Source organism: Amblyomma maculatum, chromosome 11 (genome assembly GCF_055883805.1).
Source record: "Amblyomma maculatum isolate TAMU_Amacu chromosome 11, ASM5588380v1, whole genome shotgun sequence".
In the NCBI taxonomy this organism is placed as follows: domain Eukaryota; kingdom Metazoa; phylum Arthropoda; class Arachnida; order Ixodida; family Ixodidae; genus Amblyomma; species Amblyomma maculatum.
The window spans coordinates 10,560,396-10,680,091 of record NC_139354.1 but is presented as its reverse complement, the minus strand read 5'-3'; the positions used below and the strand labels follow the sequence as shown (position 1 = coordinate 10,680,091).

Genomic DNA, 119,696 nt, shown 5'->3' with positions numbered 1-119,696 from the left:
CATGCTCGATTCTGCCAGTATTGCAGAAGATAAAAGGGAACTTTTTGTTTAGTTGGCCACTCTTTTTTTTTTTTTTCAGAATCTGCGCAGGCTCTGACACACTTCGTCATTCACTTGACCTTCTTTTACTCCTTCCAGGAAATCGTCGCCAGTTTTTAAGCTCAATAAACAAGCTTTCGAGTAAGCTGTCACCTCCTAGACAGCTGGGCATCTTTCCATTTTCGTACGAGCTAACGGCGAACGGGGGACAGTGTGGGCATTGGTTACCGATTTGCCTGGAACGTGTACAACGAGCAAAACTGCCCAGCATCAGCCGCAGACGAAAGTGTTGAATTCTTGGCAACACAATATCGATTGCCATATGGCCAAGAAGCGATACCAAGGGCTAGTGGTCAGTTTCGAAAACAACCTCCAGACCAAGCATATACTCATCAAACCTTTCCGCTGACCATGTTAACGCCACAGCTTCCATTTCTATTTGAGAGTACCGTTGCTCAGTTTCGGTGAGCGATCGAGAAGCGAATGCGACTGGCTTACGCTGACAGTCATGTGTTTGAAATAAAACGGCTGCCAGACCAAAAGACGATGCGTAGGCCGAAAGCGGTTGGTAACGAAGCGCTGTGCATAGCCATCCACTGCGCTGAACAAATGAGTTCTGAGTTCTTGAAACGCTTTTTCCCGATTGTTGTCCCATACCCTGTCTCTATCGTTGTGCAACGGAACACGCATGGGAGACGTCACTTTGGCTGAATTGGCAGGAAGCAGCCCAAATGACTGACCATTCGTCATCAAATTCTTTTATGCATTTGTGTCCCACGATAGCAGATTCACTACCGCAGTCAAAGCTACCGGCGGCTGCTTAGTCCCGCATTAAAAACAATTCCGGCACACTTGTAAGAGTGTGCTGGAATTATTGGTTCCCTCCTCTTCGTCCGTGCTTCTCGAAAAACCTCACGCTGGCGTCAGACAGCAAAATCGCTCCCGAGTTGCATTACCGGTTTTATCTTCCAGTGCGCTGATTTTACCAGGCTCACTACCATTATCTAATTTTATCTCCATAGAAATCACATGTCACATCCATCAGGCAACAGTTCATGCAGAGTTATGACGTACGCGCACGCAGGTGGTTGGTAGGCAAGCAAAGATGACCCAAGGGTGACAGCGACCAGGGACGCGAGTCTGACAGCCGGCTGCGAATGAGCAATCATCTCATGAATAAAACCCGTTGTGTTCAACCCACGAAATCGCCTTGAACTGGTAGTAGCTGTGGGAGCGAAACCGATTCCTGGATTTGGAATAACCGACGAACCGGGCACGAGGTTGGTTCGGGTTGTTGAACCGGGCTTTGATGGGAGGGTTTCCAGATTTCCACCACAGCATGGGGTTTCCCATCCCACACACCGGTACTCGGTTGCACCCGTTGGGTGGACGGCATCCTGCAAGGCCGGGCCGCTTATTGGAAAAGTCATGCGCTCTCCCTGGTCTATCCAGACAGGCCCACATGGGAGCCCAGATCAAATTTATATGGCAAACCTAGCTGCCCCCGATCAAATTCTATTTCCTACAACCCATCCCCATAAACACTTGCCCATAGCTTTCATCCAAACTTATTTGCTACTTCGCAGGGGAGATCAGATCAGTTTCCCTGGGCCCGCTTCCCTCTTGGGCGGTCGGTTGCTACACTAACTTCGTATTTATTTCGGTCATACTTGTGGCACTTTTCACCTTCAGGTGTGCAGTATTATAACTTTGTTCTCTTAGACCACATTTTCTGTTATTATACTCGAGTTACGCCTCTTGTATTACAAGATGGTGCAGCGGGGAAATGTTACATTTAGTTCCTCTTTCTGCCCAACCTAACCAATGACGCAGTCATCTTCATGATGGAAAAAGTACGCGTTTATGCAGTTTTGAAAGATTGGCAGGAGCCCTAGTCTCTTTAGCCTCCATTCCATTGACATAATTTTCCGATCATTTACATCGTGTTTAGCTTGGCGCCAGACAGCTCCATAGAAAGAGTGTTTTGCTTTGTTTTAAAGACCACTCATTACATCCAGAAAAGGAAAACGCGTACAGACGTTATTGGTAGCGACGCGTTTTAATAGGTACTTTGTTTAAAAATGCTTCTCTTCAGAGAGTTTTCTTGCGTTCTATTGGTTACGTCCTGAGCATCAGTTCTTGTTGCATATGTATATAAACGACGCAAGCATCTGGAAGTATTATAGCCAGACTGCTTTCAGCAAAAACAACTAAGAAGATGGATAGAAAACTGAGCAATTCTGTTCGTTGAGAATTTTATTGCAATATATTGTGTGCTCTAAACGAAACAGGCTGCTAGCAACAACCGATGATGTCCACCTAAAGCGAGTAGCTGCTGCAGCCGCGAATTGAAACATCAATGTCCTGCTTTCCAGTGCGTCAGTAGAGTCATAATTTTGAGCAATAAGTGAAAGGTGGATCGCAAGTTTGTGCAAGCTGATATCAGTGCCACTCTCCGTTACTTGGTTGAAGAATGACATTGAGACATGTCGATCAGCCACTTGTCACACTTTGACTGGTCTGCACGAGAATAACTGTGTACACAATTATTGTTCCGGCCACCTGCAAAGAGAATTAAAGAAAGAACAGAAAGAAAAAAATCACTGAGCATGCACAAAACCCCGGGAAAGGAAAAGTAGCGCCTTGCGACATATCTTGGTTTCAAATTTGCCTTTTGTTCAGCACAAACTCTGCACAAGATGATTTCCAGATTTTCTCACTATGAAATACGCGTGGGCATGTACTTTTTGTATTGTTTACTTTGGCCTCTCATCCCGTGAATGAGCTTCGTCATTGCGTTAGATCGATGAATAGTTTTGCATTAATTAGGTGAATGACATCATGGGTAGATACTAGCTGACCTAATTTGGCTTGAACGAAATATTATGAAAAGCTTACCGACACAAGTAGTTGCAAATCAAGCCTGAAAAAGCCTTCTCCAGAAAACGCTATCTCCACAGGCTTTATGTATCTTTGCAAATATATGACCTGCGATATTGAAATAAAGATGTCGGAACAAAGTTGAAAGTTTTATTCTAAGCTGAACCAACATGAGAAAAGTAAAGCAGACATACCTCTTTAAAATACGCCAGGCTTTCAAAGGAGGCTGGTAGCCTGCATAGTGTTTCTTTCAGGTTCCTCATCTGTTAAGAAGCAGTGAGATATATGAAAGGCCGTAATCTGTACTGTTGATATGAACAAAATATTCTCATATAGTGCAGAATCATGTTTAACATAAGCGCCAGCCTGAACATAACATAAGCGCCAGCAAGAAAAAAACAATTATCTGGAGCGTTGAGAAAAACTTTAAAAACAATTCCTCTCACAAAAGTATCTATTATCGTTCGACAATATTTGCTTTGTTATGGCTTTGAGCACATCCAATTTCTTTCTATTGTCAGAAAAATATTACCATGTTTCAAGGTAAAGTCTATTAAAATTGTGTTTGTGTGCAACGATAACATAGAAGTTGAAATGCGTCTGACCCAATATTCACAGCCTTCTTTGTTATTTGCATCCACATCCTCAGTATAATTTGATTTTGATTTAGTTTGGTGAGTCTATGGAATATCGCGAGTAGAGCTGAATATTTTTTCGATGATTATGAAAGGCTACTCACTTCTGTAATCATGGCCTGGCTTGAAACGGTGTCGTCAATGAAGTTCAGGCATTCTGAAGCAGTGTACAGCATTAGAAGAAGATGCATGGAGGTCACAAACTTTTGTTGGAATGCATTGTAGACAGCTGTGCATGTGTAAGCCATAATGGTGCAGCCAGAAGCCACGATGGACCACCCCAGAACCTCCTCCAGCTTATACTTTAGGGCAACTATCTCCCCGAGGTTAAGCCTAATCTTTTGCACCATTCTGGCGCAGTCATTGAGATCCATCCGAGCTCCGCTTCCGTCTACAAGGCACCGAAGAACGTTATGCTGTTCAGAAATGTACAGTCGAAACACTTCCGAACACGGTTTCAAAATCAGTGAGTGAGAAATGTTGTGCACATAGAAGAGGGATCCTCCTAAAAAGTAGATTATTTTTACAATATAGGCTAGTGCTCTACTGCTTACAGTGTGGTCGACAAAATCTATACAAAAATAAGAACGAGCGCACACGTACACAACAAAAGTCATGCAGAGAAGAGATCGAAACACATAGCTTGCCACAGACCTCTCGCACTGCTTCGGTGGAAGAAAACGCGCTTGTCTCTCGTAATTCGCCGAGTGTATAAAAAAACTGTGAATACGTCTTGGGTTAGTGCCCATGCACAGCACAGAAATGAGAAGTCTGAGCGTGAGTAGAGCGAACATGAGAAACCGGAGCGAACTGGCAAATGTATCAGCTTCGCCTATTGTTTCCAAATACACCCTGTAATAGAACAAAGCGTGACCAACGACGAGCAGCCCATAGCAAACAAAAGAGTAGACAAGGTAACATCTCTCCCATGCCGCGGTGCCTTTATGGTCTTCGACGCACTGGAGTCTGCGAGCAAACGGGATTCCGGAAATTGCACAAATCCACCAGTACCACCTGAAATGCTGCCTCATGAAAGACTGCATTGTGGCTCTTCTAGTTTGTAATTTTGAACAGCGGGATAATTTTCCTTGTCGGACTATGGAAAGGCGGATACTCGCTGAAAAAGAAAGCCTTGTGGGGTCGCTCCACTTTCCTGAAATGAAAAGCGAATAAAAGCGTCATTTAGAATTTTGCAAGTAAAAACAGTGCGGGGACACCTACCTCAAGCAGGTATTTCTACCTGCCAATTGTTTTTTTTTTTTTCGGAATTTGCGATTCAAAATATTCAAAATCAAAGAACATAATATTTCCATGTCTGCCTTTCAAAAATACATGGTGCCCCTCTTCTCAGACAGAACACACACACACACACACACACACACACACACACACACACACACACACACACACACACACACACACACACACGCACACGCACACGCACACACACACACACACACACACACACACACACACACACACACACACACACACACACACACACACACACACACACACACACACACACACACACACACACACACACATATATATATATATATATATATATGCACAATTTTGGTAATTCTGTTCTTAGCGGTTTGCGGTTTCTTGATATGCATTCTATTCTGTTATCTGACGTCCTCAGTAACTGAGTGCCTCATCAGAACACCGAAAACAATGCCTGCAGCTGAAGCCACTATTGTTCAGATCTACCTAATTGGTCAACAAGAGAAACCATGCTCCGTTTGTATACTGTCGCGCTGAGTATGAGCGACTATGGCACACAGCGACTATACCGTTATTTCGAATTTATTCATTCAGCTGGATAAATTGAGAACAGAGTTAAAACGCTCACTGAATAATTATTTCGCGGATACTAGAATTAGTTAGTTCCCTCGGAATGCGTTTCAACTTATATTGAGCGCGACCGTACTTATGTGCATGCGTGCATCCGTGGTTTCAAACATCAGTATCATCTGTGCAAAATCTCCCATAATTATGCTAACTGCTGTAATAATCGTACCTACGTTCGTCCTTAGTACACGAAGCACTCTCTCCGTGCTACTGTCCTGTTCGCCTGCAGTGCTCTGTTATACGCTATTATACGTGTGAGAAATGAATTTGCTCTTATCGCGAATATCGCATGCCAACCGCCGAGGGCCAGTTCCGGTTAACTGGTTAGCAAGTTATATTTACGGTCTTACTCAAGGGTATTATTGAAGAACTTGTTCGTCTAAACCGTACCCCTGCGGCTATAGTAACTCGCCAGAGTGCCGAGACACTTTTCTCGACTTTCCGGTATAGCCGACACCATTTGTCAGACCGGGGCGAACTAATCGATAGCAAATGTAGTGTAATGTTTGGCGGTCTCCCGTCAGTGCAGCTCACAACATCAGTCAAGTGTGGTTTCAGCATTTTTCCGCTATGTAGGCCGCTACCATGCATATAATATCACTTGCTTTTGTGATTAAGCGACATTTACTGATTTCTCGTCGTCGCTTGCAAGTAGTCCAACGCTGCAGCGTTATACGTGAAGAAACCTAACTGGCGGAAGCTCCAGCGGTGCGAGATCTACACGCTACGTTGCGCAAACGTAACACACTGCACGTCATGCGGAGGGAACGACTGCATTTTATCAGAGCCCAATACGTAAGGCAGATCAAATCTAGGCGTTGGCACGCACGACACGTTTTCGGAGAACGTGGAGCCTGTGCTTTATGCGGGAAGCAGGTCACACATGCTCTGGTTGTAAGTTATACGACGGAAACTCAATATGAAGCAGAAAGGCCGGTCGAAGAAATTCAGAGCCCTAATGGTACACTACTGAGAGTAGTTAAAAAACAATTTACTCACCGTTTAGGTTTCGCGAAGAACTGCTGCCCTTATCGCCCGGCGTTTGTAATGAGATCGTTTCAGAACTTGTTCTCTAAATAAATGCATCTTTCTGAAATTCAACTTAACATTTGCTTTGCTATTGTCATGCGGGTGCGTTTGCTAAGTATTGAATTTAGCTTTCTAATACCAAGGCCTTGGTGTTAAAAAGCTCACAATCCGCTTGCCGCAGCGTGCCACCTTGCAACGCCGGAAATATTGCTAATAGGAGATCGCTGTCGGCGATAAATTATTAGACCGCACACACCGCTCAGTGAAGCAATAAAATGCTTCCGGCTTCCATCGCACACCGACGACGTAGCCCCTACCTTTAAACAAAAATTATATCTAGGTGGTCTTACGTGCGCCGTATTGCACCGCACGCGATTAAACACACACACACACACGCGCGCGCACACACACACACACACACACACACACACACACACACACACACACACACACACACACACACACACACACACACACACACACACACACACACACACACACACACACACACACACACACACACACACACACACACACACACACACACACACACACACACACACACACACACACACACACACACACACACACACACACACACACACACACACACACACACACACACACACACACACAAACACTACCCCGCTGGGGTGGCGCAGTGGTTACGGCGCTTGACCACTGTTCCGAAGGATGCGGGATCGAATCCCGTCCGCATTTCGACGGAGGCCAGAAGCAAGGCGCCCGTGTGCTGTGCGATGTCAGTGCACGTTAAAGAACCCCAGGTGGTCTAAATTTCCGGAGTCCTCCACTACGGCGTCCCTCATAACCTGAGTCGCTTTGGGACGTTAAATCCCTACCAACCTACCAACCAGAACACACACACACACACACACACACACACACACACACACACACACACACACACACACACACACACACACACACACACACACACACACACACACACACACACACACTTACACGCGCGCGCGCGCGAAACTGCACCACACCACAGAGAGCCCATGCATGATTGTTTGGATTGATAAAGCGTTTATTCGTGGCCTGCAGTAGAACACGCGCTCGCGCGCGCGCGCTCCGGACGGGGCCTACGTCGTCCTCTGGGCACCGGCCGCGCGGCCTGGGTCCCCGCTCGCCGTGGCCGGCTCGCTGGTTCCCTGCCGGGCCAGCGACTTGATGACCTGCTGGACGGCCCAGAACTGCTCCTCTTGATTGTCGCTCCCTGCGGCTGCTTCCAGTCGCGGCGGGATCCTCCCAGACTTAGCTTCTTCCTGGTACTTGGTACAATTCCACAGCATGTGTGTGAAGCCGGCCGTCTCCGTTCGGCAGACTCTGCATTTGTCTGTCGGGTGCGTCTCGGGATACATTCTATGCATCAGCGACGGACTGGGGAGTGAGCCCGTCTGTAGCTGTCTGAATAAAACGGCTTGCTCTCGACTGAGCCCCGAGCAAGAGGGTGGAAGAGTTCTGCGAGCTAGGCGGAACACCTTGGTTATTTCGTTGTAGTCGGTCATTCAGTCTTTGGTGCTGAAACATTACTACCCGACGGCGGAATTCGCTGGAGTTTAACACGAAAAAACCTAGTTTATAGAGAGCATGTTCGCCTTTGAATAGTTTGGAAATTCCTATGCTATGGTTTAATTTAATGTGGTCGTCAGTAGCTATCAAACAATATACTGCACTAATTATATTTTAATGCCATTTAGTTGCGCTTAGTATTGCCGCAAATTAGCTACCTAAATTACGAGGTTATACTTTGCTATCAGAAGTAGCTATGTAATTAATATACAATATACATTTTGCACTGCGCAATTAATTGCACTAATATTATAGCTAAATACTAACATTCAGATTTAACTTGTTCTCGTAAGCAGTAAGGAACGTTGTGTAGTGAATTCAGTTCGTGAAAAAGTTGATGCTATCGCTACCTGCTTGTATTTCTTTCGTTTTGTTTCTATGGGTTCTTGTTTTCTTGCAAATTTGTGTGCTGTCTGTAAAAAAGGAGAAAAAATTTAAAATTGTGCCTTACTTTATGTACATACATAACTGTGTACTGCTGCGTGATCGAATATGAGTAACTCTATGCTTTTGGCATTGTGTGGAATCTTTGTAATTTTATCTATTTGTTTGTGAGAAGGACCACTTATAGTATATATTGCTGACTGCCAGTGCCGCATGCCAGGACAACGTGCTTACGCGGCAATGCAGCGCAATAATAAAAATAGACTAAGATGAAGCATGGTTACACATGGTGGAGCTCTTTGTTCCGCAGGTTTTTCTTTGGTTATGGTTAGGAATAGACTCCAGTGATCCGTAAAGAAGTTCGTATTGGTTTGAACTTGGCGTATTCAGAGTCCGTGGCGTGGCTGTACACTCGATGCTGACATCAACAATCAAGTGTAGCTGCTCACGCGTTCAGCTACTTCTCACATCATTTGACCTTTGCCTTGACTTTGACCTTGACTGTTGGTGGGAACATAGCCACCCAAAGTGGTTGCGGCTTACTTTTCTACTTTACCTAACATATTTGAAGGTCATCGGAAGCACACGGTGACCTTGGATTTATTTCGCTTAGCGAAGCTATCGTTTCAAAATTGGGGAGGGGTGGGGGAGCGTAATCATGTATTGAACCTAGTAATAAAGCGAAAGGTGTTGCAGCTATAGCTTCTGTAACACTTCCTTTTCAATCCGTGGTATTTTGATAATTCTTTTTTATAATTGGTTCGCAGGAAAGGATTGATTGAATGTCCTTTATTGAGTGGGAAGGCTCACGGTCATGGATGGGGATAAAGGGGTAAAAGGGAGTAGACAAAATCTTCATTGTTTAGGTCGTCACTCGAATCACATAGCTCTCACCAGGCCACTAAGCGAGCCATACTTGGCAAATATCTATGTGTTAGCATCAGTTTCTAGAAGGGAACGGTAGTTCAGGCGGTAGTGTTTGATCTCGGAGCGTCGGGTAGAAAAAGCAGGGCAATCCCAGAGTAGATGAGATATGCCGCCGCGAGTTAGAGTCGTACGGGGGGGGGGGGGGGGGGGGGGCACGTAATCATTTTCTCCGTAACGCGCAGTATTTGTCACACTTGTTCTGTGGACACATGAACCGGCACATGACCTTCAAAGTTTTGCAAGGTCTGATTTGCTGCCATACTGACGGCTTGAAAACCTGGCGTAGTGAAGCTTTTGCTTCCAAAATGCTTGATCGTGTTTTAGAGCGCAGCTTTTTGCCGCCTGTTCCTGCGTTTCGTGGCGTCGCCGTCGGCGTTGTCCCTCTTGCACTGCACATGCTTGCGCTGCCGCGGAGGGCTGAGCGAGTGGAGCAGGAAAGCGTCTGACTGCATCGCATGCCCCAGCATACAATTGGACCCTGCCTAGAACTCTGGTGAACTTCGATACGTTCAACGGAACGCTGGTTGTGTTCGATACAACGCTCGGTAGCCCGCACCGCCAGAGCCGAAAAGCATAGTCGCCGCCGTTGTTGTTGTTGTTGTGGCTGTAGGAAGAAGAAAAAGAAAATGCACGGGCCTGCTACTGGCTCTGTAGTTGAGCCACCTCCGCTGCCTCGTGCGGACAGGAGAGAAAGTAGAGAAGGAAGAAAAAGAAGAGGGAGGGAAAGACACGCGCAGCAACAGTCGTCGTCCACTATCCAAGCGGTGGCGGGTGCAATGACGGCCCACAGCAGCTACTGCGAGCCGTATGCCTATATGAATAGTTTATTACCTACCAGTTCTTTCTGAGCCAAGAGCGAGGGAACCGGTGGAAGTCCTTCGTCTGCCGCTGCGTGCACATTTACTCCGCCTAGTGCCACCGCCGTCTTTCCTGTTGTAGCGCAGGGCACTTATGCATTTAGATCGAGAACTGTTAGTGGAGCGTCGGGACAGTTTTACAGCCGGTGCCAGACTTGTTAGATGTGCAGGGGACATCAAACACGCTGCCCGATGTCGACACCGCGGGTTCACATTACAGCGCGAATCGTAGCCCGGATCACAGTACACTTAGTGTAGAAAAAAAAACATTAATTATTCATGAAGGAATACGTGTGAAAAATTAAAAGTCAGTAATTGTATATACATGTCATGTTCGAAATCTTTGCCTCACTCTATCTGAAGGCTGAAAAAGCTGATGAGCTGTGGCCAAATTTCGCATTAAGAAGTGGCGTAATCGTCGGAAATAACCATTTTTTGCATCCTTAACTCGGTATGCACAAGCGTGAACGCATTGCACTCCATTATTGTATCAATGAAGTTTTATCGGCATCGCTCCGTCATTTAACTTATAGGTGAATGCACCTACGCCATTTCGCTAAAGACAGGGACCGTAGCCGTTCCAGACATGCTACCGAAACCTTATAAAACAAGAAGCTGCATGCTGGTCCTTTGCCTAGAAGCTTCCAAGCGCGGAAGCGAGGCAAGATCGAAGTGGCAGCAGCGACAGCGGCTGCTGCCGATGGTTCACGCTCGTGAAATTTGGTTAAAAGATAGCAAAAACCTTCGCAATTTTATAAACTTGCATTCATTGCCCTTTGGAATGGATGCAGGTTTCATGAGACACACGCTGATGTGAGGAAACAATTGAGCATCTACTGTGTGAGAGTCCGAATTCAACTACTTAAAGACATACACGGTGTTGGTGTCTGGGCCGCCACTATCACTAACGGAGGATAATATCCTCGGATCACGGCCAGAGCAACCGACACCGATCAGAGTCTACAAAGCGTTGTTTAGCTTGCCTAACAGCGTCATGCTTGCGTCATGAAATGAGACAGTGCTCGTAACCCATACTCTCTCTCTCTTTTCTCATCACATCTATAGCAACAATTCGTCGTTCATGAACAGTCGTGCGGTGCCAGCATGCATCTTTATGGTACGGAAAGTGCTCGTATATCGCTTTGAAATGTTAAAAAGGTTCGTAAGAGGCCGCCTTCATTCACCCGTCTTTAACATTCTCTTGCGTATAGTTCAAGCTTCGCGCGAAATAACCTTTAGAACGGACTCTGATCTGACATGTTTTAAAGCCTACAACTAGCACGCGAAGAATTTTACTGGATTCTCTCTTCTTTCGTTTATTGAGTTAGTCTGCGAGAGCGAGAAATAACTATCGTACGCTCGAAAACATTTGGAGACCTGCTGTGGCTGAGTCACTCCTTGTACATATGTAAAAAACGAGGAAAGCACCTTGAATATTATGGTAATAATCGTGCTATTCCAGTACTCTATAATGGCGTACATATATGCATTTTCATCAACGCATGGTTTGAGGCATATTTTGTTCTGCCCATCATAATTAGGGGGGCTAATTGTGCCCCTACACGGCAGTCACAGTTGAAACCTCTTATTTCGAGCTGCAATTTTATTTTTAAGAACAAAATACCTCGTTATTAGCAAGCCGTACCATGTCTCTAACACTGTTTATATGACAGATGTAAGGAAGCGCCAAATCTGGATCGCACTATCTCCTTTCCCTTATTTCAAGCTTTACTTCCCACCCACTGTATTATTCTTGTTTCGGCCTCCTACTTCTCGTTAGTTTGTATCAGCCTATTCCCTTACCGCATAGTGCATCATATATATGATACGGTAAATTTCCTTGGCGCTCTAAGTCTTCTGATCTGCAGAAAATTAAATTTTTATTATTTAGTATAACAGTCTGTACAGTCCGGAATTCATGTGTGCGGCAAATAAATCTTCAAAATGAATTTCTTGTTGTTTTACTTGCAAATATGCAAGAAGGTAGCATTTTTTCTTTCCTGAAGAAATTCGATAGGTAGAGGAAACATTCTCTCTTCAAGAACATTATTAGGACGTCACTGGGATTTATTTTTTCCGGTTACCTCTTCTGTGCAATAATCCTTTGGTCTGCATTGTGATGAGGGTAGGTACTCGTGTATCACGTATAATGCATCCTGTAGTTAGCGGTAATTTTTGTCACTGTGTTGTGTTTCTTTATTTCTTAAGCCATAAATAAATTCACTGCACTCGAATGATTATACATACGTTTTCGAGCCCAGATTACTTCCCTTTTCTTATTAGCAATGGATTCAAGTCAAAGTAGAGGTGGTACACTGCATGCAGATATATTCTACATTCTGTGGTAACCGCAGTGAATATGTACGAGAGATCACTATACAGTGCAGTTACTGCCAAGAAAAAACACAATATTTTCTAGTTAGTAGAATTAAGAAAACATTGCGAAGGCCTTCCGTTGAGAAAGCTTTGCACGAAATACCACAATTATAATGGGCGCCATGTGCTATAGTCATGTCTTGAGATCGGTCTCTTAAAAAATCTAAAGAAAACGTTTTTCCCATGAAATTGCCGTTTGGTCATCAATTAGGCAAATGTGATTGAGTTAGAGCCGCTTATTAGCAATTTTATATTTTCGCGGAACTACCCCTAACTGCATGATGTTATCATATATGATACACGACAATATTTCGCAAATATATTGCAGGCACACAGAGTTTCTCTTACCAAGGCTTGATGTAGACGTTTGCATTATAAAATGAGCATACTGTAATTTTTCGTTCAGAAAAAGAAACTTCATGCAGCAAGTGGCTATCTTAGGATGCGCTATAGTCTTCGTGACATCTTTGTCCGTTCAGGGACGCTAAAACTCGGCTCACCATGGGCGCCCTATGACGGGTTTTTGCCGTATAAAGCAATAGCATTCACGAAGTCATCGTTGACTGCCTGCTTTTAAGGTATCCCCGTCAGAAATGCTTCCAGCCCCAACTGTCTGGGACTGACACACAATCTCTCCCTTTCGGACATACCTTCAGGTGTCCCAAGAATAATGCCAGTGCATTTTCTGCGTGCCTGTAAGACAAACCGTAAATTCTACATGTAGGGAACGAATAACAAGAAGAATACGATTGGGATGGAGCGCATTTGGCAAGCACTTGCAGATTATGACTAGCAGCTTACCGGTATCGCTCAAGAGGAAAGTATACAACAGTTGCATCTTGCCTGTACTCACCTATGGTGCTGAAACGTGGAGGCTAACCAAGAGAGAAAGCGTGCAGAGTGGGTCAGAGAAATAACTCAAGTTACCGACATTCTAGTGGAAATTAAGAAGAAGAAACGGACATGGGCAGGACATGCAGTGCGAAGAGAGGATAACCGATGGTCGCTTAGGGTAACAAACTGGATTCCAAGGGAAGGAAAGCGTAGCAGGGGGCGGCAGAAAGTTAGATGGGCGGGTGAGGTTAAGAAGTTCGCAGGGGTCAAGTGGATGCAGCTAGCACAGAACCTGGTTAATTGGAGAAATATGGGAGAGGCCTTCGCCCTGCAGTGGGTATAATCAGGCTGATGATGATGATGATGATGATGATGATGATGATGGTGATGATGATGGTGATGATGATGATGTCGCATGGAGAAGCTATTGTTACCGTGGAATAAACCTTCAAAGTCCTGCTTTCTTGTGAATCAGATTCTGAAATTTTCCCATTATCAAGGCTGGGTTGCAAGTGTGTCGCAAGCTAACATCAGTGTCACTGCCCGTCACTTAGAGGAATGCTAATTGCGATGTCGATCAGTCACTTTTCACAATCTGGCTGGTCTGCACAAGCATAACTGTATATACAAATATTGTTCCGGCTACTTGAAAAGAGCGGGTACAAAAAAATTAACAGATGAAATTTTTTTAGAGGAAGCAGCTGTGACTAAGCTTGTTATTAGCAATTATAAAACTAGCTTAAGATGCAAGAAACGTGCATTTCTCTGTTTCTTCATTTATCTCGTTTGCCTTTGTGTTTCCCTCTTCATCTTCCTTTATGCATATCGCCCACTCTGCGCGTCCTCATTTCTGTCGGTCTGTCTGCTTTTCACCTATGTGCATCTCCTTCTGCATACCATTTTTGTCCATCTATCTCGATCTCCCTTCCTTTGTTCCTTTCATTTTTGTTCAAATATTTGAGGTTGTTTGTTTGTTTGTTTGTTTTACCTGGCTCAGGAACTTTTCTTTTATTCCGCATTGATTAAGTATTTATTTGTTTATCGCGTGTTGATTCTCTGGTGTTGCCTAGACGCTGCCTTATATATGGGGCTGCGGACTCGTCAAGCCGCCAAGTGGCAGCTTTTTTTCCGTAGCCCTCCATCTGTATAGCACCTGATGGAAATAAAGATTTATTATTATTATTATTACTATTATTATTATTATTATTATTATTATTATTATTATTATTATTATTATTATTATTATTATTATTATTATTATTATTATTATTGTTATTATTATTATTATTATTATTATTATTATTATTATTATTATTATTATTATTATTATTATTATTATTATTATTATTATTATTATTATTATTATTATTACTATGAAACTTTAGTGAAGGACATTTGTTAATGTAATCAAGGCAATTTGCAGTGTATTTTCTGAAGTTGTTGACTCTGAAGGCTTCTAGGTATATGCGCATCATAAACACGTTGTTTAGAAAATATGCACTGAAAATATGAAAGAAGTTTTGCACTGCACCATGTTTTGAAAGCACTTATGTTTTCTCTACTGCTTATGGTGTCCCCTCTCTTGAGCTGTTACTTTGGTCACTTCGCAGCAGCTTCAGAAGTGCGAAAAATTCTTCTTTCACAATATTGCGTTTTCTTATTTTATACCGCTTGTATTTTGTGTTTGCTGTGTCCCGTACCACTTGTATTTTGTGCTCGCTGTGTTCCTTATAAAACTTTTTAAAGTGTGCTACTGGGCTAGTTGGTGATCGTTAGATTCAATGCACATGGTAACTAGCGTCTAACTGGCTTAGGTTTACATTACAGTGATTTTATTTATTTATTTCGTCTTTTTAAACCGTAATCACTGTGACTATTTTTCTTTATCTTGAAATACAGTAAATCTGAACGTGAATTATTTTACTGCATGTTCGAGTTGGTTTTCTCTGACTTGCAAATAGTGGTGGTATAATATTGGCTCATATTTCAAACGTGCCTGAATTTTTATATTTTTCCAAGTTTCAAAGTTCAAAGTTTATAAATAATTCATGTGATTATACAGAAGGTTACAGAAAGAGGTCCCAAAGTTTGACACTGTACTGGGACCTCTATGTAAACATGCATTAGGAAACATGCATTGTACTAGAGTAATCACTTAGGTTTTATTTGATGTAGCAAATACACAAGAAGGTATTTTTTGCATTTGTGTCTATACTCTTAGAGTCAATGAATGTTTTGGCTACCGCACTGACTTTTCTCGTTTGTGGTCTTTCCACACCATAAACCTGGTTACTCAATTTTTTGTACCGTTGAAATCGGTACCTAACAAAGTTTTCGATTTCATACCTTTTAGCATGCTCAAATGACACTTTTGATAAATGAAGATTTTATGCCAACAAATACATGTGTTGCAGGAAGTAGCCTATGCCATTTTGAATGCTGTATGCCTTTGCATAGGTTGCACCGCTTCAAATATATGTAACCTATGTATGGAATAGAAACAGCCTTTACGATTTGTAACAATTAAATAAAATAATAATGCAAAGGTTGCGTTTTGAAACCATTAAGCTATAGTTCGCAAACAATGTCAAAATGTGGACCTCTACAACTTTTACCGTATTTAAAGTGTAACACTGACACTTCAGCGCCCGAGTCATCCTTTGCAAATATGAGCACATAATTTACGCGCACATGGACAAATGACGCTTTTCTGCATGCATCTATTGCTCCCACGAAAGGCCCGACAACTAGTCTGTGAAGGATCATCCGTTCCTTTACTTCACCGAAGTCGTAACGTTCCACCGAGTAACGCAGTAACAAACTGGTCTACCGACTCATCTGACATTTGTGCACGTGTGTGAAAACAGGCATTCTTTTATAAAGTGCGCTCGCCATCATACTCTGCTTTATAAAGTGTCCATCGAACTTTTTCTTTACAGTTTTATACTTATTCGCTTCTTCGCCGGATAGCCCAAATGTGCGGAATATTTCACGAGCTTGCCTCTCCATTCTGTACAACAGCGCGCGTACCTGAGCCTCACTGGAGCACTCGTTGAGTCCCGTTGCATATTGGTAGCCGTCGAAATGATCTATCCACACTGGTCATTCTGACGTGCAGTCCAAAATTCAGCTGTGGTGGTCTCTGGAGTCCATGCAGCCGCGTTGAAGTCGTCTCCGACATCGTTGGTGGCAGGTGCCATTCAGTGGGCAGATTCTTGACCATCTGGCACCACGTTGTATTAAGCCGGGGAGCGGAGCCGAGCGCGCGTCTGTGCGGTATCCGAGGAAGCAAAAATAACCACGTGATCCCAGGTGACCAAACCAGCCCCGCTTTATTATCGTACTTCGCTTTTATACACTCTCATCACATGACAGCAGATCCACTATCGCAGTCGCAGCTGCCGATTGCTGCGTAGTCACGCGTCAAACAGGAACCAACGATTCCTGCACACTCGTAGATTCCTCCACTTCGTCCGAACACCTCGAGAAGGCTCAAGCTGGCCGCAGAGAGCAAAAAAGCACGTGAGCTGTGCTACCGCATTTACCTACCAGTGTGCCGCCTTCGCCAGGCTCACCACCCTTATCTAATTTTACCTCCCTATAAGTGGCATGTCATATCCCTCAAACAACAGATAGTTCATGCATAGTTGCTATGTACTCGCACGCAGGAGGTTGGTAGGTAAGCAAATATACACAAAATGACGCACTTACCCGGGGTTGACAGCGTCTAGGGACGCGAGTCTGATGGCCGGCTGAGAATGAGAAATCAGCGTCATGGATAAAGCCAGTGTTTTCAACCGCGAAAGCGCCTCAAACGGCTAGTAGCTGTGGGAGCGAAACCATCTCGTGGATATGGAATAACCGAAAAACCATGGCACGTAGCTGGTACGTGCTCTTGAACCGGTATTTGTCTGGAAGGGCCCCAGATCACTACCACTGCGTTGGGTTTCCCCGTCTCCGACGACGGTACCCGGGTGCACCCGGTGGATGGCCAGCATCCCGTAAGGCGGGGCTGCTTATTGGAAAAGTCATGCGCTCTCCCTGTTTCGTCCTGACAGGCACACATGGGAGCTAAGAGGATCAAATTTATGTGGCAAAACTAGCTGTCCCCGTTCAAATCCTATTTCCTACAACCCATTCCCATAAACACTTATCTATAGCTTTCATCCAACCCTACCTGCTACTTCGCGGGTGAGATCAGGATAGTTTCCCCGGGTCCGTTTCTTCGGCGGTCTGTCGCTACACTAACTCTTCCCTATCTATTTCTGTCCCACTTGTGGGACTTTTCACCTTCAAGTGTGCCCAATTATAATTTTGTCCTCCTGGACCACATTGTCTATTAATATATTTGAGTTAAGCCAGTTGTATCGCAAGATGGTGCAGCAGTTAAATGTTACTTTTTGTTCCTTTTTCTCCCCTACCTAACCAATGAAATAAGCATCTTCATGATAAGTGCGCGCTTATATAGTTTTGAAAAATATTGTAGGAGCCCTAGTCGCTTTAGCCTCCTTTTTCAATAACTTACATCATGTTTCATCTTGGCGCAAAAGAGTGCTCCACAGGAACAGTCATTTTCTTTGTTTTAAAGTCCACTCATTACAACCAGAAACGGAAAACGTAACCACACATGATTGGTCGCGACGGGATTTAATACAAGTTCCAATCTTTTGTTTCGAAATGCTTGGTTTCAGAGTGTTTTCTGGAGCTCCATTGGTTATATCCTGAGTTTCAGTTCTTTTTGCATATGTGAATAAATGATGCAAGCACCCGGAAGGATGACGGCAGACTTCTTTTAGAAAGAACAACCAAGAAGACAGAGGAAAAAATAAAATGTCTGTTCGGTAGCAATTTTATTGCAATGTATTTTGCGCTCTAAACAAAACATGCTGCTAGCTACAACCGTCTGTCAACCAAAAGAGAGGAGCTGCTGCAAACGCGAAATAAAAATCAATTCCCTTCATTCTAATGCATCAGCAGAGCCATATACTAGCCCAATGTGAAATGTGGATCACAAGTGTATGCAGACTGACATCAGTGCCACTCTCCGTCACTTGGTTGAAGAACGACATTGAGACATCTCGATCAGCCACTTGTCACACTCTGACTGGTCTGCACGAGAATAACTGTGTACACAATTATTGTTCCGGCCACCTGCAAAGAGAATTAAAGAAAGAACAGAAAATAAAAACGGGGCATGGAAAAGCAGAAAAACCGGGCATGGAAAAGCAACGGCTTATGACACACCTTGGTTTCAAAATTTCTGATCATCCAGCACGCTTCCTCCACAAAGATGACGTCCAGGTTTTCTCGGTGTGAAATACGCGTACCTATGCACTTTTTGTATTGTTTATCTTGGCCTCTCATGACGTGATTAAAACTGTTTGTGTGACGTCAATGAATTCTTTTGCATTAAGCAGGTTCATGATTCATGATATAATATGTAGATAGTGCAGAATGAAACATTATGAAAAGCTTACCGACACAAGAAGTGGCCGATCGAGCCTGAAAAAGCCTTCTCCGGTAAAGGCTATCTCCATTGGCCTTATGCAGTTGTGCAAATATATGACCTGTTATTTTGAAATGAAGATGTCGGAACATAGTTGTGGTCGGTTTTGTTCAAAACAGAACCAAAATGAGTCATCAGATAGAAGTGAAGCAAACATACTTCGTTAAAATAAGCCAGGCTTTCAAAGGACGCTGGAACTCTGCGTAGTGTTTGTTTCAGTTTTATCATCTGTTCAGAAAGCGTGAAATATTGAAAAGGCTGTAATCAGTAATATTAATCCGAAGGAAAATGTTCTCGTATAGTGCAGAATCATTTTTTACATAAACGCCAACCTGAAATTCCCGGGGAAAATGGCAAAAAAATATCTGGAGCGTTGAGAAAATTCTTAAAAACCATTCCCCGCATAATGGATCTATTATCGTTCGACAATATTTGCTTTGTTATCGCTTTTAACACATCCAATTTCTTTCTATATCAACAAAATATTGCCGTGTTTCAGGGTAACATCTACTCAGAATGTGTGTGTGTGTGTGTGTGTGTGTGTGTGTGTGTGTGTGTGTGTGTGTGTGTGTGTGTGTGTGTGTGTGTGTGTGTGTGTGTGTGTGTGTGTGTGTGTGTGTGTGTGTGTGTGTGTGTGTGTGTGTGTGTGTGTGTGTGCGTGTGCGTGTGTGTGTGTGTGTGTGTGTGTGTGTGTGTGTGTGTGTGTGTGTGTGTGTATGTGTGTGTGTGTGTGTGTGTGTGTGTGTGTGTGTGTGTGTGTGTGTGTGTGTGTGTGTGTGTGTGTGTGTGTGTGTGTGTGTGTGTGTGTGTGTGTGTGTGTGTGTGTGTGTGTGTGTGCGTGCGTGCGTGCGTGCGTGCGTGCGTGCGTGCGTGCGTGCGTGCGTGCGTGCGTGCTGAGATTATAAAGGAGTTGAACTGCATCTCACACAATGATATTACCAGACTCCTGTGTTATTTGCATGCACATCCTTGCTATAATTTGATTTAGTTTTGTCAATCTGTCGGATCTCGCGAGTAGAGCTGAGCATTTTGCCAATGATTATGCAAGGTTACTCACTTCTGCAATCATGGCGTGACTTGAATCAGTGCTGTCAATGAAGTTCAGGCATTCTGAAGCAGTGTACAGCATTAGAAGAAGATGCATGGAGGTCACAAACTTTTCTTCGAATGCATTGTAGATAGCTGTGCATGTGTACGCCATAACGGTGCAGCCAGAAGCCACGATGGACCACCCCAGAACCTCCTCCAGCTTACACTTTAGGGCAACTATCTCCCCGAGGTTAAGCCTAATCGTTTGCACCATTCTGGTACGGTTAGCGAGATTCATTCGTGCTCCATTTCCGTCTACAAGGCACTGAAGAACGTCGTGCTGTTCGGAAATGTACAGTCGAAACACTTCAGAACACGGCCTCAAAATGAGAGAGTGAGTCATATTGTGAGCATAGAAGAGGGAGCCTCCTAGAAAACCGATTAATTTTACTGCAACACCTAGTACTCTACTGCTTACAATATGGTCGACAAAATCCATAAAAAGATAACCACGAGCGCACACGTACACAACAAAAGTCATGCAGTGTAGAGATCGAAACACATAGCTTGCCACAGACCTCTCGCACCGCTTTGGTGGGAGAAAACGCACTTGTCGTTCGTAATTCGCCGAGTGTTTAAAAAAACTCTGAATACGTCTTGGCTTTGTGCCCATGCAGATCACAGAGACGAGAAGTTTGAGGGTGACTAGAGCGAACAAGCAAAACCGGAGCAGACTGCCAAATGTACCCGCTTTGCTTACTGTTTCCAAATACATATTGTAATAGAACAAAGCGTGGGCAACGGCGAGTAAAAAATAGCAAACAAAAGAGTAGGCAAGGTAACATCTCTCCCATGCCGCGGTGCCTTTATGATCTTCGACGCGCTGGAGTCTGCGAGCAAACGGGATTCCGCAAATTGCACAAATCCACCAGTACCACCTGAAATGCTGCCTCATGAAAGACTGCATTGTGCCTTTGTTTGATTTGTAATTTTGGAGAGTGGAATATATTCCTTCGTGACAATGGGAAGTGAGAACCTCGCAGAAAATGACAGCCTTATGGAGCTTCTCCACTTTCCTGAAATGAAAAGTGAAATAAGTATTAGAATTTTTCGAGTTAACCAGTACGTTGACACTTAGATAATAATAATATATCAAGTAGATATTTCTACCTGCCCGGCTTTCCAGAATTTCCGAATCTAAATAATCACAATTATATATTGTTTCTATATCTGACAGGGAAGAATACATAGAAAGAAATGGTGCGCCTCTTTCCAGACAGAACAACACAGAATGGCTTAGCTGCTGTTATATATATATATAGACATGGTTTGCTTGTTACTTATGGGCCAGAGTTAAATTCAAACAGGATGTCATACAAAATAACGGCTTGAGGGGCTAGTTGGTGCTGCATCGTATTCAGATATGTGGCGCAACAAACACAAACACAAGAGAAGATACACAACACACGCGCACACTACCAACTGTAATAAGAATCTGAAAACACTTCCTCTTCGACACTCAGGCACGTCTCATCTTCCTCTTCTACTCATCTTCCTCTTCTTTGCCAAGGGGATAATGGCACTCTCTTCCTCGCAGACCATGACATCGTCCAAACATGGCGGTGACCAATCTCATCTTCCTCTTCTTCTCTTCTTCCTCTTCTTTACCAAGGATATAGTGGCACTTTCTTCCTCTCATCCTCTTCCTCATCTTCATCTCATCATTATCCCCTTGGCAAAGAAGAGGAAGATGAGACGTGCCTGAGTGTAGAAGAGGAGGAGTGGTGAAGAGGAAGTGTTTTCAAATTCTTATTACAGTTGGTAGTGTGCGCGTGTGTTGTGTATCTTCTCTTGTGTTTGTGTTTGTTGCGCCACATATCTGAATACGATGTCATACAAGTTTCCCGATTATCTATTCTATTCCAACAGTTTCGGACAGTGGACCGTCCTTCTTCAAGGTAGAATTGAGAATATATAAATATGTATATATATATATATATATATATATATATATATATATATATATATATTGTCACGTACACGGTGACTAAGGATACCAAAGATAGCAGGGGGTAGCCCAGACACAGCAACACAGCAGCACAGACGCAAACGCGCAAGCGACACTTTGTCGTCCTCTTCAACTTCGTCCTCCTTTCACACCTCAGTCATGCGCCACCTGGCAACGCTAGGTGGCATTACCCCCTCCTTCCAAAAAAAAAATGAGAAGGGCCGGTAAAATTGGTGTGAAAAGCAAGAGAGTGGTCACAGCGGGTTACCATATTCTATCGGTGGTAGTACGGCTTCAGTCGCACAATGTGCACAATGTCCGAGCTGTGCTTTCGACGTTTTGGTTGTGTGGCACCGTCTGGGATAACTTCATAACTGAGGTCACTCACACGGCGCAACACTTTGTACGGCCCTAAGTAGCGGGAAAGGAGTTTCTCTGACAAGCCTGGACGGCGAACTGGTATCCATACCCAGACTTGGTCTCCAGGCTTGTAGTCAACCTGGCGGTGCCGGAGGTTGTAACGGTGCGCGTCAGTGGTCTGCTGCTGCCCAATGTGCACACGGGCGAGCTGGCGGGCTTCCTCAGCGCGGATGGCATATTGCTGGGCATCTGAGGATAGCTGGTCATCATCTGGGCACGGGAGCATGGAATCGAGCATGCTCTGAACTTCGCGTCCGTAAACAAGTCGAAATGGTGTGAAGCGCGTTGTCTCTTGTAAGGCTGTATTATACGCAAATGTGACGTACGGCAGCACCTCGTCCCAGGTCTTGTGCTGCACATCGACGTACATTGCCAACATGTCCGCAATCGTCTTATTCAATCTTTCTGTAAGGCCATTGCTTTGTGGATGGTACGCTGTGGTCTTGTGATGGGTCGTGCAACTCAGCTCAAATATGCGGTCGATCAGCTGTGATGTGAAAGCTGTCCCTCTGTCGGTAATGACGTAGGAAGGGGCGCCATGCCACAAGACTATGTTGTGCATGAAAAACTCTGCTACTTCGGAAGCTGTGGCATGAGGGATTGCCTTTGTCTCAGCGTATCGAGTCAGGTAGTCAGTAGCGACTACTATCCATTTGTCTCCGGCTTGCGACAAAGGGAAAGGGCCAAGGAGATCCATTCCAATTTGGTCGAACGGAATGCGCGGTACCTTAACGGGCTTGACAAATCCGGCAGGCTTCAGGGGCGGTGTTTTACGGCGCTGGCATTCGCGACAGCTTCGTACATAGCGTTTCACAGCTGCGGAGAGTCCTGGCCAGTAATACATGTTGCGCACTCGAGCAAGAGTCCGTGAGCAACCCAAATGACCAGACGTTGGTTCATCATGGCAAGCAAGTAGAATATCCCCGCGGAGCTCGCATGGCACTACCAGAAGGTAAGTTCTGTCTTGGCCCTGGGAGTTTCTTTTATACAAGACGCCTTGCCGTATGCAGAAGGAACCAAGGTGCTGAGATAGGTGTCGAGGCAGGGTCGTATCACGCCCTTCCATATAATCGATGAGTGGAAGGATGTCTGGATCAGCTCTTTGTCGATCCCTGAGCTTAGATGCGCTGAGGGCTCCTAGAAAACCGCTATCGTCATCGGCTGTAGTATCGCCAGTGTCAACGGGTGCTCGTGACAGCGTGTCGGCGTCTTCGTGTTTGCGGCCGGACTTGTAAACGATGGTTATGTCAAACTCCTGAAGCCGTAAACTCCAGCGTGCAAGTCGTCCAGATGGGTCTCGCAGATTTGCCAGCCAGCACAAACAATGATGCTCAGTGACGACTTTAAATGGCCGGCCGTAAAGATAGGGGCGAAACTTCATAGTAGCCCATACGACCGCCAGGCATTCCTTTTCTAAGGTGGAATAGTTCATTTCGGCACGAGAGAGAGTGCGGCTAGCATAGGCTATTACTCGCTCAAACCCGTCTTGATGCTGAACAAGGACCGCGCCAAGACCGATACTACTGGCGTCAGTGTGCACCTCAGTGTCAGCCGCTTCATCGAAGTGCGCCAGAACAGGGGATGTTTGAAGGCGCTCACGAAGCAAAGAGAAGGCCATCTGCTGCTCAGAGTTCCACACAAAGGAGGTGTCCTTCCTTGTAAGGCGCGTCAGAGGTTCTGCGATCTGAGAAAAGTCCGCAATGAAACGCCGATAATATGCGCACAGGCCGAGGAAGCGCTGAACAGCCTTCTTATTAGCTGGAACGGGAAATCGTGCGACGGCAGCAGTCTTATCGGGATCCGGGCGCACCCCATCAGCGCTTACAACATGGCCGAGGAACTTGAGTTCTGTATACCCGAAGTGGCATTTCTGGGGCTTCAGCGTGAGATCAGCAGAACGGAGGGCTTCCAGGACAGCTCGAAGGCGTTCGAGGTGTTGATCAAATGTTTCGGAAAAAACAACTACGTCGTCCAAGTACACAAGAGAGATCTGCCACTTGAGGCCAGTGAGGACGGTGTCCATCATCCTTTGGAGTGTAGCTGGGGCAGAGCACAATCCAAATGGGAGTACTTTGAATTCATATAGGCCATCTGGAGTGACAAATGCGGTTTTTTCTCGGTCTCTTTCGTCTACTTCGATTTGCCAATAGCCGCTTTTTAAATCAATAGATGAAAAATACTTCGCACGTCGCAATCTGTCCAGTGAGTCATCGATGCGCGGCAACGGGTATACATCTTTCTTTGTCACATTATTCAATTTCCGATAGTCGACGCAAAATCGAAGAGTGTCGTCTTTCTTTTTGACCAGGACTACTGGTGAAGACCACGGACTTTGTGAAGGCTGCACAACACCATCATCCAGCATCTCCTGAACCTGCGTCTGGATCACTTCTCGTTCTTTGGCAGACACACGATAAGGCTGCTGTCGTATTGGGCGAGCGTCGTCATAAGTAATGATGCGATGTTGTGTGATGGGCGTTTGACGAACCTTCGAGGAAGAAGCAAAGCAGTGCTTGAAGTCTAGCAGCAGTTGCTCTAAGGCCCGCCGTTTCTCCTTTGACAAGTGACAATTAAAGTCGATGTTGTCAAGAGATGGCTCGTTAGTTTCTACTGCCGTGGATGCAAAACAGACCGGATCGCGCGCAACATGGTCAGCAAAAGCGATAGCAGTCCCCGGGAACAAGTGTCGGTGCTCATTAGAAAAATTTGTGACAAGGAGTGCAGCCCGGCCATTGTGAAACGACAATAAACTTCGGGGAGCGCAAATGCCATGAGCAAGCAGGAGTGTATGGTTCGCCTCCGCTACAGCATCACCGGTACGGAAATCGTCACAGGTAACTTCCACAAGAGCACTGCTTCGCGGCGGCAGCGAGACGCTCTCAGCGGAAATACGAAGTGCGGTATTGCAAGGATGCTACTATCTTGTTCGGTAGATTGTCCCATCGAAAACGTAACGAGTCTATTTCGCAGGTCGATAACTGCTCCGTACTCCCGCAGAAAGTCAATGCCGAGGATAAGGTCACGGGAGCAGTCACACAAAAAACGCAACTAACGACGAACGTACGTCCGTTAATCTGAATGCGAGCCGTGCACATCTCCTTTGGAGCAACTATATGACCGCCGGCGATTCGGAGGTACACACCTGGCCAAGCAGTGAGCACCTTCCTCAATACAGTCGCCATGCGACCACTCAAAATTGAATGATCGGCACCGGTGTCCACTAATGCATTGACCGTAGTGCGACCGTCTAAAATAACCGGAATGTCCAGAGAAACGCTTTTTGCTTCCCTAGGTGACGGTACCAGCAGCTCGCGGTCGGATCGAAGCGGCGACGACGGGAGGTCTTCAACGCAGCGACTACCAGCGGCCTCGCCCCGAAGGTCGCTGTTTTCAGTTTTCCCGATAAGGGCTAGACGAGCGGCCTTGGTCCTCTCGCGACGAACCGTGGGTGGACGAGGAGGAGCGCCTTGGCGAAGGGGAGCGGGGCTGACGCTGCGAACGAGATGAAGAACGCTGCTCCTCCAGGTACTCCTCAATAACTAGGGGTCGTTGACCAAACCGGGGAGGAGGCGAGTCGATGCGGAAGCCGTGGAGACCGAGGCGTCGATATGGACAATCCCGGTAGAGATGTCCTGGTTCACCGCAGTGGAAGCAAAGCGGACGGCGGTAAGGCGTGCGCCAAATGTCGGCTTTGCGTCGGGGCAGCGGACGATTGTCGAAGTTCTGCATTGGCTGCACCGAGGAGGGCAGCGGAACTGTAGGTGACGCGAGAATGGGCGGTGGTGAAGGGGGAGCCTGACTCTGCAGAACTTCTGCATATGTGGGAAGATTGTCGGTCCCCGACAGCAATGGCGGGCCCGGAACTACCGGCGAAAGAGGGTTCTTGAGTGCCTGCCGCACCTCCTCCCGCACTATAGCAGAAACGGAAGTTGGCGATTGCTGCAGAGGGCTCCAGAACTTGCTTAGTTCTTCGCGCACGACGCTGCGAATCAGTTCGCGCAATGCATCGGAATGTCGCTCTAAAGATGCAAATGATTCCGCGATTGTGCTTGTATGAAAAGGTCGGTCATAAGCCACGGCACGTTGGTGTAGCACCTTTTCCATTGTGGTGGCCTCCGCAAGGAATCCATTTACAGTCGATGGTGGGTTTCGCACAAGGCCTGCGAACAGCTGCTCTTTCAAACCCTGCATCAAGTACCTGACCTTTTTGTCCTCGGACATGGCGGGATCGGCTCGCCTGAAGAGGCGCGTCATGTCCTCGACGTACGCTTGGACACTCTCATTCGGCCTTTGGATGCGAGAGTGAATGGCACGTTCTGCATGCTCGCGACGATCTGCGCTAGTGTAAGCCTCGAGCAGTTGATGACGGAATTCCCGCCACGACGTTAATACTTGCTCTCGGTTCTGGAACCAGATACGGGCGCCGTCCTCAAGGCTGAAGTAGACGTTCCTTAGTTTGGCAGCATCGTCCCACTGGTTGAAAGCAGCGACACGTTCAAACTGAAGGAACCAGTCCTCCACATCCTCAAAGAGGTCCCCATGGAAAGATTTCGGTACCCGAGGGGCCTGCAAGGTGTAGTTACAGGCCGGTGCGACGCCCGTTACCTGCTGAGCAGGAGCACTAGATGTCATGGCGGCGGGTGATGGCTGAAACTCCGGAGACAGTCCCTGGAGCCGTCGACAGGATCGATGCACGGGGGTGTCCAATGGTACAGGGCTGGCGCGACGTCTTGTAGATGGAGAATCTTGCATAGGCGATCGTTTTACCCCGCAGCTCCACCAAAATGTCACGTACACGGTGACTAAGGATACCAAAGATAGCAGGGGGTAGCCCAGACACAACAACACAGCAGCACAGACGCAAACGCGCAAGCGACACTTTGTCGTCCTCTTCAACTTTGTCCTCCTTTCACACCTCAGTCATGCGCCACCTGGCAACGCTAGGTGGCAATCAGTTCAGTTCAAGCGTTCAGTCGTGTCCGACTCTTCGTGACCCTATGGACCATGTCACGCCACGCTTTCCGGTCTCTCACTATCTTCTTAACATCACATAGCTTCATCTGCAATGCCTCGAGAATGCCATCTAACCATCGCGTTCGCTGCCTACCCCTTCTCCGGCGACCCTCAACCTTTCCCAACATCAAATCTTTCTCCAGTGACTCCTCTCTTCTCATCAGATGACCAAAGTAGCTGAGCTTTAACTTTAGAATTTGACCCTCCAATGAGCAGTCAGGGTTTATGGTCGACAATATCGACTGATTTGATCTTCTGGCAGTCCAAGGAACTCTTAAGAGTCTTCGCCAGCACCACAATTCAAACGCGTCAATTCTTCGGCGGTCAGCCTTTTTCACAGTCCAACTCTCGCATCCATACATCACAACTGGAAAGACCATAGCACGGGTTATACGGATCTTGGTTGGCAGACTAATGTCTCTGCTCTTTACTAGGCGGTCAAGGCTAACCATTGCTCTCTTTCCCAGAAGCAGGCGTCTCCTAATTTCATGGCTGCAGTCTCCTTCCAAGGTAATCTTGGCACCCAAGAACAGAAAATCTGTCACAGCTTCCACTTCTTGTCCATTGATGCTCCAGGACTTGATAGGGCAAGACGCCATGATCTTGGTCTTTTTAATGTTCAGTTTATGCCCAAACTTCTCACTCTCTTCTTGTACGCGCATCAGAAGTCTCTTGAGTTCCACTTCACTTTCTGCCATTAAAGGTGGCATTGCTAGGTGGCAATATATATATACTATTTGTATCTACCTCACTGGCGAAGAAAATAACCATGTTCTATATGTATACTTATGTGCCTGTGTGCTCCCGCGGTTTCAAGCAGCAGAATCATCTGTGCAAAATGGCCCATAATTATGCTAACTGTTGTAGTAATGGTACCTACTTTCGGGCTTGTACGTTAAGCACTCTTTGTTTCCGTGAGGTGTCCGATTCGCATGCAGTGCTCTGTGTACGAAACCTTTTCGGCGATAAGTCGGACGCAGTGTATACAGCTGAGAACTGCATTTCCTAATAACGAGAATATCGCATAACCGCCGCCGGTTGCCACTTCCCGTTAACTGTGCTAGCAAGTTACACTTACGGTCTCACTCAAGGGTACGGTTGGAGGGCTTGCTCGTCTAAGACCGCCCCCTGCGATTCTAAATAACGTGCCAGTATCCCGAGACACCTTCTTGATTTTCCGAAATAACCTGCACCTTTTATCAGACCGGTGCAAACTGATCGATACTAAACGTAGTGGTATGTTTGGCGGTCTGCCTGCAGTGGCTGCTCACAACACTTGTCTAGTGTGGTTTCAGCTTTCTGTCGCTATGTAAAGTGCTAACATGCATTTATTATCCCTCGTTTTTCTATTTCCTAGCGATATTTACTGATTTCTCGAAATCGGTAATAAGTAGTCTAACGTCAGCGTAATGTAGGAAATAAATAACTTAGCTTGCGGAAGCGCCGGCGGTACTTGATCGACATGCTACGTTGCGCAAACGTAATGAATGCACTGCGAGTCGTGCGAAGAAAACGACTGCGTTTTAGTAGAGCCCAATACGTAAAGTAGAATCAAATCCGAGTGTTCGCATGCACGACACGTTTCCTGGGAACGTGGAGCCTTTGATTTATGACGGAAGCAGGTCACACATACGCTGGGTGTAATTTATATGAAGGATGCACAAAATGAGCAGAAAGCCGCTGGAGGAATTTTAGATTCCTAATAAAGTACTGCAAGTAGTTGAAAACAAAATTACTAACCATTTAAGTTCCACGAAAAACTGCTGCCCTTATTACCCAGCTTTTGCAATGAGAGTTTTAGAACTTATATCTAACTATGCAGCTTTCTGAAATTGAAGTTAACCTTTGCTTTGGTAGTGCCGTGTGGGTGTCTTGGCTAAGTATTGCATTTAGCTTTCTGATAACAAGGCCTTGGTCTTGGAAAGCTCGCAATTCGCTTGCCACAACTTTGTACCTTGGAACGCCGAAAATACTGTTAAGGGCAAGATCCACAAGAGATAGTATTTCGCTCAAATAGCGTTGATGGCAGCTATGATGTGTCCACCCTAAAATTCGTCGTTTTGGACCATCTGTCCCACTTCATCATCCTCTGGGGCGCGACCAGCGAATACCTCTAAATAGTGCTACTCCCTAGGGAAAAGAAAAGTCCCGGGGCGTTCTACGCTAGTGATATAGAAAGTGAATGATAGGGCTTCAGACGGAACACATGCACAATTTCGGAGGATAGCGCTGCGTACGAGGACTTCGGACGCAGAGGTTCTACTTCGTATGTGACGTCGGTCACGGGTCGCAATACACAGTAAGGGACTGTGTAACGGGGCAAAAGTTTTTCGCATAACCCCACTCGACGCCACGGGAGCCATATCAAGACGAGAGATCCCGGAGCCAGGAGTGTAGGAGTGGCCACGAGTTCGTAGCAATTAATGAGCAACAATCTGGCTGTCTTCCGGTCACATCAGGAGTTTCTCAAGGAAGTGTCCTAGGGTCATTGTTTTTTTTTTAATTTACATAAATGACATTACCACTGCAATTAATTCCACTGTGAAAATCGGTTTATTTGCGGACGATTGTGTGCTCTTTCGCAAAATCCAGTCATCTAACGATCAAATTGATTTCAGTGCTTCTCTTGCTGTCATTTTTGCAGGTGCAAAATCTGAGGAATGCGACTTATCACTGAAAAAAAAACTCTTTCTTCGCTACTCTCGTCAAAAAGCTCCCTTATCCCTTACTTACACATTAGGTTCGTTGTCGTTTCAGGAACAAACCAATTATAAGTACTTGGTTGTCACGATTGCCAAAATTTATCATGAAAGTTACACATTGATAATATTTGTTCTTCGGCCTTGCGTAAATTATATTTTTTTGCGGCACGAGCTTAAAAGTGCTCCACCTAACGTAAAATTTCTTGCCTATTATTCCTTAATTATACCAAACTTTTATATGCGTGCGTTGTTTGGGACCCGCTTACTAAACAAAATATTAACTGTCTCGAAGGGTACAGAGAAAAGCCATAAGATTTATCTATTCCAAGTTCTCTCGATACGACGTTGCCAAAATATAAGATAAGAACGAGTCTAGCATTTGATGTTGACTGTCTACAATGCCGCAATATATTATTGCCTTTTAAATATTATAAAAGAGCTATTTAATTATAGGTAAATACTCATTCACTCGTCAAGCACTTTTCACAGTAATTTGCTTTCAAATCCACCTGTATATGGCACACAGATGTTTCTCTCCTAGTTTTAAAATACAAGTTTGTACACAGGTAAAAATCACCCTCTACATTGCTGTATTATGACCATATAAATTCCACACCTAAAGACAGATTATTGTCCTTCTGGAGACTTGATTGGAACGTGATGCATGACTTTCAATGAAGCTTCTAAACGCGACGCCTTCGTCAACGCTCAGCGGCATGCCGCCATCGGCTACGACGTCGAGTAGACAGTTCTTGAATTCTTGCTTTTCGATTCTATATAATATAGTTTTCATAATAGCCGTTTTCTTTTTTCGTTCGAGAAGGCCGCCAGGGAATGCTTACCTAATTGCAAACTGTCGCATAATTTAATCGGATAGAGGTCTGCATTGCAGTTAAAATCAAGTCCAGAGTTTCGTAATAGCATGAATAACTATAGTTTTTAATATACAGGCGGCATCAGCACAAGACAGTACAATCATTTTTAAAGACCTGTTAACACAATTAAATTTCAGATATATCCTACTTTCATGTGTATATCGTCACGTGTTAGTGACGATGTCGAAACGAAGACCGGAGAAACTGGCGTTGGACTGAATTAGCTCTTTATTGGGCTGACTTGCGCCCGCAAAATAGCAAAGAATCACGGCGGCGTCGATAGTAGCAATTTGCTTGGCGGTCGCCGATCCACGAATATATGTCGCAACCGCCAACTCTCAATTTAATGGCGGCGAAGAAGCATCTATATAATATCTCAGAAGGTGACTAGCATAACCCGGGGGATTGTAGAAGCACGCGCGAGTGGCCGAAATCTTCTACACACATCTTGCGCGACATAGGAAATAATAAAGCTGCGTTTCACAATAACGAGCACGAACAAACAAAGAATAAAGAATTAATCCTTGCGCTAGAATCACAGTGATAAGGCCGCATGCCGACGGCTTCGAAACAAATAAATATTTGAATGGTTCGCGGCATTAATCCCACGTTAAAAAGGAATCGGCTTTATGCTTTAAAAAATAAATACAGAAAGATGAAAAAAAAATATTAGAAATTAAAACAACTATAACATTTAACGCGCCTAATAAGCCTTCAGGCGCACAACTTGAATGATGTCCGGGAGCGCCCGGCGCCGCTGGGAAGTGGTCGTGGCGTCGGGGATGACATCATAGTTGAGTTGTCCGATGTGCCGAATGACTTTGAATGAGCTGAAGTACCGCCGCATGAGCTTCTCGCTCACTCCACGATGACGTATCGGCGTCCAAACCCAAACTTGGCCTCCGGCTTGTATTCTGTATCACGTCGTCGCAAGTTGTATCGTCGACCGTCGGTGCATAGCTGGTCCTTAATTCGCATCCAGGTGAGTCGTCGGGCTTCCTCTGCACGCTGAAGGTAGGCCGCGACGTCAAGATTATCCTCGTCCGTTACGTGCGGCAACAATGCGTAGGGCGTAGCCGTGGGCTCCCTGCCATACACGTCGAACGGGGTTGACCGCGTTGTCTTTGGGCGCCGATGTTATAGGCGAAGATGTGACAGGATGGTGTCCGATGCATGTGCTCGGCGTCGGCGTACTACATAGCGAGCATGCCCGCTAAAGCTTTATTCTGACGTTCTGTAAGTCTATTCATTCGCGGCAGTAGGCTGTTGTCCTCCAGTGGCTTGAGTGAGCTCCGCTGTAAATGCTGTTCACGTGTCCGTGATGAGCACTTCGGAGACGCCGTGTCGCAGGAGAATGCGCTCGAAGAAAAACTTGGCTCCTGCTCCTGCGGTACTCTTAGGCTTTTGCTTCACCGTAGCGCTGAAGTAATCGGTGGCCACGATGACCCACTCGTTACCTGTAGATGAAGTCGGAAGGTGCTGAGGAGACCCGTTCCAATTTGCTGAAACGGCTTTGTCGGGGGTTGCATGGGGTTCAATAGCCCAGCAGGTCTGATTGGAGACGTGACATTCACGGCACGTTTTCACGTAATGTGCAACGTCAGCAGGTAAACGCGGCCAATAATACCGCTCTTGGACTCAATGCAGCGTGCGTGCCATTCCGAGATATCCTGCTGTTGGATCATTGTGAAAAGTCTGCAAAATTTCCTTTCGTAGTTCATTCGGCACGACAAGGAAGCACGTGGTCCTATTGGGTGGGAAGCTCATCACTACGACTTTGTGTGCAATACGAAGGACAACTGACGCTTAAACACAGTTGTAGGTGAAACGGTCTTGCTTTCTAGCTAATCCGCTAGGACTCTCATCTCAGGGTCCGAGCGCTGCTGCTGTGTAAAACTATTGGTGCTTACCGGTCCTAAGAAGACATCATCATCATCGTGCTTCGGGGGCGCGTCAAAAGGGGCCCGTAACAAGTAGTCTGCGTCGGAATACTTGCGACCTGAATTGTAGACCACCGTGATGTCAAATTCTTGGAGACGTAAGCTACATCGTGCAAGACGAGCCAGCAGAGCATGTGGTGATCGCTTACCATCTTGAATGGTCGACCATACAGGTACGAGCGAAACTTTGAAGCGGCCAGGTGATCGCGAGGCACTCCTCGGTCGTCGAGTAAATGGCTTCGGTTTTTGAGAGGGACATGCTGGCTTACGCGATAACTTTTTCCTGTCCGGTCCTCTTCTGAACGAGGACGGCGCCGAGGCCCACGCAGCTTGTGTCGGTGCGAATTTCAGTACCAGCATTTTCATCAAAGTAGCCTAGGACAAGGAGGGCAGCGTAGGCGGAGCTTAAGTTCGTCGAAAGATTCTGCTTGCGGCGCTTCTCATCTAAAAGTACTTCAGTCTTTGTAAGCTGCGTCACTGGTTCGACGATACGCGAAAGGTTCCTGACAAATCGTCAGTAGTAAGCGAATAGTCCAACGAATCTGCGCGCAGCTTTCTTGTCGGCAGGAGGTGGAAACTGTGTGATCGCAGCTTTTATTGCTAAGTTTCGAGCCTTCAGCGTGGCGCGGCCGCACCCACATGACGCTGTGACGTCAAACTCCACGTGACACTAGGGTGAGAGCTGGGCAACCAACTCAAGCGGTCGGCGTAGCGCAGTCGCAGCCATGGCTCAGCGCGTGACGTCACACCTCACGTGACACAAAAGCGGTCGGTGTGGCGCTAGAGTCACGCCGACCGCCACGTTACGACGAACAGTCACGTTACGACAAACAATTGGTAAAAAGTATATATATATATATATAATATAATATATATATATATATATATATATATATATATATATATATATATATATATATATATATATATATATATATATATATATATATATATATATATATTTGGAGTCGACGTTTCGGCAGGAGCCCTGCCTTTCTCAAGGCTCCGGCAGGGATCCTGCTGAAACGTCGACTCCAAATAAAATTGGAAACAGTTTGAAACTATTTTTCAATTGTGTATATGTATATATATATATATATATATATATATATATATATATATATATTTATTTGTCAACGGGAGCTTTTCGCCCTTTCTATACATTAAGGAATGCGCGTTTCTCCAAAGACAGAGAGCGAGAATTCGTTCTCCCTCTCTTAACAATGGCGCAATATGCGGACTTATTCTTCATTCTCAATTCTACCCTAAAGAAGGACTGATATATATATATATATATATATATGAAGGAGGCGAGGCCAAGGACAGCATTGGGGATTGTACTTTGTCGTATTTTTTTTTTTACTTCGATGATCACATAAATTAGTAATGTAATCTGTTCAAGGGCAAGATAATTAAACACAAAGTAGAAGAATAAACAACGTGCCGATGGTGGGATCCAAACCCACAACCTCCGGATATCGCGTCCGGTGCTCTTCCAACTGAGCTACATCGGCCGCTGTCCCCCCTGCTACTTTCTTGGGTAATAATATTGTCTGTATACGAACCTTGAGAGTATATATATATATATATATATATATACTGTTACGTTTCTCCACCGACAAGTGGGACAGCTGACGCGGCCACCGCATAGCAACAGGCAGAACCGCGAGCGGATCGGGCATTTCGGCGCCGTTCATCGGCCGCGCAACGCTTCCTCCCGCGGACAAGTCTCAACGTGATCCTGCCACGCGCCAAATGTGTGTGCGTGCGTGTGTGTGCAAACTCCGGCCATGGATGGATGGGAAAACATTTATTTCATCGGCTTTAAGTGGTTCAGTTTGATTGCTGGCCGCGCCAGATGGCCGCCAGTTGCGTCCTGTCGGCGATCTCTTCAGCCCACTCAGTGACCCGAGCCTGGATGGCCGGGTCCGAGCAGCGCAGCACGGCTGGCAGCAAATCGGCGGGTGGCGGGTAGGCCGCGCACCCCCATGTAATGTGGTCTAAAGTAGCGTCGACGCCACACTCTTTGCATTCAGGGTCAACCTGCTCTTTGAATATATATGAATAAACTTTGGGGCAGGGGAAGGAGCGGGTTTGTAGCTGGCGCCAGAGTATCTCCTGGGCCTTGCTTAATGAATTGTGCCAAGCCTGGAGCTCGTGAGAGAATGCGCCGCCCTCGCCCGTCTGCAGGAGGTGGAGGAGATGCGTTCGGACCACCTGCGATTGAGTCATCGCCGTGTCTGATCATGCAGGGCTTTCTCCCTTTCCCTGTGAACTGGAAAACCTATAAAAAGCAGCGGCCGACTCCGCTGAGATAGAGACTACTTTGACGCGCCGTTGAGGCGACGCTAGACACCAGCTGTGTGAGAGTGTCTGTAATCTCTCCGGGTCAGCTTCTCTGCCCGCTCCTTCATGATGTTTTAGTAAAGGTTGTTTCGTTAGAAGACGGCCTCGTCTTTGCTGGGACCGTTCATGCAGTCCGCCGTCCACGGAGCCGCCAGGCCAACGCTACCGAAGGGCCGCGCGCCGCGTGTAACAACTGGCGTCAGCGGTGGGCTGAGCACGCGAGCCAAGAACGTAATAACTGGTGGCAGCGGTACGCTACCCAGTCCCACGCACCCCCAAACGAATATATATATATATATATTCGTTTAACGCAAAATTCTCCGCGAGGAGGGCAAGGTTAAGTGATCTGCGTCATATAAGCTTTTCAGTCCTACCTTATTGGCCAAAACTGCAAGCATGTTTTGTGCATGCGTATCTTCTCGTGCTTGTAAAGTACTCGTGGAATGATTAGTTTGGAAAATTGGCACATCTATGCAAGCTAATTACTGTAGTTATGCTACCTGCTCTTGGCCTTACTGCTGTTAGCATGTCAATCACTCAGCCCATGCATTACATCGTTCATTAACACTTCTTTTTGGGCGAGTTGGTACATTTTTGGAAAACTTGGAAAGAGCGCAAACACACACGTCCACTAAAGACAAGAGACGAGACACAAGCGCCGACTGTCAACTTCTTATGAGTTGACAGTCGGCGCTTGTGTCTCGTCTCTTGTCTTTAGTGGTCGTGTGTGTTTGCGCTCTTTCAAAGTTTTCCAAAAATTACATCGTTCGCATAGGGCACTTATTTTACAAATCCCCCCATTACACGAAAAGTCGGATATACTACATGAACATAAGGAGGGATTTAGCTCTCGAAGACAAGAATGTCGCAAGACTGCCAGAGGATACATGTGCGACCTGACTATGTCATTAACGTATACTCACACTCACATTTAAGTGTATGCTTGGAGAGTTTGTTCGCGTAGATAGTCCAACTACGTTTCTAAGCAATGTGCCTGTATGCCTACACTTTCATTGCACGGCATAAAATGCAGCCTTTATCAGATCGATACGGACTGATCGATAGAAAATGCAGTCTGGTGTCCCAGAAGCGACAGTTCCTAACATTTGCCCTGCGCAACTTAAGATTTCGATCGATATGTGAGCCACGAGGGCGCATATAATATTGCTCGTTTTCCGGTTTCCTACCGACCTTTATTGTTTCCCAACATCGCTCAAGAGTAGTCAATCCTGAGCCTAATACGGTAAGTGACCTAACTACAACTAGAAGTCCCGGAAGTACGAGGTTTACTCGTTATGGTGTGCAACTTTAATGTACTTTCGCTTCGTGCGACAGGAAAAAGTATTTTATTCGGCCCCAATGCGCAAGGCTGAGGGAAACCCAAACACCTGCGTGCTCCACGAACTTCCTGACCACGCAGAGAAGCTGCTTTATCCCGGAAGCCCTTGACGCCTGTGCCAGGCGTACTTTATATGATATACCCCTGCGATACACGTTCTTACTAGCCGAGCTCAAATCTCGTCAAGAGTTAAGAAAGAAACGAGATCGCATTTCCTTCCAAGGTGTTACTAGTTGCCTCTATTTCTAAGTGATGTATTATCAGAGTTGGACTGTTAGAAAGGCTGACCGCCGAAGAATTGACGCGTTTGAATTGTGGTGCTGGCGAAGACTCTTGAGAGTTCCTTGGAATGCCAGAAGATCAAATCAGTCAATATTGTCGACCATAAACCCTGACTTCTCACTGGAGGGTCAAATTCTAAAGTTAAAGCTCAGCTACTTTGGTCATCTGATGAGAAGAGAGGAGTCGCTGGAGAAAGGTTTGATGCTGGGAAAGGTTGAGGGTCGCCGGAGAAGGGGTAGGCAGCGAACGCGATGGTTAGATGGCATCCTCGAGGCACTGCAGATGAAGTTATGTGATGTTAGGAAGATAGTGAGAGACCGGAAAGCGTGGCGTGACATGGTCAATAGGGTCACGAAGAGTCGGACACGACTGAACGACTGAACTGAACTGAACTGATTATCAGAGAAATTATTTCAGGCACTTTTTTTTTTTCAACACTGAATCTGCGTGCACAAAATTTCTTACTGCATTTGCCGTACTGCCGGAAATTCACAATAACACACCGGCCAGAAGCTGAACAATTCAGAGCCCAAGTAGAAGAGTATAGTGCAACTAATAAAGGTAAAATATTTCAGTGTATGTGTTCGCAGAGGACTGCTGTCTTTATTGTCCAGGAGTTTCCATGCCGTAGTTTTGGAGCTTTCTCTGTAACTAAGCCGTGTAGGTCAGAAAATCTGATGACATGCCAGTGATAGTCATCTCAAAGGAAAGTAAGCTTGATGAACTACTTACTTAGGTGCCTGGGCCTTGGTGAGTAATCTACTTCGCGCACCCTAATGAATCCGCTTCCTTCCCTTTTCAGCCAAACGAAGTTTCAGTTATTCGTACAATCTGCTCTTAGCACTGTACCTTCCCAGAAAAAGAAAGCAATGTTTTTTTTTTTTTTTTTTTTTTTTTTTTTACATTAACGCACATTCATTGCATAACACAGGTGACTAGTCTGAATATTTCTTTTCTACGCCTAATTTGTGGTTCAACATAGTGATCGTTACTGAAACTTGGTATCAAAATAATGACGAAGTCTTAGAATTGTCAAATTATAACACATATGTGCAAGATCACGTTGACAAATGAGGGGGGAGGGGGGGGGGGGGGCTACGATTGCGATAGACAGAAATATAAAATGCAGCGTTCTCAACGATTTCACTGAAACTCATCATCATCATCATCATCAGCCTGACTATACCCACTGCAGAGCGAAGGCCTCTCCCATATTTCTCCGATTAACCCGGTTCTGTTCTAGCTGCATCTACTTGACCCCTGCGAACTTCTTCACCTCATCCGCCCACCTAACTTTCTGCCGCCCCCTTCCTTGCAGTTGTATATAGCCTGAATTGTTTGTCCGTATTTATTTCAATTGATTACAGTTTATTACCTCAAAAGGGTGGCTTATTCTTTCTTGAACATTTATCCAAGAAACCGAGTGCGTGTTGTTTCGTATCCATTGATTTTGTATTCACAAATTATTTTCGTATTATTTGCACCACACCCTTTATTCGTAAGTTTTGCTAAAACAACGACGCTCTTCATTGTAAAGACTGCAGGTTCAGAGTAGATGAGGTTTCTTTTTTTTTTTTTTTTACTAGCAGGATGTAGGCCAAGAATTGTCTCTTCCGGTTGTGGAGCCCCGTCACTCACGGCGCTTGCGATCCACCTTTCACAGCTTGGCTGGTCTGTACGAGAATGACCGTGTATGTTATGACTGATCCTGCAAGCTGGAAGGGGGGAAGAAAAGAAACAGCAAGAGCAGCGGGATTTTCACAAGAGGCAGTAGAACGCCTTTTCTGAACTGTCCAATAAAACCCCAACACCCATATTGTTGCAAAATGTGTAAAGTGCGACTGCTATACAGCCTGACATAATGTCTTATGGAACGCACTACGGGGCTCAAAACTCCAGTATTTGTTAAGTAAGCAGATACGCAGCTCATATAGCTACACAGAGCTTCCATGATCTGCTCAGCCGGCATAACTAATTTCGCAGACAGTGCGAACATATGCGCACGTCACCAAATTGCACAATCCCAACATTTTGTGGCATAGGGTTATGTCTAAGGTGATCCAGTGAAGCCTACCACAAATAATTACTCCTTAATTTTTAGGCAGCTAAATAAATACTCTGGAGACTACAGGCATAAGGAAACCTCAGACCGGAGAATCACGCAATAATTGATAAACGATTTTATGGGTCGGTACAGATTAATGAGAGTCACGTGGGGCCTAGTTTGTTATCCTCTCAAACAGAGAGATGGGAATGGCTTGATGTGAGATTGACTTTTGGAAATCGGGCTGACAGCTCTGCGTTTCCCTTCCACGGGTTTTTTTTTTTTTAATCCTTATTTACGTGTTTTTCAGTTTTTCGATTCAATTTGTTTAATAATATATGTGAATTACAAAGCAGGCCCCGAAGAAAAATGACGCTGCAAGGCGTTGTGGAAAATTGGTGATTCGTAAGGAGTGAGGGGGAGAAAGGAGAACAGTACAGGTATCACCAATAGCAACGGTAACAAGACGTCTACGCAAGCGAAAAGAAAAACATAAGAAGGTACATTCTTACTTCCGCACTAACATTTAAAATGTATTGTAAAGAGGAAGTTCCAATCAGGCGGACAGATCGCCGAGAAAGAGGAAGTGCCTTTTGCGGACAAGCTGTCTACAAGCTGAGCCATCCCCGCTCCGGTCTTACTCGCTACCAGTGCCCACTACCAGTACCTGGATCCCCGCTTAACACAAGTTTGTAAAGAGGAAGTTCCAATCAGGCGGACAGATCGCCGAGAAAGAGGAAGTGCCTTTTGCGGACAAGCTGTCTACAAGCTGAGCCACCCCCGCTCCGGTCTTACTCGCTACCAGTGCCTGGATCCCCGCTTAACAGTATTAAAAAAGGCATGTGCTCTGAACTTGGCTAAGAAACAAGTGAAGCGCAAGAACCCGACAGTCTCAATTCAACAGAGCTCAGAATAGAAGTATAACTTCTGGCTAAACTATAAAACGTCATCTTTTACTAGTAACTCGGCAGGGTACTATGTATTAATGCCGATTGACGCTGCCGGCGGTGCTCATTATGAGCCAAGAAAAGGAACTGGTATTCCGCAGAAAAAAAAATTAATGTCATCTCTTGTACCAAAGCGTAGCAAATGGTGCACTACATTCATTAGCGAAGCAGGCGTCGGGAGGCACTTTATGGCATCAACATCTTTTTCAGCGTTCTTAGAAGCAAAAAGACACCTCATCTTGAACCTGCGCTTGGTCTACAAAACTTTGCACATCATGGGGTGCCTAGTATACGAGCAGACATTTGAATGAAGCCTTCCAGCCGTATTTAACACTACTAGTTCCTTTAGTTATCTATACACGTTCAGTGCTGGTCTAATGTCCCTGCACTTCTTCCTTTCTCCAGGAATAGTTGCCTTCTTTCGAGCTAAGTACATTATCAATACAGCTTACCGAAACGATCAGCGTCCGCTTAAGAGAAAAAAATCCTGCTCCGCACAGGGCGATCTCCTTCGGCTTTAGCGAGCGTTGAAGATAGAGAACCTGCGAGATGGAGAGCAGGCGCCGGAATGCATTGCCACATAGTGCGCATGGCATTGAAAAATTATAAGGCATACGTACTTGGTTAAAATATTCGGGGTTTGCGCAGCAGCTTGGAGCTCGGTCCAAAGTGTCTCGTATATTGTTTAGCTATGAGCAAACGGCAAATAAAAAGGACACATTTCGGAAGAACATTCGTTTTATATACTATATTACCGCCATATACATATGCAATTTTGCGTTCGTCTAACTATGCAGCTTATAACCAGCATAAAAGAACGAAATGCCGTAGCTCCATGAGAAATTATGAAAAAAAAAAGAGTTAAAAAAAATACACCTTTATTTTGCCAATACTTTCCTCCCTTTAAACACTGTGCATATCGAAGTTTTCCTCATTTGGAAACGTTCTAGATTACTGCGCATAGAGATAAGATATTTGGGTGTACCGCCCTTTCCGGCTATCTTGTAGTAAGTTATATCAAGCTACATACAGAAACGACACACCAGCTGTCTTCGCTGGTCTTCCTGTCTCTTGTTCTTGCCTATGGTCGCATTGTTTCAAACGGTATGCAATACTGTTTGCATTCAGCGTAGTAAAATAAGCAAATTTTCTAGAATCAAAGTAGAATGTCGTCCTTCATAATACTGATAATTACAAAAAAAAAATATTACTTACTTCTGCGGTCATCTCATGGCTCAAATTGGTGATATCGAAAAGGTCGAGCCAGGAGAACAGAGTGTATATAATCGAGAGTAGGTGCTCCAGTGTCCAAAATTCTTCGACGAATGCCAGGTAGACGGCTACGCACGTGATCAACAAAACGGTGATACCAGAGCCTACCAGTGTCCCCCCAAAAATGTAGTCAAGCCTACCCTTCAGCTGCGCCAATTTACCGAGGTCTCTTCTGACGTTCTCCACTGTTGTGGCGCGTTTGGCGAAGTCGACGCCAACGCCACTCGATTCAACGACGGATCGAAGAATTTCATGTTGATGCGCAATATAAAAACGAAACACTTCGCAACATGGTCTAACGATGACGAAGTTTGCCATGTCGTACGCGTAATAGAGGATGTTGCCAGCAGTGGCCGCCGTTTTAAGGAGAGCACTCAGTGCTTTGCTATACTTCAGATAGTCTACAAATTTAAAGGAGAGGTAATTGCTAACGAACACATTAACAAGAAAGGCCACGACTAGCAAACATCGAATGATATGGCGAGCTGCCGTCGGCCGGCAGTGCTTCAGTGGCAAAAAAATCACTTGCTTCTCGTAACTACCCGCTTCTTTGAAAAGAAGAAGAAGATGACTTGAAAAAAACGAAATGCACCAGAGGTTAAGCAGAGGCTTCAAGGTAATAACTATGTACATAAGCACGTAAAGAGAAGTGATAAATAGGTGGACGTTAGAGAAAATCGCAAAATAAATCTGGAAGAAGTAGAGAACTTGGATGAAGGCGTAAAGAGCGAAGCAAACGGCTGCGTAAATGGGATAGCATATTTTCCATGTCGCTCCGACTTCATCGGCACATCGGATATTGCGAACAAATGGGATTCCAGAAGCTGCACATATCCACCAATACCACTTGAAATGATGCATCATGAATGGCCTGGCCGGAAATAACATATTATACGTTTTGTAACATGGGCTCTCCGGTGACACTTTATGTTTCATTGTTGCAAGTCGCGGCCTCTTATTGAAGAGCGGGACTCCCTGAGGTTACACTTCATCTCTGAAAAAGAAAGGAAGGAACGGTTACTAGTTAGGTAAATTTATGCTTAAGAAGCAGTAATAATTCATGCAGTAATATACTTTAAATTTGCATTGCTAAAATCCTCATTGTTGTTGAAAACATTTATTTGTCAAAGAGAAAAAAAAAAGAGCTAAGGTGATCATTTCCCGTTTTGGCATGAAAATACGTCGTCGGTTACGTTGGTAGATTGCCGATTGCGTTTTGGAGGAGACCGGATTATCCTGACAATAATGAGGTTCCCGCGTGCTGAGTATGATCCAAGAACAAGACATTACAGATTATCAGCACAGCGAATAGGCATCAGTATCTCGGTTTACGAGACGCCCTCTTCGCGCGCACAAGAGAATCCACCAGATGCCGCCTCCACCACCACGTGTGCGCGAGCTGTGAGGTAAGGAGGTAAACGTCAGCCTCCAGTATTACGGCTTCGTTTTGCTAAATATTTCAGCTGGCACTTTCCTGCAACGAAGGCATGGAGGGAGGAAAGCTTAGGAGAGGCCCTGACGTCATTTTTTTGAAGCCGGCGCTGGCCGGCGCGGCCGCGCCGCGACCGGACGCTGCAACGTCTCTCCTCTTCCTTTACCCTTTCTCCGCCACTGTTGCTAGTGGCCCGAGTTTTCATAGCAACGCGTCGCCGTTGCTAATGGCCCGACTTGCCTAACCCTAAATTTTGACGTCACTTCCGCCACACTTTCTCCAATGCATTGGGAATGGCAAGGGCCTCTCCTAAGTTGTTTCCTTCCTCCATGAACGAAGGTGTTAACTAGAGCACTGAAGGGGTCACGCTCTGAAGTCCGGCCCTATGCCCTCCAGCTTCAAGCCTTCTCCTGGCCGGGCCCGCTACATATTCCTCTACTGAGCCCAGGCCCGATAATATAAGCTCGGCTTGAGGTCTGGCTTGGTCCGGGCAGGATCTGGGCCAGAAGGATCTTAAAATGTAAATTATTCATTGAGTCAAGTACCCTTCCCCTGCACAAAAGGTGGTTGGTAAAGGTGCTAGAATTTCAACAATTAAAAAAATGGTTTGATGTACGCAAGAAGACAGGACAAGATAGGTCCATCCATTGTGCTTTTTGAGCCCTAGCTGGTTTTGTCTATGAATGCAACCAAAGTTTTGAATACCAAATGAAATGGGTTGCATGCACGCTCAGTAACATCTGCGTTCATTCTGGATTTTTAATCCGGCATAGCGTCTCACATTGTACCTAAAATTGTCCTTGAAGCAGTAGCAACGACATTCTTCTTAATGAACACGATTTCGAGGGTTGAATTCGTAGCCACACTACACTCATATTTAGAGAGACGAAAGATCAAGAGCGCCTGATAATTACATATTGTTTGTGAAGACCCGACGTGTCCTAACCAAAGTAAGCTGTTCTGCACTGATGTTTCTCGTTGCATAGCGACGAGTTCTTGCTAAGCGAAGGCAGGCAGTCAGAAACCACCTAAGAACAGGCGGCTGTCCGTTTAGCTATCACTGAAGGTATTTCATCAGCTGTTTTTATGGCCCTTCAGTTCTACCTTTTTTTTTTTTTCAAACGTTATATATTTTTTTTTTTTTACTTTGCCCACAACGTCTATGAAGTCAAGCAACCGTGGCGCTAAAACCTTTCCGGTGGCTTGTTAATCAATTAACCACTACTTTGTGAAGAAAAGATCATTGTTAGTAGCTTCCAGTCGCGTGAAGAAAATGTAGCCATATCATAAAAAACCAGTTAATAAGCAATGAATAACTTTTTCCGCCGAGCCGAAAGCCTGGCCCGAGCCCGTGCATTGCTCTAATCCTAAAATACGGGAAGAAAAATATTAACGAATCTTTTCTGCAATATGTCCCTCAAAACAAAGTGTCCCATAATTCATAAATTTGAAACTGATTACAGTGGCTTTCAATTTCTCTGTCATCCTGGGATCAGAAGAAAACCAGCTTTTTAAGAACCTGTGCAAAGGAACTTGAATATCCGTTGTCAAGACTAAGAAGTTTCCAAACGCAAATTAAGTGAACCTTCAATACTCTTTGAAAAAAAAAAAAAAAAAAAAAATAGGGACGTTCTTTAAACCCCACTGCCATTCAAGCCTTGCTAGGCAAACAACGTCACCTCAAGAACTTTAATGTAATATACTTTGCCGCGAATTCCTGAATTTTTCTGATATTTCTGCCAATTCTGATAGGAGATGGTATGGTCACGAATTCCGACCATAGAAGGACGGCCAAGAAGGTTCGTGGTTTGTTGTTATGGTCAAAGATATTCCAATTCGGTCTTGCACGGCTTTGTTAACTACTCGATGCGAGAAAGGTACGAATTTCAGTTGAAATCCATCGCTTGTTGCGCATCGGAATATTAGACAACTCCCTTAACTATTTACACAGCAGTATCTTACATATTCCACATTTGCTTAACACACAAAATCTGTGTCCAAGGAATCTGTACTTGAGGACACAGATGCCCCGTGAGGCATCCTTGAAGGAGACAATGATTATGGCTACAGCCAGTTGCTGCCAAAGCGGGCATGAAACTTAGTTACTCTCACTGTCAGTAGCATTGCGTTTCCATGTTTGGGCGAGCGGCAACACAGCAGCGCGGCCCTTCGTCAAATGTAGATAAATGTACATAATGCGACCTCAGAGATCCCATCTTAGCTAAGTCTGCCAAAAACAAAAGACAAATTAAACGCGTGGAAAACACGTACTTACATGACGCCCATGTCTGCACACAGCACTCTCGGTGATGAAATTCGTAACCTCTAGTTCACACAGGCAAATGCGAAACGTTTCAGTGATATGACTTTTTTTGCTCCTAGAATGTCCCATAATGTTGCTTTGGGCGCATGTGTATGCAGTTTTCGGGTCACTATGGACTCACTTCTGCGGCAGTGCTCTCCGGGCGCTGCTTAGCGACCCGATGCTTTCATGGAGCGTTTCTAAGAAACACCTGGACAACATTAGCCGCCTGCCTCAATCGGATATCGGTGCCGCCTTCTTATGACTAGAGTTGGCTGCGGGTAATTACGTTCTGTATATTTAATGCACTTCGCCCTACAAGAACGGCTGTCACTACTTAGTAATGCATGGCACACGAGACGTAGCGCATCGATTATAATCAGTGCTGATGGATTTAACGTGTACATTACATTTCCTGCGAAAGCATCGCATTTCCCTTATGATGGGAATGATACCGATTTCATTTTCTTCCTGCTCACGACTGCATATTTATACCCCAGAAAAGTGCTCTATAATAAGTGTTTTTCTTCAAAAATACTTCGCGTGCTCAAATACGTAACAAAATGCAGTGATCACCACAAAATAGCGTCGCTATTCTGCGTGATATGTTAGACTCGACTGAGCAGTTCAGTGTTTTCCCACTTTAAGTATTATATACATTTACTGATACTTCTCCCGTGCTTTATTGTCAACATCTTCAATTTTTGTCGAGCTTGTTTCCGAATGTTATTTTTCCTCATTGTCAGTGCATTTTTCTGCGCTGACAAATCAACATTGATGAGGTTAGTTGTTTAACGGGGGAATTCGGTTCAGTGTCAGGTGCTCGAATCAATCGATCTAAGATTTGCGATCTCTGGTTTGGAATGTGAGGATCGATGCCTGTTGAATATATGCTGGCGTGGCATGGACATCTAGGCCACCCAAATACCTTGGAGTCCCTTTGAGTGCCTATAAAAATAGTGCGCCTTAGTGGAAAAACCGTGTACCTACTCTTCAGAGCTAGGCTCAGACTTTTATCCCACATGATCTCTTTATTTTTGGCAGGAGTACCGCATGTAATCTGGTTCTAGCCACTAAAATTTATTACGTACTGCAAATAATTCACTGTGCAAGAATTTATATAGAGCGCTTTCACCGAGTGTTCGCTCCTTTTGTGTGGGATTCATCTTTTGAAGCAAATGAGGCGCGATTACCTTTTTCGGCCTGTACGTTCCGGCAGTCTTGGTCTAGGCCACCTGTATGTCCGGAGTTAATAATAATAATAATAATAATAATAATAATAATAATAATAATAATAATAATAATAATAATAATAATAATAATAATAATAATAATAATAATAATAATAATAATAATAACCAATCTTTATTTAATGTGCGCAGGACCAACCATGTGGTCTTCGTGCTGCAGCACAAATAAAAAAAAAAGAAACAAATGAAAATGCACAAACAAGTTTACACACAGAGAGCGAACACAAAAGAACCAGCTTTCACACTGGCGACTCGCGGAGGTCGCGCGGCTCGATTCGTCACGGAGGGGGAGACCGGCGACAATCGTCGATCAACAGGGAGTGTTCACATCGGAATGCGACTCGCTTCACGACGAACCCCTCTCCGAACGAGATTTGAACGAAGGCCCGGCTTTCGCGCCTTTACGGCTTCTGCTACCGCGCTCGGAGTAGATCAATTCGGACTCGTTTCGGTTATGAATATGTGAAATTATCAGCGAAGAACCGGATCTTATGGTCATTCCTATGTTTAGGACTGTTTCGACCGCCAACGCGCTATAGTTCGACGAAGACGGAAGCGGCGGTGGTGTGTGCGCTGTTGTTAGCGTTCTCGCGAAATAGCAGATCACGAAATCGCCTCATGCCCGAGCGTCAAGCACATGACCAAGGATACGAGTACAAACGTGAATTAGTATGCTTCACTCTCGCAGTGCTCCTTAACATGTGTGCCCAACAACTGCGGGCGCAGTAAGTCGATCGTGCACACGCGCGCATGCACTCTTGAATTTTCCCGCCTTGAAGGAGGCAGAAGCGCTGCGCATTGGCTCAGTTGCTTTGCGACTTCAAGGCGCGTCGCAAGAAATCGGTCAGCGAGCGACTCCATGGCGACTCCCTCAAACGGGTCGCTGGCGACTCGTTCGGGTCGCCCCCTCCGTGACTAATCGCCCCCTCCGTGACGAATCGTGTCGCGCAACCTCCGCGAGTCGCCAGTGTGAGTCGCCATGGAGTCGCTCGCTGACCGATTTCTTGCGACGCGACTTGAAGTCGCAAAGCTACTGAGCCAATCCGCAGCGCTTCTACCTCCTTCCAGCGCGGGAAATTTGAAGAGTGCATGCACGATCGACTTCCTGCGCCCGCAGTTGGACACACATGTTAAGGATCATTGCGAGAGTGAAGCGTACTAATTCGCGTTTGTACTCGTATTATTGGTGATGTGCTTGACGCTCGGGCATGAGGCGATTTCGTGATCTGCTATTTCGCGAGACCGCAAACAACAGCGCACACAACACCGCCGCTTCCGTCTTCGTCGAACTATAGCGCTTTGGCTGTCGAAACAGTCCTAAACATGGGGATAACCATAAGATCCTGTTCTTCGCTGATAATTTCACATATTCATAACCGAAATGAGTCCGAATTCATCTACCCCGAGCGCGGTAGCAGAAGCCGTGAAGGCGCGAAAGTCGGCTCTTCGTTCAAATCTCGTTCGGAGAGGGGTTTGTCGTGAAGCGAGTCGCATTCTGGTGTGAACACTCCCTGTTGATCGACGCTTGTCGCCGGTCTCCCCCTCCGTGACGAATCGAGCCGCGCGACCTCCGCGAGTCGCCAGTGTGAACCAAGCGAGTCGCACTCCGGTGTGAACACTCCCTGTTGATCGACGATTGTCGCAAGTCGCCCCCTCCGTGACGAATCGAGCCGCGCGACCTCCGCTAGTCGCCAGTGTGAACCATGCCTTTAAGGCTGGTTCACACTGGCGACTCGCGGAGGTCGCGCGACACGATTCGTCACGGAGGGGGAGACTCGAACGAGTCGCCAGCGACCCGTTTCAGGTAGTTTGAGACAGTCGCTCGCTGACCGATTTCTTGCGACGCGACTTGAAGTCGCAGAATTCCTTAGCCAACTCGAGGCGTTTCTCCCTTCTTCCTTGGGCGAGAAAATTCAAGTGTGCGTGCGCGCATGTGCACGAATTACTGCGCCCGCTGTTGTTGGACACACATGTCAAGGAGCACTGCGAGAGTGAAACGTAATAATTCGGGTTTGTACTCGTACTCTTTATCTTGTGCTCGACGCTCTGGCATGAAGTCATTTCGTGATCTGCTATTGCGCGAGATTGCAAACAACAGCGCGCACACCACCGCCGCTTCCGTCTACGTTGAACTAGAGCGCTTTTGACTGTCGAAACAGCCCTAAACATGGGCATAACCATAAGATCTACTTCTTCGCTGATAATTGCACATATTCATAGACGAAATGAGTCTGAATTGATCTACCACTAGTGCTGTAGCAGAGTCCGTAAACGCGCGAAAGTCGGCTCTTCGTTCAAATCTCGTTCGGTGAAGGGGTTGTCGTGAAGCGAGTCGCATGCCGATGTGAACACTCGTTGTCGATCGGCGCTTGTCGCGGATCGCCCTCTCCGTGACGAATCGAGCCGCGCGACCTCCGCGAGTTGCCAGTGTGACCCAGCCTGCGCTACATGCCCTACCCTTGCCCATTTGAGAGCGCCGCTCTTTGGCTCCTGTTCCTCGGTTTCGCGTCGGCGTGGGCCTTGTAGCCAGCTCCGCCCCCCTCTTCCTGCGTGGCGCCGACCGCGCATGTTATCTGATTGCCGCCCCCCTCCCCCTTCGCCGCTGCTTGTACCAACGCCACCTAGGTGGCGTTGCTTGTACCCCCTTCCCCCCTCTATCTGCGTGGCGGCGAGGGTGCTCTCCGGTTGCCGAAACACCGGCTCGCTATCAGCGGACCACGGTGCGTGCATCTCAAGCCGAAACGCAGTGGCGTTCTCTTCACTTGCTAGTGGCGTCAGCGGCATCAGTCAGTCGCTGCTATCTGTTCATCGCGCAACGTTCCTATGGGCCCACATGCTGCCTCCCGCAACATATCCCGATAACTTAATTGCTCTTTTCCACAAAGCTTTATGAGAGCCAAGAACTGTTAGTGGAGTATTTCTTGAAGGAATACATGCGAAACATTAATAAGTTGTCTATAATTGCACATACGTGTGTCTTGCTCGAAACCTTTGCCTCAATCTATAGAAAGGTGAAACAGCTGATGAGCTGCGCTCAAATTTCGCATTAGGAAATAACGTAAGCGTTGACAATTTTTTTAATCATTGATTTCCACAGACGGATAGATAGACATATTGGCGACAGAGGCACTAAGAAAAAAAATCAGGCAAATGCTTAACCACGCTAAACATAACTAACCAAAGCGAAAGCTTGAAAGTTCCTGGTGAAGCTTGGCTAGACTTTGTTGTTGCTTAATAGCAATGATGCCTGGAGCATTCATGATGACTGCAGCCTTTGAATTGTCTAGCGCGGTTGCGATCCGTTGGCACCGGCTATCTAGGCAGAGCGAGCGACACGGCTTCAGCGTAGCTGCGGTTGAGTGGCGTCTTGGTTGTCGTCACTCAGCAAAGGCGAGCTACTTCTATGAATGCTGGCAGCAAAAGTAGAACAGTCTGAATATCATCCCTGAATTTTATTGTGAAAGCAATACTACTCCCACTTCAAGCTCTTCGCGTAGCCACGGTAGGTAGGCACGTTTGACCTTTAATGACCAAAGATGGCTGTGAAGTCATACCAGCTACGAGTGATGGGCTACTAAGTCGAGTTGTTGGATTGCGGCGGTCGGTAGGCACGGCGCGCCGCGGATGAGATGATGAAGTCACTGTGACGTCATACCAGCTGCGAGAGATGGGCTACCAAGTCGAGTCGTCGGGTGGCGGCGGTCGGTAGGAACGGCGCGCTGCAGCTGGAGCTAGCCATTGTACTGGAGCCGCGCTGCTACGAGTGGAGGCGCTGCTGTCACCTCGTCTCTCGCAGTTGAAAGGAGGAGGAGGAAAACGATGGGTATATAAATGCTCGCGCTTGCTCAGCTGAGGCACTCGCTATGCATCCTGATAAACAGAAAGAAAGGTCACGACGTCTGGATGGGAAACGACAGCGGGCTACAGAGACAGATAGAGAATGGGAGCAGCGTCTCGCTCGATGGCGTGCTCAAAATGCAGCTAGACGAGTGCATCGCGCTTCTGTTGAAACGTCCTCAACCGGTGACGACTCCGAATGTAATGTGATGGACGTTTTGAACAGTGAAGACTTTTTGTCGACATGTGCACTCAGCAGTCAAGAACGCACAAGAACACACACACGTGTGTGTGTGAGAGAGAGAGAGAGAGAGAGAAAGGGAGGGATTTACATAGATGGGGATATGACACGAGCATGAGTAACACGTTCATACAGACCTAAGTGACAGTTAGCACTCGTCATTGAAATGAAGTAGGAGCATCATTATACAATGTTTAATGACACATTACGAACTTGAAAAAAATTGCCTTTAAATTCTGCCCTAAAACGAGCTGGATCCCGAATATTCACGATATGTTCCGGAAAGCCATTTTTGGTTTGGTAAAACTTTATTTCCCACAGTAGGGGTCCTGAAGGACACTCGGCTAGTCGGAAAGCCATTGCAGTGGATTATCATGCGGCAGAGGGGATTAATTAAATGCAACGGTTCTGCCAGAAATGCATTGGAAGCTTAGATGGTTGCATAAACAGCATGAGCTGCGTTATGATAGTACAACAGGCAGCATTGAAGAGTAGGAACTGTAGACTATTCTGTGCAATAGGTAGATTGGGGAAATTAATTTTTGTGATTGCAATGTAGAAAGAAAGACCGAGAGGAGGTGCTGGCTCAGGTGATGGTTGTAGTTTTTGGAAATGAAACGCACGGCACTATTCTGAACCAATTCGAGTACTAATTAAATAAGCTTGATAAGGTAACCAGATAGGAGGTGCGTATTGTAGTTTTGTACAAAGAAATGGACCAATAAATTGAATATGGTTTACGCTTCAGCGTCATGTGGCTGACTGCACATCTCTCCCCAACCTTCCGCTTTCCAAACACGTCAGCATTCCCGGCCACTCTGGTGACAAAATAAGAGCAACGATTTTACAGTCAGGTGTTAGGACGCATCATGATAGAAACCCGTGAGTCATATCTAATTTATAAATTTTATACTATCTCCGCAGATTTAAACGAAAGTGCAGGTGCGCTGTCTTTTTTCCCGCACTGACTAATCGGCTTTTGACATGAGTGTTCGAATTTACCACCTGTCGAGATTTTCTTCTGTACCTTTTATTCTCATTACTGATTGTACCGAAACAACGCACAAGTGTGTTTTGTGCTCTGTTACGAATCATATTTCTTGATAGATGCTGGCCTTCATTATCATTACTGATTGTATCAAAACAGCCAAGTGTGTTCTGTGCGAGTCATATTTCTTGATAGCCAACTTCAGCGCGAGTACAAAATTTGAAATAACTATTGAGTATCCAAGACACCTTGGCCAATAATACACACGGGAACCAGTTTACACAAAAAGAGATGCGGCGGCTTGCACTGTGCCTACACCTCTATCAAATTTGGTAAGATAGCTTTACACATATATCAATGTGATAATTCTGAACTATACAGCTTACCTAAGTCATCTGCGTTCTTTGTATGCTACCGACAGCAATAGCCCTTATAATGTGTCTCTACGCACTAAAAGTGCACAATGTTTCTTTTTGTTGTGTGCCTATATAATTTTGCTTCCAGCACTGAAGCGAACAAACGCTTCTTTAACATTGTGTTCTTTTGTTTACCGCTATATCTCATATAACAGTGTATCTGTCCGTGCGTAACATTGTGCCGATTAGCCGCTGCCAAGCAAAAGGCGGCAACGGCTTCGTCATGCTGAGTATCACAGCTTTTGCTGCAGCTCCTCTGTCTGAATGTTTTGCAAGGAGGAAATAAGTGAATTCAAATTTAGGTTGAAATGTAACATCCCGGCAGCCTTGGATCCTGAGATGTAAACCCAAATGCTGCACCATGCAGGCATGTTCGTACGTCATATTTATATCGGGGCTCTATATCTACGCCGAGGGCTGTTACTCTTTTACTTAAAGGCATACTTTAACCTACGCTAGTGTAGCAAAACACCATTGCAGGTATTGGAGCTTTTGTTACACTGGTGTAGGTTAAAAATAGCCCAATAATGAGGTAGCTGACAGCTTCATTCTAATGAGTATGTAGGGGTAATATAAGTACAATTAAAATAATGATTATTAAACAAATAACAAGTGCCTGTATGCTAACAACAATCCACAGGCGAAGCCCTCAAACGAATGTCATTAACGCTGCAGCCTCATGCCCTTAAAGGTCCTCTAAATTTAAAAAGCCTCTCAATTTTCTTCTCTTAATATAGATAAAACGCTATCGTATTAACATATTCTTGCATATTTCTTTTCCCATCCCGTTCTCAGATTGCAGGATCGATGATCGCATACACAGGTATTGTTGTGCGAACCAGCCAAAGTGTGACGCTGGCTCATCGTCTTCAAATTGGCTCAACTCGACAGAGTGATAGCGAATGTATGGTAATGGCGCCTTCTGAAGCCAGCTTGCATCACACATGTCATCCGCGTGTTCAGCTCACCAAAAGCTCTAATCGCTGGGAGTCCACTGACGCTCCAAGGCATAAGTCTGTGCGGCACGCGGCCTTTCTTTCACCGGGAGCAAACAAGTGCAATCCGTATGACACGACGCTTGAAAAGCACTGAAGAAGCTAGAGGGGATTGGTCACCGTGGTGGTGGCAGCCCATTGCCGCAGCCGAAACAAGCCCTATCCACACCTGTGCACGAGCAGCGTCCTTCCTTGCCAGGTGGCGGAGACCTACTAGCGGCCAGCATATCTAGACGGTTCATAATTTTGTACTCGATGTGAGGGGCAACCGCGCCTCGGCTTTGCGCTGTACTGACACTTAGCATTTTTCCCGCCTTGTAAGCGAAGTTGCGTGGCTCCGTTTGCTAGTTACTTCGACGTTATGGTTATGTGGCACCTATGACAGCCTTTTTCTGTCCCAGAAATAAACCAGTACTTCATCGACTATGCCTCTGGCGCTTGACTCTTCGGGTGATGTCATAGCTCACGAACTTGACTAGGAGACAGGGCTTTAGAGTTCTTTCATTGAAAGGGCTCCTCTTATTTTTGAGAAACAAAGGTGGTTATTATCAGCCTTTCCATTTGCTCTTATGTCTCCTTTAGTTAATCTTCTAACGTACAGCCGTAGGGACATTCTCCAGTGGCCATGCTCTAAATGCATAGACCACGTACGACCGAGTGCATATTTACAAATATTCTCTTCAGTATAAGCAAAAATCCCAAATGCATAGGCTTGTCGTACAGCCTCTGTCAAAAGTTTAGAGCCCAAGGTGTCTGTTTTTAGTCCGTCCAGCTATGCTCCTTCAGCATTCGTGGATGGTATTCACATTGGAGGGGTAGGACTAAAATTATCATTTCCTTCAATAAAGTTGGAAACCTGAGGATGCATTACGAACTGCATGGTGTGGCTCCGAAGCAAACCCCTTGGGCTCCAACCTTTGGCAAAGGCTGTATATGCCTAACGGCATGTCAGGAGGATGATCCTTGTTTGGTGTATACAGACTGCGCTCCGCTACGATAAACATTAAAGGGAATAGTTAAGAGCAGACAGCGATTCTTACTCTTGACTTCTGCGCAAAAAACTGTAAAATATACATGGGAGAAGAAAAAGCAGGTGTACTTACGTCAACGAGGATCACAGATGCCCTAAAGGGCTGTCCATTCGCTTATATATCATTCAATCGTTTACTAATAACAAGCACGCAGAATGAATTAATAATTTTACTTGATGCACTTCGCATTCAGCTTTTCCCTTCGCTTTTCTTCTGACATGCTATCGAGTATGATGGCTTTCGAAAGTCGGAACACGAATGTTCAGAAGTATGCCTGTCATTTTCATAAAATGAAATTTGATTGTTTAATTGAAACTTTAATGAAAATGCTGAATTTAGGGTCACACAGAACAATGTTTAGGGATGGATGTGCCTGATAATTAATTTTCTATTTCTATTGTTTGCACAAGTCTCGACCAGTTTTTCTGCGTATAAAAGTATTACTGAAATAAAGAACTGTCTCATGTCATACAGTCGGGTTTTACATATGCATTGTTACGCGAACGTAATCTATTTTACAGATATTTACAAAATTACTGGCATAGCAGCGAGCAGCACCATGGGACAGTTTCTTCTCGTTCTAAACATTTGCCTCCCGTGTGAGGCCAGGGAGGAAAAACTTCTAGAAATATGACCTCTGGCGGCGCGAGTCCCATAGCGGCATTAGGCTGGCAAAAGAGGAGCGACTTGGAATTGCTTAAAGCGAGAAATATGTACAGGTGCCTCCAAAACAAATCGGAGACCGGGCCCGTGGAAAAAGTGCTCTCCTTCGTCCGGGCTGCTGATGAGGCGAGTACAAAAAGTGTCAAGCTGAACATCCGTGTGTGCCACACGCACCTAAGCTATACACATGCGCACCGCTGCAAAGGCGCGCCGTGAAACAAAATCTCGTCCGTTCGAGTGCTCCGTTATATTTTGGCGGCACTAGTAAATGCCAGTGGCGGGGCGAGTGATCGAGGATGCGGGTACAAGAGGAGCAAGTTCATACGTGATATAGGTGTTTTGGCGTGTAGGGGCACAAACGTTCTTTTGAGAGACCGAGGCAGCAAGCAGGGGATCAGAGAAGAACCAAGGACACAAGATCATAATGAACGTGGTGATGGTGACTATCACAGGCAAATTTCCGGGAAGTCTGAGAGGCGTGCAGTAGTCTATGGGCTACTTGGCGTACTTTAGTGGCTGACGCAATTGCCTTATACGTGTTAGTGGTTATGGGACGGATAAAGAACGGTAGAGTGTGTCCAAAAGTAAGTCGGTGTCATACCAAGCAGTGGGAAGAAAGGTGAATAACCTATCATGTCAGGCTTTCAAGAATTGTAGACGATTTAATATCACCTATGCCCATGCTGGTTCCCAGTATCAGGAATCGCTGCCATCTATCGGACCTTTAGCGTACAGCGCTACGCTATGCCATGTTGAAGGGTTAAGTGAGTTGGCTTCGCTGCTGCTGCCGTCATGCTAGCTGCATCTGTCCTTTATGGGCCCATCACTTGGTAAATTACTCTTTATTGTTTTATTTATTTTAGCTGTGGCCGTCACAATTATCATGAGTCGATGATCGGTTGCGAGTATGCTGTTGCCATGTTGGCCCCTGAGGGATGCTAACCGACGCCGCGGGGTGTGCCGGCTCAACTTCCTATTGGCTGATGAATTCGGCGGAAAAAACTCCGGTGGCGAGAATCGGTCCCGGACCGATTTGGCTTTCCACTGAGATTTCCGGCGGATTCTCTTTCACGACGGTGGAATTCGCTCGCTCTCGCCGACAAATGCTCAAGTGTGAACGAGCCATAAGGTGCGGTAGAAACACCGCGGGCTGAGCGTACTCCTGGGCGTACTCCCTTACCCCAGATTTTATTGAAAAATTTGGACACATAAAAAATGGTTGAAATAAAATTTACATGGGCCATTCTGGCTTGGTAGCTGCTTTCTTTGGTGATGCTAAAAACTGACAAAGCATTTGCAGATCAGAACGGCCACAAAGTGGAAAAAAGTTGGCGACCATAAAAGACTACCATTATCTTGTTAATAAGTGATGTCATGCAGATGTCTGCATTAAAAGAACCGTTTCTTCCCAGAGACCCCCCCCTGCTACTTGAAGAAAAGCCCATCCAAAACCAAAAATCAATTTTTGATGACAAGGTCTTTCCCTGGACAACACTTTTCTTTGTACCGGACATCTCTTGGACAACTGACATACATCCATAGGACTTTTGGATGATCAAAACGGTGCTCTAGACAACTGGGAAGCATGGAAGTGTTGTTCCACAACCCTGGAAGTATAAAGAAAAGAAATTCTAATATATTATAAGAATATAGCTATTTTAAAGAACAGAGTTTTTACATAACAAAACTTGGTAGCAAGTTACTATGAGGTTATACAACCTCTAAAACATGACTACCATTTTTCTTCTTTTGTAAAGATCTGCATGCTTCAGAGGTAAGTGCATATGGTGACAATAGGTTCGTTTTATCCAGAACTGGTTCACAGTGCCAATTCTGAAAAAGTTCCGCCGGTGCAGTTCCAGTTCTGTGGTGCCGGTGCAGCATTGAGCTAACATACTGAGGTGCAGTGCCTCAGCAATGCCACACATCACTGGAGCAGCAATTTTCAATGAAGCCTTGTCGTCTGCTCGCCAGTTCCTGTTGGCCTTGAGCCATCAGTTCTCGTGGTGCATCTGTTTTCATGCCTCGTGAAGTCATGAGCAACAACACTGCCAAGTCAAATTTATGGAATTTCTGGAGTCCTTTGAAAGAGGATGAGGAACCTGACACGGTGCTTTCCTTTGCCACAACACAAGTGGTTCGAACAGGCCGCAATTAATCAAGTTCCAAGGCTGTTGCTAGATATTTCAGCTTTTATTGACACATTACAGTTCTTACAGTTCCCTGTAATTTGTAACATTTCAGGAAGACAATGTTTTAAAGTCGATGTGGTCTCAATCAACACCCATGTTAGGCTATGCTATCGCATGGAGCTGCTTGCTCTTAACTTCATGTGACCTGCGAGACGATGTTTTATAGTCAGTGCTGTCCCAGCCTATGCCCAAGTAAGGCTATGGTGTCAGACAAGAGCTATGTGTCTTGCACTAGTTAGGTTGAATCAAAATATGATTGGCACTGCAAACTATCATCAAAATACCACTTCTAAAACCTGAACGGCACATTGTTGAGTTGACTGCGCCCTTCTTATGTGTGTGCACCGGCAAGCGAGATGAAACAAGGGTAGCTGCTTTTCCAATAGGGCAACTACTTAGTGTCGGTTTCATTTTTTATAAGCTTCACACGTTTGTGCAAGCCCTCAGTGATGGTGGCCATCGGACATATGAGCCAACTAGGTGACAGCATTTTTGTTGGTGGTACTGAGTATGTTTCCTGTGCTTCTATCCGTGAGTTTACTGCATTTTTCGAGTAAATTACATAGATAAATACAGAAACTTTGAAATTTGTTTATCAGATATTGTGTTTCTATAAATTGATATCTATTCTTCAAAACAATGCCATCTTGCTGAAAAAACTCTGCGGCGCAAATTAAGGTAAAACAGGCGGCTCACACTCTACAATGCTGCTATCACAATGCACCGGGAATGATTGGATGTGAATTTTCAAAATAAGCAAGTTGTTGAACCAAGCATCAAAAACCACTGCCAAGTTCTTTGAGAGTAAGGGGCTTTAGGGTACGATGACTGTTTAGATAAAATGCTTTATTCTGAACTGCAATACGCAAAACATGGTTAAGGTCCCGCAGGTTCCTACAACCTAACTGTGCGTAACAGCATAACTGGCTGACTCTTGAGAAGAATGCAGAAATGGGAGACGGACCAGAGAACAACAGATACAACACTGTCATTTTCCAATAAGAGTTCCATTTTCTATGCACTGCTTTGATGAAAACACCTTATGATAACACACTTTCCCTCACACAGTGTCACTCACCTTCTCAGCTTGATGCCTATGACTCACTTGTGTCATGGCGTCAATGCCATCTGTGACTGAAATGAACATATGAAGAGAGCCTTTCTTTCTGGAGGAAACAGTCTGTGTCATCTGGAAAAGAAAACAAAAATAGATGCTCTTCAGAAGCCTCAGAAACGCAAGCACTTATAATTTAACACCATCAAAACGGACCCCATGCTCTCATCAGAGTAAAGTTGGAGACATTGAATGCTTTACAAAATGAGCTTGTACTGAAGTCAGTTTTTTTGTATGCAGCTGTAAAACAGTGCATTACTCAGGTTTCACAAAAATGATACATTGAACATAAAGCTGATGGAAACAGACAGCAGGCTAAAACTCAGACATTTCTTTTAGCCCCTTGGCTTCAGCGTCATAATTTCTCCCCCACACTCTATGTGCCATACTGTATAAAAGTTGCCAAAAATTCTGACTTGCACAAAAAAACGAAGCAGAACTTACTTTATTTTGTCAACAACTGTTAAAGCATTAAAAAATTTTTGTAAATGTATGCCTTGAAACATGCAGACATGTGACATGTAAAGAAAGCAACCTATATTTTAGTAAACATCAATTCTTTTTGTTATATCTGTAGCCACCTGCATTTTGTTATTCTATGACCAAGTAGAAGGCAATGTTTGAGCTATCAGTCAGTGTGGACAGGACATTGCTGGCCACAGAAGCCAATGAGTTAATGCGAAAGACGTGAGAATCCGTCTGGTGCTGTGTTGTTATCAGCACGCAATGGTACTGATAAAGAAGACAGTGAGTGAGAGAGCTGGAAAATAGAACAAGTTCAATAATATAAATTGGTCGGCCCTGTTGTTTGAACCTATGCCACCTACGTGCCAGGCAGGCATGGAACGCATGTGCCACAAAGGGTAGTTGGTTCAAGCGTGTTAGAGGGGCACCTAGTGAATGCGCTGTAGTATGTATAATTTACTAACGTGTTTTACACGCATAGTGACGTTGCGGCAACAATAGTGATCCAATGCAACTGCTGAATGCAGGGGCTGCACCTATGTAGTTGGTTGGTTTGGTTTGTGGGGTTTAACGTCCCAAAGCGACTCAGGCTATGAGACACCATCTATGTAGTGCTTGATGATATGATAAGAGATATTGATGCACTGAAGCACTATGTGAAATAAGCCCAGATGAAACCTCTAACGCTCTCTGCCTACGTTTTGGTCCTGTTTCCAGGCAGTGCAATGCAAACTTAGAAAGCTTATCACTTTTAGTGACAAGTTCCTAATACAGCTGAGCCTCAATATAACGATGTAGTAATGGGTGTAAAAATTCATTCTTTGTATCTGATATTCATCTTAAATGTATTCACACAAATTGCTGCAAACGAGCCTTCTAATAAAACGAAGCAAAATGCACTCTAAACGGACAACATAAAGGTGCAAAAAAAATATTTTTGAATTAAAATCTTAACATAAACATGAAATTTCGCCTGTTCATTATTCGAGAGCAAAAATAGTAAAGATGTTGCTCCTATGAACAAATGGAATCATTTATAAAATGGTGAATTCTTGACCATGTCGGTGGCCCCTGCATTGTTCAGAGCTTGCTTACAACTGCACCACCAGTCTAGTATGCAGCAAACATGCAAACACAATTTAGGACAGGTGGCTCATTATATCTGCTTTCAACTTAATTGAATGGTGAAAGTGTATTTCATACAGATAATTCTGCATTGTCATCCACAGTGAATTCCCAGTTATGTCAAACTTTATACTCAAACTGAGTGAGGTCCCATCAACAGGAAGTGCACTATCAAGGCTCCTTAATCTGAACCCCAAACTCGAACTAGTATCCAGTCCCCTTAAAATTCAAATATGAAGAGTCAACTGCATCTGTAACATAGCTGTTGATCTATATTCAAATGGCCTTTCTCAGTTTCATGTTTACTGAAGGCATAAAACAAGGGTCGCAAATATGCAGCCTGCAGAACCGTGTCAAGCGACCCACTGGCTCCAAAAATTTCAGCTTTGTTCCAAAAGCATGCTCCAGCTTCACAAGTCCGCTTTACACCAGACTTTTTTGCAACCAAAATCTACTAATAGCCCTCACCCCAAGACAGTACACATTCTTCGTGGGAGTGAAAAAAGGCCGATCCCTTAATTTGCGTTAACTTCGCGGGGACATCAGCTGCCTTCAAGGGCAAGGCACCGGCAACCTGTTCTCTATCTCATCTCCAAGTCTACATTTTTTAAATGCAGGCTCTACTGCATCCATTTGTGAGTTTTGCGTTACTCCTTGGTGGTCCTTGCATTATTCCTAGATTGGACCCTGACCTGGATGTAACGGACACATGACCTTAATTATGGTGAAGGTGCATGCATAATAACTCGGGCTGCCCATTTTCAAGGTGGGAAACCAGAATAAGATTCAACCTTTATGTGCTCTTGTATGCCCAGTCAGGCACGTTACTCCTAGGCCATGCAGGCACATTCATAAGGCTTAGTTAAAGAGACAGAACACTGGAATTTAGGTCTCACATTTTTTTTTTGCCGCAATGGGACGATGGATGTCTAAAATGTTCAATTCCATAGCGGTTTTGGAAGAAATGCTGTAAAAATGTTTACTAAGAATTTTTTTATCAGTGCATACACCCGTTTTTATGTAGTCTGATGCTGGAAACCATGAGCAGTGACCGCGATGACGACTGGTGGTTGATAAAAAAGACGTACCAAAAACAAATATAAATTTCACTTGCCAGGCAGTAATTCGACATTTTTTGCTTAGAGTAACATCCTTTTCAGTTTCACACTCAAAGCTGTTACGGCACAATAGTGCATGCCTCGTTGACGAAAGTTTTAGTGGGCACTATCATTGCTTCATTCAGGGAATTTCAAACACTGTGGCGCCACCTACTGGCAAAACCTGAATTCATGCTGCTCACAGTGCAAAAGGAGGGGTGAATGCGAATATAAAAAAAAACTGCCATCAAATATCGAGTTGAATATTGGATATCTGATCAGTGAAAGAAATGGAAAATTAAAAAAAAAAACACAGTTTAAGGTGGCATTTGCAAATAATATAAAACTAAAATTGCATAGAAGTGTATATTCTACTAAAAATTCAAGTACTATGACGCGGCTTTCCTATACTTTGACATGGGATTTTCAAGGGGATATTCTGTGAGTTCGATATAACCGAAATTCGATATGTCCGGGTTCGATATATCTGGGTTCGACTGTATATATATTACACGGGATTTCGTATACCACAGAAAGACCTGCATGAAACCAGGTGGAGCTGTCATATCGCTACTTAATACAGCAAGCTTTCATTAATTCAGCCTTCAAGGGACCAAAAAAGATGTTCGACTTAACTGAAAGCTCCAATTATCAAATGGGCATAAAAAACACTTCCAAAAATCATTTGCATCACAGTAATGCTACCTGACAAACGCCTGTACGATGAATGTCTAACTTTGAGATAAAACCGAAGCCCGATGTTGTTTTTCCTGGTTTTGTGAAGTGCGTAGCTTTGCAAACACTGTCAGGAAGGCTATCTTCACAAAAAGGAAGGTCCCTATTCATAAATGGCTGCATCGCATTTTGAAAATGCTTCATTGCACAGAGCACGCGGTCAAGAATTGTGGTGAAGTGCGCAGTGTGGGTAAACTGCAGTGAATTCAAAGTTTATAAAATTAGTTTTCCAAACAAAAATCAACTAACAAACATATTCTATTCGTATTACAACATTAGAATATTTGCAAACCCCTAAACATTATATATTTACGTGTTATTGATGTCACTATTATTTGGGAATGGTAGGATTGTAAATGCAAATAGCAGCATTGATTACATGCACACAAAACAATAAAAAACACTATCTTTCTTGTTATATGCCTGTTACCATTGTACGAGTGTTTCTTGGTGTAGGATGTGGCTTCCGTGAGACAGCGTTCCGAGTGGCAAGCTTTTTTGGGCCTTTTATGCAATTTTTGCCGTAGCTAGGTTCCCTTGTCTCCTTTGCCATCTTCATTAGGGAAAAAAGAAGTTTTGTTATTACATGATCTTGCTATGCATTCTGTCTCTGCTACAACCTGTGAAGTCAGTAGGACTTAGAACATGCAAGAAGTAGTAATTACATTCATAAATCAGATTATATTTCTTGATCAAATGACTTACCATATTATGCATTATTTTTTTCACAGGGTGTGGTCATGGCAAGACAGGATCGAGAGAGGAGATTTTCTGCAAGCTTCACTTGCCATTCTCAGTGCTACCAGATTTTAGAGTCTTCTTTGTCATCTTGATTTATTTCATGCAAAAAAAATTTCTTATGTGATCATGCCACTATGCAGTCGAGCCCACATATAATGGCCCCACTTAAGACAGACTTTCACTTATAATAAATGATAGCTGCATGACCTCACAACAAAGACTGTTTCAATGGCAAAAGATCACACATAAAAGCAAACTACATTTCGTGGACCTCTCAAGTGAGTGATCTTTTCCCCACTGACACTCACTGCACGCTAGCATCAGCGTGTTGCTTGCAAGATCACCCTCTTGCCCATCCTCGCAGCCCTTCCCGTCCCCTACACCTTTCGAAGGCAGGGGTCGGAAGCTAGAGTCATTCAATACCGGCCACAATCCAGAAGTTTCGTTTTCTGTCTTACCTACTGGGAAACACGCCTCTATTTTCGAAAGTTAGCGTTATTATACAGTTGAATCCCGCTACAACGAAATCGGCGGGGTGTACAAAAAGTTTTGTTGTCGCGGAATTTCGCTGTCGAGAATTTACAGACAACTTGAGCAAAAAAAATGTATTTCCAAAAATCCGTAAGCTTTGTCTGCTTGCGCTTCACTGCCAGCAGCGGCATCACGTGACTCTTGCACTCTATTAATAGAGCCATCGCAACATTGTCATCATGAAAGTACAAGAACTTCTTAATAATATCAAAGGCATCCATCAACTACGACGAAGTTGCCAAGGTGAGTGAATCCTGGGTGGAGACGTCTTCAGCATCGGACGGCGGCTCTTCTGGCTTGCCAACACTTTTAATGATGTCCTCATCACTTAGCTCTTCGTAGCCAAGCACATCCACATCAGTGTTGAGGAAATTGTCCAACTCGATATCGCCAGGGACGTTTTCTGCACCCTGGAGGAATTTCCAGGCTGTACTGATCCCCAGAATCGACAACGATGAAGCATCATCTTCTGCGGCTGTAGCTGTGCTGGTCCCCTCCTGGACAACAAACCCGGTGCACTAGAAGCAGTTGTAGATCAACGTGGACAGGGTCACATTCCACGCAGCAGCCATCATCTGAAGAGCAATGAATAGGTGCACCTTTGTCTCTCTGCCAGTTTCGAGGTTTAAGAGAATCCGCTGAATCAGTCTCTCCTGATAAACACACTTCACGCTTTGGATTATGCCTTGATCTAGTGGCTGAATGATCGCAGTGCAGTTCGCTGGAAAAAATCGCACTTCGACGTTTGACAGTTTGATATCGCCAATGCAGCAGCCAGAACAATTGCCCAAGAGCAAACATACCTTTCGGTTCTGGCTGCTCATGTCAAGGTCAAATGCTGTAAGCCAGTCCGCAAATATGGCACGGGTCATCCACGACTGCCCGTTAGCGACATACTTGACAGAAAGGCTTCTGTTTCCCTTGAAGCAGCGTGGTTAGGCACTTTTGCCAATAATCAACGGGGGACGCTTGTCCAATCAATCCATGTTTGTGCACAGCAGCACGGTCACCCTTTTCTTGTTGTGCTTGCCCCCCTGGCAAAGCTGCCCTTTAAAATCTATCGTCCTCGCTGGTAGCATCTCATAAAAGAGGCCCATCTCGTCTAAGTGGTAAATATCAGAGGCCACGTAGCCACTCATAATATCAGCCACATTGCCTACCGCCCATTCCGATGCGCTGCCAGTGTCCGCGGAACTTGCTTCATCGCACAAAACTTTTCCCATGATGTTGTGCCTCGCTTTGAAGTGATTGAGCCAACCTGTGCTGGCCTTATCAACCAGGCCTAGCAAACAGGCATGATTGAGGGCCTTCTGCTGAATAATGCTTCCACTAAGCGGGATGTTCTTGGCTCGCGTTTCGACGAACCCGGCATAGACAGCCTTATCAAGTTCCTTGTATGTTGACTGCGTCACCTTCTTGTGTTGAGCTGAAGTGCTCGACGCAAGTGCCTTGCCAATGCTTTCTTTACTCTTCAGTATCGCTGAGAACGAACTCGGCGCGATGCCGAAATCTGCGACAATGTTCACCTTCTTCCCGCTTTCTGCTTCGGCGATAATACGTGCTTTTTCTTCTAGCGAAAAAAACTTCCACTTCTTCGCTGCCGGTGACATCCTAGGAAGTTAGCAGCGACTAGCAGAGACGAGACCACGCTGAACGATGCACTCACGAACGACAAGGATACACAAAGAAAAATGATGATGTGGAGTGGGCTAATTCCTGCAGCGCTTTTCAGCCTGCCTCGCGTTTTTTTTTTTCTCCGACAGAGTACGAAGCTCTGCCTGCCAGTCCTCTGCCTGCCTGAAACGCGCTCGGTTCCTAGCAGATGGCGCCACCGAAGACACTAGCAGATGACATCATAGTTACGTGCTGGCGCATTTTACATGTGCTTTCGAGCAGCCCCTCTTCGCTTAGAGGCTGCGAACGCTTGCTAGCCAACATCACTTGCACGTGATCATGATATGCTTTCCTGCTTGGCAGGAAACCGCGAGCACGGTGATCATGAGCACCATGACTGCAAGCTACATCAATCGAAGAAGACCAGCAAAGGAAAGGGCAGACTCGTTTTTTTACATGGAGAACAGAGTTAGCCGATGAGTGGTGCTTGACGTCACTTCAAAAGTCACGTGGGCATCTGAAGGAAAAAAAAAAAAGCAAACGAGCGGTGCACACAAGGAGGATGTGCGGTATATGGGTGCATCCCCCCTCCCTCAGCGGTCTGCGATGCAAAAAAATATATGGCGGGAACGAGAAGGTCGCTCTCCAGCACCCACCTTCTGAACAAAGACAAGACAGAGGGGTAACTCACCTGTGAAAATTTGCAAAAAAAAATCATAGAAGTGAACACGTGCTCGCAAAGCACTTCGTTTTTGAGGAAATTTTAATACATTAAGTCCTATGAGGGTTTCACAGGGAATGCAAAATACTTCATTGTGGCAAAAATCTCGTTGAAGCGGCATTCATTGTACCAGGATTCAATTGTATAGCCAAAAGAAGTAGCCTCTACACTCATGTAAAAAATAATTTTCCTGTTTCATGCAATACTTACCATATGTTGTGTTCTTGTCTGTAGTCCTGGTTTCACACCATTAAAAGACATCCTCTTCTCTAATTTTACTGCACCTTTTTTGGTGTAGCCATTACAAAAGCCCCCATTTGCTGCCTTCATTTGATGGATGCCGCTGCCCTTTTCATGGCTTGTCGCATCACCAAGTCCAAAAGTATACCTGCAACAAATGAAGGGCAGCATATTCAACATTTTAGATTTAAGTGAGAACCTTTGGACAGAATTCATTCAAAAAACCACACATGGAAGCTTGAGCACATGCAAAGCCATTAAAATGGTACTTCTCAGGCAACGCCAGTCTTTTCAATTGGAAGGAATCATATTGGTTGGCAAACTGCAGCAACAGCTTTACAGAAACTGAACCAATGGTACCAGAAGATGACGTATGAAGAGTATGAGCAGTCCATAGTGGGCCATTAAAAATGCAGCCTGCCATGAAATAATTGGGCAGTGGTGCCATTCAGCCACACCAGATGCTCAAACGATCATGCCAGCCACCCAAATGATCGCATTGGTAATATAATACCTCTACGGCAAACTGTAAGGTAATAAACTAAACTTAACTGAAAAGAGTCAAGCTGCTGAAGATTTATCTAATCCAAATTCACCACATAGCGCTACTGACTGGCAACCCTTTTTGGAAGTGTTTCAGCAGGTCGTACATAGAAATAAAGAGTCGTTTAACATAGACAGGTTTCATTATTTGTGAGCATCATTTCATGGGTAACAAAGCACTTTCTATCTCCCATCGACATATCAGTGCTACAACGATGCCATCCAGCTGCTCAAGAAACCGTTAGGCAACGAAAAGCTTCTGGGTGAAGAACATCTTAAGAGACTGATCGGCGTGAAGCCAGTGCATTCCAAGATGATATCCATGGTCTTTGGCATCTCTATGACACCTTGGCATCACACATCAGAGGACTCGAAACGTTCAGACAAAGTTAGGGTCTTACAGCTCGATGTTACTTCCAAGTGTACAAAAAGAGATGCCACGTGACATCTGGAATTCAGCTGAAAGTGCATTGTGTCATCACCAAAAAATGTAATGGGAAAACTGAAGTCCCTTAGGTGCGACTCGGCCAGCTTATTGCTTATTACAGCAATCAAAGGATTTTTTTTAATATGTAGCATTATTTACCCATGCATATATATATTGTTATGCGTGAGACCTTTACTGAGGACGGGGTCACGCCAGACAAGTGAAGTCAGATCATGGTTGTGTTCAGCAGAATCCCCTCCATTTCTTCCACCACTAACTTCCTGTCCTTCCACTACGTTGTCTTTGCTCAGTTACATTTTCCCCTTAAGCCTGGTGCATTCACGCGAAGATGGAGACCTTAATTGCCCCCCTATTTCCTCCCCTCTTCAGTACCACGTGAGACTGCTTAGTATATAAATCTTGCAACATAAGAGCGAAATTGATGTAATGGAAGCATAGGGATAGTGGTGAAAAAAGTGGAAGTTGTGCTGTTGAACTTCAAAAGCGTTTTAAGGACCACTATGATGCTCACTGCCGGCATGCTATCTATGCTTCGAGCAATGTGGTCTGGTTTTGGCGTCCAGTTCGGCGCTGCAGTTTGCATCAAAAGCTACTGGCCCGCTACGATGGCCCTTATGTGGTCACAATCAGAATTAGTGACATCACATATGAAATTGCACGTTACCTCAACTGGTCGCCATTCTGCAAAAACTGAACTGTCGCTCGTCTGAAGCCATGCACTCTTGGGAGACAGTGTGACTCGCCCGGCAAGCTTTGGCTGTGCAAGGGAAAAATGTAACTGAGCGAAGACAATGTAGTGGAAGGATAGGGAGTTAGTGGTGGAAGAAATGGAGGGGGTGATGCTGAACAGAGCGTTGGTACGTGCGACGAGCATTTTTAGTTCGACGACCAACGAGCACCTTTATTTTTATCGCCACTGCCGATTCACTTAGTTCTTTTGTGGGCACAAGTCAGCCCAATGAAGAGTTTCTTCCGTGAACTTCCAGGCTCTTCATTTGTTGCCATCGGCCTTGTCACCACCACGTGATAATATGCTATGCCAAGAATCAACACATTGCCGACATAAGTTGCACCTTGAGCAAGTCTGAATGCAATTATACCATGACAAAGGTAGAGTGTCGTGCCGTTTTTGGCATACAACAGCTTTGCTCATACCTTTAAGGCAGTGTATTTAGTCGTCACTGATCATTAACTTTTCTGGCTTGTGAATCTACACGACCCCTGCAGTCAGGTGGCTCACGAGAAATTATGCCTTCAGGAGTTCAACTTTAGTGTTGTATGAAAGTGGCTGCCAACACATCAACGGTGACGAAATACTGCTGCCCCTTGTCACTGCAATGAAGAAAACTCTGACGACCGTTTTACTGCCATTTCCTTACAGTTTCCGGATATTGCCACATTCCAGAGTACAATGCAAAGATCAGCATAGAGCTTTTTGAATAAGCCCGTGATTTGACATCTGCAAGCTCTTTCTGCATTTACAATGGCTAGCTCTACCAAAAGAATTACTCATCTGGTGGCTGGTGCTTTTTGCTTGTAATTTGGCTGGCCTCTATAGATCTTATGCAAAACTGCTTCCATCTATCAGCCGCCGAGCGCATTTCCGCCATGTTTAAGGGTAGCCGAATTCAGGATTGAGGAGCGGTAAGCTGCATAGTAGGGGGTTGCATGGCCAGCATCGCTAATGCTCGTTGTTGCCGATAATGCCGACATACTGTTGTGTCCCTTGTTCTACGCAAAACTAAAATAAAGTAATCTCTCGTTATAACAAAATCAGCGGGACAGCAGAACAATTCGTTATAAGCAGTAATTCGATATAAGCGACCACTAGACAAAAGCTAGAGCAGTCGGGATTTAATTACAGCAGAACTGCAAGCAAGTCAAAATACAATATTAGACCACAAAAGCATACGCGAGGCAAGGCTAATGAAGCACTACGAATAACATGCAATTACATGGCCTACAGCACAAATCCATCGGTGCCAAAGTAAAAGCGGAGGGCTCGATGAGAGCATGCTGGTGATGACGACGGTTGCAATGGCAGGCTTCACGTGTGCAGATGGAAGAAAGGCGACCGGAGTTGCAGGAAGAATGAAGCGGGGGAAGGCTTCGGGAGGGCAGGAGGGAGGAGCAGCGACGTCAAAACCGGCAGCGCAAAACAAGGAGGATATATCCTCCTTAGAGCGGAAGCGAGGGCTAGCGTTCAAATGGCTTGCAGACAGTAGAGAGCAAATGAGAAGGGGAGAGAGAAGTGGATGCAGGAAGAGGGTTGGGTGAAGAGAAGAGGCGGGTGAGTAGAGGCGCATGCGCAGATGCCTACCACAAAGAGGGCAGGCGAAGCCGCTTCAGGAGGTAGGGGGAGCAAAGCTGTATGGGGGGAGGAGCGCCGAAAATGCTGTTGCCTCGCCGCCGGCGATGCTAGGATTCTCCGTGTTTTAGGAATGCTATCCATCGATTTCCGCCGTCAAAAGAGCAACAAAGCTACGGACGGATACTTTCTTTTGTACTAGCGCCAGAAGTGCTCTGTAGGGTAAAATTTTGCTCACCGAATGCATCCCATGGTATGTTATGGCAAGTCTGCCCACTGTCTTTTGGCCCCTTCAGCATCCAAGAGGCTGCAGTTTTGTAGCATCGCAAAGCATCAGGAAAACATTTTTGTGTAGATTCTATCACGGGGGAAACCAGCGATATGATCCCGACCGGGCGGCAATTTGGGGCGACAAGCCACGCACACTGTGGACTAAGGGCCTCCAAGGCATTGCCGCTCATTGTTGTCTCTCAAGTTCTGGGTTTTTAGAAAACTTCACGTATCGCCCGAAAGCAGCTCACGAGGCAGCCAATCGCAAAAAGCAGGGCTGCTCAACTTCCGTTGTGGACTTTTTTTTTTTCGTTGTTTTTTGTAGTCCAGTTTCAGCGAAGGACCTGCAGACGCTCACTTCGCCTGATCCGTGCATATGAGTGCATCGAGACAATTCAGTAAAAGCTTGATAGGGTAGTAAAGGTAAAAAAAAGCTAGTGTAGCTTGATATTGTTAATTTTTGAAAGGAGCAAGAGAAAGTCACTGCTTGCAATGCAAGTCTGCATCGCAGTGTGGTAGCGCAACGCTGCACTGTGACCTTTCTTTTTTTTTTTTTAACCACAATGCATTACAAACAATTTCACCAGTGTTTTATCGTATGTAATGCTGTTTAGTGTTGAAAATGGGATATAGTGCAGCTGTACTCCCCCTGATTGAACGATAAGGAAGCAGTAACAGAGCAATGCTGAAAATGCGTCTCTCTGTCGCTGAGTCCCGTTGCCTCGTGCGCCAAATGGCAACAACAGGAGTTGGCGTCATCATTGTGTGACACATCTCCAGGGATTGTTGCCTCATGCGGTAGCCTCTGTATGCGCAAAAGTGTCGCTGCTGCTCAGCGATGCCTCTGCTTTAAGCGGGTCAAGTTCTTCGTGCACTTCAAGTAATGCGGCTTAAAATGAATGCGTTTGGGTCGGGACCGGAAGATATTTTGAATAAAGCAATTTCATTATAACGAGGGATTACTTTAAGGGTGCAGAAGAAAAGAAGCAGCAAGTTATATTCCTTGAGATTTTGTTTTCTTGCGGCTTGCATTAATCTTCTCTCGCATGGTTGTCACGCTTAGGTGCACTTTCGATCAATGGCGCGCCTGAACTGTAAAATGGTATCTAATTTAGCATGCTTTGGAAGATTGCAAATCCGTACTTGATGCTAAGGCAGACAAACTATATCACCTATGGTGTGTTAAATTTGTCTGTAGACAGACTGCGCATTGCCTTTTTGCATAAAATATCTGCAAGAGTGTAGTTCCCGATTTCCTTGTTGCACCAACTCATCCCAGCTTTTACGGTTTCATGCATACAAGTTGTCAACAGATTTTGCCAGTTGCATATGTCAAGGTATCGAGATAGAACAGGTTTGGGCACATCAAAGGCGCCAGACTGTTCTCTTAAATACCAGCGTGATACTGTAACGTCTTTACGCATTCGATTCATTGATGAATCGAATATAGTCAACTACGTCCAGGCTTCAGTTGCTGAGGTGTGTCTCCAGAACACGACTTGCAAAAGGTATGATGCAAAATATACCTGGCAACAACTGCCTTTCCCTTTTGGCTGCTCTTGTTAACCGAGAGTTGTTGCTAGATGCTGCATGATTGTTCTACTATAGTGATGACGGTCACCATGCTTTTGACTTTTTTTTTTAGAGCGAGCTCTTTGGGGTGCCCGTTCCCGCGTTTTGCGTCGTCGTTGTCCCTGTAACCACCTCCGCAACTGGGGCAGGCGCGCTCCTTCCCGCACCCCCCTCCCGCTTACTCCGTGGTGGCGACTGCGTGTGTTATCAGATTGCTGCGCTCCCCCCCTTCTCTTCCTGTGTGGCGGCAAGGGTGCTCTCCGTTTGCCGAAACGCCGGCACGCTATCAGATGATGGTGCGTGCATCCCAAGCCGAAACGCAGTCACATTCTCTTTACTCACTAGCAGCGTCAGCGGCACCAGTCAGTGACTGCTATCTGCTCGTCGCACAACGTTCCTATGGGCCCACATGCTGCCTCCCGCAACCTCCCGGTAACTTAACTGCTCTCTTCAATTCGCCGACCACAAAGCTTCTTTCATGACAGCCAAGAACAGTAAGTGGAGTGTTTCTTGAAGGAATATGTGTGAAAAATTAAAAAAAGTTGTCTTTAATTGTACATATGTGTCTTGCTCGAAATCTTTGCCTCAATCTATCAAAAAGATTAAACAGTTGATGAGCTGCATTCAAATTTTACACTAGGAAGTAACATAATTGTCGGCGATTTTTTTATTTGTGAGAGATTTTTTCTCTGCGAGTTATCTCATCCATATCCCTAAATAATGCTGATTTTTTCATTTTACCTTCATGGCGCGCCATCAGAACAGTGTAATGAGGTTGGGATTGAAACTGTCAACCATTTGTCACTATCCACAGATCAATATCATTTGTAGCGAGCCTTACCATGCTTAGCAATGAGGTCTGCTACTGCAACTATTGCAGCAGAAACAAGGATGAGCGCGCAAGTCTTCCAAATTTGTTTTGTCTAAAATAAAGCCCAGCCCTATAGTATGCATTACATTTTCTGTATGCCCACTGTTCGGTACATTCTACTACTAGTCTTCTCAGTTTTATTTTGTTCTTCTCTATATTGTCGTGCTTTTCCTTTCCTGCACTTTATGACACGTCATTAACCTTTAGTTTTCTACTTTGTTTATTTTTATGTCTCTGGTTTGTACACACTCTCACATTGGGACGACGCTCTCCTTTCGCATAATCAAAGAGCAGCTCGAGACACTGCTCGCGATCTTGAAAAATGATACAGTATTTGTTGTGTAATCAACCCACCAGCATAATGAACCCACCCACCACTTTTGCCACCGCAAATTTGAAAAAAAAAGAAAGCGTTAGTCGGTGGTGCGTCCCTCCACTTCAGCCACCGCATCTAGAGCTCATTTATTGGCAGCATGCCAAGATGCTGCACAGCAATAACATCACGGCGTGTTTATCTCTTGGCTATAGTTTTGAGTTTTGATGTTAGCTTCTGCGGTGGCGGGAAGCGAACTTGGCAGAATGCCCGTGATGGCTTGATTACACAAGCCTAATTTGATTTATCATGCTGTGATTGAGGCAGGCGGAGTCCACTGCCAAAATTCAATGGAAAGCGTGATAGCTGCAAATGCCTTTTTAAGCGAACAATGCTAAAAGCCGGTGTCATGATCGCAGCTGACGGCGTGCTTTCATTGATTCACAGAAGCAAGGATGGACGACTCTCGCAAAAAAAAAATGCCGCTTCTACACAAGATTTTCAAGGGAATAGCCTGTGAGTTTGATATAACCAAAATCCAAATTATCCAAGTTCAACTGTACACAAATGACATATACATACTGCAGCTTACCACACATGATGGTAACTTTATCCGCAAAGACATTTCTGGTACATCACACACAATGGGCAAGTTTATTTAATGAACTTCTTTAACATGCATCAATTACGATTTAATTTCTAAGCGCCACTCTATCGCTATAAATACCTACGTGAATATAAAATTGAGCACCTAAGAAAAAATCACAAAAATACTATTTATAGAACCCTGACTGCTTTTACACAATGGTATTACTAATTCCTTTTCACTGAACAAAGGCTAACTGTCGTGAGTCATCACGACGGGTACTGCACACAAAGAGACAAGGATAAGGAAACAAAAGAACTGCAGATTTGCGACCGAAGTTCATTTGAAAAAGGCACACCTTTTATAGTTCCGAGCAATCATATCACAGACTATGCGCCAAATATTCTCCGTTTCCTTCTTGTCCTTGTTTCATTGAATACCGTACCTATATCATGCTAGGCGAACTTGCCCAACAATGCATTCTTTTAAACTATATTTTACCATGTGAAGCAAGAAGCAGCTCTCTTTCCTGTCCTTTCATTTTGCCTTCGGGCCACTTCATTCATGCTGTTTTACTCACTTCAGTATGGTCATTGTCAAGCTGAATAAAAGCCTTTTGCCCTATACCTTTACCAATGCATTCATTCTGGACAGCAAACCTTAGAAGTACCAGAAAAGCCACAAACAAGAAATGACTATGATACAACTCAAGGATGCACTGGTAAATAAATACCCCTCAAAAGAAGCCCTCCAGCTGATCAACATTGTTGTAGTTGCCATGGTTTATTTCGCGGACAACTTTTTGTGGCTATGCAGCAGAAGCTAGGCAGGAAAAGGAAAGAGACACGCCTTTGTCATTGTGCTTGGCGTGTACTGTTCAGAGTAGGGTAGCAGTGGGTGAAGGGTGACATTGCCTTACTAAGTAGCTCAGGAGATGAACTGCAAAGAATGATTGGTGACCTAGACAGGAAAAGTAGAAAGGCAGGCCTGAAAATCAATATGCAGAAGACTAAGGTAATGTTCAACAGCCTCAGGAAGGAACAGCAGTTTACATTAGGTAGCGAAGCACTAGAATTACTAGGCGAATATGTCTACTTAGGACAGGTAGTAACCGCAGATCTGGACCATGAAAAGGAAATAAAAAGAATAAGATTGGGATGGAGCGCATTTGGCAAGCATTCGTAGATTATGACTAGCAGCTTACCGGTATCGCTCAAGAGGAAAGTATACAACAGTTGCATCTTACCTGCGCTCATCTATGGGGCTGAAACATGGAGGCTAACCAAGAGGGTTCTACTTAAGTTGAGGACAACGCAGAGGGCTATGGAACGAAAAATGGTAGGGGCAAGATTAAGAGATAGGAAGTGTGCAGAGTGAGTCAGAGAAATAACTCAAGTTACTGACATTCTAGTGGAAATCAAGAAGAAATGGGCATGGGCAGAACATGTAGTGCAAAGAGGATAACTGATAGTCGCTTAGGGTAACAAACTGGATTCCAAGGGAAGGAAAGTGTAGCAGGGGGCGGCAGAAAGTTAGGTGGGCAGACGAGGTTAAGAAGTTCGCAGGGGTCAAGTGAATGCAGCTAGCACAGAACCGGGTTAATTGGAGAAATATGGGAGAGGCCTCCGCCCTGCAGTGGGTATAGTCAGGCTGATGATGATGATGGTGAAGGGAGGAGTTTGAGAAACAGTTTGGACTTGATAGGAATGTAGCCTATTTTCCATGGGATGAAAGCCCGTATCCTTCCCTTTCTTGCCTGATCTTTTCAGTAGAGTCACAGAGTGTCATCCAAGAGTATAGTAAGAAAAAAGCAGAAAAAAATATTTGCGTAAAACTGTCATTAACAAGCAAGTAGAATGAAGGATTCCGCAAAAAGACGACAATGCATGCAGAATGCCAGGTATAACCAGCAAACTTACAGCTTTTTGTCATTCTTCGTCGCTTGTGTACGATGCTTCTTTACTTGCCGACTGTGAGGAAAGCACAACATTGGGATCCTTCGTGGCACTTCCTCACAGCCCTCATTTCCCAACATGTCCAGCTTTTTGCTTTCACAGCTTTTTCCGGTGAGCAGCAAGTGTTGTTCCTCAGATGTTGAGGTATTGTGAAGTGTCATTGGATCAACTCTGTTGCCTCGCTGTAGTATCCCATACAATGTGACCCAACGGATATTATACTTATGAGCTATTTCAGCTTTGTTGAGCTTGCCTGCCTGCAAGTCAGCGAGAATTTCCTCTTTCCTTGACTGCATGACCACAAGACGGTGCAGGAACGAATATGTCGAGCTGCCTCTGCCACAAATAATGTTGTAATCACTTTTTGAGCCCCATGTAATGCAGCTGTTTCACAGCCACAAGTCTGAGATAAAGGTACTCCAAGTATTGGTAGTTGAAGGGTCAGGATTGACTGCTGTAATTCCACATACTAGTGCGAGCTGGGCCACCAACCAAAAAAAGCAGATGTCTTCACTGGTGTCACCCAAGGCTTGGTTCCTACAAGTGATCACAACTGATCAGTACATATTCCTCAATGGGTAGGCAAAACTAAACAAAACATAATCACCATGGTAGCTAAGTGAAAGTGGTCAGGCAATTTTGACAACCAGTGTGAAACTATATTTTAAAGGATAAGTGATATCAGAGTTATACCTAGACTACAATACACCAAGTGTGATTAGAAACACAGTACGATCAGAGCAGATCTAAAATAGGCAAACTAAAATTAAAAGTCCCTGTACACTTTTCTGCCAAGAAAAAGGAATCATGGTTTAAGAACCCCTGACTGCATAGGCTAGCTACTCAGCAACAAATGTCAAGCATCTTCCTAATGCTTTACTAACACTAAGAAATCAATGTACAGTTGAAGGTACCAAGAAAGTGAAATAGCAATGCTGTCATTATATCAAAGGTCACACAACACAGAGCCTGCTGAGTCACGGGGGTGACACTTTAAACAAACTGAAGTCGGGCTGTAATCAATGAACTACATGGCTCAATGACAAAACGTCTACTGCATTTACTTGCAAAATGAACCCACTCGTATAACAGAGCCACCCCTCACTTTCGCCACTGTGAATTTGCCAACGAAAAAGCATTACTCCTTAGCATATCTGCCACTTGTGTTGTCGCAGTTTACGACGCATACCTTGGCAGCGTTAAGATGCTGCGCAGGGATAACATCATGGTGGTTCCCACGGTAGAGGCGGGATGAGGGTGACTTGCCGAGCAAATCTGGCAGAATGCCAAGAAGACGCTGTGTGCCTTTGACAGAAGTGATGGCTTACTCGCTTATTCGGAAAGCCCAGTTTTCAGCATGTTCCCTTTATCGCATCACTATTAGGGTGGGCTCCATCTACTGCCACAAAATCATTAGAATGGTTGATAGCAGCAGACACTCTTTGAAGTGAATGATGCTAAAAAACACCGTGACTGGTGCTGACAGCACGTTTTTTTCGTTGGTGACTGATAGATGGAAACAGAAGTTGGTGGAAGTACTCTAAATTGAATAAAACCTCCCCAGAAGCTGATGTCAATTTTTCTTTTAAAAAAAGTGGGTCCATGGTGCAAGTATACGCAGTACTGAGACTAAAAATGAAGTTTTTATTTACTAATAAGACAGGAGGTGGGAAATGAAACACAGGGGCTGCTATTTTAAATTTTTTTATAAGCGAACAGTAATAACATCATTAGTAGTTCTTTTGTCTGTGAGGCTAGAACACACTGCGATCCATTTCTAGCCCCCAACAATAAAGTCCACAAAAGTCTTAAATGCTGAAATTGTGAGTGGAAATAAAAACATTTCACTTTCAATTACAAATTTCTTGACAATGGAGGTATTGTTTGCTCCTGAACAAACATCACAAAGCTGCAAAAAAGCCAAAGAATGATCATTTTAAAAGAATAAAAATTAGACTAAGTTGCTTTTGTTCTTTTAGGATCAAGCTGACAACTGAAATTCTGTTGCATGCAGGGCGCATATACACGCAGTGAATGTTACAAAAAAAAAAGCATGAACAATGTTGAGACAAACTTTTTAGAAAACCTCATGTAAAAAATGAATAAACAGGCAAAAAACTAGGCAACCAAAGTCAAATCTAGGCATGCCACTTCCTTCTTAGTGCAACCAAAGCGTGGCCTGTGCATAAAGCTTTTTTTTTGCAACCAGGAAGGCTTCAACATGTACATCCCTTGTAAGCCAATCTATGTTCTTAAACATGATATATTTTTATGAAGTGCGATTTTTAAGAATGGTTTATGCTTTCAAAAGTGGAAATAAACTTTAGAATTGTTACTTGTCATTTTAGTCAGTCAAATATTATGATAAGTCTATGACCAGTTATTGAGGCACCAAAAAAGAAACCAATATCAATTTTCTAAAGGAAAATGCAGTCAATTTTTGCAGGTGTGTGCAAAATATCACAAAATGCTGCAACAGTTAAAAAGAGAAGCATCAAAATAGTGGGACTTGAATAACATCCAAGGCATCGTGGTAATATTTTCTCCTTAGGTACACAAAAGATAAAAAAAAAATATTACTAATAGTGCTAAATCTTTTAGCAGGAAAATGATAGGGGCACGCTGCCAAAGTTTGCAGCTTTAAAAAATGTTTGTTATATTTACTAGTTTGTATAAAAATTAGCAGTGGTTTCACTGCTAAGTTAGGCGTGCAATAGCTCGGTTTTGCAATGTTTGCAAGGTTTAGCATTTATTAATGAATTCCATTTGTTGAGACCTTTCCAGCAATATAAAATTTGACATTGTAAAGGTAAATTTTTAAGAACAATTAATGATAATTAGGGTCTACAATTTTAGTCAATTGCAATTACGCTGGGTATGCTAGCCAATATATGACCTGATGTCGCTTAAAGTCCAATTATGAATCCCGAATGACTAAATTTCTAAAATGATACAATTAGTAAAGCTCATTTATAGTCGATAAGAGGCATTCAATTATATAACTTGCAGTTATTATAGACCAGATTTGTTTACCCGTGCGCACAGGCTGCTGGTTTTATTCTACTATCGGCACTAGGCACTGTCTGTTGGCGAATGTGGCCCGGGTACTACAGATTGCTCAGGTATCCCATCTAAAATGCATATCTGTATGCCATTGTTCAAACTTTCGTTAATACTTTTTAACACCAGTCAATGTGGGTGTGTGCTGAACATCTGCTCCCATTTTTTCCTGTGCCAGAGTTCTACAGCTATTTGAAGCTCATTGCTCCCCCCCTGATGCAATATCTGTGCATAGTGCACTAGTCAAGTTAGGAAATGGAAATTACAGTTTATAGGCTCCCAAAGCAATGCGTGGCAGCACTGCTGCTCCTGACAGGAAGCGCCATCTATGGCAGAAAAATATAAACTGATAATATGGGGGCCGCGTCAGCCATGCATTCTCCTTGCAATGCCGCACTACCGCTCCCTTCCGAGCATGTACAGAGCTCTCGTGCTGCATCTGCGGCACGGCTTGAGAAAAACCTGCTTGTTCGACTTTTATTTTTCTGTCCTTTTGTGTCTTTCTTCCTGTGGTGTTTTTTCAGCGCTATAAGAATCAAGATCATGTACCAACTAACCCGTCAAAAAGTCCTTATTTTTCGTAAATCGAACTTAAATAAGGTGGAAAAGTTCGTTGACAATGTGTACTCTCTCAAGCAGACAGCAGACTACAATAAATATCGGACGCGATGTGCGTTTCAGAAGTCAATGCTCACATTGCAAACGCCGTGTTATTTGTGTTAGTGATTTTAAACGATAGCTTATACAGCCCGTTCATTCGAAAAGCTGCCGACGTAGTAGTAGCTGCACCACGTGTCAGAAATATTTAATTGCGGGCTCCGTAAATTTGAATAAATTGTATCATTGTACACAATGACACACAAAAAATAATTTGTTCTTCTAGTGATTGATAGACATGCAATGAAGAATTTATGAAATCAATGTAGTTGATGAATGAGAGGAATAAGAGATGAAAAAACGATGAAAAAGGGGGTTCAAAGGTGTCAAAATGCTCAGAATGAAACACTAATGCTTTGTGATGCTAATTAAAACATGTAACGCAAATGTGAAAATGTGACTGATAATTCAAGTAATTGAAGAATAATTCATTCAAAGGTGCCAAGCTGCTCAAAATGGAAAGCCAGTGTTTGCCGATGTTAAGTATCGGGATATAAATTTAACAGTAAATATAAAATAAACAAATAAAACACAGAAAAAAAATAAAAGTATAAAGCACCCTCCATGTGCGTGTGTCACTATCACGCCATACGCGTACCAGCGGAGCTTAACTGTCCCCTAATTTTCGGTTGGTTGGTTTCGTTTATGAGCTTAATGTACCATAGCAACTCGGGCTATGATAAATGGTATAATGGAGGGCTCCATAAATTTTGACCACCTGGGTTTTTTTAACGTGCATTGATGTTGCACAGCCCACGGGCACCTTGCTTTTCTGTTCTCTTGCATCGAAATAATTTTTATTATATGCTCGAAATACTGAATGCTCTATAAGCACTACAAATCGAAGCACAGTGGCACACTCGATCGGTGTCCTGAGCTGTCAAATATGAAGATTCCGCTTTGTTTTCATATGGCATCCTTATATACGTAAACATTATCTTTCTGGAATGACAGTTAACTGCGTGCTGGATACATTTTTCAGTGGAAGTGGTATCTATCAACTGAAGTCTTGGTAGTTAACAGACGCGCATTCTCCATTCACTGAAATATTCCCCACTGAATTGTTCATGAGGCAGGCTCTCGAAAGGTCAGTTCAGGCATTCAGTCGTGTCCGACTCTTCGTGACCCTATGGACCATGTCACGCCACGCTTTCCGGTCTCTCACTATCTTCTTAACATCACATAGCTTCATCTGCAATGCCTCGAGAATGCCATCTAACCATCGCGTTCGCTGCCTACCCCTTCTCCGGCGACCCTCAACCTTTCCCAACATCAAATCTTTCTCCAGCGACTCCTCTCTTCTCATCAGATGACCAAAGTAGCTGAGCTTTAACTTTAGAATTTGACCCTCCAATGAGCAGTCAGGGTTTATGGTCGACAATATCGACTGATTTGATCTTCTGGCAGTCCAAGGAACTCTTAAGAGTCTTCGCCAGCACCACAATTCAAACGCGTCAATTCTTCGGCGGTCAGCCTTTTTCACAGTCCAACTCTCGCATCCATACATCACAACTGGAAAGACCATAGCACGGGTTATACGGATCTTGGTTGGCAGACTAATGTCTCTGCTCTTTACTAGGCGGTCAAGGCTAACCATTGCTCTCTTTCCCAGAAGCAGGCGTCTCCTAATTTCATGGCTGCAGTCTCCTTCCGAGGTAATCTTGGCGCCCAAGAACAGAAAATCTGTCACAGCTTCCACTTCTTGTCCATTGATGCTCCAGGACTTGATAGGGCAAGACGCCATGATCTTCGTCTTTTTAATGTTCAGTTTAAGCCCGAACTTCTCACTCTTTTCTTGTACGCGCATCAGAAGTCTCTTGAGTTCCACTTCACTTTCTGCCATTAAAGTGGTATCATCCGCATATCTAAGGTTGTTGATACGTTTTCCAGCAATCTTCACTCCAGCTGAAGACTCGTCCAGACCGGCCTTCCTCATGATGCACTCAGCATATAGGTTAAATAGGCAGGGCGACAGTATGCAGCCTTGCCTCACCCCTTTCTCAATCGGAAACCAATCAGTAAGACCATGCCCAGTTCTGACTGTGGCCTCTTGCCCTTCATAAAGGTTCCCGAGGAGACAGATGAGGTGAATTGGAACTCCCATCTCTTGAAGAGCTTGCCACAATCTGCTGTGATCTACGCAGTCAAACGCTTTCGCATAATCAATAAAGCAGAAGTAAATGGGTTTCTGGAACTCTCTTGCTTTTTCCATGATCCAGCGAAGGTTGGCAATTTGGTCTCTAGTTCCTCTGCCCTTGCGAAACCCAGCTTGCACGTCCGGAAGCTCCCAATCCACATACTGCTGCAGCCTACCTTGCAGGATTTTTAACATCACCTTGCTAGCATGCGAAATAAGCGCGATCGTGCGGTAGTTGGAACAATCTTTGGCACTGCCTTTCTTTGGAATGGGGATGTAAACTGACCTCCTCCAATCCTGTGGCCACTGCAGGGTTGTCCAAATCTTTTGACATAATGTATGCAGTGTGTTAACAGCGTCGTGGTTGAGGTTTTGAAGCAACTCAGCTGGAATACCATCAATTCCGCTAGCTTTGTTCTTAGCAAGGCTGGCTAAGGCCCATTCAACTTCACTCTTCAGGATGCCCGGCTCGAGATCAGTAATCACAACCGTCCTATGTTTGGTTTGCACATCCGGGTCCTTGTACAGTTCTTCTGTGTATTCCTGCCACCTCTTCTTTATCTCTGAGGCTTCAGTGAGGTCCTTGCCTCGTTTGTCCTTTATCACGCCCAGCTTAGCACAGAAGCTTCCTTTGATATCTTTGATTTGATTGTCTTATACAGAGCTCTTGTGTTCCTTAATTGGCTGTTGTCCTCAACTGCTTGACACTGTATGTTCAGGAAGGCATTCTTATCTCTCCTTGCTATTTTCTGAAAATCCGCATTGAGAACCTTGTATCTTTCTCTTTCCCCCATACCTTTTGCCATCCTCCTTTCCTCAGCTATTTGCAAAGCCTCTTCAGATAACCAGTTTGCTTTTTTGCATTTCTTTTGCTTTGGAACTACCTTAGTAGCAACTTCTTGTATTATATCACGAACATCAGTCCACATCTCTTCGGACTCTTTGTCTTCTAGACCTAATTCTTGAAATCGATTCCTCACTTCCACAGCATATTCTAATGGAATCTGATCTAGATCATACCTGAAAGGCCTTCTAGTTTTCTGCGTTTTCCTCAATCGAAGCTTAATTTTGGCAACAAGAAGCTGATGATCGGTGCCACAATCGGCCCCAGGCCTTGTTTTTACTGCTTGTACAGCGCTTCTCCATCTCTGCCGGCAAATAATATAATCCATCTGATTCCTGTACAGACCGTCCGGTGAAATCCATGTGTACAGGCGCCTCTTGTGCTGTTGAAAATGAGTATTCGCTATGGTCAGGTTGTTTTCTTGACAGAACTCTACTAGCCTCTGCCCAGCTTCATTTGGCTCACCAAGACCGAACTTGCCTGTAATTCTGGATATTTCTTCACTCCCGATCTTAGCATTCCAGTCTCCTATGAGAAAAACGACGTCTGATGATGGGGTGCGGTCTAAAAGGCATTGTAGGTCCGCATAAAATCTCTCAACGTCAGCTTCTTCAGCAGCAGTGGTCAGTGCATAGACTTGGATAACTGTTATGTTGAAAGGGTGACCTTGGATCCGAAGTGAAATCATTCGGTCGTTTTTGGGGTTGTACCCTAGCACTGCTTTGCCCATTCTTCTGTTTACTATGAGAGCGACCCCATTCCTTCTCTTGGATTCGTGCCCACAATAAAAGACATAATGGTCGCCGGAGTCGAAAGGTAGTCTAGATTCAAAGCAAGGCTGGGAACCTAGCTCTGAAGAAGCTTGCCTTATCTATTTCAGTTCTGGCACTGTGTTTGGACTTTAATTTTGTGAGAATATGGGCTATACTGGTGCACAACTGATTGTGAAAACGCAGTGCTTGGTGGCGATGGGGCCAAACCAGTGTACGCGTAAAAAGCTAAAGCAAAAACATATGCGCAACAATGTTAGAAAATTTATAACAACTTTAGTTCTCTATGTTTCTTTGTATCCACTCCCTAAGGATTGAACAGGGATGCTAACAAGGTTAGCATTTTTTGAGTAAAGTTTTTGAAGATAATAGCACACATTTGCTTATTCATAGCAGGCATGGTCACCCCATGGAAAGTGAGTTTTTTTTTTAGGCGAAAGATGCCTTTGCAAAGCTAGAACTTACGCTTATTTCAGAACAAAGCTGCGATGGGCTTAATTTAAATTATGAAGTAAACTCATGCACCAATGGGGCAACAGCCAAGGTTTCGACCTCTTTGCCCACGAGTTGGAAAAGCATTTATGTTATAAATATAGCACTTCAGTAAAATTAATGGGTCAATTATGAAGCCACGAGAAATGCTTTCTGGTGAGCAACAGTTAAATTTTAATTTAATACAGCTTCCACTCACTGAATGAACTGTTAGCCAACCTCTCATCTCGCCTTTCATAGTTGGCAAGGAGACGATTCTTGAATGGAAACCTACTGAATCGAACATTTTTATCTTTTTGTACAGACATTGAATCCACTGAGAGAGTGCGAGTGCCATGCACCGTTCCCCTCCTACTACCCGCTTGAACTGAAGGATACGTACGCGCGCGAGCTACTGATGCTACCGCCGGCGTCTGACGGCCGGCGCTTACCATACTCCTCCCAAGTCAAAGCCCCGGTAGCCTAAATGGCTCGCCGCTGGCATCGCACGGCCAAACTTGAGCTTGGGCTCACCCTGCTACTGTTTTCATTGGGCCGTTTCTGCCATCGCAAAAAATCCGCTTCTACACCGCTGTTAAAGCAGCACACCACACTACCCGTGCGGAGACTCCGCTGCACCTCAGCTGGGTAGAACAGCACATGTGCACGCGCGCCGCCTCCAGTGTCAGAGGCTGTGCTGGCGACGCCATCTATTCCCAGTAACGCGGTTTCGCCCTCTTGGTGCTGTAGTCGTGCGCCAAAACTTGACCTTGGGTTCCCTATAAGCGGATTGATAAGCTTGAGCTTTATTTCTGTGCTTTTCGTGCGATAAATGCATGTGTGGTCTTTTTCACCTTTCGAGTTTGTGGATGAGAATGTAAATTTATTGATTTGACTTGTTATTAGAGGCAGCTGGATCAGTGAGCTCAAGGATGCTTAAAAGGGCAGAGTGACATTCGCCAGGTCGCTAATTCCAGTCCTCCAGGTTCTTCGCACCGTGCTGGTGTCAGTTAAAAAAAATTACAAAAATTGGCACGCAGAATTAAGTTATTCTGTTTATAAAATTCTAAATGCAAGAAAAAAAGAACAGTGCCTCCGAGCCAGTGTAAGAGGGAGGCCTTCTCCCATTTTGCCCACTCAGTGCTTGACTGGGGCAGAACCTATGAGAGAAGCAGCTTTCTGTGATGTATCGGAAGCTATACACCATGGTTGCCTATCCAACTCAGCCTGCAGCCGTGCTTTTTGGCGCATCTTTACCATGCTAACGACGCTGCGAAGCTGTGCTATGAGGACCAGTTTCTCCATCTGCCCAAAGACAGCCTAACCCACCAGACACTGCTCCACACCATCATTGCGGGGGGGGGGGGGGGGGGGGTGCAGACGAAGTGGACTCGACAATCAGCAAATCTATGTTGTCGTTTTGGTGTTCTGCCGGCGTCCATCGCTAATGATGCCATGGATCACTCGAGTGCTACTTGTGCGAAAGTTTGAGAACGAGTGCGAAAGGCAAGACGAAGGAATGATGTACAGGAGCTAAGGCGAAGCCTACCCTGGACCTGTACAGGGCCAGCAAACTCCCTGAGCGGCCTGCTGGCGGAAGCCCGCTGCAGAGTGCTACGGACTCTGGTGTGGCGAGTGCACTTCACGAGCGATCTTGACGCAACTTGTGCCATCTGTGGAGCGTCGGCAGAAACAATCAGCTATGTGATTTGGACTGTCGATCAATTTTGCTGACCTCCGAGATCCAAACGTTGTCAGCTGCCATGGGATTTAAGGAGCCTGCGGGAGTAGAGACCAGATGACAAAGTACCGTCTCGAATTCTGGTGGCAATGGAGAGCCCTGCGATCTTGGTGGTGGTTGGCGACGGCTGTGTGACTTTTGTGCTTGTGACCATAGAGCCTGGATAGAGAATTGACTAACATGCTTTTTTCTTTTTCTGCTTTTTTTTGGCTCCGCCATGCCAGAAGGCATACCCGCTACAACAGGCAAAGCAACCATCAACATCATCACAGCAAGCAGACGCTCCACTGCACTTGTTGACAACACCGAATTTACGTGAGTTTACAGTCCCTATCTTTACAAGCACTTCAAGAACACACGCACAACTAAAACGCCATTTATTTGTTTTCTGCATAGTAACTTGAAGAACATTCGATTGTAAAATCTAAAGTGCGTGCTTAACCGATCAGCAAAGCAGTGCCCAAATGAGAAAGAAACGTCATATCCGTTAAATAACTTCATCGTCATGTGTCGCTCACATCGGTGCCAAAACACTGATTACTGAAGTGGATTAAAATATTAGGCACTACAATTTCGCCGTTATGATTGGGTTACGGAGCGTCGAGGAGGTGCAAAGAACCTAGAGGCAGGCTGGAATTGATGGCCTGGTGAAAGTCACGGCGCTCTTTAAGCTAGCTGCGTGTTCAGTCATTGACAATTCATTTTCAGCTTTCTTTTAACATTGCTTTACAGGAATGTAAATGCAACAACAGGAATACACTGGTATTCCTGTATGTCACCAGGCACTGTCTATCGGTACGTGGCCTGGATATTGTGTACTGTGCAGGTGTCCCATGTAGAATACATCTCTGCATGCAATATTTCTTCAATCGTGTCAATGCAGTCTACCGCTAGTCAATGTACATGCGTGCTGTGCACTGCTGCTCCTATTTTTTTCCTTTACAAAAATTTGAAGCCCATTATTCCACCATTGATGCAATATCTATGCCTAGTCCACCAGGCAAGTTAGGAACTGGAAATAAGTTTATAAATGGATTGATCAGCTGGAGTTTTATTTTTGCATTTTTGTGATAAATGCATGAGTGGTCTTTCTTTTTTCAGCTTTTGAGTTTGAGGATGAGAACGTAAATTTATTGACTTTACTCGACGGGCTTAGAGTTAGCTGGATATATGAGCTGAATGATGTTTAGGATAACCGCATGTGTTCGGTCACCGACACTTTGTTTTCGGCTTTCTTTTAATATTGTTTTTGGGAATGTAAGCACAACCAGAGAAATACAAATTGGTATTCTCATATGTCAGCAAGATGCCATGAAAAATGGCTGAATGTAGCAGCTTTTTGCTGTTAATATATGCCCTAATTGTAGCAAAATAAACACAACCTAATAATACAATTTACCATTGACAATAGCCAAAATCGCTCATGTGTGAAGGATGAAGTAGCTTACACTTTTTCTTCGTATCAGGAAGAAGACTGTTCTCCACATGCGCTGTCTGTTTCACGGAAATCTGGCCGACATTTTTTGCAGGGCATCAAACTGCTGAACATAGTGCAGTGGAAGGTTCTTAGTAAAAACAAAAGCATACATGGAGTCATATCATTCTCAAAATCTCCTGGTGACACGCAACCTGCACAGATTCTGGTTCGTCATCGTCGCTGCTGTCACCATCCTTCGCGCCAGTGATTGCCGCAATAATAGCTTCGTCTGCCAGCTCTTTATCTGTCACGACTGTCTCGTTGGCATGTATAAATTCCTCAAGTGCCGACAAGTCGTCGTCTGTACCGCTCACTGTAGACCAAAGTTCGATCATCGCTGTGTCGGCAGGAACTTTTTGACCTTCGACGCCACCAGCATCCTTAGCGGCTTTCCTGAAGCAGTTCATGATGGTGGAGGAGCTTCTGCCCCTGCTCGAAAAATGAACTGCACTGCCATCAGAACCTAGATCAAGTCTGGCACCGGTCAGCACTCTCGGACAGAAATGTCAAGGTACAGTGCGAGCCTGCTCAATACACATCGACAATACAGTGCCTTGAAGCAAACAATCATGCCTGCATTCATAGGTTGCATGCCTGCAGTGGTGTTATGTGGGAGGATAAAAACTTCCACATGCAAGAGCTTCTGAGCTGTTTGGTGCGCAGTGCAACTGCCGAACATGAATGCCACCTTCCTGCCTTCCGCTACATCTGATGATCAAACTTGACCAGCCACTACAGAAAAGTTTGCGCGTCATCTATGCTTTCTCAATATGATGGTAGCGAACCGGGATCCTAACGGCACCACGAAAGCAGCAGAGAGAGAGATATTTTAATGGCAACAGGAGACGTCTGCCTGGTGGTGAGCCTAGCATGCTACTCCTGATGAGGGGTGAGGGTGACAAAGTGTGGGAGGGGAAGGGAAAATTAATGAAAAAGAAAAAAAAAATCAGCGTCGCACACTTTCACACACATATAATCACACACAGATGAGTTTTAAAGGGTCTCGATCAACCCTGTGTCCCTGAGAAAAGTTAATAAGGCCTTCGTAGCTCGCGTAGCCGATGGCCCGTCGCACCAAGGACTTGTTCAAGGAGCAAGACTGTGTCTTCAGCTAAACCTAAATTATTAAGCAGTGTCCTGCGACGTGCAGTAAACCGTTGACAGGAGGTTACCAAATGTTCGAAATCCTCACGCACATTACATGTAGAGCACAGAGGGCTGCTGGCTATACCAAAAGCACGAAAGCAGCAGAGATTCTTGGATCTCCCTATGACGAAGGCGGGGCACTTGTCGCTGTCATCTATTCTGGCACACAAAAAAATTGTCACATGCAATTTGCTTTGCTTGCTAACTTCACAGGGATCGCCTTTGACAGCACGCATCTTTGACGGTAGCATCTGGAAAAACAGCCGTCTTGTCCCCATTGTACAAGTCCCGGTCTGCGTATGCTTCTCGGGCGCAAGGCAGTGTTTTCTCAAGCCATTTCTGCCTAGTGCAGACATCAAGCAATCCTGACTCGCCCATGACTGCCTTGTAGAAGATTCCATCTCTCCTCAAATCGTTGAATTCGACCACCACCAGGCTGGAAATCAGTGTCGCACAGGAGGTATGCGAAGTGCTTTGCCTTCTCCCCTAAAATCGAGTCACTAATCAGCAGGTTTGCTGCACTGGTGTTCAAGAACCACTGGCCTGTTCTACGTCTTTGTAGGCCCCGTGTCAAAGCCTTTTCCAGCCGTCGTACATTGCAGGAGTAGCACTGGCATCACTTTTGTTCTCAATCTTGAGCATGTTGCGGATGATTGTCAATATTGTCAGTTGCATTAGGCTGTAATTGAGCACCAAGTAGCACACCTTTACGTTGTCCTTGCGTTCGCGTACAATGTTCCGCTTAACTTCTAGCGGTATTGCCGTTCGCTCCTCCTCTGCGCCAGTTGTGTCGCATTTCCTGAAGGAGGATTCTCCATTGCTATTCATGGAAAATCCAGGGCCAGCAAGATCATGGCAACAATGATGGCCCACTAGGAGAACCACGCTAGACACGTGCACGAATGTTGCTGCACGCCTGCCACAAAACATGTGCAGCCGCAAAGTGGAGGCCTGAAGGAAGCAAATAGGAGAGAATAGTGGAGTGCACCATGGTCAGCGCACCCTCAGAATAGACTGCTCCACCATGCAGATGCAGAGAGGACGGAAAGGGGAGTGCTCAAAGCTCTCCCTCAAAATGACCGTTCCTAACAGTGCGTTGCACCTTTCCTCCTCCTCTACGTGAGAAAGCACTCCGTCTTACCCCGCATCTCCGCGGCATGCAACTTTCCCCATGCACATGATCAACATATTGGCTCGACGTGCTCTGTACCAATCTTTTTTTTTTTTACTATCACTGCATCGATCTTGTTAGCGTCTCCACGTATGAGCGCTCTTTTGTGGTCACCGCATTTCCACGTTTTTGTTGATTTAAAGTGACCATATTTGATTTTTATAACCGATAATATGACACTATTGTAATAAGTGGTTTATGTTACCAAAGAACACATGGCAAATTTGACGGTGCAGCAGCTGCTCATTGTTATATCTGATATACTGTTAAAACGGGTACTATAGTGGGTTTGGCTGTATTGCATTAGAATATTAATACAAATATTATTTGAACGACCCTTCAAGGAAAGTGAAATTCCACAAGAAAATGAGGACGAAATGAGAGAGACAGACAAGCACTTTCTAAAACAACCAGTTATATTTATTACAATAGACAATAAAATAAACACAGGCTGAACTGAAGGTTCAGACGCACCTGCAAAAGCAGAAAATGGATAAAGATATTAAAGTGTGGCTATCAACAAATTAAAAAAGCAACCTCATCAGCAAGTAATAGGACAGCTTGCTCATGTAAGTGAATTCCCTTTTCTTTTTGACAATGCTCCTATGACTTCTTTCTATGCTACATCTTAGACTTACCAATTAATTTTATTCCTTTAAGAACTGCAGAATAATCACACGTGTAGCCATCTGCAACTTTGCAGCCTCACCCTACAATTACAGCAATGATCTGTCCGCTTCATACATTGAAAAGCTAGCTCAACTGCGCATTTAGTGCTAAAGATATTTCATCTTTCATCAAAATCGCCATGTAAACTAAGGTATCAACGTGCAAGCTAAGCAGTAAGCATCAGTATCATCAATCAAAAATGCTGACTTCAAATAAAAGAGCCCACTTTTATTTCTAAAACAACTTTGAACTACAGTAGAATACACTTTTTAAGTTACAATCCAATCTCGTTACTACAAACACTACATGAACTAATTATTCAAATTAACAAATTTTTTAAAAACCCTCAGCAGATTTCCCATGTTTCAATGTAAAAGTATTTGAGAATTATGAATTTCAATATAGCGTATATTTCAAAATAATGCACATATTTTATTTTTTCTTCTATAATTTAGGAACATCAGTATTACGCATTCAGCTAAAATTAACAGAGTCGCAACTGTCTCGTCAAACAAACAAACCACTGTTTCTGTGAGAATGGCCCATGGGCTGTAGCTATCATCATCACATCTAGTGCCAGCTCCTAGTGCCACTACAAGGCTGTGGTTTAATATGCAGTAACGAACAGGCCTAGCATCTTCCCTTTTGAAGCGAAAAGCTTCACTAGGTTAGCCAACACTGCGTCTGGCGTGCGTGTGATCCCTTTTAGCCACAGCTGCGCATGCGCGAACTCGCCGAGTGACCTCAATAGGAGAGGCGCAGGTGGTCGGCGCAGCTGCCGTCGAGCGAGACTCCGCTGGTCGACCTTCGCCGGTGCTGCGCGCTCTGCGCGTGTTTACAGAGTGAGCACCGGTGTGCGCTCGACTTCCTCATATGACGCTACTGCACATACCCCACCTTCTAGCCCTCGTTTCACCCTTCGCTGCAGTTCATCTGATAATGCTGCAAGGTATATATATAGCAGCGCCCGTAGAAGGAATGCAGACGCCTTGCCATGAAAGAAGATCCCGAAGTGGCGGCTTGGAAGTTGGCTGAGAGGCAGCGATTATACGAGAAGCGCAAGGCCAAACTAGCTACCAAAATGCCAGAATAGCGGGAGGCTCGCCTTGCTAAATGACGACAAAGAAATGACGAACCGGCAACTAGCAAAGACGCCGAACAGTTGCACAGCAGAAAGGACAAGCGAAATGAAAAGGACAGGACGAAACGAGCGAATGAAACAACTCAGCAAAGAGAGGAACACATCGCTAAACGGCGACGGCAAGAGGCTGAAAGGCGGATATTAGCCGCGCCTACCACTGTACCAGCAGCCAACAGAGTGACGCCGACGACGCCATGGAAGAAGAGACAAAGACTCGCTGGTGTGCAGACTACACGTTGAAACTTTGCGAATCACTGAACCCTTTCGCTTTGGATATCCAGGCTTAACCTAAGCCATAGCCAGGCTTAACCTAAGCCATAGCCAATGTGTGTCTGAGCCATCGCTCAGACACACAAGTTATGGCATACATGGATGACTTGCTGATTCCCTCGACTTCGTTTGAAGAGGGATTAGACAACTTGACACAGGTACTTGAAGTCCTGCGGGCTGCTGGCCTTACACTGCGCTTGGAAAAGTGCTCGTTCATCCAAGAGAAAATTATTTATTTATTTATTTATTTATAGATACTGCGATCTGGTACAGATCATAGCAGGGTGGGAAAACCAAAAAGAAATACAAGCATATAAACGCACTCAAATTCATAATATCTACTTGGGTTACAAGATTTTGGCTTCGGGCATCAACCCCCACAGTCTCAAGCTGAAAGGCATCGCTAATTTACCTACAATGGCAAACATCCACGATCGCTGATGTTTCTTGGGCCTTTGCAGCTATTTCAGATGCTTTGTGACCGGATTCACTAAGATAGCAAAGCCACTTATGACTCTGCTTTGTCAGGGACAGTGCTGGTGCTGGAACGATGATCAAGAGGCTGCATTTAGGGAACTACAAAGACACCTAATGAGTAGGCCAATGCTGGCACTTTACGCACCTGGAGCGAAGACGGAAGTGCACACAGATGCGTGCAGGGTAGTTCTCGGGGAGTGCTGTTGCAGCAAAAAGTGGACAGTAAAATTCATCCCGTTATGTATGTCAGCTGTAGCAGTACGAGACGAGGAACGGTACCACTCGTACGAACTTGAAGCATTAGCTGTTGTATGGACTATTAAAAAACTTAGGCCATACTTGTACGAAACCAAGTTCCTCATTGTTACAGACTGCAGCTCTCTCAGGGCTGCCTTGTCAAAGGGGGATCTGGTGCCACGTATGGGCAGGTTGTACCTGAAGCTGCAAGAATACACGTTTGATGTTGACCACCTACCGGGAGCTTCAATGAGCCATGCTGATGCCCTCAGAAGGGCGCCCGCCTCGGAAGCTGAAGAGACTGATGTTGCAAGAGGCATTAATGTCTTTATAACGGAGCTCACTGACAATGACTGGCTGATGGTAGCACAGAAAACAGACTCTATGTTACAGTCTATTGCCGAGACCTTGAAGGGATCGGCGAAGACTAAAGAAGCGTGCCGCATAAGAAAAGAGTACGCCCTGGTAGAAAGCGTGCTTTTCAGGAGATCATGCAACAACGGTGAGGAGCGCTTGTTATGGGTGGTGCCATGAGCGGCACGTTGGCAAATCGTGAGATGGTGTCACAACGATGTGGGACACTTCGCAGTTGACAAAACCATGGCCTTGCTAGAAAGCAAATATTGGTTTCCAAGGATGCAACGGTACAGCACATCTCATGCTGTTTAGAATGTTTGTATCGGAAAGCTCCTTCTGGAAAAAAAAACAGGCAGGCTGCACAGCATCGAAAAAGCGGCCGTGCCATTTGACACGATCCATATGGATCACTTGGACCCATTTATCCGTAGCACTAACGGCAATACGCACGTCAATATGGCAGTGGATGGCTTTACAAAGTTTGTGAATACTCGCGCTGTGAGAAGCACCGAGTCAAGCTATGCAAAGGGTTTTCTCACAGACCTTGTTGCCACTTTCGGGGCTCTGCGAAGACTGATCACCAACCAGGAAACCGCTTACACCAGCCGACAATTCGAGAAGTATTGCAAGTCGCTCAACATAATTCACGTGAAAAATGCAACGAGCACACCTAGGGCCAACGGAAAGGTCGAGAGGTACTATAGAATGATAACGCCCGCCATTGCCAGTCTATCAGAACCAGGCAACGGAAAGGACTGGGACGAAACTCTAACACAAGTGCAATGGGGAATCAACAACACCGTAAACCAAGCTACGAAGGTGACGCCATTCAGTCTGCTTTTTAACTTTCACCCACGAAACGTGACAGAACCAGTTGATGACGCCATCGCCTCTGGAGCTTGACGCCAGCCTGCTTAAGCAACAGGAGATGGCAATTGACAATATTTGTCGGGACCAGGAGACAGAGAGTTTAAACAAGCGATGAAAGACAGCGCCAAGCTACCAATCAGGCGGCATGGTGTTGATTGAGAGGGAGCCAGTTACAACGGGAGAGTCGCGCAAGCTGTGCCCAAAGTATCGGTGACCGTACATAGTCGTGGAAACGCTTCCCAACGACTGATACAAAATGCAAAACTTCATCGAAGTACAGCGTACCCGGCGATTCTACGAAGGCATCGTGGCAGCGGACTGGATGAGGCGCTTCGCACTGGAAACCGCGGCCAGCGGCGATTCCTCTTCAGAAGACACCGAAAGCGACGACGATCAAGTGGATTACGAGCAAGAAAAAAAAAAAGAGAAAATGCAAGACCCCATTCCAACCAAAGGCGGTTGAAAAGAAAAGGATGGCCGAATGTTGTCGACAGAGACACCACGCTCTTTTGGCCCACGCACGGAATGCGTGCAGACCCTCTCAGGGCTCCCGCCTCAGGCTCTTACGGGGGGTGCTCTGCTTCGCTGCTCTCGGGTTACTCGGCCCTTCCTACCTCGGACATTTGGTGGGAGAGGGTGTGTTGAGAGGGACCAAATGAACCATGACGCCATCGAAACGGACCCTTTTTGGGTAGTGTGTGTTTTGTACGCAATACGAGCGAGTGCTGTCAAACAGGGGACAATAAATCTGTTCCGTTGTTTTGTTTTAATGACTGTGTCGAATACAGTAGGATACAACTTAAGAAGACAGCAGTTTCCAACTATGAGCCAGGGTATGCAGCATATGTATTACTGTGTTAAACAGTAAACGAACCCATTTTTTGATATTTACCCACATCAAATTGCCCAGGGGAATTGAAATTCTTAAAATCGTAATTTGGTATGATGATCATAATCAGGTAAGAAGAAAAGAGCAGTGTACTTTCTGTCATGGAGAAACAGGGTGTCTAAGAAACCACTATCTTCCAAATCCTTGACTTTTCTGGGTTTTCCCTGATTATTTCAGGTCTCTGACCAGTGAAGAGGGTCAAAAATGTAGTTGCTGATGATAATGAGCATAGACGAATAATTCGCAACAAAAGGCTATTTATTAATATTCTGCAGTTTACAATAGTGGAAGGCTGTTATTAGTGTAAATGACGGGTAAAAACATCGCAAGTTTAGTGGAAATTAAAAGCACACTGGTGCCAGCCTCAGCAGAGCTCTTCGATACTACCAGTTGAAAAATTTCTTATAGGCCCAATGTACCACAAAAACTGCGGTTTTGATTGGTCAAAATTTGGGTGCATATAGGGTGCCTCGATGCAAGGCACCCTAGGTCACGAACGGTCTTGAGGAAGAGTGCGCTTCTCTTAGCATGCTCTTGGCGACAAATTCCTAAAGTTAACAGCCGTAGAGTTAATTAAGGGGAGACTAGAGTTTTAGAACGGTTGAAAATGGTGAAAAATCGATTTTGAGAAAAACTCATTTTTCGGAACACTTATCCTTTCGAGCACCTGCACTCAAATTATTAACGCTGAATTCGGTCAGGAAATGCAATAAAGTCGGCTTTCGAAACGTCCCGGCAGCCTTGAAATGCCCTCCGAAAAGAGGAATAGAGGGTTTACAAAAGTATGTCAGGCAACCATGAGCGGCACGCTGATCCCGAGCTGACCGCCATATTTTGTTCACTCCATCCGTTCGCTTCGTGTCCGTCCGTCAGCGCTCGCCGTTCTGTTCGCGCTTTTCACGTTTTAACCTAGTGTGCTGTGCTTGGACCTCTGTTCGGTCCCTGGCGGTTTCTGTTAGCGACGCCTAGAAGCGTATTTTGACAGCCGAGACGTGGCGGGGCCCATCGGCCGCGCTGCTGAGCGGTTACAAATTGCTCTAAGAGTCGTGCATGCCCCCCCCCCCCCCCCCCCCCCCCCCCTCCTCCTCGGCAATCCGCAGCGCCATCCCTATCCAGGTACAGTATCCAGAGAGTTCTGTAATGTGGATTTTTTCTGTCTATGCGCCTTTGCTGTTTACTTAAATGCCTATGAGAGATCATCACGAGTTTGTTTGCTTGGTTTGTGCAATCACCGTCGCTCATACCACTGAAAGATACTTGGTTGGCGAAATGAGCAAGGATGCATTTTATTTTATGATAAAAGGATCATGCGTAATTTGACGTAAGTTGGACTGGCGCTTAGCACTTTCCTTCCCATGCCGTCGACGCAGTAGTTGGCATTAGTCTCGGAAATAATCGGGGGCTGCGTAAAAAAAAAAGTGCCATGGTAATTTGTGTTTCCAGTGATTAAATATTGATTGGTGTGCGATAGGCGATGACGAGTTAATAAAATATTTGTAATTAATTGATCAATTGATGAAATAAAGAAACGAAAAAAAAGGAAAAATTGGAATGTAAGGGTTCAAAGGTGTCAGAATTAAAAACCAGTGCTTGGTGATGCTAAGGAAGAAACTTTAGAATATGTAATTGATTAATTGAAATAATTGAAGAATGTGTTCAAAAGTGTCAAATTGCTCAGAATGGAAAGCTGATTGTTGCTGACGCATGCGTATTGGTGTATAAAAATATATGTCAAATAAAATAAAAATAAATAAAGAAATGATAGAAATATAACATTATATACATAACATAGAAATATAACATACATAACAACATATAACATACATAACAACATATAACATACATAACAACATATAACATACTACACTTGTGTGTAGTATGTTACTTCTGATGAATTCATATTTCACTGCGTTGTATTCTTTTCGCCCCTCCTGCTAGGGCCCAGTTAGGGCCTGCAGTATTTGGCAAATAAAATAAATAAATAAATAACAGAGCTAAAATATAACACGCGAAGAAAGAAAACATTGTGCATGTGTGTGTATGAGAGAGAGACACTATCGCGTTATACCTTTAACGGCGGAGCTTAAGTGACCCCCTAATTTTTCTATAACGATATGATATAATATAAATCTGATTTTATGAACACAGCCAGTTGCACAAAGCACAAACACTTTGCAGTAATGTGAGTTGACTTTTCAAATTTCTTTTCGTTTCAGCCGAGTTCTTCCTCCCTTGAGTTCCTCGAAGCTTCCAATGTCAGCGCTTTCATATGAGATTACGGCTTCAAACGTTTACTTTCTGACAGAGGGAATAAACAAGAAATCGACATATTTAAAAATTCCAGTGAATTTCAGGTAGCTGTGAATTAGCGAACCATCGGGTGGCTCGAAAAAACACAAAAGTGAAGCGCATGCTTCATTATTTTATCGGCCGCGCTGGCAGGTATAAAACCTGAACTGCGCGCTCTGGACGTGGACCGGTCGAAACGGGCTGTACGTGAGCATGTTACAACACACTAGTAGGATGTCATCTTTTCCTGCTTTTCTAGACGCCGCGGGTTTGGCAGCCGCTTGCTTTTGCAGCGTGAAACACGCACCTCGGGCGCACTAGACAACCGTATTGCTCTCTGCACCAAGCACTACCATTTCATACGACTGTAAAAAGTAGTTTCGGTAATCATGCCCGTGTCTTAAATCAAATACACAATGGTAAATGGAACCTACATACAAAATCTTTCAAAGAACATATTTGCACAATAGCATTCATTACACATGCATTGCTCCTTCTCCCGTGTCCTCCATCGCAGCATAAGTTTATCCTTCAAGTTCGCAAGGCTCCATAGCGCGCAAAACAATTAACCTTGCTGTTTTAGGTGATAGCACATTCTGTGAGCTAGCTCCCAGTCAGAGGGACGTGCAGTAAAGCTTTACATGATGCAAGTGACCCTTGTAAAGCCGATTAGGACTGCAAACGAACGGTCGCATAGACGCGTATACCTTAATTCCGTGCGTCTACGGTGGCTGGCTGCAGAAAGGCACGCAACAACATGCTGGCATCATTCCGAATACAGCTTGGAGCTAACAGCGACTGCTGTGATGTTAAAAAATGAAACAATCGCTTGTGAGCATTCCAATGCACCTTTCGGTGCATGCACGGGTTCTACGAAGGCGCACGTTGACAGCGTACTCGATGAGAGGCGCGGGCGGACTGAACAAAACATGGCCGCCGCACACAGTTTCTGTTTCTTTCAGTAGATGGCGCTAACTTTTGTAAAGCTATTGTGTTATAAATTCCGAAGCGTGCCGCGAGCGTTGCAGCCCGCCGATCACTGCCATCTTGGCTTGGTTTAAGGCTGCTTTCTTTGTGCGCAATTTGCACCATCTCAAAATGACTTCGCTTAAGCGGACTGGCTGCGAGGGCCGATTTCCCGAACGCAGTTTATGGTCTCTGATTAGCTGTCAAGTGGCGCGCTTGAACCACGTTTCCCCTTGACTGACGTGATCGGCGCATCATTTTTTTTTGTTACTGCCTTACGTTCGCTGCCATGGCCGTCGCTTCATGTACGTCTCCGTTTGCGCTCGTGTTTCTCAATGCACAGCTTTGTGCAGAGTTTTTCCCTGTGATCGAGATGCCGGAAAACAGTATGTTGTAACCGTGCCCGCAACGAGCCTTTGGAAGCCGTAAAAAATGGGCGAGAAACAAAAGCTCATGGAGGAAAAAAACCAGAAGACGTCGGCCACAGGCATGCCGTCAGGACAATTGAGTTACAGCCGGTGCCAGATTTGTCAGATGTGCAGAGAACATCAACCACACTGCCCGATTACGACACCGCAGGTTCAAATTATAGCGTGAATTCCATCCCAGATCACAGTACACTTTGAGTTGACGCCGCCACCACATACGATTCTACGACGGAGATGACGCACTGAGTGGTCGGCGCAAGGTCCATTCTGTCGGGAAAAGTCCACGACCCAACGCGAGTTTCATCTCGGCGTTAGCGCGTAATGCGAGGCCAGTACTGAGTTTGTTATTGTGGTCATGAAAGTGTTAAGCAATTTTATTGCGTACACGAAGTGCGGAACCTGCGGTGAGATCGAAGACGTGAGTGGTCAACCACTGGAGTGCCAAACGGACCTCAGTTGTAGCTGAGCTGTAGCTCAACTCGCCGATCGCTTTCGCGCTGGCCGCTGCCGGTGCGATTATTTCTGCTTTTTGTCACGTACTACTCCCACACAGCGATTTCGCATGTTTTATTGAGTACCCAAATCATGTGCGTATTAGTTCTCTATTGCGGCAGCTCAGCCATGCGCTGGCATCAAAGTAATATATCGTGCGTCGCCTTGTTGCGCGGCTGTGATAGGGGCCACGCGCTCAGCAAAAAAAAAAAAAGCCTGCATGAATAACGCACTAGCTGTGTGCCAACTTAAAATGAAAATGCACTGCAAGATATATTGTGCCATTTTCCCTGACTTGGTGAAATTTTTGATGATTTCCCTGACATTTCCCTAATCTTTCCCGGTACATGAAATTTCCCTGACAATTTCCAGTTGCTGACACCCTGAGAAATTGTGCAAGATGTTTACTGTAGACATGAGTATCATCCGACTACAGAAGTACATTCATCAGTAAAAAAGTCATGCAATTTTAATGGACAGCCACCAGATAAAAACATGAGTGGAATTTAGCAGTAAAAATCAGGCGACATGTTCAGATTGTGTTGCTGCATTGGGCTACGCAAGTGGGCAGAGCCTCAAGTGATTGACGTGATGATAGTGACAGAACTGTCACGCAATCGTATTAGGAGCCAGAACATACGTTTTCGCAGTGTAGGCCCTCAAATCGCACAACCGCACTGCTTTACTTCATTTTCAACGCTGACTGAACATAACTCATACCGAATGATAGTTTGGTTTGGTTTGTGGGGTTTATCATTCCAAAGTGACTAAGGCTGTAAGAGACACTGTAGTGGAGGACTCCAGAAACTTCGACCACCTGAGGTTCTTTAACGTGCACTGACATCGCACAGCACACGGGCGCCTTGCTTTTCGCCTCCGTCGAAAAGCGGCCACCGAGGCAGGGATTCGATCCCGCATTCCTGGGAAAAGTAGTCGAGCACCGTAACTACTGCGCCACTTGGAGCATCTGAATACCCCTTTTCAATGATGTCACAGTGTCACACTGAGAGTTATTTGTGTTCATATCAATTTAATGCAGCACACTTTACTTTCAATAAATTGCAGCTACTTTTACTGATACACTTTTAAAATGCTTTCAAAATAAAAAGCCAGAACCAAAGGCTTTGCTACACTTGTAATGGCAATTACATTGGCAGCGTCACTACAGGCGAAAAATGTTGTTGCTTCTATGGTAAATATAACCAGTTTACTTAGCATATTTATTGATTTTACTGTATTTAAAGCTATTTTAGCCCTTTCAATTACAGTTTTAACATGAATGTGCATCTTTATCACATGTTCTGCACAAAAAGTAAGCGGCACAGCAGTTAACTGTAGGTAAGTGTTTGCAGACACCGTACATCATTAAAAAAATGAAAGTACTATAAGAAAAAATTAAGTTTTAAATTGTACTCTCATATTTCTCTGCTATACAGCCTGGTATTCATTAATTTGGGGATAGAGCTTTTGAATGATGCAAGAAAGAAAAACAGCTGAAAAAGTCATTACACTGTCCCTAATTTAAACAGAAAAATCCCACCTCTGGTTGTGTCAAAAACAAAGAATTTAATGAAAACCTAAAACCAGGCAAGCAATAGTTCATTTCATATAAGAAGTCAGTTGTGTACAAAATTCTTTTTGCACAATTTACACTGGGCAAACTGAAAGATTCATTATTGATTACCTTTAGCAGTATTATCCTCAAAAAAGGCCTACCCCAGTCACAATAGAAAGGCATATACTCCGCAGTGCAAACACCAATATCATTAATGTTTTTATACATAACAAACGGCTTACCCCAGTCACACTAGAAATGAATAGGCTTACAAGAGAAAATGTTAAAGCCTTGCAGACTGCAAAAAAGGGATGCATGCATCAGCCATGCTTATTTGCTGCATCAGAAGTGAATGACATACCTGGACTTGGAATGGAATCTTTTTCTTGCATGTGGACACGAGGTACGGATGATATGTGAAATGGCCGTTACTTATTGTTACTTTCTACAATCATTACATACACATGTGCATTGCGTCCAATAAAATTTCGTTTGCAAGTCAGTGACCACTTGAGTCCTTTTTTTTGCATTCTTATGCCTGGGATTCAAAAATGCATTCTTGCACTATATGTCTGCATTAAATCAATACCTTACAATATATCCTTACTACATGCTCCTACTACATGGCACAAGCTTAGCCACATTATTCTATGCACAGGAACACTTAGTGGAATATTTTGGCTCATTGTAACTGAGATCAGTGAACTCCAAGCCTGCACAGCTATACTCAGGGCATTTTCTGTGCGTAGCCAAGTATACGGGGGTGGGCATTCATTACGGTATTACTATACAAAGTAGTTCTGGCATATCTAGTGAACTCCAAGCCTGCATAGCTATACTCGGGGCATTTTCTGTGTGTAGCCAAGGATACAGGGGCAGGCATTCATTACGGTATTACTATACAAAATAGTTCTGGCATATCTGGAGAACTGCAAACCTGCATAGCTATAATCGGGGCATTTTTTGTGTGCAGCCAAGGATACAGAGGCAGGCATTTATTACGGTATTACTATACAAAGTAGTTCTGGCATATCTGGAGAACTCCAAGCATGCATAGCTATACTCGGGGCATTTTCTGTGTGAAGCCAAAGATACGGGGGCGGGCATTCATTACGGTATTACTATACAAAGTAGTTCTGGCATATCTGGAGAACTCCAAGCATGCATAGCTATACTCGAGGCATTTTCTGTGTATAGCCAAGGATATGGGGGCGGGCATTCATTACGGTATTACTACACAAAGTAGTTCTGGCATATCTTGAGACCTCCAAGCATGCATAGCTATACGCGGGGCATTTTCTGTGTGTAGCCAAGTATATGGGGGGCGGGCATTCATTACGGTATTACTATACAAAGTAGTTCTGGCATATCTTGAGACCTCCAAGCATGCATAGCTATACTCGGGGCATTTTCTGTGTATAGCCAAGGATATGGGGGCAGGCATTCATTCCGGTATTACTATACAAAGTAGTTCTGGCATATCTGGTGAACTAAAAGCATGCATAGCTATACTTGGAGCATTTTCTGTGTGTAACCAAGGATACGGGGGCGGGCATTCATTACGGTATTACTATACAACGTAGTTCTGGCATATCTGGCGAACTAAAAGCATGTATAGCTATACTCGGGGCCTTTTTTGTGTGTAGCCAAGGATACGGGGGGTGGGCATTCATTACGGTATTACTCTACAAAGTAGTTCTCGCATATCTTGAGAACTCCAAGCATGCATAGCTATACTCGGGGCCTTTATTGTGTGTAGCCAAGGATACGGGGGGCGGGCATTCATTACGGTATTACTATACAAAGTAGTTCTGGCATATCTTGAGACCTCCAAGCATGCATAGCTATACGCGGGGCATTTTCTGTGTGTAGCCAAGTATATGGGGGGCGGGCATTCATTACGGAATTACTATACAAAGTAGTTCTGGCATATCTTGAGACCTCCAAGCATGCATAGCTATACGCGGGGCATTTTCTGTGTGTAGCCAAGTATATGGGGGGCGGGCATTCATTACGGAATTACTATACAAAGTAGTTCTGGCATATCTTGAGACCTCCAAGCATGCATAGCTATACGCGGGGCATTTTCTTGTGTAGCCAAGTATATGGGGGGCGGGCATTCATTACGGTATTACTATACAAAGTAGTTCTGGCATATCTGGCGAACTAAAAGCATGCATAGCTATACTCGGGGCCTTTATTGTGTGTAGCCAAGGATACGGGGGGCGGGCATTCATTACGGTATTACTATACAAAGTAGTTCTGGCATATCTTAAGACCTCCAAGCATGCATAGCTATATGCGGGGCATTTTCTGTGTGTAGCCAAGTATATGGGGGGCGGGCATTCATTACGGTATTACTATACAAAGTAGTTCTGGCATATCTGGCGAACTAAAAGCATGCATAGCTATACTCGGGGCCTTTTTTGTGTGTAGCCAAGGATACGGGGGGCGGGCATTCATTACGGAATTACTATACAAAGTAGTTCTGGCATATCTTGAGACCTCCAAGCATGCATAGCTATACGCGGGGCATTTTCTGTGTGTAGCCAAGTATATGGGGGGCGGGCATTCATTACGGTATTACTATACAAAGTAGTTCTGGCATATCTTGAGACCTCCAAGCATGCATAGCTATACTCGGGGCATTTTCTGTGTATAGCCAAGTATATGGGGCGGGCATTTATTACGGTATTACTATACAAAGTAGTTCTGGCATATCTGGTGAACTAAAAGCATGCATAGCTATACTTGGAGCATTTTCCATGTGTAGCCAAGGATACGGGGGCGGGCAGTCATTACGGTATTACTACACAAAGTAGTTTTGGCATATCTGGCGAACTAAAAGCATGCATAGCTATATTCGGGGCATTTTCTATGTGTAGCCAAGGATACGGGGACGGGCATTTATTACAGTATTACTATACAAAGTAGTTCTGGCATATCTTGAGAACTCCAAGCATGCATAGTTATACTCGGGGCATTTTCTGTGTGTAGCCAAGTATATGGGGGTGGGCATTCATTACGATATTACTATACAAAGTAGTTCTGGCATATCTGGTGAACTAAAAGCATGCATAGCTATACTTGGAGCATTTTCCGTGTGTAGCCAAGGATATGGGGGCGGGCAGTCATTACGGTATTACTACACAAAGTAGTTTTGGCATATCTGGCGAACTAAAAGCATGCATAGCTATATTCGGGGCATTTTCTGTGTGTAGCCAAGGATACGGGGACGGGCATTTATTACGGTATTACTATACAAAGTAGTTCTGGCATATCTTGAGAACTCCAAGCATGCATAGTTATACTCGGGGCATTTTCTGTGTGTAGCCAAGTATATGGGGGTGGGCATCCATTACGATATTACTATACAAAGTAGTTCTGGCATATTTGGTGAACTCCAAGCCTGCATAGCTATACTTCGGGTATTTTTTGTGTGTAGCCAAGGATACGGGGGTGGGCATTCATTACGTTATTACTATACAAAGTAGTTCTGGCTTATCTGGCCTCAGTTACGGTTTCAATTTCAACCCCATCTTGACCTGATGTAATAGTTTTCCAGCTGCAAACAACACATAAATGTGTTTGTTTACACCGCTAAAGGCCTAAGTGAACACAAAGGCACAGTTAATGAATATCCCCCACTAGGTACATTATCAAAACGTGCATTGTGAAACCGCATAGAAACCGGCGGGCACACGCAGAAGGCAGTCTACGTATGCTCCGTGGGATTCCCAACAGATGGACAGCCATCAGCATTTGCACCGCTTATTGTACCGATGCTACAATGCTCTACACTAACATTGCACTGGACTGTATCGTAGTGTGATCTCGACGTAATAATAATGTGAATTGTGCAAAAGTACGTTACTCCAGAGAACAACCCGTGAATTTTCCCAAGAGACTATATTTCGCTGTGCAGTGAACTAACGCGTTTCAGCTCTACAGCTTTGGCTGCATAGTCACAGAAAGTTGTCCGCAAGTATAGCGAGGTCCTATGCATATATACTTTTGATTATTATTATCTTCTGTTGTCGAGTCAATTATTTATCTTGACACATTAAGCATTAAAAAATCGGAACAATGATAAAAATGTAGAAACAAAAGCACAAAAGCATAAATGCCGAAACTGACTTCAGTACCATTGTAATTTTTTGCGCACTGCCCTGGCCATGAGCCTCTTCTTTTCACACCCTGCCCCATATTAGCTCAAGAACTACTGAACCGGAAGACCTGTGTTCTATACCGGCCGCATTTAGATAGAAGCAGAATGCAAGGCGGCTATGCGCTGAGCAATTTCGGTGCATGAAGAAATCGAGGTGCTCGAAATTATCCTGAACCCTCCATTACTGCCCCTTACAATCCAAGTCGCTTTGGGACATGAAGTCCCATGAACCAAACCTATCGCAACAAGCTGCCCAATACGAGGCATCAATTGCGTTAAGCTTGTTGCCACCACCACCTGCAAAAGGCCTGTCAGACTACCTCAAGTGGATGATGTAGCCCAGAGAAATCTACGTAATGTTTGGGACTGCTGGACAGCCTTGGGGCCATGCATGAAGAATCACAAAGGTACTAGTCAGAGTCGGTACTTAGCCTGCCGTCTCTAATGCTCCTAATCATCCTCCTTTTTTGTGCTGCTTAGTTAGTCAAGTTGTGCTCTAGCTTTACACCCTGACCTAACAGCCATCTTTCCGAAGCTTGGCCAGCCTTCGAACCGCAACCACTTATTCAAGTGCTCTGCTGCTTCTGAAGGCAGTTGAACATGCAGCCTCAACTTAAATTTCCTGTGCAGAAATCAGCAGCTTTGTGGACTAATGTTGCAAGCTCAGGTATGCAGAGATGGGTTCCTACTGTAGCTTGTGTGAACAGATTGTTGAAAAATTTCAAGGAATGCATTAATGATGCGAGAAAACTGCACCCCTCGATACAGCGTTGTTTAGGCTATATTCAATGACGAGGGGAGTCTGCCCTAATGTTGATTATAGGCGCCATATTTAGTTCGCATTTCATGTAACTTGCTTTTTTTTTTTTTTGCATTTAAAGTACCGATTAAAACGTGCAGCAACGTTTTGCAGCCTCGAACCGCACACAAAGTGAAACAGTGCGGCAGGCAGATTGTTTCTGGCAGTGTGCCAGCACCGTCTTATCTGATAGCATACCTCACAGTACAGCAGAAACGAAACTACGCTGGCGAGGGGACTTTCTACACCAAAAAACTAATAAATGATTAGATGGGACATATTTTACTGAGCACTACACCTGGCGATTTCCCGCGCATTACAATCTGAAGTAAGACAAAGACCAGCACATCACAACCGCTTCTTTCGAACTAGCCTGTCAACCCGCCCTTGTAACTCACTGCATACGACTGATTTTCAATAAATACAGAAGAATTTTGTATATACTGCGACTATTGTAACGACGACCGAATAATTCAACCTTCCTAATAATTTACACGTACCTCAAAGAACAGCCAACATTTGTTTGCGCTGTGAATGGCGCGCTGAGCAAAAATGATGATAGTGAAAGTTTCAATCGTGCAGACAACTTTTTAAACATTAAATGCCCTTTCACTTATACAATAAAACAACAATAAAATATGTATAAATATTTTGTTATTATAAGCATTTAAATGTGTAATTAAAGCTTGTTTTACTAGCGCCACAGCAGACACACATGTTAGGGCTTGCAATCGCGCCTAACACCACGCTGGCCTTGCCCTTGCGTAGAGGACGTGAGGTCGGTTTCCGAAGTCATTTGGTAAGTTTTGGAGTTTTGTACCTATGACTGTTGAAATAATTTTGATGGTTTTACGTCCAGAAGATACTTTGCTGCCAAAACGCTGCTTCGCAGTTCTGGATGTCACGATGTGATGCGCGTATTGTTGCTTTGACTCATCAGCACACCGACGGTTTTCTGTAGGTCGCAGATTCTAACAATATCTTACATTGTAAGCCGGTTCTCCTCTCGTTTCCCCGCCGCTGGCGCACCCTTATGTACTCTGAAAGCGTTATATATTCGCCGTGTCTTCTAAACGAAGGACAACCGGCGTGGCCATATCTCGCCAGCGTTCATAAGCGAGCTAGTTGACGTGCAGAACAGTGCAGGCTAGAAATCTTTCCAACCTTTCACAATTTCGAACTAGTTGCCTGTGCAGGCCGGATTGTAACTTTTGCAAGCTGAGTATTGTTTATTTACTCGCCAGGTTTGGACGATAAAACCAAGTGCGTTTGATAATCCCGACCGTTCGAAAGTAAAGGAACACAGGTCCGTTCGGTTCAGCTGCAGCATCGGCACCGGCAGCTTCCTAAACGAATGGTAGAGCGCAGGCCGGATCGTCCGCTAGCGTTGGCGTCGCCAACAAGCTGCGGTCGGCTGTGGGTAACTCGCGTCAATCGATGCCAACGTCTCAGTTAACTTGATTAATTTTAAAATAGCACATGACAAGGAAGTTTTGCCATTAACCAGTCACAATGCTTTTGGCCTGCGCGTTGCAAGCGAAAAGACCTCAGTTAATTATTCCACTTGTCAACAAGAACGCGATTCTAGCATGTGCACCATGCGACAGCTGGCACGAAGTGCATACAACTTTTACTGATCACGATTGAAGTGCTTACTTGTTATAGGCATGGCTTGAAATACGCGTCGTTTTTTTTTGTTTTTTTTTTTTTTTTTGGGGGGGGGGGCATACATGGGCACTGCCGTTCTCACTGACTATGATCACAACACGCAAGCCATCGTCACGCAAGCTGTCATCTGCTTTCATGCGGCGGCTGCAGCTGCACCGTTTCGGCACTGGCCGCTGAGGAAGTGCTTAGTTTTGTGAACTTTCGTGAACTTGACCTGCACGACGTCTACACTTTTTGAAACGAACGACGTGGTGCAGAGGGCGCCATGTTGCATCACTGAAACAAATGGCGAAGTGCAGCACCACGTGAACCAGTTCACGCAGGGCAGGTGAAACGAACGGACCAAACGGGCTAATGGAGCACATGCAGTGCGTTGCACAATTGCGTGCGCCCCGTAGCATGCTTCTTCCAGTTTTACCGCTGAATTCTTGCAGCTCGAATTTTGCAATAAAATGACATTTGGTCATCACTACTTTTTTACACCAAATTTGCTTCAGGTATGTGCTTGGGGATAGACAAGCGGATGTTTGCATGGTTTGTGACGGCGGCTAAGCATAACAATGGTGGTGGTGATGGTGGCATACCCTGTGTACCGCTTGGTTCATGAGGCATGCCGCATGATTAAACCAGAAAAAGAAAAAAAGAAAAGTTATGGTCATAAACTATCTGTTCGTTGCAACAATGGTGTCAACACAAGTGGTGAAAACACGTAACTGCAACACAATGTGTCCGAGTGCCACCAGGTCGCCAAGCAGTGTCTTTTCTAGAGCAATGCATGCCTGTCCGAATCCAAGCGCATCCGCCAGTTAAGTGGTGATCGCGTCAGCTTGTAGTTCCGTGCATTCAATTACCACATGTTTCAGCGTTTCTTCCATCGCATCGCACAAAGGACATTCAGTCCGAAGACTGACAGTGAAACAAGCCCGCCACACACGTGTTCTGTGCGCATCGCAGTGTGTCTCCACCAGTAGTCTGCTGCTAATAGAGAATTGTCGAGGTACTCCACTTCTTAATGACCTGTTTCGCCTCGACATATAGCGCCAGCTGCCTGCACCCACTCGACAGTCCGCTGGAACTTCAAGCAGATAGTTAGGAGACTGTACCGTTCGCAAAGACCCCATGCCCGTTTTGTCCAGCGGGTGGTGCAGCTGGTGTAAAGGCATGGGTCCACACTTGACGGGCAAGATGTGCGTCTTTTAAACATGCGAGCCTCTGCTCAAAAAGAAATTTGATCACAGCCTCCTGCACCACAAAGCCAGGCCATTCTATTTCTCCCTGGATGGCTTCCACCGCGACATGTTTCTGCACACCAAGGGCAAGCCTACCAGCATCCCTTTGGCATCTCCCGAGAAATTTTCTCGTTCCAGCGGACACGCACAATACTGCGTTGCCGTAAGTCAACCCCGAGACGGCCACCATCTTCCAAAGCCCCCTCACCACTTCGTACCTATTAAACAACCAGAGTGCTTGCATAAGACTCATCTGCAGAGTGCCGCCTGTGCTCGCCCTACTGTCTGATCTGCTGGCCGTCCTGGTTAGCTCAGTCGGTAGAGTGACTGCCCCGGAAAGGCGGTGGTCCCAGGTCTGATTCCCGGATCAGGACTAATTTTTCTTTAATTACGAAGTTTCTGAGTAAGCTTTACAGCTTTCCTTTGTAGCCGTATGGCTGTGCTTGGTTGGATGCCAATGGGCAATTACTCCATTATTACAAATTTACTCCATCCTGGGGGATTCCCCTAAATATTCGATGCACATGTACACTTCTGCCCTGCAGACACCACTCCCCATACCATCACACCACACTTAGACTGGTTAAGCTGCAGGCCTGAGGTCCTGCATCAAAGCCTCTGTAGATCGTCCGCACTGTCTGCAAAGAGGGCAATGTCATCCGCATACATTAGCGCAGGGATCTGCCGCACCACCTGCTGCACCTGCTCTCTGTGCCATAGCGTGAAACCACACTGTGAAGCCTTAAGCTTCTGTGTGACCCCCACCACGTATAGCATAAAAGTAGTGGTGATAAGGGGCACCTCTATCGAAGACCCCGTTTGATGCTGCCCATTCCACCTTTACTATTAAGCCTGTGTACAGGACCTCAAGGAGCTGCGTAGCTTCGTCACCAAGGCCTATTTCCCTCAGTATACATCAAAGGGTGGAAATGTGCACACTGTCATACACCTTGCAAATGTCTAGAAAGGCCACACACAGTGAGATACGAGTCTGCTCGGCAATCTCAATGCAATGAGTCAGAACATAGCAGTTATCTTCAATTTGCCGCCCAGTCCATGAACCAGCCAGAAACTCCTTAAGAACCCTTTTCAGTTTAGCCCATCTCTGTAACCTTTCCCGTAGAACCTGGACACACATTCATTTAAGCGCTTGGGTGACGGCAATCGGTCTATATACCTTATGCGAAATTGCTGCCATCTATCAGACCTTCAGCGAACCACGCTACGCAACGCCATGTTGAAGGGTTGAGCGAGCCTACAGCGGTACTGCGGCTGCTGCCGTCGTACTAGCTTAGTCAGTTTAGGGCTGTAGTTTTCGGGCTATTTGCTCACAGTCAGAGCAAAAAAAAAAAAAAAAAAGAAAAACGGAAGAATGGACGATGCACTTGTGCACGCTGCCTAGATTCCCATTTTACTTACAAAGCAGCACTGTGCTGCCAAAACTTCTTGTGAACGGCAACATTTGCATAGCTACAAAGGACAAAACCTGCGTTACCACTTCTGATTCCCCTCTCTACTCCAACGCATTCCTTAGTGCACTACTCAAATACGCCTCCATGAATAATTTTGGTATTGCTTCCGGGTATAAAACACGTCTGCGATGTGATTGCACTGTGTTAGCCGCTGCTGAAGGCTTTAGAGTCCAGCGCGGGCCATGTCATCATGTTACTGCACCCACCGCTCGACCTCGATTGTTGGCTTTCTGTAGTTAGTTGTGCGAATATGCGTGGACGAAGGAGCTTGATATTGTTTTTAATACAGTCAAACCCAGATATATCGAACTCGAAGGGAGTCTCGAAATAGTTCAATATATTTATAATTCGATATACAGAAATCAGCTTGAGACGCCGCTTGCGGTCATGAAAGATGGTACCGCATTTGTCGTGTAATCAACCCACTCGCATAATGAACCCTCCATCCACTTTTGCCGCCGAGAATATAAAAAAAAAAAAAAAAAAGCCTTCGTCGGTGGCGCATTCCTCCGTTTCACCCACCCCATCCACAGCTCATTGGCAGCGCGCCTAGATGTTGTGTAGCGATAACATCAGGGGTGTTTATTTTTTTACTATACTTTGGGTATTAGCTCCTGTGGTGACAGGGAGTGAACTTGGCAGAGTGCCAGTGATGGCTTGATTGCACAAGCCTGGTTCGATTTATCATGCCGCGTTTTGGGCAGGCGGAGTCCACTGCCACAAAATCATTGGAAAGCGGGGTAGCTGCAAATGTGGTTTGAAGGGAACAATGCTAACAGTCAGTGTCATGATCGCAGCTGACCGCATGCTTTTGCCAATTCATGGATGCAAGGATGGACGACTCTCACAAAAAAAAAAAGCCGCTTAACGTCTGCAGCCACCCATAGCTTATGCTACGCCACATGTTTAGAATGACAAAGATGGACGACTCGCAAAAAACAAAAATCGCCACTTCTTAACGTTCACAGCCGCCATAGCTTACGCTACGCCGCACGTTCAGCACGACGAAAAAAATAGATGACACAAAAAAAAAAAGACACAGGTGAAACTCCCATAGGGAACGTTCTAGATAAAATCGTCACATGACATGCTGCTATATGCTGATGATATAACAATCTGGATTGAGGCGGCTGCCCTGGACCAACGTTTATAGATCCTTTTCAGTTCCGTATCTCCTCGGCGCGCCCGCTGGGAGCAGGCTGACCGCCGGCGCTACTGTCGACCTTTGCGCCAGGGAAGAGCGTCACCTGCTACAGAAGCACCGTGCTCCACTCTGCTTCCCGAACTGCACTGAAGCGTTGCTCGCGTTTTATGGCGTCATCTGTGTTTTACAGGTTTATGGACTTGAGTGCTGTGACAGTAAGGACAATGGCTGCTTAGAAAAAAATGGGCATCTGCGATAATTATCGCTTTGGGCAGAACAGTCACTTTTTTGCATGTGCATTTCGTCATTTGGTTTTCATGCCTGTGTACATATACATGTACATATACACGTGCAAACAATGGCAGGTACCGCCGTGTGCTCCAGCACTTAACGGTGATTCATTTTACCAGTCGCGTTAGGTGTTAAACGATAGGTTATGCAAATACTCCGGTCGAAAATTCGTCGGCGTAGTAGTTGTAGTCCGCACCGTGCTTCGGAAATAATAGGGGGTCTGAGCGAAAGAAATCATACCGTGGTAACCCTTGGTTCTAGTAATTGATGACCGATTGGTTAGTGGTTTGTGATAGATGATAGTGAGTTAACGAAATCACTGAAGCTAGCTGAACGGAGAATTAAAGAAATTGAAAAAAATATGAAGAAGGGGGTAATGGAAGCCAATGCTCTATGATGCTAATTAAGTAAATTTCAGTGTGCAATTGATCAATTAAATAACAAATAGTTGAAAAATGAACATGCATTAAGAGATGTACTGCTCAGAATGGAAAGAGAATGCTAGCAGATAAGTATCGGTGAGTAAAAATTGTAAAAATAAAAAAAAATTAAACGCTATACGCCATGCGCAGCGCCTATTCGCCGCGAGATCGACCTAGAAGTGGCGCCCCCGTCACTCCAGTAGTGTGGATCGGCAACCGGCGGCGCTCGCAGAAATGCACGCTGCGTAGGTCTGCTTCCGAGTTTACGGCGGGTTTGTTGGCGATGAAAATGTGTCTTCTGCAGTGTTTCTGCAATATTGCAGAAAAAAAATCCAAGGATTTCGCCAATGCAGCAGAATAAGAGCGGATTTTAGGAAAACAAAGCACGCAACCACCAGTCTTCTAGATTTACTTTGCACATTTCTTGCGCTGTCCCGCGCTCACGCGCCTAATGCTTGGGACTGCCTAATGACAGCTTTGTTTTTCTGATCGACTTTTAAACAGTTTGCGCGTGTCTCATGCGAGTGAGACCAGCGAATTTAGTGTCAAGCCCACGCAGATACCTGCAGTACTTTAGATTGAATCGATGCAGCCTGGTTCATTATATCGTACTTGACTCGAGGATTAAGCTGGTTAAATGTAGCACTGGCAGCGCACTGCATGGCGAGTTGCTTTAGACTGAGTGCACATCAGCTCTGGCCCAGACAACCACGCACAAGTATTCCCCAAAAATGAGATCACGCCGACACTATACAGGAAACCTCGCCGCACAGGAAAGCTGATTGTTCACGTGTACAGCGCTGAGTGGATTGAATTTGCCGAGATGCTTTTTGCGGCCACTGTCATAGAATGTGATAGTGTATTACTGCATGCGCCACTAACTGTAAATGATTTCCTGAAACCGAGGAAAGTATAAGGGATTTCTGATGTGTGTGATGTTAATATATAACAGTAAATTAGTAGTGAAATTATTTCGTTTTGCAATGCCAATAAATTTCACCGTGTGAGAGAATTTACAATAATCAGCGAATAATTTTCAGTAACCTTAAAATGCAAACTACGAACTACTCACTGCGACGTCGTTATAAACTGCGCATGGGCACTGTCATGCTCTGGAAAGCAATTTTACAGGCTGAAAATATCTTTATTACTGATTATTTAGCAGTGACTAAATCTTATGCTAAGTAAAATATTAGGGTTACTTCCAAAACAGATGCCGGATATAAATCTATTCCGAAGGAAATGGAGGTCATCTTATCATGCGACTATAAAGATGTATTTATTCCCGAACTAAACACTGATATTTAAGCCCGCGTGAAGCTGTTTTACTCCCCTTGTCAGAAACGACGAGTTTACGCAGAAGACAGCACTTGGACGAAAAGGGATTTTAATGATTATAATAGGCTACCAGTAAAGTACATTAATCTAGGTGTATTATGTAATATTTAGTGTAACAATTAGGTGCAGGGAATATGTTTTTCAAACATTCGAGCATTTCTCTAAAGCAAAATGTGCTCACTAAAACTTTTACGAATGCACAGAAGCCTTCAACAAAAAAAAAAAAAAGCATATTGGTCCGGGTTGAACGCATGGAAGCGGCATCAGCTATGACGGATGATTGCAGAGGCTGGTTTTGGTGTCCTTTCTTTTTTTTTTTTCATTATTAACACCACATTTACCACGTGGGATTGTTTATTGTGCAGTCAAATCCCACAGCAGAGGAGCGCCTTTTGAAACGGTTGTGATTGAATCCCCCCGTTCTCGAAACCAGCAGTCGAGCGGCCTAACCACTGAGACACCGCGACGGAGGTTTAAAAGCAAACAGAAAAAAAAAATACTCGCACAACTCTATCGTGAATACAGAAGGCATAGTAGGCATAGAGTGGTCTGTTCAAACTGCATTCTGCTATATGAAGCAGTCTGCGGTGGCATATGTTTTAGTAGCTGCGGTATTCCAAACAGAAACGGGAATATGCGATTTCTGAGCGTTTGCATTAACTTTTATTGACGGCAGCGACCTGTTTTGCTTTGACACGGCGGTAACGACAGTACCACTTCATTTGAGACATTGCATGTCAAAGGATCTCAAGCGCCGAAGACCGCGATGGATGATGTCCTTATCCAAGCATGACATGCTCGATACGGACAAGTATTTTTTTTTTAATGAAGCGTGGGGTTATAGACTGTTCATATTTATTTTGCAAGAGGCAGATAGGTAAGCAAAAGCTCACAGGAACTGCGAAACAAAAACACTCCTGTACACGCCGCATGCGCGCTCGTAAATCACTGCGGGCTGGCACGCGACGCGAAAACGCATCCACACTGAGTAGGTTTCGCCACTGAGCCGCAAGGTGGCGACTCTGCTCGATCTCGAGGCCAATAGGGGCGCCACTGAAAGCCGCGTAGCGGCGGCCGTCGGAACCCGAGGCGGGCCTCATGTGGCAAGCGTGGCCGTGGTGCGTGCGTGCGATCTGCCGTTTGTGCGCGTCTCGTGGGCACTTCCGCAGTGACAGTGCGCGCAAGGGGATCGCACTTTATAATAGTGGACATGTGTTCAATATCACGGCTGTCTAGAACTACATCGCCTCCATATGCACCAAGTGTCTCCTGCAGACGAGCGTCAACACGGTTGCGTACGAAGTGGAGCTCATTTTGAGTGCCCCGCGTTCATTACAACGCCACGCTAATTCGTTCATTCCTTGACCTATGAACCAATGTTCTTTCTTTGCTTAATGGCACACGTTTGCTTCGTTTACATGCAATATATTGCTACAGTAAACTAGGCAGCATCGTCGACACTGCGAGCGGTTTCGTACCGGTGCGACCGCAGGAAAAGCCAGCGAGCCTGCAAATTAGCATTCTGAGCATCAGAAAAATAGCGCATATTGGGCTCCTGTAGCAAGAGTTCAGATTTTTCATGCTTGTGCTTTACCACAGCCTGTGCAGCATGGATTTCACATATTCGGTCGTCAAAAAGGCAGAGGGGGTAGGTAATTTCACGGGGGAGTGAGATATCAGCAGAGATAATATCTGAAAAGCTGCATCACAGGTTAGCCAAGAGCATATTAGATTTAAATTTTATATCCTATTTTATTATTGTAGTATCATCTTCATTTCATTTGTATCCCCCTCGCGCCCAACTGCAGAATTACAGCGCGCTTTATAACAAGCTCTAGAGCCCTTAGTCTGAATAGCTAGTGCATTGACATGTTACGTTTTCTCTCTAGTCTTCAAAGTAATTGCATGACAAGTTTCAAAACGCATAATGGCAAATTTCTGTTTAATAACCCGCCGCAGTGGCCCAGGCTACTGAGGAGGATCGAGTTATCGGGACTGAAGTCGACCGCACCCCCTGCGTTTAGGTGGAGGCGAAACGCTAAATGCAACCATGTGCTGTGCGATGTCAATGCGCGCTAAAAATCGTCTTTCTAAGTGTTTCACATATCTAATGTGTATTGTACCTTCCCGGCTAGCAGATGCGACCAAGTTTAAACAAGAAGTGTTCACGGAAGGTGCAATGACAAGCAGAAAACACTGAAAACATAGTTATCATTCAGCCCTGTCACACGGCAAATTTAATGCCTTTTCAATCGAATGACGCTCGTTTAAAATATTTGTTTGCTGCTACACGAGAAAATATGACAATCGATGAAAACGACATCAGGTATCGAATCAGTTTGAGGTACTCATCCAAATACGATCAACGAGGAAATGTGTTATGTTGACGCCAGAGACTCGGTGAGAAGATACACCTAAAATAAACTACAAAAGTGCCACCTGCATCAAATACTACTGTGCTCGTATAATTTTGCAGCTAGTCATTTCTGTGAAATATGCCGAATAGCATCGTAAAAAAAAGAAAAAGAAAAAAACTGGCACCCATCGCTGCCAGCCAACCCGTAGCCACCACACTCAGCGCGGGCGGAACAGGTTGCTCCTGCTGCCGCGGTCCGTCGGCGCCGTGTTGCCGAGGATTTCTTTCGCCACCTTCAGAAAAGCGTGCTCTGTTCATCTTAAATAATACGCGCTTAGTTTGAGGAAGGAATCTAAAACAATTACCTTTACTCAGGATCGCTGTTATGTAACGAGATTTGGAAGAAGTGATAACAGCATTACAAGCAAATTTGAGCTTTTAGCAGCTGCCGTCGGTGTGACGCAGCTCATCCGATTTCGTTCTCTAGCTCCGCTGCTAAGGCGTCGCCGATGTTACACCTTCCGTCTACTGTAATACAATTTGTGAGACAATTGAACTGATAGTAAGGCAGGTTTATGAATAGGAAATTTACTATTTTCAAAGCACTTCCAGCTACGGCTTTTATTCGAAACCGTTTAGGCGTTTAGGCCTAGCGACGACTAGGGCCTAGCACACGGCCAAAGCGCCCTTCGCGGGCAGCGTCATTGAGGTAAGCTCGCGGCATCCGATGTGGCAAGTGTTACGAATTTGCCGTATGCTTTTTTGATGAGGCTAAGCTAGAACATTTTTTGACGACCTTATTATGCCGAGCGAACGATCTGGCGAAAACATACGGGAGTTAATGGGACTGTAGTATGCTGCGCCGCAGGGCGATACTCGAATGTTCTATAAAAGCGCCATCGGACAGTACACTAAATACTGCCTAGTTTACGTGTTGCTCTTGACACTTGCTTTAGTGCGGAAAGTGTACGTTGTTGAACCTCGTACGCATTTTGCAGTCGAGCGCAGACGTGCATACCTTCCGTATCCTTTCGTAAACAAACGCTGCCGACACAGCCGCTAACTTCGCAATTGTTAATCCTATCAAGAGGTTAGTTACAAGGTATGCAAGATATGAATGTCAATTTAAAGGCTGCTTTCGTTTACAGCGCCGTCATCTTCGCAACATATTGAAGGCACTCCAATACTTGCGTATCAATTACAGTTACCATAATTTGGAAATGTCATTAGCTTTGGTCGTGTAGAAGCACGTCGAAAAAATGACATTAACCTGAACAAATGTCATTCTGTGCGATTGCTTGCTTTCTGCGTCGAACAGCCGCAATTCACGGCCGCCGTCGTTCTCGTGAAGCATCACTGGAAACTACAAACGTGTTCCTGGCAAGATTTTTATGTGTGTTCAAAATCCCAACTACGCAGCAATTCTTCCTTGATATTGCTAAAGGTTGACAGCGGCATTATATTTGTTAAACCGCGACCAAAGACGAAAACACGACGTGCGCGCATAGATGCTGACATGAACAGCGCCCGACCAAGCTCGCCTACGCTTTGCGGCTTTGGCGACAGGTGGCGTTGCCGGCGCTTTGCGCATCGCCTTTAGCGTCTTACAGCGGAGCATCAGTGTTCCCCTTATTTTTAGATTTTCCGACGTAATCTAGATAGGTTGCCTTGGAACAGTGTGTGTGCTCGCCATGCTAACTCCTTTTTCATCGCGTTCTGTGCAAATGAACATTTTCCTCATCATTATTGTTTTGAGCAATAAAAGACACGCCACCCCAAAAAAAAATTGTGTGAGGCGTACGTGTGCTTTAGCCTCTGACAGTTGATGCCATCTGAACCCGAGGCTTGAGGCTATTAAAGGACTGCCTTATAAAGGATTGACACACCTCCCGTTTTTGGGATATATTCTAACCTGCCGTTCGTGATGTAGACGCAGGTCGATGGTTGAAATCAAGGCAAAAGTACAAAACATATTGCTATTCACGGCCCCCACTCTGTAACAGCAATCCCTGCTCAGGTAAAGAAGTGCAATCCATATTTTGCATCCCATTGTTACCTGGTCCAGGTAAAAGCTTATTCATGGTACGTAAAAAAAAAATGCTATTTCGTTTTGTATTGTGAGCCAGTTTACGGGGAATAAAGATAATCCTACAGCGCACTAGCTCCCACTCATGCTCATGTTTATTATTTAATAACAAATGCCTCGGCCAGTTTTCTCGGAGAGTATTGGCAGTATTGACAGCTTTGAAAGCATTAGATTTGTCGCTACGGCACACTTCGCCACCACTCAGTCCGTATCATCTTTGTTACTATTTGTACAAAAAGTTAATTGGCATAAAGGTCCGTTCGAGTTCGTATTCTCGACTTTTGAAGTCAATCGATAGTTAGTTTGCACATGTAATGCGTTTCTTTTAAGTAACTCTATTAATTCTAGTCGTGCAGTTGAACAGCACTTCCCATTCTGATTCGCTTCCTCATTTTAGTGAAGTTTTCTCCTCGCTGATACCATTGCACCCTGGACATTCTTTTTTTTTTTTTTTTTTTTTCAAAACAAGCATTATGGCACAACGTGTGGCAGACGACGTGCTGGAGGGGCACATACGCTTAACTTTTTTTTTTTTTTTTTTCACGCTCCGCCAATGGCTAGCTCATTTGAGGCGACATATTTCTATTGTAAGCACGGCTGGGGGATATGGCATCTGAGCTTTTTTTTTTTTTCCTTATTTTATTGCTGTTAGGGGCGATAGGGCCTTTCTACCACCTCCTCAAGGGGAAGAGCTCGCGAGAAAAACTCTTGAGCGCGGTGCTTTTTGGTACGCATATTTGCATTGAAAAATGCGCACTCCTGGGGTGCGGTCATTTGTGACGTGGGGTGGAAATGTCTGTTCCCTCTCTTCACAGTGATACTTCCTGGTCGCCTCCGCCAGCCGCGCGCGCCGGAAGTTGTGCCTCCTAACAGCCTTCTATCTCAGTTACTGTAGCCTAACCTTGAATGCTGCATTGTAGCGACCTCCAAACAACTGCTTGAAACCAGTATTTGTTTTTTGGTTCTCTTGACTTTATACACTTTTGGTTTCTTTTGTATGCCTACTTCTCCAGGTTATTGCAATTATGTGAGTGTGTACCATGCAGCCTTTGTCTTTTTTTCCCAAAAATGGTATCCTGAAAACAAAAGGCAGCAATGTTTTCTGACAAGTTGTTCCTATTTCAGTTGAAAAGGAAGTCGGAGCCCAATTCACAGTCATGTCCAAGGCCGTGGCGAACCTGTCCGCTGCCATCATCAAGCATGGCACACCAAGGTTCCAGACCTTCATGAAGTACGCCCGCGTCGAGATGGTGCCGCCGTCCCCACGTGAATTTCCGGAAGTTTTTCGTGGCTTCGGTCAGCTCATCAGCTCAGCAAAGTCCGGTGCATGGAAGAACCTCACAGTCAAGGAGGCCACAGTCAACACACTGATCGGCATGGAGGTCATCTTCTGGTTCTACATTGGCGAGTGCATTGGCAAGCGGAGCCTGATTGGCTATCACGTTTAGGGACCACTTGTTCTGTTTGGCTTAGCAGACATTATGCTAGGTGTTTTCTTTGTTCGTAATCTGAAATAAACATGCCAGTGAACTTAGATTTTCTAGCCAAGTACATTGTGGATTTCATCTCTAATGCCCTAAAGCATAGAGGCTGCGTGCAATGGCTGCAGCATGTTATTTGAAATACTTTCCTGTGGCTATATAACAGGCCGCTGACCCAGACGAATAATTTGTGTACTAAATAAAGTTCATTACTATTACTACTACTACTACTACTACTACTACTACTACTACTACTACTACTACTACTACTACTACTACTACTACTACTACTACTACTGCTACTAGGTCAGCGCATATTAAACAGCCATAGGAGCCCTTCACCGTGGCATCTCCTGTAGCCCATGTGCAGCTTTGATGTGTTAACTTCTCAATATCACACCATTCCAAGTTTGTTCATGGAGGACTAGCGGAGTTGGTGCAGGAAGCACGTGCTTCTTTTCTTTTTCTTTTTTACGTGGAAAGTATGCAAATCCATGAATTTTTTCCATTGTGTTATGGCTGAACGTGGCTTGGGTGGGTAATGGTTTTATCTAGAATGCAGAGCTCTGTACATTCTATGCTGCTTAGTTATGTTCCATCTTTCGGACCATTAAAGCTCAGTGGTAGATTAAAACCCTGTAAAGCCAGAATTCTACTATATTTAATATTCAGATTTAGACATAACCTGGGATTTGTATTTTAATGTCACTATTTCCCGTTGCAGCAGCTACGGCTCACCCCGGGCTATTTATGTTCCTATTTTTGCAACATTTATAGGATCTATATCACAGTCTTTATGACTGGTATGAGTGGAGAGGTCATTGAAACAGCTAAGTAGGCCAACCTTCTACTAGTGATTCCTGCAGGTGCCAGAACAAGCAGTTAAGGAGGAATAATTCACTCAAAACGTTAGGAAAATTGCTTATACAAAGCATTGGTTCTAAAGTGGTGGGTAAACCTGTTTAACACTTTGTCATTAACGTATCTGTACGTTCTCCATTCTTTGTTCATTATCAAACCTAGCAGTTTGGACCAGTGCAGCCATCTACAGCGTAGACCGCTTATGAAAATCCTCACTAAATGAAGGATTGTGGTTTTTTTTTGCTTTTCTCCCACTCAAAATGCATGCCAGGTGGATAGCGTCTGTTTCAAAAATGCCTTATGAAAAGTAACCCACTGAGTGTGCTGCACGCTTAGATTAATTTTAGCGTGTCATGCGCAGCCAGACTACAAAAAATTATCAGTACCGCCTGTGTAGAACTGCTTATGCATTTGTTATCAGTGCGTGCCCAGTCCCGAGAAGGCGGCCACACTGATTCCGCAGTCGCGCCGCACGCAGTATGCCAAAACATTGCTCGACTATTTTTGTTCCCACAGAGAATGCGAAACATCTCGGAATGAGACCTTCTGTTTGAAAATTAAGCCTTGCGTTGGGGTTTGCATAAGAATCCTCATTTTGTGTTTCGTGCACTGTTGTAGCAGTTAACGACATATCTCCGTTCTGCCTCGGCAGGACAACTTTTGTCATCACGAAAATATCGCCTGTCAATAATTGTTTGGCACATGCTCAGGAAGCTAGTCAAGCATCTGTTTCAGTGGTGCCTTGAGGTCTCAATTTGCTGCCATGCGAGAAATGCGGCGCAACCAAACTTGAATGAAGACTCAACCACAATGAGCGTTTGTTTCTGCATACTCTTTTGCTGAAAGAGCGGTGTACAGTCAAGTGAAGAAAAGCATTAGAGAGGTCTTGGTGAAAAATCGTGGTGCAACCCAGGGCCACGGAATAGAGAAAAGTGAGAAAATCGTGTAATCTCTTGCGAAACTAGAGCAACACATGGGGTCTGAAGGAGGATATGTGCGCCATGCTCGGAGTGTGCATTTGTGTTACTCTGTAACGCGTATTGCAATGTGCTATACCACGCAGAGAAAAGTGCTTGCTGTTCCGTGCTGTCGCCGAAGGGATTTTAAAGCTGCACAACTGGTATTCCACTTTGCGTGACTGCGTAATAAGTGGTAGGATTACATTGAGCCCTATGTGAAGCAGACGGGTTGTCAACAAATACCACGTTATATCCAGTTCAGCACTGTAAGCAGTTACGTTGTAAAGGGTCTCCAGTTTATTATCATCTCTCCACCAGGTTTATCTGTTAAAGATAGGGGAGCAGGAGCCTCTGCTGCCTCTCATGAGGGTGTAGTCGTTAGCTACATGCGTGCAATTTTCAAAAGCAGTAGATGCTTCTTAGATACAAGAACTAGAGGTAAAGATTGATGGAGAGTACAGTAATCTGCAATTTGCTGATGACATTGCCTTGCTAAGTAACTCTGTATGAATTGCAAAGAATGATTGAGGACCTAAACAGGAAAAGCAGGAAGGTAGGCCTAAAGGTGAATATGCAGAAGACTAAGGTAACTTTCAACAGCCTCGGGAAGAAACACCAGTTTGCAATAGCCATCAAAGCACTGGAATTGGATTGCAAAACATTTATTTTGTCAGAAAAGGCAAAATGCAGATAATCTGTGCTAGATGGCTGTCAGTCCAAGCAACTGAGCTGACCAACATGGCCTCCCATTGCTCGAGAGTAGAAACTTGTATTAGAGATTCTAGGGGTGGCTTCTTTACACTTTCACGATATGTAATCATAAGTTGCTGTGTCACCGCATAGTGTACATTCCGGGTTGTAATCACTGGGCTAGAATTTCGATAAGTATGGTGTCATGAAGGATTGCATTTGGAGTCTTCTCAGGGTGACCTCCTGCTCCTTATCTGAGGTTTGGCCTGGAGGAATATCCTTTTTTGCAGCTTAAAATCATCCCTCATCATTATCAATCCTTCCGGTGTTGCAAAAATTATAGACTCTCTAAAACTTACATCTTCATCGGCTAAGCTGCTGGGTATGCATATTGTGCACTATTTATGCAACTGTTCAAGGTGTAAATCCCTGTAATGTTAAAGTTAGAACTTGCCCTCTCCTTTTAAGGTAGTTGATCCCAGATATACCGAACAGTCAGAATATCCCCTTGAAAACCCCTTGCAAGGATTTTGGAGTGGTGTTCTCCTTTTCACGTATTTACAAATTTCAAATTGCTTGGTTCGGTCTTGACAACGTAGAGTTCACAGTTCTAAATTTTCATATGTATTAGCATAGTATATGCACTTCATAATTAGTTTTCAGCACTGCATTTTATATGGACAAGCATGAACCACTAGTAATGCCTGTAATAGGAGAAGTTGTCCAAGAAAGAATTTGAGGCAAGGAGATGTAGGTTTTGCACCTTGTCATACTATTATAAAAACTTGGTTAATGTTAAGTATCATTAAATGCAATAGCAATGCCACATTGACATTGTGAACTGTTCATAATTGTAACAAATAATTTTTTGCTACTTAGTGG

At 44.8% G+C, this 119,696-nt stretch overlaps 2 protein-coding genes and 1 long non-coding RNA gene across 6 annotated transcripts; 1 reads left to right on the top strand and 2 right to left on the bottom strand.

The window, feature by feature from the left end:
• Positions 1 to 38,459: 38,459 nt before the first annotated feature.
• Positions 38,460 to 40,562, bottom strand: LOC146172848 (uncharacterized). Its single transcript, XR_014701959.1, has 3 exons — positions 40,489 to 40,562; positions 40,321 to 40,410; positions 38,460 to 38,592 (listed from the first exon to the last, which is right to left on the bottom strand). It is a non-coding gene; the product is annotated as an uncharacterized LOC146172848 (long non-coding RNA).
• A 14,890-nt stretch (positions 40,563 to 55,452) lies between these two features.
• Positions 55,453 to 103,369, bottom strand: LOC146172847 (uncharacterized). Of its 4 annotated transcripts, XM_084583661.1 has the most exons (8): positions 103,318 to 103,361; positions 98,212 to 98,388; positions 73,701 to 74,273; positions 66,526 to 66,618; positions 64,841 to 65,018; positions 61,454 to 61,576; positions 57,566 to 57,676; positions 55,453 to 55,902 (listed from the first exon to the last, which is right to left on the bottom strand). In XM_084583661.1, exons 3-8 carry the CDS (start codon positions 74,030 to 74,032, stop codon positions 55,864 to 55,866), a joined length of 876 nt encoding a protein of 291 aa, XP_084439787.1. In that variant the 5' UTR covers positions 74,033 to 74,273; positions 98,212 to 98,388; positions 103,318 to 103,361; the 3' UTR covers positions 55,453 to 55,863. The 4 variants fall into 4 exon arrangements, with proteins under 4 accessions (XP_084439787.1, XP_084439786.1, XP_084439790.1 ...); XM_084583660.1 differs by lacking the exon at positions 98,212 to 98,388 and having other exon boundaries at positions 103,318 to 103,369; XM_084583664.1 differs by lacking the exons at positions 61,454 to 61,576; positions 98,212 to 98,388 and having other exon boundaries at positions 103,318 to 103,369.
• Positions 103,370 to 103,477: 108 nt separating this feature from the next.
• Positions 103,478 to 116,374, top strand: LOC146172846 (ATP synthase F(0) complex subunit g, mitochondrial-like). The gene is made up of 2 exons (XM_084584921.1): positions 103,478 to 103,616; positions 115,949 to 116,374. The coding sequence occupies exon 2, from the start codon at positions 115,981 to 115,983 to the stop codon at positions 116,269 to 116,271; it is 291 nt and encodes a 96-aa protein (XP_084441047.1). The 5' UTR covers positions 103,478 to 103,616; positions 115,949 to 115,980; the 3' UTR covers positions 116,272 to 116,374.
• The last annotated feature ends 3,322 nt before the right edge of the window (positions 116,375 to 119,696 follow it).

Excerpts from the sequence above, each read along its gene's own strand:
- LOC146172847 (XM_084583660.1), bottom strand. The coding sequence starts at position 74,032 with ATGCAGTCAAGGAAAGAGGAAATTCTCGCTGACTTGCAGGCAGGCAAG. Across the intron at positions 57,677-61,453 it reads CAAGAAACACTCGTACAATG|ATGACACAGACTGTTTCCTC; the intron begins GTAACAGGCATA and ends TTTCTTTTCCAG. Across the intron at positions 55,903-57,565 it reads ATAGGCATCAAGCTGAGAAG|GGTTGTGGAACAACACTTCC; the intron begins GTGAGTGACACT and ends TTATACTTCCAG.
- LOC146172846 (XM_084584921.1), top strand. The coding sequence starts at position 115,981 with ATGTCCAAGGCCGTGGCGAACCTGTCCGCTGCCATCATCAAGCATGGC.